Source organism: Tiliqua scincoides, chromosome 4 (genome assembly GCF_035046505.1).
Source record: "Tiliqua scincoides isolate rTilSci1 chromosome 4, rTilSci1.hap2, whole genome shotgun sequence".
Taxonomy (NCBI): domain Eukaryota; kingdom Metazoa; phylum Chordata; class Lepidosauria; order Squamata; family Scincidae; genus Tiliqua; species Tiliqua scincoides.
The window spans coordinates 104,824,406-104,926,707 of record NC_089824.1 but is presented as its reverse complement, the minus strand read 5'-3'; the positions used below and the strand labels follow the sequence as shown (position 1 = coordinate 104,926,707).

Genomic DNA, 102,302 nt, shown 5'->3' with positions numbered 1-102,302 from the left:
TTCGTACGATAAAAGTTGTAATACTTTTAATTAGTTACAAATCCTATGTTTGCAACATTCTGGCTGACTGATATTTTCTTCATTCCTATAATATCCGTTTCAGAGTAACTCAAATGCAGCCTACTGATGTTCCCAAATCAATAAAGAGAAAGCGTTGCAGGAGATAAAGAGCTTGAAGGAAATTAAATATGAGAAAAGAAAGTTAAATAAGTATAGCTTGGGGAATGGGAGATGAACCGATAAGGTGAACACCTAAAAACACACAAAGTATTTCAACCACAAGACGAGAAGTAGGAAAAGTGCAGAGAGACAGAACTAGAAACAATGCTACAAAAAGGGTTGGGGACAGATCACAAAGACAATGGATACAAGAAGAAGAGGTGGTGCCCACATCTGGATCTTTGCAAAGTCAGGCAGGAAATTGTACTTGGAAATAAAGCCATCATCCAAATTAATAATTTGATAGTTCAGGTGGAAGCAATTCACAAAGCCCCTGATCTCCAACTCTACCGCCCTCTAATATTACTCTGCCCATTCTCCTTGTTGCCCCTTGTGCACTGTGTAGTAGGGTGGGCGGTGGGGTGGCAATGAATCCTCAACATACAAATAAGCACTCTGTTACTGAATGCCAGGGTGGGGGAGGAGGGCAGATCAGGAGCAGGAACAAGGCAGCGACGGGGTAGGGGAGGGCATAATGGGGTGGGGAGGCAGTGGAAGGGGTGGATCCGGGAGCAATGGTGCTTGCCAGATCCTAGCCCCTCCTTTTCAAACCTCCCTATCCCTTACCCCACAAAAACTAGACTGGGTCTGGTGGCAATGAAAGACTTTGGTAGATCTCATTCTACCTGCCTGTTTTGCTCTCCAAGTTTCTCAATACCTTTGTACTTTTTCTCTGAAATAGTTCTCTGGCATTTCCTGGGTCCCTGAAGGATCTTAGAGACAGCGTGTTGGCCTTGGGCAGGGCGTATTCCCATTCAACCATGAGCCAACCATTGTTGGTCTCTCCAAAACCTACTTCACAACATTACTATGAAAATCAGGCTGGGGGAATGTGCTCCAGCCTGAGCTCCCTGGAGGAAAATCTGAATAGAAAAGTAAGAAATAAACAAAAATTCATGGTATAAGCTCCTTTGGTGTACGCTCTGAAAAGTACCATGCACATTGATGGTGATATAAACATTAAAAAAATCTAGAATAGAAACATCTGCTTATAATCAGATGATATGATTGACCCTTAGACCTCATACAGATACCCCCTTCTTGATCTAAAAAGCAAATGCATTTTAGCTCTATATTATGATGGAAAGGAAGCTGAGATTAAGAACAAAATTGAGAACAAAATAAGAACAAATTTGATTAAGAACAAAAAACACTACGGGACCGATGCAACTACTTCAAAAGGAAAATGAATTTCAATTAAGGGCCAATTCAATTATGTGAATATCTGTAACTAATATTGTCTCCTTACCAGCTCACACCACAGCATACTATCAAGTCTCTCGAGTACTTCTTGGGCAGTTGAGAGGCTCATGGCATTTATTTACCCTCTCACTGTTACCATAGCAAAAACATTTATGAGTAATGGGCAGCCCAATCCTGAGCTGCCCAGTGCACAGCGCTGCAATGGTGCCGAAAATGGCTGCTGCTCCAGGCAGCCGCCGTCTCATCCTTGGGAGAAGGGTATTTTTGTCCCCTTCCCCCAGGTAAACCAAGTAGCCCCACAATGGGGCTACTTGATTCTACATGGACCCGAAGGTCTGCTTAGAATCAGAGCCCATATACCAATAAAGGTGAATGAATGAATGAACGAATGAATGAATTCAGAGCCTCCATGTTGACAGCCAACCCAACACGGAGTCTCTGGGTCCAGTAGAGTGAAGCTCCACCAGTCCTGCCTCCCTCCCGCCCTGTTCCCTCCCCCTGACACGCCTCCTCTTCACCGACTCCCCACACTTCCTCCACCTCCCCCCACCCTGGAACACCTCCTCCCCACCTCCCCCACACTCCCACCTATCTCTCTGCTGCTTGGCGGTCCATGCGACCGCCAAGTGGCAGAGGTCCGGTGCTCCACTGGTGCTAGGGCCATCAAACGTGCCTTATGGCATGTTTGCCACAGTGTGCGCCAGCGGTGAGCCAGCACATATTCCATACGATTTGGCCCATAGTTGAGTAGTTTGTGATCTGAGATTACACAATTAACATTCTTTTGGCACAACCCTAAGAGAGGTATGTGCCAGCAGAGCAAGCGCTCCACTGGTGTGCTTGGTCACAAACATGCCAAAAAGCAAGTTGGAACAGTGCAACATCTAGGGCTGCCAGGGGGAAGGCTGAAGCCTTCCCACCAGCACCTGTGCAAGAGGTAGCACATGTTGGATGAAGTAAGTTCTCCACTGAACAGAGAGGCAGGGAAAGGCCAGAGACAGGAGTACAGGGGGTGGATCAGACCCAGGAGGGGGTGAATTTGCTGGAGCCAGTATGCGCCATATCCTATCCCCCTTCTCAGGCCTGATCTGCCAACAGAACAATTTGGACTTGCGTCAACAATTTTGCTGGCATGGATCCAAATTGACCCATTGCACTAGCTGGGGTTTTCCCCAGGGCAAGGGGACTAATGTCCCCTTACCTCACGGAGACCTTCAGCATGCAAAATTCTCCCATGGGATGCAATGCAAGCTGCACTGGCCCCGTTGCATAGATGTGGGGAGATTTGTGTTGGATTGGGCTGCCTGTCTCCACTCTATGGAATTTGTCTCTTAGCCTGAGGGACAGATCAGCAATTCCCTCCATTCCAATTTATGACTCTCTTATATCACCTTCACAAAGTCATTCCCTTGGACTTTTTACATGCTGGACATGAAGGTGTACATGAAAAGTCTTTATTTAAGTAAGGTTTGTGGCAGCAACGTTATGAGGTACACAGAAGAATGGCGGAATCCTGCCCCCTTTTCATCCCAAACCAAGGCAAGGCAGCCAACAAATATACAGTTAAATTTTTCCTCAAGTAGAACTGTGAGGAGTAACAAACAGAATGCTGGGAAGATCCACTGACAAAAATAGTTGATAGCAAGATGGAGATAGCTGTATTTGTCACCCTGCATAAGATACAGAAAAATTGTATTGCTGAATTAAAAAAATTATGATGCAAAACCAAATCACACTTAAACGTCACCAAGAACAACCACCTCAATTTTTAAATGGGATATGAACATGCAAATCAGACCCCAGCAAACCCACTAAAAGAAATCTGACTCTTGCCAGAATAGGTACTTTAAAAATGAGAGCATTTGAAGATTAAGCAGCTGCACAAAATTAGAAAATCTCATCCCAGAATCCTACAGTGAGTGCCAGAGGAAATGGAGCAATATTAGCATATGCACTGAGAATATCTGTGGAAGCTAAAATCACTTAAAGTGTGTCTAGTGTCACACCTTTATAAATTAAAAAAAAAATACTGACAACCACAGGAGCTTTAAGACTCCCAGTTTATGGGAAATGGGTCAGTTCTGGCATGAGGGGCAGCTGGAGAGTTCTGATTTAATTAAGGCAAGTTGGACTGAGTAGGATTCACACATGAAGGATTATTCCCTGCAAATCTGATAAAATATTGCAAAGTACTTTCAAATGCTAGAAATGAAATTGTGGATCTGTATAATCACCTGACCCTGCCCTAACCCTCCCTAACCCTGCCCCTGGGACTGCTGCATTGCTGAAGGAATGGTATCCATCAACCCTAAGTTCATTGGCTGTCGAAGTTTCCTATAGCAGGATTATATCATAATTCCTGTAGAAAAAGGAAGAACCCTGACTTTTGCAATCCAGCCTGCAATATTCCAGGAAGCAGTTCCCAAAGTTTTCCCTAAATTCAATTCAGACTTTTCTTTGTGCAGTCATACTGAACCTGCTTCTCCCTGCTGTTGATTAGTGTTATTTTCTTCACTTATCATGGAATTAGTGTTATCATGGATTAGTGTTATTTTCTTCACTTATCATGGAAAGTTCAGGGTCATCCGAAGAAACAATCACATTGGACCTTAATGCTCTTCTGTTGATTCTGGTTCCAACTGGGGTTGAGGCACAGAGGACAGTCCCTTATTCTTTAGGGTCTCCTTTGACAGAATTGTAAACAGAAGAACTGGAAGCAGACAGGTGAACATTGGCGCTAGATGACTGTTTGATACCTTTCGGGGAGAAAACCAATTATACCGGTTGCGTGATCATAGTGTCTTGTTCTTCAGGAGATAGGGAACCAAAAGAAGACAGAAGTTTAGCATCCATCTCATTTTCTGTCAGGCCAGGTTCAAAACAAAACAACAAAATTTATGGCAGAAAAAAACAGGGAGAGCAAAAAAGGGTTAGAATCCCTGCTTCATGCTCTGTGGAAAAGCTCTTTAACTACACAGCCACAGCAGCAAAAAAAATCATACCATAGGGCCTTCATTCTCCTCCAGCTGCCAGCCAGAGAGCCAGCTTGATCTGCTAGGAATGAGAGAGTTGCATGAGAAGCTGTGAGCCTGTGGAAACATAAGTGGTGGTGAACCAGGACAGCCTCAGTTTCAAACCCTGAATATGGTCTCCCACTAAAAAGGGCTGGGAGGAGTCCCCATGTCTGAGCATACCTGAGAACATACAGGGTCTGAACTGATCAGGGGGAGCACTTCATGGGCCAACTGCCTGACGTGGCAGCCCTTCATTCATCTTTGGTGGTAGCGGTTTCCCCTGAGTCACTGAAACTTTCACTGAATAATGGGTTATGTATTCACTGCAGCCTACATAGTTCCTTCCAATTTGAATTTTGAGTTTCTTCCAGATTTTCATGTGCTTCCTTAGATCAAGGTCCTTATTGTGGCTTAATCAACAATTGGCTCAGAAAGAGCCACAACTCACAACCATTTCTACTCCTTCCAAAATATACCTTGTGAGGGAGGAAGGAGACCAAGGAGGACTAAGAATGAGCCAGAGGCCCAGGCCCCATCCTTAAGTTCCCAGCGGCTGTAAAGAGTATGCTTGAAAGCATACATTTCTGCTGGAAAGCCTAAAAGCTCTAGTTTTTCATTGCTTCTAGCTCTGTGGAGTGTGCAAAGGGGAACTGGCAATTGCAGTTCCCAGGCATACTGGCTGCCATGTATGGTTGGAGACCTTCATTGCTCTTTGACCTCTCTGATGCTATTCCCTGCTCATTCCCATCATAGGAGTAAATTTGGTTAGTGTCAGTTTGAGCCTATAATGGTTAGGCCCACCCAACATTCGGTAAGAGATTAGACTTTGTTTGCAGTGGTCTTGGGAAGGGACAGTGTTCCCTAATTAACAGCCCAGTCCTTGGCTGGCTGCGCTGGAGACCAGGCCAGTGTGGAGAGGTAAAGATATTTTTTTAATTATCTCCTCCTTTGCTCTCTGGCCCCCAATGGGACTACGCAGATCTACACCAGCTATTTTACTGGCATAGATCTGTAAGGTTCAAGGGGGTGTGTCAATGTCAGGATGGCTTCTCTGAATCTTACAGATGCTGCTGCAACCAAGATCCACCACTGCCCCAGCTTAGCCCAATCCCCACCTCAGTCTACCCCCCCCCACTGCCGTCTTACCTGCTCTAGCAGCCTGCTGCTGCTGGTGTAGGACTTCTGGCTTCTGGGCCATTGGCCATGAGTCACCCACTATCAGAGTGTATTGAGCAATAGTAGCCACATGTTATAATAGTGGATTGCAAGATCTGCCACTGTATTGCAAAGATAGGATTGGGCCATAAATACTGACTACTTCTTTGTGCTAAGAACCATCCCTTGTTTCAATGACAAGAGCCTCCACTGAAACATTTTTGCCTGATTCAAAGAACATCATTCATGTACACAGACTGGTTGCCACTTGGAGTGGCATTAGTGGTTGGCCAGGTTGGGCTCTGACCAAAGACCCACGCCCATCAGAGGGTCCATGTGGCTGAGTTAACCCCTGAACCCTCAGAACCAGTGATAGTGTTCAATCAGGAGGTGAATGGGGAGCACAACGGAAATCCCAATGAAAGGCTTAGCTCCAGAAGCACCAACCAGATCAATTGTACTGGGTACACATTAGGGTACTGGAACATTAGTCTCCTGGATACGTTAGCCTCCTGGGTACATCAGGAGAAAACGGATACAATCCAACAATGTGACATTGCAAGCACCACTGCATGTGATGCCCCATATTATAACCCTGCTGAAACTCTGCGCACATGCTTATGTGCATTAGGCACTGAATAACTAATATGCACTGAATACTGTATGTTAAAATTTACATGAATTTTTTTTAAAGGATTCCTATTTATTGGCATCTGACTTTGAATTTGCACTTGAATTTGCACTTTTTGATTAGCTGACTAGTCAACACTAGCATAGTTCTGAAATTTTTAACAAAGCAAATACTTTGTTACGGGAGAACTATTAAGCCTGGAAAGGGTAGATGTAGACAATCGTTCCAGATAACACGAAGGAAAGAAATGAAAGATTGTAATGATGGCTAATCTAGTCACTTTATTTCACAGCCCTCTTATCAGCTTCAGTGGTCATTTTAAAATACCCTAATATTTTGGAGGAAATTAAAAGTGAGACTTTGACTCCTATCGGTATGAAAAATCAGAGCTGTGGGATCATCATAATAAAATTCTTGTCCTTGTTCATAGCATCTGTAGGTTTTCCATTTGGCAGTACATTTGTCTGTGGGCCAGTTTGGGCACGACAGCAGCAGCCACTTTTGTTTAACTGCAGGTCTACCTCAGACCTGCAGTTAATGAACTGCAAATTGGAGGGCATCTGATTTTAACATCAAACAGGTAAGGGGTGCTGAACCATCATCATCGGTCACCCGCATATCTGTTTTCTTAATCCAATGGTTGGCAACCTTCCGTCTCGAAAGACTGTGCTATAAGCCTACAGCAGCCGGTATTCCCAGGTGGTCTCCCATCCAAATACTAACCAGGCGTGACCCTGCTTAGCTTCCGAGATCAGACGAGATCGGGCATGTGCAGACTTCTTTGGATGAAAGAGCCTGATTCTTAATATCAGAAGTGAACTAGGAGAAGAATCCCTGGGGTAATGGACCACAAGAAGATAAGGGGAGGAGGTTCCCCCCCCCCGATTCATCCAATTCTAAATCAAAATCAAACTTAACTCTCTGACATCTAGATTTTAAATGGAAGTAATGTTCTTATATGGAGAAGTCCTCATTTGTCATGTTACAGCCCAATCCTATGCATGTCTACTCAGAAGTAAGTCCCATTACAGTCAATGGGGCTTACTCCCAGGAAAGTGTGGATAGGATTGGGCTGTTAGCCTCTAAAGGCAGATTGAAGCAGTACGGCCCAGGCACAGGTTTACCATCTCATGGAGCAGGGGTGTCCAAAGTTTTTGGCAGGAGGGCCACATCATCTCTCTAACACTGTGTCGGGGGCCGGGGGGGAAAAAGAATTAATTTACATTTAAAATTTGAATACATTTACATAAGTATACATAAATGAATATATTAAAGATGAACTTATATGAATGAATGAAGGTCTTGCAATAGCTCAAGGCCTATAAAAGGCCTTGCACAAAGGCCTATAAAAGGCCTTTCCTTTGCTGCTGCTACTGCATCACAGATATGAAACAGCAAGCACTCATCCCACAGCTCATGTGAGGGGTCAAACAGTCGCCCTCACGCTAAGAGCAGTTGCGTCGGGCCAGTGCGGGCTCCAACAAATCTCCAGAGGGCCAGAGGCTCATTGGAGACTGGGGTATCCCTGAGGGCCGTATTGAGAGGCCTCGAGGGCCGCATGTGGCCCCAGGGCTGGGGTTTGGGCACCCCTGTCATGGAGGACTATGCCACAGACTCACACATGTTTTCAAGAGATCTTAAGAGAACCTTTCAGCATCAAAGATGAGGAAAAAATGCAGGCTAGCTAAGTTGCCCATCTTTAGTCTCTCGGCAATATGGCCAATGTAATCTTTAATGAGAGGTAGGGGTTGGTTGGGGAAGCTTTGCAAAGGGTCGGTCTGGGGAGCAATCCCCAACAGACTCAAATCTTTTCAATGCAGGGCTTGCATGAATGAAAGTGTACTGAAGTATGTTGTTCTGTGTGTGTGTGTTAAATTAGAGCAGGAGGTCACAGATGGACTTGGGAGCCCATTTGAGTGAAGTGCATTTTGATGCTGCCAGCATCAGCAATCTTCAGTCAGTGTAAACCACTTGCGTTCTGGAGATGCCTTTAGCCTCTGTCTGCCCCATGGAAGAGTGGATCCCCAGAGTTATACCTGGCCTTTGAAATCCAGCACCTGTCAGTTTACATTAACTTTGCTTCTCTTCATGTCTAGCAGCAATTTAATGCAAAGGCATGCAGGTGCTCTGCAGAACCCACAATTTTAAAAAAATAAAAATAAAACACAACTCCTCTGGCTCTTGCAATAAGCAAGGGAATCGAATGAAAAAAATATATATTATGGTTTTAAAGCAGAGGAGAGACAATTCAGAACCTCACTGTATGCAGATGATGTTGCAATGACTGCTCCTAATTCTGATTATTCCTTGAGGGATTTTTGGGAATTAATTAATGCACACCATGAAGTCTCTGGGCTCAAGGTAAGGAAGACTACATCTGAACTTGTATTTAACAAACTGTGAGGAAAAACTGGTAGAAGAATTAAAGGGCACATTAAAGGGGAAAGTACAAACAGTACCACAGAGATACATGGGTATAAAAATGGCAACAGATAACAAGAATGTGTTTAAACACTTATTTACCGAGGAAAAAGGAAGTAATCAGAGATCTAAAGATGGTCCTACAGAAATATCTCTTGGATTGTCAGCGTAGCCTCAATTACAAGGCTTGGGCATTCAGATGAAAACTTTTCCTAAATCATTAAGATTTAAGTTTGTTTCAGGTCTGACCACATCAATGCCAGTTACTGCATCAAAGGAATGGAATGTTTTATTGTTAAAATTCATTTGGTTTAAAAAAACAAAACAAAAAAGACTGGCGTTGCAAGGCATGTTCTGCAGAAACTGAAGGGAAGTGAAGGATTGGTCTTCCAAAGCACTAGCAATTACTAATACACGTCAACTCCAATAGTAGTAACAATGCATGACCAGCTCCCATTGTTAACCCCGAATTTTCTTATTAGCTCTCAGTTTTCCCCTCCATCCCACACAGCTTTCTCCATCCCTCCTGAGCACATCTCTCCTTCCCAGCCCCATTTCCTTCATATTTTATTTGTGACACGTTTCATAGCACTTTCACACCCTTTCACACCCTCCCCACTTTCCCCGAAAGTGAAAGCACTTTCACACCCTCCCCACATTTTTATAGATATAATTTCAAAGTTATTAAGTTAGTGAAGAAAATACAAGTGGGGACCTGCCACCCACTGATGCAATTTATCCCCAGTCCCTAACGGGAATGTTGGGTTGTTGCCTTTTCCCAGGACTCAAGCGCTCAGACCTGTAGCGCTGTTTAGAGTGTTGAAATCCCAACTGTAGAAGGAAAGCAGTTGCTGCTCCATGGCTTCAGCTATCTTTCCCATCACCTAAACATAATATTTAAAGCCGTTAACTGTAGTGCATTTAAAAGGTAAGGTAAAAAACTTATACTTTAATTTGGTAACACATGTACCTCAGAGTCAACAGGTTTAGCTTTAACACTATTATTGCCCCAAGACAAAAGTCTCCAAAACAGAGACCCCATCACAATATTACTTTATAGAATCAAAGAGTTGGAATGTACCCACAAGGTCATATAGTCCAACCCCTACCAGTAGCAGAAAATCTCGCTAATTTGTTATGTTATGTCATTCATATGTTATGTGATTCCTTCCTTCCTTCATCTTTCACATTTATAAATCACCTGTCCTCTAAGAAGCTCAGGACAGTGTACATAGTTCCTTCTCTTTTTGTCCTCGCAGCAACCCTGTTGCTGAGAGATAGTGACTGGCCCAAGATCACCCAGGAAGCTTCATGAATGAGCAAGGATTTGAGCCCGAATCTTCCAGGTCAGTCCAACTCCAGAACTGATACACCATCCTGGCTCTCTCATATAAGGCTCTCAAAATCAGGGACCCATGCCTCCTGATTAACCTCTGCTTCCCCAATGGGTCTCCTCAGATCTACACCAGCTGTTTTGCTGGTGCAAGTCCAAGGACAGTAAGGGTGAGAGGAGGAGAAAGGGACTGGGGATAGGATTTCAGTCTAATTTGCTTTTGCCAGGCTCCACCCCTTCCCTTCCCCATTCTGCTTCCTGCCCTCCCCCCTCCCTACCCAGAAATTTGCCTGTTCCTTCCCCTACTTGCTCCATTCCTCCTACCACCTGCCCCCCCTTACCCGCTTACCTGTGCCCCTGCTGGTAGCCGGTAGCAGCAACAGGCCACTGGCCCTGCCACAGTTTGAGGTGTGATTTCAAAATGGCCATCAGTGGCAAGTTGTGCACACTACCATATGACCACATACAATAGTGGAACTGTGTTCTACTGTCATAAATCTGGTGTTTGGATTGGGCTGTAAATTAGGTATTGGCAACCTTCAGTCTCGAAAGACTATGGTATCGCGCTCTGAAAGGTGGTTCTGGCACAGCGTCTAGTGTGGCTGAAAAGGCCAATCCGGGAGTGACAATCCCTTCCACACCGGGAGCAAGTGCAGTCTGTCCCTGGTCTGTCTCCCTGGCTATGGGCCTTCCTTCTTTGCCTCTTTGCCTCAGACTGCTGGCAAAGTGTCTCTTCAAACTGGGAAAGGCCATGCTGCACAGCCTGCCTCCAAGCGGACTGCTCAGAGGCCAGGGTTTCCCACTTGATGAGGTCCATCCCTAAGGCCTTCAGATCCCTCTTGCAGATGTCCTTGTATCGCAGCTGTGGTCTACCTGTAGGGCGCTTTCCTTGCACGAGTTCTCCATAGAGGAGATCCTTTCGGATCCGGCCATCATCCATTCTCACGACATGACCGAGCCAACGCAGGCGTCTCTGTTTCAGCAGTGCATACATGTTAAATTATTCATCACTGGTAAATGGTGGAGGTTTGAAAAAAAAGTGTGCAGAGGGCAAAAATTGTTCCCCCTTTATGTGAACATTTATTTCAAACACATTTCCTTGGATAAGGCTTCCCATGTCAGATAAATGTCTAAAAAAGGAAGTTCAGGGTCTTCATTTCCCATCTAGATAAAACTCACAACACATTTCTCCTGGGCAGTTTCAGGCAGCCATCTCAGAGTCTTTTGAGAAGTCAGAGAAGCTTTCCAGACACCACATCATGCAAGCACATGGCTCCCTGGCCAGAGATGCAGCTCGTGTCTTGAGCAGAGGCCTGTCTTCCTCTGAAGTGCTCCAAACAGCTGGTGCAGCTGCCAGTGGCGTCACTAGGATTCGCATCACCCAATGCGGGAGGCCTGTGCATCACCCCATGCAGTGGGCGGGGCAATGCCCCAGTTGATGGGCGTGGTTATGTACCATCGCCCCACCCCAACTGGTTTTTTGATGTGGTTTGTTTCATTGCATTCTGCATGAAATTATGCATTGATTGATATATAACATGATGGGATTATTCCTCCAAATTCTGATTTTAGTGATTTTGAAAACGTGTAGAGTCTCTCTCTCTCTCTCTCTCTCTCTCTCACACACACACACACACACATACACCCGTGTCAACTTACTAACACCTTATTGCAGCAGTTCTCAAACTTTTAGCACATGGACCCACTTTTTAGAATGACAATCTGTCCAGGACCCATTGGAAGTGATGTCATGGCCAGCAGTGACATCATCAAGCAAATTAAAATAAAGAATTATAAATAATTAAATTAAAATAAAAGAAATAATTACATAAGGGGGAGCCAGTCCTGTTCCACCAAGTGAATCTACTCTGAAGTGAGTCCTATTGTGGTCAATGGGGCTTACTCTCAGGAAAGTGTGGGTAGGATTGCAGCCTGTGAGCCCAATCCTATGCATGTCTACTCTGAAGTAAGTCCCATAGTGGTCAATGGGGCTTACTTTCAGGAAAGTGTGGGTAGGATTGTAGCCTGTGAGTCCAATCCTATGCATGTCTACTCTGAATTAAGTCCCATAGCAGTCAATGGGGCTTACTCTGTAGTCTGCCTGCAATAATAACCCCCCAAAAAGAATCAGCCCTCCCCAGTGCCCAGTTTAAGGTTCTTCTATTTCAGGCATATCAATACAAAGACTCTCCTGGCTTTGCAAGTGCAAAATAGAAAACTTTCCCATTACCATTCAAGCCTCTTTTTTGTTCTTTTTAGGAGGGGGAAGCTTGCCTTCTGTTGCACTCCAGCTCCATCGGATCAGGACCCATCTGGTGTCCTCACATTCCCCTTTGCCTGGCCTGACCACCAGCTAAGGTACATCTGCCTACTCGCGAGTAAACGTGATGATGTGGCTTCGTTCCTGGCTCCATAGACTGCAGTTGGGAGGGAGGCAGGGACTTCCTCTGGTGTTTTTTGGGGGCTGCATTCATTGGATCGGGACCGTTCTGATGTCGTTGGATTCCTCCCAGCCTGCCCTTTCCAACAGACTAAGGCAAGTTCACCTACTCGCGAGTAAATGTGCGATACGGCTCACTGTAACTTTCCATAGGGATCCATTCATTTTTTCCTTCTGGTTTTTTGGCCATAACATTTGAACAAAAGGAGCGATTTCAATTCTGTTTTTTGCAATGCACTCCGTTGGCCATTCCGCATCCAACAGTGTATGGCATGACAGGGTAGCTCCTAAACCCACGATGTTAGTGCATGCTCCCCCAGGGCATGTCACCCCCCTAGGTGTGTCACCTGATGCGGCCCGCACCCCCGCACCCCCTAGCAATGCCAGTGGCAGCGGCCAAGCTGCCTGCGAACATTTTCAAAGCTGCTTCTAGACAAGCATCAGCTACCTAGTGGAGAGTCCCGTCTTCCTCCCCATGCTCAGCCACTTGGCCCAGGAAGACTACAGCAGCCCATGACCATGTGAAGCCACGAAGAACAACACTCACGCTCTCCAGTCCAACTGCCTCTCACTAAAGAGGCACTAAAGGTGATGTGGCTGGGTTGTCACCGTGCCCCCGAGCTGGTGCTGAAAATTGTCAACATCTCCTCTTGGTGTTAGGTGTTAGAGCACCTAACACTGGGCTTTCTTCCTGACCTGATTAAACAAAACACAAAATGTGCAATTTTAGTGTGTGAGAAGCAAACACATGAATGAGACGCCTTGTCTCCCCACCCTGCTTCCTTTCATCAGATGGGAGGCTCTGCTCTGTGATTTCTTCTCTACCACCAGGGAGAAGGCCCTGTGAGATGGTAGTGAAAGAAGCACAGCACTGAAATGGCTCTTGCACTAACGCCATAATGTAAGAAATGGTTCTCAGGAGGGGACCTTAGTACAACTAGAGGAGGGAGAGCATTACCTTGGCAGTTGTGTTTTGTTTTTTTTAATCAGTGCAAGGGGGTATACTGTAATAATCTGTATGCTCCTTACTTGCAGCTTAAAGCACAGAAGCCCCCTTCTTCCCATGTCCCCTGCAACATGTGGAGATAGAGAAGATGGTAGAGTCACATTTAATGTATTGTGGATAGTTCTGGTTGTCTCATATCAGAAAAAAAGTATAGTAGCATTGGAAACTGTGCAGAAAGGGCAAGAAAAAGGATCCCAAAGGTGGAAAACCATCTTACAAGGGGCTAAAAGCCTCTGGGGCTTTTTAGTTTAGGAAGCTAAGGAAGGACACAATAGAGACATGTAGCATTACGTATGGTGTGGAGAAACTGGGCAGAGAGAATTTTTTTCTACCTCTTGTATCACTGAAGGGCAGAATCATCCAAATGAAACTGATTAGCAGTAGATAGATATGACAATGCATTTCACACAGCGCATGATTAATTCTGCAGTTCAGTGCCACGAGATGTGATGGCCACTAGCTTTGGTAGATCTAAAGGGGGATTGGAGAACTCACACGTCCCGCAACCTGGGGACGCTTCCTTTCAGGGACAGCTATTAGCCATGACAGAGGCCAGTGTAGCGGTGCACAGTGCAAAGTGTTGTTGCTAAGCAACAACGGCCTGCGTCTGTGCCGTTTGTGAAGGCGCAAGCAACAGGGGAGGGCTGTTGCCTCCACTTCCTGTTTGTAGGTTTCAAAAAACCATTGTCTGACCACTGCTGGTACTGGACTAGATGGACCCTGGGTTTGACTGAGCAGGACTTCCTTCTTGTTTGTGAGATGAGAAAAAGCATTGGGTCATACTTTTTGTCTTCAGTTTGACTTTAGCAGGTCAAAAGGCAGGCAGGGCTTATAGTACATCTATCATGGGCTCTAAATGGTCAGATTTTTCTCCAGCAAGAAAAAAAAATGGATAGTACCAACGAGTCAAAAGAAGAAGAAGCCTCAAACGAATGCTCTAAAAATGGATATTTGCTAGGGTCATATGCCCCAGGCATTTCATTATTTCCTGGTAGTCTTCTTCAGAGAAAACTTTATTCTGGGGTATCCCATTGCTTTGTTAAAGTGGTTTACTTAAAGCATGTATTTTTTGGCCTACTGTGGGGGGAGGTACTTGCAATCCCTGAAGCACTAATCTGGAGATCTCATTATTATGCATGGAACAACTTCAGAATAAGAAATGAGAGGTCTGCAAACTAATTACTTGAGCTGTCTGGGATGTTTAATGGGCATTGTCCAATACAGGCTTACTTGGGAATAACCTTGATTGAACCCCGGTCCTAGTCAAGCATTCAGAAACTGAGCATGCTGCCCCCAGGCAGGGAGGGAATGGAAATATGCCAGTTTAGCCCTGCCCCAGTACTGACATGCTCCTTGGCCTCACACACCACTGTCTTTGGGTTCAGCATTTGTCTGAGAAAGGCAGTGCTGAACCCAGGGACACCTCCTTTCAGCAGCTTAGACCCTGTGGCATTCAGTGTTCTCAGTTTCACCAAGGAAGTAACCTAGGTTCAGCACTGCCCTCCTCAGACAAATGCAAAATCCAGGGAGACCAGAGGGTGTGGCTAAGGAGCATGGCAATGCTGTGGTGGGACTAGCCAGGACCCTTGTGTTCTCCCTCTACTTGGGTGCATCATATACAGTTTTGGAACATGTGAATAGCACTTCAGTGCTTCCAAATAAATGTACAATAGATAGAATCAGACTTCTGATCCTCCAATACAGCTGGTCCATGCTTAGCTTTTCAAAGGCTGTTTTAGTGATGGACTTGCTTTGGTTCAATTCATAGTCAGCTTGTAATTTACGAGACTTTTTGGTAAACTTTTGGAAGATGTTTGGCTGCAATCCTATCCACACTTTCCTGGGAGCACATTGCATTGAATTATTATTATTATTATTATTATTATTATTATTATTATTATTATTATTATTATTATTATTATTATTATTATTATTATTAAACAGTATTTATATACCGCTTTTCAACTAAAGTTCACAATGAATTCAATGAATCTTACTTCTGAGTAGACATGGATGGGATTGTGCTACTTGTCAAATTCATAGCATTGGCTTGTGTGCACTGATGGTACCACATGCATGCTCATCATTGCCACTGTTATCCTGGTCATTATAGTTTGGTTCCACCTTCCCTACACCCACCCCACAGTACTTGCTATGCTAGCTGCATAGAAGTTCAACACACACACACACACACACACACACACACACACACAGAGAGAGAGAGAGAGAGAGAGAGAGAGAGGAATAAGAGAGTGTTTAAATCTGAATGATGGACAACAACCACATGAAATGATAGCATGAGTGATCAAAGTAGCTAATATAAAAATAGACAGAGATACTCACCAAATAATTGGCTACTTGGACAGATGGTTGGGTCACATAGTTGAGGGCAGGTGGGCGAATAAGCAGGTGCACCCTCATCCCCACATGATACCAGAATGGCATGGAAAGATTTGCAGTAGCCACTATGGCACTTGTGGTAAGTACACTTACTAGGAACAAGTTCCAAGGTTTGGATGCAGTTCTGCAAGGCCCACATGCACAGAGAAATACGTGCTTTACAGCAGTCAGTCAAGCCCTACCACCCCCTGCCAGGGCTCCACCACATAGCAGGGCCTCCAAGAGGAATTCTATCAGGGGGTACAAAGTTTCTTTGGGGTCCCTTCCCAAGGAAGGAGGGGGGTGAAACAGAGTGGGGGTGCAATGGGGATGGGCACCACTTCTGCAGCAACTGTAGCCCTGCAGCTGTGTCCATGAGCTCCCATCCACTCCATTGCAAGCAGATTCACAAGCCAAAGAGCTCCTGGAGCAGGCCAGCTTCCTCCCAGATGTGACCCTGTTAAGGAATATATGCATTCCTGGGCCTGGTGCTCGTGGCTTCTGGCAGTAGTTGCCGTCATGTGCCATGTGCATCCTGTGTGGGCAATAAGTCTGAGACTGGAAAATGTCAGATCCCAGAAAATTTCTGGACCCCCTTCTTTGGCTCCTGGGCTCCGTTTCTGACCCTGGGCCCAGGTACAAAGTACCCCCTTTACTCCCCTCTCCTAGGCCCTGCCACATAGCACAGTGTAGCCAGGCAGTTTATTCCAAGGGAAGCCTTTCTATGCCTCTCCTAGAAGAACCTACAAATGTATCTTTCCCAAAGTCTCTGCATGCATGGTTCACTATCCTGTTTTCTTGGAAGTACCCTTTACACCAGGGTCTGGAGAAAAATGAGTTTGCTGACAGCTGAAAGGGAAGCACAGAAGAGTCTGTCTTGGAATAAATAGCCTGGGGTTGCAATGCTATGTGCCTGATAGCACAGCAGTGATCCAGTGGAAGAAAGAGTCTACTGGCTCCTATGGATAAGCTCCAAAGGTTATTCTGAGCATCTGGTATTCTGGTACCCGAACTCTATCCATGATAACATTGTCTTTATGTAACTCCTCAAAGACTAGTTGTGGCATCAGCATTCATGAACCAGAGGCCATTTCATCAGCTCTATCTTCAATTCTACTTGTATGTATAAAATGAGTACAGGTGTGCACCACTTAATGACGGGGATATGTACTCCGATCCCCATTTTTAGGCGATTAGGTTGTTAAGCAAACATTGTATAGATTTTTTTTAAGCATTCGAAAGAAAGGGACCAAAAGATCACGCAATGATTGAAGTAGTAACAAAAGAGCAAGTCTGTGACTATCCTGCACAAACATCTGCTGTGCAAAAGAGTCACAATAACCCCACAATTGGTTATAATACAAAAGTCATTTTACTATGTTAATGTAGCACCAGTAGTAGCAAAGTTAGCATAGCAAAGCTAGGAGAACTGCATTATCGCCAGGCAGTTGTGAATATTTCTTTTTCACAACTGTTCTTATCTCATATACATTTGAGTTGTGCACAGAAATGCACACATGACCTTCTTGCAATTTAGCACCATATATGACCATTTGTTTTCCCTCTGTATTAAGTCCACATGCAGAGTTGCTTTCACAATCAGTTAGACTTTAAGGGGTCACAAGACTGATCGTTGTTTTTTTTTTTCCTGTGACAGACTATTATGAGTACCCCTCTGTACAGCACAGGCTCTGGAACAAAGCCAGCACTTGGGATTCTGTGGCACTTCTGTCTAACCCCCTGATGTCACATTGGGCACTACCAACAGTACAGAGGATTCAGGGGTCAGCCTGGCCAGGTGGGTCTTCTGCTGTGCATGGGCTTTCATCCAGGGCCCAATCTGGCCCCCCGATGCCACTCGTGCCTCTTCCTAATAAGATTTCTACTGATTAAATGCTCCTGCTTTTATTGCTATTTATTGCTTTAGTATTTATTGTCACCTTTTGCTATGTTATTGCTGCTTTGTTGGATTCTGCCACTCTATTGCTGCTCTTGGTGGTTTTGTCATTTACTGGTTTAAAGTTTGCTTTTATATTAATCCATGGTTGTATATTTATATATTTTGTCAGCTGCCTTGGGCACTCATGGTGTGGGGGAAAAGGCAGGGCATAAAATTCATAAAGTAAATATGGACAGCTCATAAACAGGATGACAAAGAGGCAAACCCTGCACAGATTTTGTGGCAATTAGCAAGGCACTGATTTTTTTTGCATGATGCTGCTTGTTCAGCGTTGCATGGTGATCAATATATCGCCAACTACAACATGATTATTGATCATGTTAGAAAGGCATGTGACAGTGAAATGCATCACTGAACTGGTAACCATGGCTACTTGCACACTGATTTATTTTGGGTACGTTTTCTGAGCGCCTATTGGTGTATATATGTGCATTAGTGTACATGAAATCATGCATAATTGAATGGGTAGCTTTTACTGCAGGTGCCTCAATCATCACACAGAAAGTGCATGAAGTTACCAAGTACTACTTTGCAAGATAAAGCATGTTAGCTATTGCAAAAATCAAACTTACACCATATTTGCTAGTACAGTATAGCAGACAATAGGGACTGCCTGGCCCAGAGGTCCATTAAGAAAACAATCTATATGAGCAACTCTGCAGCTTTCACTTTGAAAGATGAATGCTTTCTATGTGACTTGTGAAACTGGATCAATCCCTGCAAGATGAACACGGCTTTCATTAGTAGATAAAACAGCCCAATGGTCAGACTCTCTTCTTTATCCACAGAAGCACAGGGATCACAAGACTGGATCAAACCACGTTATTGCAGTCCTAAAGATATTGGGCTTAGAAGCATGAGTTAAGCAGCATTCTTTGGCTGGTTCTGGAATCTGTATCTCAGATATGGGGGTGCAATTTATCCATGAACTTACCTAGATCCATAGTCTCAATCCACATCCTGTGGCAGGGTGTTATGGTTTTAAGATACAGTGCCTGAAGAAAATGGATTTATTTTTTTTTAACTCTCAAAGTTTTCAGTCATATCAATTATCTTTTAGTGATACTTATGAAATAAAAAGATATTGCAGTAGGTTTCACCTATGATCTTTCTCAGCAGTCATATTTTTCAAAATGGAGGTGGCAAAGGATAATTCCGTGTGCAGAGTAGCATTTTGTAACTATAATAACTTTAGGACCAGCAAGATTTCAGACCATACTTGCCATTGAAATAAGTATCATCTGATCTCTGGTGATTAATATTGAACATTTTTGGTGTCGTAACCATATAGGAGTAGTTTTCTTATCAGCATCACTATATTTGTGAATTTCATCCCAGGAGCTCTAATGAATAGATAGCCAGTGACTCTTCCTGTTCCTCAGAGACATCCTGATATATGTTACACACACAAATACAAGCAGGCTTGCAGAATATAGCCCAACGTGCAGCACGAAGATGACTGAACAGTGATTATTCTACAGGATTTTTGCAGTGCCTGCATGGATAATGCTGCCGTACAACATAAAAATAAGTTGAACTGAATTCTCCAGGAATTAAGCAAGTCTAGAACTTCACAGTGCTAACTACAGTTCTTCTTTTGGTCCAGAGGAACGCTAAAGAAAGAAGCCATCAATTGAATGTATAATTGCCAGAACTCAAAAGGTTACTCTGTTGCAAGTAGTACAAACTGACATACAGTACATAAAGAATTTGGTCATAGCATCCATCTGATTCCCCACTTAATTATCAAATTAAATATTGGCCAATTGGTTGGCAACCTTCAGTCTCGAAAGACTATGGTATAAGCCTACAGCACCCGGTATTCCCAGGTGGTCTCCCATCCAAGTACTAACCAGGCCTGACCCTGCTTAGCTTCCGAGATCAGGCATGTGCAGGGTAACAGTTGCTGTAATGGAAGCATGTCATATTCTCTCAGCAGATAGGAGGTAAGAAATGAAGAGAAGTTAGTAACAATTTTGAAACCACAAGACACCAAAATATAGGAGACTTGGATTTTTTTTCCTTTTTTTTGAAGACACATCAGTGAAATAAAACTGCTGTTAAATCTTGCTCTTGGTTTTCAAGTTTTCAAATCTGGAAAAACAAGTGTCAACATTGTTGCATTTTAAAAGAAGAGTAAAGTTTTTTTGTTGTTTTTGTTGCCTGCTACACTCCAAAGAAGAATCAGAAGATGTTTCATCATGCAGTTAACATAATTGAAAATGCTGTAACAGAGAGATCTTATTACAGTAGCATAACATTATGCAGTATCCAACACAGGTTAGTGAGAATATTTTTGGAAAGATCAAATTATCTTATTCCCCAGTTCTAAACATATGACCCCCGCAATACATCCTGTTAAGCTGAATGGAACTTACTCCTAACCAAGTGTGCCTAAAATAAAGGCGGAACGTGGACACCTGCTGTTTTCAAATTCCCTACATCAAGGCATCCCACTAGCTTCAATCAGATGAGTACAAATCATTTGAGAAATACAATTTTACTGCACAAAAATTGAAGCACAGTTTTGACAATTAGCAACTTTTAAAACTGAATGAACTGTCAGGAAATCAGAAATCGTATGAGATCATTCTGTCCAAAACAACCCAAAATGTTCTCTGTAATCAAAGATTAAGATCAGCATTAAAACTTGAAGTTTTGTAATGCACAGAGTTTGCATTCACAATACTGAGCTATAGGCTAGTATCCAAAACACCCTCAGGCACATCAGCAGAACTCCTCTGATTTTCTCTTTCAACTGCAGGTCGTCTTTGTGCAGTGTCAGAGGACACTCTGACTTTCCAAAGCAAGGTATAGCAGAAAGAGGGGCTTGTAGAAACTCCTCATACATCCCTTTGGCATACCCTTTGACATTTCACACATGAAAATGCAGATGCTTTATTATCACACCAAGGATCACTGCCCCAGTGCCATCCATTCCCCCTCTACACAATAGGCATAACCCAGTATCCATGTGGGTTCCTTTCTAGAACTTCCAGCATTTAGCTGAAACCAGGGATACCGGGGTTGCACCCCACCCATCCTCCAGCGGTGAGGGAACTTCTTTTCTTCTAAATGCAAATTAGGTTCTTATGACTTTTTAAAAGGCATCAGGAGAGCTGGGGAAGCCATGGAAAGCTATGCCTTTATGCCTTTAAAAGGCATTCTAAGGGCCAGGGAAGCCCCAGAGGCCTTTAAAAGACATAAAAACATCACTTCCAGTTTTATGAAAAACCAGAAGTGACTTTTTTCAGTTGAAATGGCCATTCTGAGCCATGCAGAGGCTGAAAGCAGATGTGCATGGCTTCTGTGGGATTCAGAAGAACCTCCAAAGGTGAGGGGAGCTGAGTTCCCCTTGACTCCAGAGATGCAGGGGTGTGGGAGGAGTCCCCTTGCATCCATGGTTAACTGAAACAACAGATACTGAATCTGCAGAAACAGGTGCCCCCCCCCCCATATTCCACTTCTGTTGTGGTGCTGCAGCAGTAAATTAACCACAATAGCATTCTTTTCATACTAATTAAAGAGAAAATGTTATAGATCAAGCAGCAATTCAAAATATACTCCACAGCACTTCTTTTTTAAAAGTTCTCCCTGGATAGGCATCATGCCCATCAGAGATTCACAGTCTAATTCTATGTATATTTACTCAGAAGAAAATTCCACTGTGTTCAATGAGGATTATTCCTGAGTACGTTTGTATAGGACTGAGCCATAACATCTAGAGCAGTGTTTCCCAAACTGTGGATTAGGGCTCACCAGTGGGTCACCAGCTGATATTAGGTGGGTCACAAAAAGTTTTTGAAACATTAAAAAAAAACTTTGCTAGTACCCCTGCCCAGTTTGCAGAGACTGGAATGCTTTCGTGTGGTGTGAGGTATGAGGTAATCTTTATACCACCAAATTAAAATGTCACATTTTCCAATTTTCTCTAGTAATTGTCCTGCTTTGGATAGTGTGAACCCAGTTTCAGCATGTTGCCTGGCCTGGAAGTCCCTAACTGCACATCCTGCTCTCTAGTTCAGCCTTCTAGGTACCCTGGAAGACTGGAGCACAGTTTTGAACACCATTCTAGTGAGTCTAGCAAATACTATATGCTCATACTTTATCCAAACACGCTCATACTATATCCAAAGTCTCTAGCCACCTTGGTAGTACAGGACCCTCATTATTCATTAATAGTTTATTAATTATCATTAATAAATAAAAAATATAGTTTATTTCTAGATTTATTTATTTATTTTGTCTGGTGGGTCACAATGGATTATCATTCTAAAAAGTACTAAAATGGGAAGCACTGATCCTGGGCCTCGGAGGAAAGGTCTGAAACCTCATGAATAGCAACCTTAACATAATTTTTCAAAAAACGCCATCCCAATTTTTTTTGAACAAACAAATAAGGCAACATTGGAACAATGACTTGGAAAGAGATTAGGAAAAAGGGGTCATCCCTGGGAAATAGACCAGTTTGACTGTTTGATTTGATTCCAGCTTTATTCTGTGGAGGAAGGCATGCTTAATTCATTTTATAGCATTCCTTCATACACATCATGAATCCATCCCAGTACAGGTTCTGGCTGATAATATCACTTATGCATTTGTTTTTCAGGAGGTAAGAGTTCTTTACTTTATAACCTTACCATACCCCACTGCCCATGAAATAATATCCTGTGATTTACTGATTTCTTGATTTAAGAAAGATATTTTACTTGTGTTTCAATTCATACACAAAAACTGGTAACTAACAGTGGCTGAAAAATATTAACACTACTCCACTTTTTCACAAGCGTACAAAAAAAGAAAAAGAAAAAAAAAGAATGGATTTACATTCAACAGTAAAGCTTAATGTCCACGCTAGGTAATAGTTGCATTGACATTCACATACACAAGCACAGAATAAATATTTCAGGATACTTATAAGAGCATACAGCATACATACAGTACTTGAAGTTTACATAATGAGTGTTAGTTGTAGGGTCAGTAAATTCATGAACTCATAGAGAAGTCAAACTAAAGCCCAAGGAGGTCCTGTGGGAGATCTCAACACCAAGACACTGCACAGAGCTAGCACGTTAGTAGATCTGGGTTTGCTTCCACTTCCTCCCATGAAAATTGGTTTGCAAATTATGTTGTATACTCAAAGTGCAGAGTAAAGAATGCAGAAAGAGAAAGAGAAAATCTTGTATTTCTTAATGCATGCAAGAGGCAGCCCCCCACCCCACCCAGTGACCTGACAGAATAAAGCTGTGATTGGCAGATATAATACAGATGTTTTCAGGCAAATTTTTCTAAAGCACTTCAATAGCAGCAATTATATTTTCTAATGGCTGTAAATTTTCTTGTTTGGGTTAAAGGACGTCATATTTCTTCTTCATTTACAGCTATATTCCCTTTATAAATAAAGATATCAAATCACAAAGCGCATAGATAAGGTTTCTTTTTTTGTCCTTACTTTTGCATATCTGTTATGGAAAATACTCTGACCTTTTCAGAGACATTATGTGCAAAAGAATGTTAAATAGAGTGGAAACAAGGACATAAAGGAAACATCACAGTCAGTTACATTCCTGAGATGTCAGCCCTTCTTTCCCTTGTTAAACTCTGAGGGCATGTCTGCACAGTGGTTTCAAAAAGTGTCGGATGTGCCCTGGACGGACATCCAACTCCCTGCGGTACATGCATGCCAAGGTCTGGGTTACAGAACCAGTGCTGTCTACACAGCTGAATTTGAGATGTGAGCAAGGGAATCCCCACTCCCCAAAGTTCCTGTCGGGGTTTTCTTTAGAGCAAGATTTCCCACACTTCCTGTCTATCAGTAAAGCACTGAGCCAAGAGCATGGGAGGTTGCCATGCAGATGTTCCCTGAGGGACATCCTGGCTAGGAGAACAAAGGCCTTACTGTGGCAACATGGCCAATGGCTTGGAAGAAGATATACTTCACGGTATCTCATAAGAGCCTCTTTTTATTTTTATTTTTTTTATCATTATTTTGCTGGAGTGTGTATATAAAATATATAAAAGCTCCAGCATACTACACACTAAATTGGGTGCATTATGAAAAATCTAATTGCAAATTTTAAGGTAGTTCCCCCGGTCACGCAGCACTGCACATTAATTTCAGAAGGAACTTCATTGGTTCATAATTTAGGAGCTCTTCTTGTGTCGTTTCAATCTGGTCTTGCATCACCTAGCCAATAATCAGCACACAAAAGTTTCCCAAGTCAGATACAGGGTGCACAATACTAAAAAAATGTTTTAAGGTGTGTCGTTCCCCCCCCCCATAAGTGTCATCAAGACAGGATCACAGGAACCACAATGCAAAGAGTCCAACCTCTCACTGGCTGTATTGTGAAGAGTCTCCTTTTCGGCGTAGGAGAAAAGAAACTTGTGTCTGCTTTTTAGATTCTGAAAACAAGCCAGAGTGGAGAAAAAGAGTTAACACCAGGCTTAATAAAGCTTTCAAGACAACACCTGTTAAGCAATCTAGACAGACATTGTGAATTCCCTGTGGATTTTTGAAGTCTTGCACATACAGGAAATTGGTTAACAGTAGGAAGAAGTTGGGAGTTGCTACATAGGAGAGATCTTCCATGATTACAAAAATTGGCTAAGTAGATTGTTCAGTATAAACCCCTCACTGGTCACTGTTGTCCGTGGTGCTGTTGCCCTTTTCTTTTTTCTCCTGAGCCTTGTTTCCCTTCTTCTTTTTCTTCTTTTTCTTGGTCTCCTCCTTCTTGCCAAAGGTTATGAAGTCACTTTTGTCAGTTTGGCTATTTGGTGGGTCCTGCCGGATGGAGATGATTGCAGGAGATCCGGGGATAATGAATTTGTCTGGCAACTCACCGGGGCCAGGCTGCTTGGAGTTGCCAGGTCCATATTTAAAGGTCCAGCTGTTGCTGTTCACGCCAGCTCCCACTGGGGGGGAAACCTCACCGGCCTCGGGTTCTGAAAAAAGGCAAAGCAAACAGTTGAAATTCTGGAGCAGTAGGATTCTACAGTGTCCTAGCACACATTTGCAAGACAGAATCCCCTCAAAACAAGGCCGTGATGACACCCAGACTCCTTCTCAGATTGGTTGGCAACCTTCAGTCTCGAAAGACTATGGTATAAGCCTACAGCACGCGGTATTCCCAGGCAGTCCCCCATCCAAGTACTAACCAGGCCTGACCCTGCTTAGCTTCTGAGATCAGACAAGATCTGATACAGGATTAGGTTGATCTTTAAAGCAGAAGGTTATATTGCTAAGCTCTTTTAAAACATCAAAAAAAAAAATGAAAGGCAGGGATGCAAAGTCGACTACAGATGGTAAATTCAGCATGATATGAGGACAAACATTTCAGGGAATGGAATGGCTGGAAACATTGAAGTACCCTTTTATCATACTACATCCTCAGAAGTGGAATCTTTTATGGATCTCAACCAATATTTTAGAAGTCCTCTTTAAGAACTCATACGCATTTAGTTTCATGAACTTAAATTCAACAATGCATCTGTCAACGTGGGCTCTAGTCCAGAAAAGCTGATATTAAAACTATGTGAATTTTTCCCGTTTGGCGTGGCAGCTCCAAAATGCATGCTGCCATATGGCCTGTTAAAACAGTGGAACCCTGTTCCACTGTCATAACTAGCCCAAGCAAGCTGGCAAAGTAGGACAACAGGCTAGTTCACTTGGTGCTCAGATGATTATCAATTTACTTTGTACGTAGCAATGGCATCACTTATTGGTACCCTACTTGCAGATATGGGAGAGGAATGCTAATGGACATTGCTCAGTGATCTAAGGGCCAAACTACATTTACAAAAAGCAGGTGATTAGCCCTTGTATGCTTGAGTTCTTCCCCCCTAATAACTAGCAACTGCCGGGGCCATGATGTGGGGGAGGACGGCTTTTACCCTTTACTCCACTACAGTCCTGATTTGGATCCGGCCCCCATGAAGCTTCTATTTGTCCCAGGAAGGAAGCCCCCATTGCAACAGTCAGCAATGCCTATTTCCTATAAATTCAGACACTTGTAATGCAAACAAATAAGATCACTGAAGAGTTTCTATTTTATTTGGGAACAGATTAAGGTTTATTTGGTCCAACTTGATGACAATTTATCTCTCCATGCAATATGTCATTACACTGTTTAATAATTTGCTTGTATATAGGTTTTTTGGTTTGTTTGTTTGTTTTTGGTAGGTTATACATCTTACTTTACCTCAGTAATGCTTGCTTTTGGTGACATCAATGTTCTAGAAATGACTTTGACATCCAAGGCCCTGTCCTATCTCCAGCACTTACTTAGGTTTAATTACAGATTTTTGTCTGAGGATTGTACATTCTTCTCACTTCTTTGAAACAATAAATTATGCAGCCGAACACTGAGTAACTTGGCCTAACACACCTCATGACTCAATCTTCTGTGCCATTGTACAATGAGAAAAACAAGTGTTCTGAATATTAAATGGACACTATTTCACAAATAAAAGTATACTTGTCCATAACTTCTGTAATGGGTTCCAACAACCTTGACCTAGATGTGGAGATCCTTTTTCTTGTGCTTGAAAGTGATCAGGAGGACAAAGTGAGCAAAACACAGAATAGCAAAATGGCCACCCATTCTCTCCAGTTCAGTAGTATATTGTGCAATGATTTGTCAAACCAAGAGTCATACTTGTAATCAGATCGTTTTGCAAAAGCATCTTTCTAAACAATTGTTCTCTGCTAGAAATGTCTGTTGGCTACAGGGCCCTCCTCTGATTAAAGCAAGAGAAGAGGGTGAGTTCCACTTGCTGCAATATGCATACAAATTGTTGTGCCACACTCTCAATGACTGAGAGGAAGCCACAGCTCCATAGTCTACACAGTGGGGCCAGTTACAGACCTGTGCCCTGTGGCATCCCTGTGGCGCCCCTCCCACATCACACTGCCCCCTGCCAGGATACTCACCCAGAGTAACGGAGCCTCATGTGGCATTTAGGACTGCCCAGAAAGCCTTCTGAGGCTTCCAACACAGTCTTAAAGCAGTACTTCCAGGAAACTGGACGTACTGCTTAAGACCGCATCAGAAGCCTCAGAAGGCTTTCCAAGCAGTCCTGACTGCCACGTGGCACTTTGCCTGCCCCTGGAACGGTTCCGGAGGGGAGGGCAGGCAGAGGTGGCGCAGGGGGGGCAGAGGTAACGGCAGCGGCATGGTGGGCGCAATGGTGCCACCCACACAAGACCCACAGGTGTGGCACCTGGGGCTTTTGCCCCCCTGCCCCCTTCCAGGCCCACTCCAGGTCAATATCTCTTAATCTGGCAAAATACGAATAGTCATACCATTCAGGGTATCAGTGGCTGTGGAGCAAAAAAATGTGGGACATCAAAGACCTTACTGTAATCATGGAACAGGGTCAGCCCAAGACTTCCTCATGCAGCATGCCAAATACTGCCCCCCCCCGTACCTGGTGATGTGCCAGCCTCTGATTCTCCCACTGTCCAGGGTTCTAGTTCAGCACTCCCCTACCTTCCACATTTCCTCTCTGTCCTCCTCTTCCTTTTCTAATCCAAGGACTAGGAGGAGCAGTGGAGGCAAGTAGATGGACAGAGATGGGTACCCTCCTCCAATCTGCTGCCTGAAGTGAAAACTTCAACTGGCCTCATAGATGGGCTGGCCCTACCACAGAATAATCTGTTATGGCTGCATAGCTTTGCCACTTGAATTGTTTTACCATATGGAGATGGTAAATAGGGCATTATTGCCTAATCCCCATTCTAGCCTTGTCTTACACAACTATTTGTGCTGCCTTATGATCCATGCAGGTAACCCTTTGATTGATTATCTATTCCAGTGGTTCTCAAACTGGTGGGTCACGACCCACCAGTTCATGTAAATGTTCTCCCTTCCCTTTACGGGGCGGGGGAAGGGGAGAAGCAGGGAAGTGATCCCCAGGATTGCGCCCATATGGGGGGTGAGAGGGGATGCTTGTGACTTACTTTATCCTGGGGATCGTGTTGCTGCCCTAGCCCCTCACCCGCAAGAACTTATTGAGGGAGTAAAGGTTTGAGGTCTCAAACCCTCAAAGTCTGAGAACCACTGATCTATTCTTTTCATTAACTATTCTGGTTAGAATGACATATTTCAAACATTACCCTCCATTATTGGTTAAATCAGTGCTTCCCAAAGTGCTACAAGAGAGTTGGGAGCACTGTAAGTTGTTGCGGGAGAAGGGAGGAAAGCAGCAACTCAATCCCCAGGATCGTGCTGCTGCCAGGGATAGAAGGGGGGCTTTCTATTTACCTACAGTCAGCACTGCAGTCCTGAGGATCTGGGGGGGTGCAGGGAGCCCTCCACAGGACTCTCCATGGGCACTTCCTTTTTTTGTGACAAAACTGGAGGGGCCTTTTTTTAAAAAAACAAACAGTTCTGCAGGCGCGGAGAACCATGTGGAGGGCTCCCTGAATATCCTGGATCTCCAGGACTGTAGCACTGGCTGTTGGTAAGTAGAAAAACCCCCTCCCACCCTCTATAGTAGCAAGCTCTTGGGGGTCACGTTGCTGTCTTCCCCTCCTCCCCATTCCTTAAAGGGACATTGGCCAGTGCTTCTCAGGCTGGTGGGTCACGATCCACCAGTTTGGGAACCACTGTGTTAAATGACAGAAGAAAGAATCAAATGTATATGTATATGTGCAATATAGCTTGCAAAAAAAAATCAAACCCAAAAACAATGGGTTATGTTTCCTTAGCTTTTCAAAGCCATGCTTGCTGTTGCTCTTTATTGCCACCCTAATTCATTTTTTTTCTTCTTGATTTACCATAAATATATTTTGAAAACAAAGGCAGGATTGACTGAAGTTTATTCAAACGCAGAATCCGCCTTCACAAAAATATCGGTGGTGGTGGTTGTGTTTCATAATAATTTAATTTCCTCCTTTCAGTACTTGAAACGCATCACGTTGTAGCTCCACCCTTAATACTAGATATATTTTTAAGTACTGTTCAAATAAAATTAAGGCATTTATACTTAGGAGGTTTACAAGTATACTACACCGTATGACGACATAGTTCGTAATTATACAAAAAGATGGCTCAGGTCAAGCAAAAGATTTCCGATTTGCTATGGCAAGGCCCGCCATGTTGTGACGCACCCACCACAGTTTTACCAATGGGGAAGGGGGCACTATTATTTATATATTATATCCTGTCTTTCCTTACCAATAGGGAGAGGCACTCAAGGTGGTGAACAAGATATTAAAATCAAACAATAGGTAATTAACAGCCCAATCCTATCCACGCTTTCTTGGGAGTAAGCCCCATTGACTCTAATGGGACTTACTTCTGAGTAGACATGCCTAGATTTGGGCTCAAAATCAGCAATGTAACTAACAATACCTAACAGTAATACAGCAATATAACAGAGCAAGAAACAGAACTATCAAGCTCAGCAAAACCACCATAGGCCCCAAAACTTAAGCAAAATGACATGCAGCCGAATTGTAACTGAACTGCCTATGCTGCGATACAGCGGCACCAAAACAGGAGGTCTCTTCAAGGTAAGGGAACATTTGTTCTCTTACCCCTTGTTGAGCCCCAGCCTACCCAATGGGGCTACTCAGATCTGGACCAGCTCAATCGCTGATTGCAGAACCGACTAGCCCCATGTAAGACTTTCAGGCCCGGGATGGGGGATAGGAACCAGAAGCAGCCTCTACCTTCCTCCCCCTGCCCAATTCCCCCACCCCCACCCCAGAACACACCTGCGCTGCTCGGCAGCAGACTCAACACTGATGGCTCCTGGAGCCTCTTTGACTGACGCGGTGGCTCAGTGTCTTCCTATGGTGGCCTCCATGCCTGAACCTCTATTCTTCTGACTGTCATGAAGTGCTTGACAGCACTTTCATGATAGCCATCTCCCTGGCAGCATGCACTGCCAGACACTGCCAAAGAGCAGAATTGGGCCATAGGTTTTCAACTTCTGTTGGAATATAGTGGCCCAATCTGATCTGCAAAGCAGGGAGTTTAACATGGGGGGAGGGCCGGGGGTCAGAAAAAGACCTCCCATGCATTACCATCAGCTGAGCCTTTGCTGACAGAAGCAGTCTGGACTCCGAGACTGACTCATGTAGGTTGGGTGCAGTCTTGAGCTTGTGCAGCTCCCATTCTGTTCAGTCAGATTAGCGCTGAAGAACTTGCCAGTGGACCCTGCATACAAGCATTTCCTCAGTGCAGAGGTCTGGGTTCTTCTGCACCGCGCAATAACTGCCCTGGTGACAGGGTTCTCTTGACCGGAGCGCAAAATGCATAAATGCACTCAGTTGGAGAAGATGGGCTTTGCTTGCTTGTAATCCATTTTAAATGAAGTGCAAGTAGAACAAAGCTGACAATATGGAGTGACAGGTAAAAATAACCTCAGACGGAGACGTCTCAACAGACGGGCAAGATGGCTGTTTTACTGAGCACAATGTGGGCTGTCACTCAATTGGCAATTCAGTGCTCCAACAATGCCAGAAAGAGCATTTTTCTTTAATTGGCATGCAGTCTCTTCTTGGGGGGGGAGCAAGGGGGGCCTGGTTGGTATGTGCTTGTCATCTCCATGCAACCCTAAGGCCACAATCTGTCATTTTCAAGGAACAGGTGGGGCTCACTCTCACTAATGAAAACTGTATGATAATATGCCACATACTTTGTCTCTGCCTCGCGTCTCCCTGTTGCTTGATCTTAATCATTCTTTGTCATGAGAACGGGAGCCTTCTAATGCAAGAGCATTACAAGGAGAGACGGCACAGGCTTCCCTTTCCCTGCAGACATTTGTCTCTGGGTGGCATGTTCAACGCAGATGGCAGCTTTTTCATGTAGCTCCATCTCTTCCCCGTGATCTTCCCCCCCCCCCTTCCTTCATAGAGATTGGCACCTTGCACATCTGAGAGGTCAGAGAACAGTTTTTATCCAAAATGCAGCTATTACATCCAAGGATCAATCTCTCTGGGTTTCCCAGTTGTTTGAGCGACAACCAGAACCCACACCATAAATAAATACTGTATATATTTAGGATGAGCCCACTCATTACCTAAGGGTCCGAGTAAAACACCACCATCATTATTAATCAAATGCATGTCTTTAAAACACAAAGTGGGTGGAAGGCAAGCTGGCAGGAAATTGCAGAGAAAACCAGTCATTAACCTGATTTTTTCTCCTTCCTGCCTCTGTTTATGCTGTGCAGGCTGCTGCTTCTGGCTGGCCTGATGAATATTCACAGCTACAAAGGAGCCTACATTCTGCTCTCAGAGAACACTGGCTGAGAAACTAGGCGCTGTGTGTGTGTGTGTGTGTGTGTGTGTGTGTGAGAGAGAGAGAGAGAGCGAGAGAGAGAGAGAGAGAGAGAGAGAGAGAGAGAGTGTATCTGCAAATATTCTGAATGCCGTCTAAACTTTTCAGGATTAAAATATCTAAGCAGTGTTCTTCTTGACAATGAAAAATAATACCTACTGGGACTGAGAACAAAGAAAGTGGGGGGTGCAGAACTTTCATATTCTACTGTACTAACCACAGAACAAGTCAATCTGGAATTTTAAGCAGCTTGCAAACTAAATCTAACTCTCTTGCTTATTTGTACTTTCCAGATACAGAAGTACAAAATGAAATCAACTCCTTGTTCAAGGTAGTCTGCTGCTTCCTCCATGTTTGAGACATTCCTCTAAGACAGTGTTTCTCAAACTGTGGGTCGGGACCCACTAGGTGGGTCACAAGCCAATTTCCAGTGGGTCCCCATTCATTTCAATATTTGATTTTTAATATATTAGACTTGATGGTACCCTGGTATGTGACTGCATTTGGGGAAATGTTACAGACCTGTACTTTAAACAAGCTACTATGTATATTCTTTCAACAATGATAGTCAATGGGACTTAATCCTGAGTAGGATTGTAGCCTAGGATTGTTAAAAATTTTCCTGCTTGATGATGTCACTTCCGGTCCTGACATCACTTCATGACAGATTCTCATTCTAAAAAGTGGGTCCCAGTGCTAAATGTGAGAACCACTGCTCTAAGAAATAGAACTGCAAACTGGAAGGACTCTGACTATTCAGTGCTCCAATACCAGGCACAGAAGAGAACATACCTCTTTGTGTTAATTAAATCATAATAAGAAACAATAAGCAAACACACAGAATCACCAACCCACAACCCTACTGTCTAACTCTGTGATTTTGAACCGTGTGCTGTGGCACACTGGTGCGCTAAATGGTCTGCAGGCGTGGGAGCCTAGGGTTATTTATTAGTACAGCATGAGACGTGAGCCCCCCACTGACAGCATTGTGTGCCTTGTCAATTATCAAAATACTGATGGTGTGCCTTGACAACATTAGTGCCATGTTGGTGTGCTGTGAGATGAGAAAGGTTGAAAATCACTGCTCTAACTTGACTCTTGTTTGAAAGAGCCTTCTCAAGCTTCAGATTTCACTTTCTTTCCCAGTAGGAGACTTGTACACCTGTGACAAGCTTGATTTCCCCATGGCTGTTTCTCCATTTGTAGAAGCAGAAGACACCTGTTACACTTAGCCATGCAGTCTTAACTCTCTCCTCTCCAAACTGAGAAGTGGCAGCAGTGCCTACATCTGTGGAGTTAATGGCTAGCAACGGCCACATTTTTCTGATCCTGACCCATGGAGGGCCAAGCTTCACATGACCACAGCACACAAGTAACAGGTATTTAACTCTTTAGTTCCATGCTGTTTTCCTGCTGAAAATAATCTCTGTGAAGCAGCAATGTAGCGTGGAAAGTGGCATTTGCAGAAGGAGGAGATGATCTTGGCAGCACCAGTGTGCACCAGATCCTAATCCCATTCCCAGTCCCCTTCCCTCTTGCTACTCTCCTCAGACTTGTACTAGCAAATGAGCTGGCACAGATCTGAAGAGACCCACTGGTACAATGGAAGCTTGCCTCCATTAAGTTAATGGACAATTAAAGTTCCCTTACCTCAAAGAAACCGCTGTGACTGCCCCCCCCCGTCCCCCCTGCAGGATACAGCACCTACTCCATTGGCACAGCTGCATCGGCAGGGTGGGGTTTAGTTAGAATTGGGCCCCGAGACATTTCCATATATGAGTGGTCCCAGGTATCACTGGGAATCACAGATACTGCTGGAAGCAATTTCCATGGTTGCAGCCACTGGAAAGCTGCCGCTGTAATCATGGGAATTCTTAAGAGCCGGATCTGTGATCACCTGGTCTCAGATGTTTGTCTGCATGCAAATGACCAAGAACAAACAGGATTGCCCCCTTGGAGGGTCACACCTTTTGTGGGAAGCAGATTGAAATATTTTCAGGTCATAATTTATTTTGGGGAGGAGAGGTGAGAACATCTCCCTACTTCCCTCTTCACCTACAGACCTTATGGATGTGCCCCTCCCTTTCCATTTTTAGTACGTCTATGCCAGAGTGTAGTTAGCATACAATATTAAGCAGACAGTGTATTCCTCTTTTTACCTAAGGGAGGTGGGAATGAGGGTGAACGACTGAAGGGCTCCTTGGGGAGCCAACCCATCTGTTGCTGTAAGTTTCACAGCCTTCACCCATCCATTTCCCCACACCTCTAAAAACGAAGATCAGTCTACACATGCATTATACAGGACAGACAATAAAACAGTACTGCGTATCCATCATCTGGGTGCAGTTGCCTCATCAGGTATGAGCAAATTGTGGCCAAAAGATGTCTGCATTCAGATAATTTTGCAAGCTACACATCAGGACTACATCTTCATTGTTATGTTTTAAAATGAATTAAAATGGATTGCATCCCAAGTTAGCAGGAACAGAGAGGAAACGCACAGAAAGGGATTTCTGCATCCCCTCCTCCCCACTGTGCTCTCCCTGAATCCTTCAGAAAGCCACTCCTGAGTGGCATGTGGCATGGGATGATGAAAGATGGGAGGGAGGAATCTGTTGAAATCAGGAGGAGGCACCTTGAGCTGGCAAGAATTTTCTCTGTTTAATTGAACTGTTCACATCAATCAAAGCCATTTTGCTGTCACTTTTGTTTCTTCTCAAGAAATTTTCTTTGTTCTCCTGCCTAATGTATCTTCCTCTAAGTTGCCTCCCATCATTATCCTCTTTCTTTTGTTACATTAAAGTTGCAATCCTAACCACACTTTCCTGAGAGTAAGCCCCACTGAACAAAATAGGACTTACTTCTGAGTAGACCTGGTTAGGATTGTGCCCTAAATCTTTTTTTTAGAATGTCCTTCTCCACTTCGCTCTCTTCTCAGCCAACGTTTCATGTATGCTTAATTCCCCTGATCCTGTCCTGCTCGTTTTCACATCATACATCTGACTTCTCTTCCTCTCTCACAAACCATTGCCCCAATCCAGAACTTTCTCTATTGGCTTTATGTCTCATTTGAGTGGGTTTTCCATCTCATGGGGCATTGAAAGCCTGTTACTAATTGATGTTTGCTAACAAATGAGGGCTTCCAGCTAGATTGCCAGGGGTTCAGTTACACACTCCGGGAGCCTGCTGCTTTCGTCCATTGTGCTACTGTGATCCTGTGACTGATTTGCTACCAATGTTTGACAGGGAGTATACAGTCAGGCAGCACAGGACACTTCCTCAACCAGGGTGGGATTTCAGCATAGTTCTCAGAACAAAATCAGATGTGACAGGAGCATTCACCATTGTTCTTCACATGCCTGCCTAATTCATAAGATGGAGGGTGAGGTCTAATTTTTGCAACAAAAAGTGCACAAGGGAGGGAGAAGTTCAGCCTTGCCCCTTTGACTCGCTTCCCATGCCAGGCTTCATTGCTTCAGGCAGAACTGAGCTGCGCTAGTGGGCAACCACAGCCTCCAGTGCAGCTGCTAAGATTCAGCCCAGCGGGGCCTAGAGAAAATTTAGAAGTCCTTCTTGTCCCTTCTTTTTATAAATGGGTGGTTGGCAACCTTCAGTCTCGAAAGACTATGGTATAAGCCTACAGCACCCAGTATTCCCAGGCGGTCTCCCATCCAAGTACTAACCAGGCCTGACCCTGCTTAGCTTCCGAGATCAGACGAGATCGGGCATGTGCAGGGTAACAGTTGCTTTTTATAAATGGGATACAGAAAAGCATAGTAACATTGCCTATTACTTCTCTTATAAATCAGCATTTAACAACAGGCTTTTACCTGAAAGTGGATGAATTCTCTAACTGGAGTCAAAATATACACTACTTTAAAAACATGCTATGCAGTGGTGTTCCCGTTTTTCTGCGTAAAAATAGTGTGCACAAAGCCCTGAATCATGATTAGGACCACTGAAGGGGTAGTTGTAAACCTTCTGTCCCTGCCATGGTCCTGATCCAAACTGGCCCCACCTGCAGCTGCTATTTCACCCTGATATGAATAGGAATTATGGCAAGAGCAGAGTATTCAGTGATCCTCTCCGTTCCACCAGGGGAAGTGTGAGGGTGCTGGCAGTGTGAGGGTGCTGTTTGTGGGGGCATTTATGGGTCGGGAGGGGGAAAAACTGAGTCAGAAAGAGGCAGGAAGGGGTGGATCTGGCAGCAATGACGCATGCTGGATCTGATCTTTCGTACACTATCCCATCCCTTTTCCCTCCTCAGACATATGCCACCAAAACAAGAGATGTATGTGTGAGGCGGTCCAAAGGTGGTCCCAATGCATACGTGGAGATAAGTAAAAATTACTTACTCCCTATATGCCTTTGGGTTACCCCCCCCCCCCATCAAAGGACGCAGCTCATGCTTTTTTGGTGCGGCTGCATCAGCACTGGTGATGGTGGGGACAGGATTGGGCTGTAAAACTCCTCACCCTACCGTGGTCCCAATTTGGTCACCCCCCCACCTGCAATGCCACAGGGATAGGGGGCAGTAGTACAAGAATAGTCTTCCCACACAGCTCCACATGCATGGCAGGGGTGGATTGTATCCACAGTGTTTATATTTCAGAATACACACCTTCCCTGTGTAATCAAGGCTGAGTTGGCAGAAACCAGGAGAACATGTATCCTCAGAAATGCAAGTCCTTCCAAATTAGCTGTTTTCCTGTTAGGATCTAATTCCATTATTATTCCTTTTATGGATGCGCAAACAAGGTTGGCGTGTCAGCAATTCATATTTGAACAAAGAAAGGACATTAATTAGATGGGATGGGTAGTTGCTACAACAATCTGATAAACCTGCTGGAGAGGGTACATTTTCTTTTTCTCCTTCTGCCCCCCCCCGCCCCCCCAAGAAACTTCTATAGACATAAAAGCAGGATTGGAGTGGTTGTGGGGGAAGATGCTAAATACCTCCCAGCTCTTTCCGAATATTATTTTGAAGACGTCTTGGTAGGTTAACCCATGCAAATAGAATTATTCCATCATTGTTATCACAAAGGAATTCCATTTATTTGGGGGCTCACACTGGCTGTGACCGCTTATTAAAACACTAACACAAATTCCTCTCTAATTATTCTAAGAGCTTAATTTTTTCATAAGCTGCTATCCCAAGATGCTAATCCTTTATCTCTCTGATTTGTTAATGCAATCAAGGGGTCAATCCAAGGCTGCAGCGAGTTCAGAACAAGATAAAACACTGATACGATTAAAGGCCCTCATCAATTCTACTTTTTACCCTCAAGTGATGGCTTGCATGGACAACAGTTTTGTTATTATCTATGGAATGAAGGAAAAGAAGGACTCTAAATTTTCAAAAAACAAACAAGCATATTACTAGTGTTAATCTTTTTACGACTTTGTTTCAGGAGAAATTATAAATTCCCTGATTATCTTCTCTTAAAATATATATGTGATTTAAAAAAAAAACAAAACCAGTATTGCACTTGTTTTACTACTGTGGGGTATTCCACACAGTTGGAGAGAGCCTTGTAGACTATCATGTCAAACCTTCTCTGACACGATGCAGGAAATTAAAAAAATTCTCAACAGATGGCAGCTCAGTGACTGCATGAAGACCTACAACAAGGGAGAACCCACCACTCGACTGGGTATTTGGTCAGGCTTATTTATCTGATACGTTTATGTCCTGATTTCAGGACCAGCCCAAGACCTCTTGAAACTTGAAGCAACATGCCTAATGGCTGCCTCTCCTTAGCCAATCATGTGCCAGCCTCTGCTCCTCCTTCTCACCAATGTTCTAGCTCAGCACTCTCCTCTCCTCCCCTCCACACTTCGTTTTCCTTTTCCAATTCAGGGAATGGAAGAGTGGTGGAGGTGAGTAGGGGGACAATTGCCCGCCATCACAGGATGCAGCAATGCACCTTCTTGGTGCACATGCTTCGGCAGGGAGAGGATTTAGATAGGATTGGGTTGTTTGTCCTTGATTTGTGGCCTAAATTTAGGAATCAGAAGTACTGGTATGATGCTGGTCTATTTCTTTGCAAGTTTCATAGCTGCTCAAAGGACACAGGGCCCAGTCCTATCCAAGTTTACAGCAAGTTTGCGACCCTCCCGGGCCAGCCCAAGGGACTTGGGCCGGCATAGGGCACAGTTAGGATTGTGCCCTTAGTATGGCTTGTACATGGGAACATATGAATAAATGTTCCCTTACCTTGAGGAGGCCTCTGTGACTGTCTGTCCAACACAGGATGTAGTGCATGCCCCAGGTACCTACAATACACTACAACTGTGGAGCACTCGTACACCAGAAGTGAAGAAGTGCAGACTGAACAGCAGTGTTTTTTGAATGAATCAGACTGAGGAATAGCAAACTGGACAGCCAAAGGATGCCTAGATAAATAATCCAGTAAGTCCTATCATCAACTGGATCATCTCCCCATATGTTTTTCTTTTTTTCCTCCTTCAATCCACATGTTTGTATCTGGCTCCCATTCATAAAATATGAAGTCTATTTAAACAAACTTTAACTCTATCAACAGACAAGGATGCAGAGAAGATGTGCTGAAAGCAAATCTGAAAAAAATAAGATTATGGTTGGGTGTGGTTAATTTTATACACTTAGGGTGCGATCTTATCCTGCGTTGGAACAGGCAAGCCAGGAGGCCTGACGTATGGTTGGCTCAGCCCTGCCTCCCACTCCCTACCTGCCCGCCCCTGGGGCTACCCACCACCCACTCTCCCCCTGCCCAGGAATGCCTCCCTCCCGCCCCCTTCCCCCTTCCCTGCCTACCTTTCTTTGTTGCGTCAGCCCAGCAGGGCCGACGCAACAAGCAAGGAGGAAGCCGGTGCGGAGGCTTGCGTCACCCTCCGCAGGCTGGCGCTTCTTTAAGCACTGGCCTGGCTTCCTCCTGAGGAGGCGCAAATATGCCTTAGGGCACATTTGCAACCCTCCCAGACCAGCCCAAGGGACTTGGGCCGGCATAGAGTGCAGTTAGAATTGCGCCCTTAGTATGGCACGTACATGGGAACATATGAAATGACCTTCTTGGACCATTGAGCCCAGCATGGTTGGCTCTGACTGGCAGTGGCTCTCCAGGGCTTCAGGTAGGGTTCTTTTTTTTTGCTCTTGTTACTTGAGATACTTTTAGCTGGACTTTTAGACGGAATTGAATCTGTACCCTGAGCCCAGCTCTAGTGCCTCCCAAATATTTGGGAAATGACACGCATGCTGTTTTAGGATAAAAGTTCTATTATCATGTGAAACAAATACAGAACCCTCAAATGAGCAGTCAGCATCCATGCTGGCAATTGGACAGCAGTAATTCACACTCTACATACATTGGGGTCCCCCCCCCCCGGACTCTGCTTTAAAAAAAAATGGAATGGTCATTTTTTTTTTTTTTGTCAATGGCTTGTTTTGTCAATCTCAGTATAGAAGCAATATAAATTCACTACAGTATCCCTCTTGCAGTCATGCACTTTAATCATAGGTGTCTGCACCCTACACATTTCTGTAGCCAGCACATTGGGAATGCTGTCAAAAGTAGTACTGCCCTCCTTGTAGTCTCTCTCTCTCTCTCTCTCTCTCTCTCTCTCTCTCTCTCTCTCTCTCTGAATAGCTTCCATCTGAGAATCACAGGACTGCTTACTCAATAATCACGGTCTGCAAGACAGGAGAAAATGTCTACCAAAGGCTTCCTTCAGATTTCTGCAGATGCCTCTCCACTCTTTTTTAGCATTTCAGTATTATGCTCCTTCCCTAAAGGCTGCAAGGACCTACACTATTTCCCTGCATAACTGCATCTGGCACTTGACCTGAATATGTTTCTCCCGATTAGGCAATGACATTCTCATCTGGAAGCTCCATTTGTACACGGCAGACTGTTATTTCAATACAGAGGGCATACTCCAGCTCTTCTGGAAAGCACTGTCTGGAAATGTGTGCTTGTGTGTCTGTGTCTGTGTGTGTGTGTCCTTATAGCTTAAACCTCCAGAGATTTCAGCAGCTAAAATGATATGGAGCCTTTCACCTCTAGATCACTGGCCTGAATACCGCATAATACTGCGATGGCCTCATGCCTCCTCGATAATCCATGTGAAATAAGGTTGATAGGTCTGGGTCAGATTCTGATGAAACAGACCCAGATCTCCATGTCACAAAAATGTATTGCAATAATAATCAGGTATCTGTCCTATTTGCTCAGAAGCAGGTCATCATGCAGGCTATAAGGGAATACATGGGGGTGAATGCCCTAAGTATCTATACTAAGCCTTTATGCACATGTAAGGATATATTCACATGCTCCTTGGGGAGGCATACAACAGTGGCCTCCCTCAATCCTCCATGTTCATCCAAATGGGGAGATGCACTGGGGAGTTATGTAGGAATCCTCCACTGAAAAATAATTGGCTGCTTCAGCAACTGCTATGGAGCAGTTGCTGAGAAATGTACAGCATGATGCTGTCATGGCAGAGGATATATTATCCTGAACATTTGGGAGAGAGGAGAAGAATCTGAATCCCTTAATGCCCAGTCCTATCCTCAAGATATGCCTGTGTATCTCCATGTACGCTGGGGCAATGACAGTCCCTTCAATGGATGCATCAAGGATGCAGGTGCAATGTTGGAAAAATGCCTTGCCAACATAGGCCATCAGATGTCACTCAGATGCAGGCATGACATCACTCACGATGCAGGCAGAGAGGCCAAAACAGGCAGGGGATTGGGGCATGACATAGCAGGGATGAGGAGGAGTCGTCTACACCTTAGCCTAACTCTTCTTCAGACAATGGACACGCCCCTGATGCAGGAAAAATGCTACACCAGTGACAGTGTTGGAGTAGGTAGGAGTGACCTCATAAGCCAAAGACAGTGTTGGTGTAGGTAGGAGTGATCTCATAAGGAACAATGGGGAAGGGAAAAACCAGGAGAAAACTGCATCTCCTGCCACGCCCTTGCCACACCCACTTTCCTACAATGAAGCATAGGATTTGATTGATTTCAAAGGCAACCATTACAGACATACATTCACAGGAAGATGGACAGACATTGGAAGTGTACCAATGGGAGCACATATTCTCTGCCCTGAAAACAAATGCCTCCAATTGCCATGAATGGGTGTTAAAACCCACCTTCACCTGCTGAAACCTCCAGATCTATGTCCATCTTCATTGTGACTGCCTTTTCCTGTCTCATAGGCTGCTGTATGAGAACACAAGAGACACATCCCCTATGATGTTGTAGGGTTCTAGGTTTTCTCAAACAATTACCCTGCTCACAATCCCTTTTGTCTTGGACCCACTTAACCTAGAACACACTCTGGGCCAGTGCTCCCATTTCATCCAAAGGAAACAATTTCACATGCATTTTAGAATCTCATATTCTGGGGAGATGAAGCTGAATTTCCCAGCTTGCGTTATCGAAAAAGAAGGCCTCCAGTCAGGATTGACCCCATTTTTAATCTACAAAGGACCCAGATGATGTTTTTAAGTTGTCTGCCACAAATGCCTGTTTTATATGAGCCCCTCTCGGTTATTGTGCGATGAAGAGGAAAGAAATGAATGATTTTCAAAAAAACAAGGAAATTAATTGCAATGTTTCATATATTCATATATTTAAATTCTGTGTGCTCCTGCAAACCCTAAAAAGAGGCATGCGGAAAATCCTAATTTCAAATTTGCTATTCTTCAGACAAACTAGCTTATTTCTGTACAAGTGATCAAGTAATTTTCATTTGAGATCTGTAGCTTAAATAGAAAGAACATTTGCCCATGTAGCAAACACAAGGCATGCGAAGGAAGTGCAGCCTTCCCTGGGCACTGCAAATCCAGCTGTGATTCAAAGCATGACCTTAGTGTGACCTCCAAGGGATTCAGACTCCCTGACCCATTAGCTTCACTACTAAGACTGGCAATTATTCTAGCTTATATGAGAGTATTTCCGATCATGTGACTGTATGCCTGCAGAGAGCAAGGCTAGACTCAGAGAACGGCCTGAAGGCAAATGATGCAACCCTCCTGCTGAAGCTGAGCGGGTCTGATCCTGAACACAGGCTAGATGGGAGGAGCCACACATAAGCTGCTCTGAAGGACGAATGAGGAACGCATATTAACAGGGATCACCACCTCATTTTGCCTGCAGGTCCAGGCATAAATGGCTCCTTCTCCTATTGGAGAGTTTTTAGAGTCAGACACCCTCCTTCTATCACGTGGAGCCAGCATGAAATGAAATTCCCAAGTGCCGCCTTCATGCTGCTGTTGTAATATAGCACAGCCTATCATATCATTCAAAGAGAGTTTCTACATCATTGCCACACAGTCGTGGTGGCAGGTGGCACTGGTGTGGAAACTCTGCAGGCACCATAGTACGTGTTAAAGCAGCAGAATGGAGACAATATCACCAGTGTGCTGTTTCCAGAGGGGTTTTGTAGCATGTACAAATCAGCCCTAGAAAGAATCAGGGGGCCCTTTCCTCATGTTGTATCTCTGAAACTTACAGCCCAATCCTAACCTGCACTGGAACAGGCTGGCCGGCTGGCCTATGCGGTATTCAGCACAGGATTGGGACTGGCTGCGGTGCAACCTGGGACAAGGGAAATCCCTTACCCCTTGTAACAGGGCATCGGTCCGAATGGGGCTACTTGAATCTGCGCAACCTGAAGAGGTGGCATAGATCCAACTAGCCCAGTGCTAAGCCAGGAGGGGGGTTAGGATCAGGCCTAAGTGCAGATCCTGGCTCCAGCCCCTCCTGGGTCCACCCTGCCCACAGGCCCACCCACCGCCCTCCCTATCCCCATCCCGGAATGTCCCAATTCTGCCCTTACCCGCCCTCCCCAGACCCTGTGCTGGTCTGACTCAGACAGTGCGAACTCACCCTTCTGCCAGTGCAGCGGGGCTGTGATCGGCTTCCAGAGGCTGGCATGTGTCTGTGTGCCTCCTAACTCCTGAGGTTTGCAAAACCTGGAGGCTACAGCAAGGAACTTGCTCCAGCCTAGGGCGCACTTTGCATTGTGCCCTTAAATAAGGAAATATATAAGTTAGGAAGGCCATTTTGAGTGATCATTGCCAATCTGTTCACCAACCCAATAAAACATCATCTTGGTCACTGAATTAACAGCCCAAGCCAAAGGGCCACTAGCAACAGCACAGCTGCTGCTGCACCATTGCTAGACATTGCAAGCGTGCCATAAAGCAAGTTAGCAATGTCTTGGAAGTAAGGCGCACTGGCAGGAAGGCCTGTGCCATCCCTCTGGCACTGAATCCAGACTTGTGGTGAGTACAGCGTGGAGTGGCACAGGGGAAGGGGGGTCAGAATGGAGGTGGGGAGGGGTATAATGGGGGACATAATGGGAGGGTGAGGCCCAGGAGGGGGTGGGGTTGTCATACGAGGCCTCCACCATATCCTAACCTTCCCAGGTTTGAGTGACCTACACAGGGCTTCTCAGACTTGCACTAGCAACTTTGCTGGCACAAACCGAGTAGTCCTGTTGAGCAGCCTGGGGCTGAACATAAGGTGAGGGAATAAATGTTCCTGTACCCCAAAGAGACCTCCAGCCTGCTCGGTTTCCATGCTGGATACACCATGGGCTGCATGGCTCCACTGCATGAGCTCTGGATAGGATTGGGCAGCCCACTGTACATCTGAAGGCCCTGATCCAAAAAATTGCCATCTTTTGTTTTCATGCTATTCACCTATGTTTGATCTGACAGGTGACACCAGTTAACTGTGAGATGGCCTTTTCAGGGACAAAATGGTTGGTCATCTACCAAAGTTGCAATTGTTGCTTATTTCTTGTGTGGGATCCAGGCATCTTTTCCCAAGGAACTGCTTCTGTTTTCATATTAGCACATTCTTCCTGCACTGAAACCATAAAAGTCGTGGCAAAATGCAACTCTTCCTTCTGCTTAGTATGGCCAAAACGGTGATTTGCATGCTGCCTGGAAATGTCATGCTGTGAGACAAGTGTCATTCACAGGATTCTCAAGACAGCTGGAACAGAATAGCCTCAATGGCACCCTGCTACAGTAATAGGAGTATGTGTAAATCGGGAGCAGAAATTGCACAAAGCAGATATGTTTGTTAAAACTAGGTCTGCCCCAATCAAACACTAATAGAGGTATGTGTTGGGGATCTGATTTTTAGAGCAAAAGGTGGGGGAAGCTACAATTGTTACACAACAAATGTTCTAATAAATTCTTGAGCATCATTTGCTGATCTCTCTGATGGTTTGCTATGTTTAGGATACCCAGCAGGTGGGGTTGTCCTGCACATCCCATGATGTGAGGCTGCCATGTTTCCTTAATTTGAGATAGTGACAGCAGACAGAACTACCTATTCCCCCCCCCATTTAACTGCTGATCCAGTAAACCCAGGAAAGAGAACGTAGGAAGCACCCAGTGCTGCACTAATCACTAGGCACTACTCCCCTCTGGCTTCTTCCCCGACAGTAGTACTGCATAAAAGCTCCCCCATAATGTTGTTACACCTGCAAGTTGAACCCCAAGCACTGGCCCAAAGCACTGAATTCCTTCTGTTGCTGAATGAATTACAGTAAATCTGAGTCAGAAAACCTACATTGTCACAAGTTGTCCCACGTGATTGCATTATGTGTGCAAATATTGCAGCTAAATGGATAGTAAGGAGGATGACAACTGGGAGAAATCTCATGCGCTTCTGATTTACACACAAATGCTGCAGGCGACAGGATGCAGGGGTCGCCATTTTGGTGCTGCTGCATTGGCAGGGGTGTGTGTGGAACAATACAACTGGGCGATTAATATTCTTTAAATAGTATCTTACGATTTACCTAAATATGCTTTAAAACATAAGTTACTTATTTCTATACTGTTGAAAGCAGAAGCCATAAACTCGATACTCTTGATTCTCTAATCTAGTTGTGGTGCAGTCACAGGCTGGACATGATGAAGCTATTCACACTTTTGCTACACTATCCAGTTTGTCCATGTCTGTTTAATTCACTTACTAAGCCAAGAATTAGAAGCTCAGCAGTGCATGAGCTGAGACCCTCCTGAGACCCTTTGCCTTTTCTCAGATGAGGTTATCTACCTGCATGACTGCTCTGCTTTCATTGAAAGCAGTCAGACAATTTTCACAAGGGCTTACAAGAGCTGGGTTTAGGTTTTTTTTTTCCCCTCTCTAGCTAATCCATCTTCCTTCTTGACTGTTTGTGCTTGATGGAAGGAGACGCTTTTAGGGATACGTGAATCTAATTACACAAGACAACAAGAGAGACAATGCATTCCTTCCACAGCCAGAGCCTTGGCTTTCTGGGAACTAAATTCCCATAATGAAGAGCAAACTGCTGAGTGCTGTTGGGACTGTTCTGCATCCTTCATTACACCCTCAGAGAGTGCACACAAGTAATGACTGAACTGCTCAGAGTTTAAAGATGGCATAGTACATGTAGCATCTTTAGGTCAGTGTTATGTAAATAATCAAGTTATGCTCTAAGGGAGGCAAAAAAATTCAGCACTGAAGGCAACTTTACTCTGCCCAATGCAGTTCAATATGAACCTAAGCTGGGAGGAGTAGGAAGTAAAATGTCACTGCTATCATGGGTAAGCTCCACAAATTCCTTCCAAATAATGATCACACAATTCCTTGCTTGGTTTATGGCTTCTAACAAGATTTCAAATCCAAGGACATAGAGCTACAGGGTAGTGGTATTTTCTATTTCCTTGCACTTCCTATAGCCAGTAGGAAACCACAGGAATGAGATCCATGCACTGTTTTTTGTTTGTTTTTTACTACAATTACTACAAGGCATTTAAGACATCAGTTATAAAAAAAATTGGTAGGTGACATTGCTATTGTTGTGCAAGAGCCAATTAAAACATCATGTCAAGCACTTGTTGCCCTCAAAACTTGGTTAAGGGTGAAAATGTAACTTTCTAAATGTTGAGGTCTGAACATATTTCATTGCTCAGAAAATAAATGCCTTGGAATGCAAAGTACTTCCACCAAACCACAGAACACTATTCCTGTCTTAACACATAAGAAGAGCCCCACTGGGTCAGGCCAAGGGCCCATCTAGTCCCGCTTGCTGTATCTGACAGTGGTCCACTAGATGCTTCTGCGAGGACATAAGGCAACAAGATACCTGTATCCTGGCATCTGGCATTCAGAGATAGGCTAACTCTAAAGCTTAGGCTGCATGGATTCATCATTACTGTCTTCACTCTCCGTCTTGGAATCAGGAAAAAAAAATGTAGAGAAAAATGAATAATTCTTAGTGTTCCACATGAACAACTCAATCAAATAAATGTCTAAAAAGTAATTTTCAAAATCCCCATCTTGTCCCCTTTCTGTCTCCTTCACTCTCAATAAATCAAAATCTTACACTATGAGTCTGCAAAATAAAGAAGTCACATCTGGACTAGACTCATCCATTCATGCCCTTGCTGTTGCCTCAAACAGAGGGCCTGGTTCCTCACACATCTGAACCAGTGAGGTATATGGTGCGCTCAGGTATCAGCTAGAAGTCACATTTCCAAATGTATTTTCATTGTTTCTGCTGTCATTGTTGCAGTTGAATATGAGAATGACTGACAAAAAGAGAGGCCAAAAACATAGACATATATTTCATCAGGATATTTGGTTCAACTTATTATATATTAATTTCCAAAGGCAATTTGCACCTCAGTCCAGGGCCCTTTGGGCTCGCCAGTGCACACATGGAGCTCCTACATGAAAAGGCTCACCCCTAAGGGAGCTTCCCTTTTGAATACACAGTTACGATTAAGGGAACAGAAACCCTGTCCAGACAAGGAAGCTTCACAAAGTACTGAAGTTGCACTCCAAGAAATTGCTGCACCAGGCTATAAGCACATGTGTTACTATCCCCTGCCACCACTTCACAAGCTGGAAACTCCTTAAGAATCAGTTGACTTCTGAGAAATAGAGCTCAATTCTTGAGAGTAGGGCTCCTCTTCAACAACACGTGAAGTTGCAATAAAAGAGAAAAGTGTCTTGAGCACATGCAGAGTGCCTCCAGTCACCTTCAAATGCCATCTGCCTGCATACCTTGCCAATAAAGCCTATCACTTCACTTGCTATTTATCCCAAGGAAAGTGAGGAGAGGAAGACGTTTTTATACATCCTTGAAAATGAGAACTCAGGCTGCTGGGATTTTTTTCAGGGTTGCCATGGTCACAGCAGAGTCCTTATCCTATCATGGAGGTTTAATTCTACAGCATGAAAGGTTCAGAGCTGATTTCTTTGTCGAGCCTGGGTCCACACTATGGCATTGAAGAAAACAGCACTCTGAGCTTTTGGAGATATTTATCTGACGGAAAAGGGGGTCAAAAGGAAATCTTACTCCAAGTTTGTCCTTAAAAATATCAGGAGAGTATTCTTTTTCTGGCTTATTCACATGTCTATCCCATTCATACATAAAGCAGAAATGGGACATCTAATTTTAACAACAGAAGGAGTGCACAGTTGTGGGGAGCTGAACCCTCTGCCTTCCCTTGCTTTACTTCACCTCCCTAAGGACTTTTTCTCAGCTTAGCTCACTTCTGGTATCTGAGGTGGGCTGGGAGGAACATGTCTGCAATGATAGAGCATGTTGGGGGTAAGGCAGGGAAGCCAGTACTTGCTAATACAGCCCTTTAATGTAAAAATCAAACATCACCAGCCCCTCTTTTTATATGTGAGCAGACACATGAATGAGCAAATGTGGCTGTCCCTCTCACGTCTAGTTTGGCTCACGTGTGCAGAAACGTCAAACAATGATGTGCACAGAGAGCATTCTTGGGGAGCCTCCTTGGGCATGAAACACATCCCCGTCTGACCACCAGAGGTCTGAAGCAGAGCACATTTAGAGAACAGTGTAAGATAGTTTCCCCCTGAATTTAATACCAAGAGTAAGCAAGCAGGGGGCAATTTTCATTTAAAAGATATTCTGATTTATTGGTGGTTTATTACATATTTTATAATTTCAGACTGAATGTCTAGTGGTGCAATCCAGAGGCACCCCTGGGCTGACATAAGTCCCTTGCACGGGCCCAGGAGTGTCGCAAACATGCCATAAGACACATTTGCGCCTCCTTGAGAGGAAGCCGAGGTGGCGCTCTGAGAAGCGCCAGCCTGCGGAGGCTGACACAAGCCTCCGTGCCAGCTTCCTCTCTCAGACTTGAAGAAAATGTAGGAACGTTCCTGGGCAGGGGGAAGGCGGGCAGTGGGCAGCCCCAGGGGCGGACGGGGAACGGGAGGCAGGGTTGGGATCCAGCAGTTATGCCAGATCCCAAACCCCGTTCCCAGGGAGAACTGAGTGGTTCCAAGCCCCTCCACTCTCCTCGGACTTGCGCCACCTCAGGAGGTGGCGCAAATCTGAGGAGACCCATAGGGGCCAGCAGCCCTTACCCAGGGATAAGAAAAAAAGTTTCCTCTTGCCTCTGGCTGAGCCACTTCTGGCCCCTATCCTGCACTGGATACAGCGCAAGCCTCAAGCACAGGATTGTGCCCTAGGTCATGGAAATCCATATGCAATACCGAAATAAAATTTGTAGTCAAGGTTGTGTTGTCAGACTGGCAACCCAGATAATTGTTTTACATTTAATGGGGGCTGGGAAGGCTAGGCAGAAGGTAGTACTCAGTTGCCACTGTGGAAGAGCAACCAAAGGTGAAAGAGGGGCTCTACAGCATTACCAGTGAGCACCAAGGATTGGTATCAGAAGCAGGAGGGTTCTAGTTCAGCACTGTGTCGGTGGACAGCAACTGACTAGCCAGTAAGCCACACAGTCCACTCTGGCCAGTAAGCAACTTCATGTCTGCACTATTTCTCACCTATGGCACAATCCTTTGCATACTACTCAGAAGTCACTCCTGTTGAATTCAATGGGACTTACTCCCAGGTAAGTGTGCACAGGACTGCAGCCCTAGCCTCCCACAGTCTTGACCAGGGTGACCAGGTACAATGGAGGAAAGGGTGCCTATAGCTTTAACCATTGTATAGAAGAGGAAATTTTGGCAGGTGCAGCTTTTTAAAACCCTTCTGTGTTGCCAAAATTCCCTCTTCTACACAATGATTAAAGGTATAGGCACTCTATCCTCCACTGTATCTGGTCACTCTTGGCAACTGCTGGTAAAAATTTGGAGTTCCTCTCCCTGCTTGATGTGAGCCAAGTATATTGTACTAATACTGCACTGGATGATTTTAATTGTTTTTATTCTATAGCATTTCCATGTTATATTATATTGTATACCACTTTGAGCTTTGGGGAAAGTGGTGCATAGGGGTGCAATCCTATCCTGCACTAGAACAGGCAAGCCAAGAGGCTTGCGCTGTATTGAGCACAGGATAGCGGCCAGAATCAGCTCAGCCAGAGGCAAGGGGAAACTTAAGGTGCCCTTGCCCCAATGGGTCTCCTTGGACTTGTACCACCTCCTGAAGTCCGAAGAGAGTGGAGCGTCTTCAAGCCACTCTGAACTCCCCAGGAACAGGGGTTGGGATCCGGCATAACTGCCAGATCCCAGATTCGCCTCCCGCTCCCCACCCACCTGCCTACCCACCCCCAGAGCCACCCACAGCCTGCCCTCCCCCGCCCAGGAATGTCTCTCTCCTGCCTCCTCCCTACCCACCTCAGAGCCTTACATAAGAACATAAGAACAGCCCCACTGGATCAGGCCATAGGCCCATCTAGTCCAGCTTCCTGTATCTCACAGCGGCCCACCAAATGCCCCAGGGAGCACACCAGATAACAAGAGACCTCATGCTGGAGCCCTCCCTTGCATCTGGCATTCTGACATCGCCCATTTCTAAAATCAGGAGGTTGCACATACACATCATGGCTTGTACCTCGTAATGGATTTTTCCTCCAGAAACTTGTCCAATCCCCTTTTAAAGGCGTCCAGGCTAGACGCCATCACCACATCCTGTGGCAAGGAGTTCCACAGACCGACCACATGCTGAGTAAAGAAATATTTTCTTTTCTCTGTTCTAACTCTCCCAACACTCAATTTTAGTGGCTGTCCCCTGGTTCTGGTGTTATGTGAGAGTGTAAAGAGCATTTCCCTATCCACTCTGTCCATCCCCCTGCATAATTTTGTATGTCTCAATCATGTCCCCCCTCAGGCATCTCTTTTCTAGGCTGAAGAGGCCCAAACACCGTAGCCTTCCCTCATAAGGAAGGTGCCCCAGCCCAGTAATCATCTTAGTTGCTCTCTTTTGCACCTTTTCCATTTCCACTATATCTTTTTTGAGATGCGGCAACCAGAACTGGACACAATACTCTAGGTGTGGCCTTACCATCGATTTGTACAACGGCATTATAATATTAGCTGTTTTGTTCTCAATACCCTTCCTAATGATCCCAAGCATAGAATTGGCCTTCTTCACTGCCGCCGCACATTGGGTCGACACTTTCATCGACCTGTCCACCACCACCCCAAGATCTCTCTCCTGATTTGTCACAGACAGCTCAGAACCCATTAGCCTATATCTAAAGTTTTGATTTTTTGCCCCAATGTGTATGACTTTACACTTACTGACATTGAAGCGCATCTGCCATTTTGCTGCCCATTCTGCCAGTCTGGAGAGATCCTTCTGGAGCTCCTCACAATCACTTCTGGTCTTCACCACTCGGAAAAGTTTGGTGTCGTCTGCAAACTTTGCAACCTCACTGCTCACCCCGTCTCCAGGTCATTTATGAAGAGGTTGAAAAGCACCGGTCCCAGGACAGATCCTTGGGGCACACCGCTTTTCACCTCTCTCCATTGTGAAAATTGCCCATTGATACCCACTCTCTGTTTCCTGGCCTCCAACCAGTTCTCAATCCATGAGAGGACCTGTCCTCTAATTCCCTGACTGTGGAGTTTTTTCAGTAGCCCAACTGGGCCAATGCAAGGCTCTTTCCCTCCACTGGTGCAGAGGCCAGCATGCCTCTGCGCACTAGCCTTGCCAACTCTCGAGGCACATAAGGCACATTTGTGAACCTCCTGGGCCAGCGCAAGTCCCTTGCAGGATTGCGCTGCATGTCTTTTAAATAAATAAAAGCAAAGGAATTTGCCATTTACCAATCTGCCAGTCGTACATCTGAGTATCTAAGCAACATTCCCTCTGTTATTCTTTGTAGTTTCTGTCCCTGGGTCACCTAATCACATTTCCTTACGTGCCATTTAATCCTCCAATCTGAGCTCAATTATTTGAATTAGTAAAGTCAATCACAATAAAGTATACAAATTAAACAAATATATTCAGTTATGCATGATAATTCTGAACACACAACTTGGGCTTGCTTATACGGGGACATTATGCATTAGTCCCCCTTCCTCCCTCTTCAAAGAAGAGGGCACATTTTAACAGAGGACTGTTTTAATTAATGTTCTTTATCCCATGTCAGAATTGTAAAGTCATGAAATACTTTTAAAGCTTTTAAAGACAGTCTCTCTCTCTCTTGACACCAGTGGAGAAAAATCAGAAATTCAATAAGCCATTACATGGGCCAACCTGAACTGCATTTTCTGCTTCATACGTGGGGACTCCTTGGCAACAATCATTCAGCAGTGGATTTAAAAAGCAGCTCAACCATTCTTTTTCAGCTTGGAGCACCCTCTTTATGCCAGAGTGAAATTCAGGACATGGCATTAGCTTAAAAGGAATAAGCATCAACAGGATCAACTCTGCTGTTCTTTGCTTAGGTGAAACTCCCTTTGAATCCAATGCAAGTTTGATCCATGTAACTGAGAACAGGCTTTAATGCTAACCGTACAGAACTGCCGCGATGCTGCACAAATTCAGAGTGCAGCTGTGTGCAAGGAATTAAGGATTTGCTGGCTTAACGATTAACTTCTTTATCCTTCTTAAAACTTACTGTGACATCATCTTTTGAAGCTTTCATTGATTGACTCTCTGATTCCATCACTATGAAGCACTTTGGCCAAAGCTCTTTCAGATGGTTAAGTTAAATGAATGGTTTAGTAACCCGCCTATTGGAATTAATCAATTGAGCAAACAGGTTACACAGAGCATGACTATCTATAATTGGGATCTAAAGAACTTTATTCTAGTCAGAGACAGAGAGCTTCAGAAAGTGAGCAGCTAATTAATGCGTTTTGAGACATGGCTGCAACACCACGGCCGTGAAAATGACACAGCACAAGCAAATATTTGGTTGGTTTATGGTAGTGTAATTGCAATGTGAAATGGGTCAACTGTCTCATGAAAATTGTATCTTTTCATTTTAATTTGTTGGGAATAAACGGCATGAGTTCATGGTCCTGGGCAACAGAGCAGAAAGGAACAACTGAAACATGAGGTGCTTGTGGGAATAGAAGGCTACAATGATTACTAAAGATATACAGCTCTTTTTGAAAATATTACTCAGGTTGTTACATCTCAAAAGTACCTCCATGTACAAATCACCTCCTGAAGATCTTAAAAATGGCTTCAGTTTTGCATCCTAATACCCTCACCGGTTGGTGCTGCCAGATGTAATACTGGACAGAGTATAATCATTATATGATAGAACTATCTTTCTCTTGTCATGGTATAGGAAAAGAAGTGGAGTCAAGCCTGGCAAAATTTTCACCTTTGCACAAGCTACTAAAGACACAAATGGCCAGGCCTGTATTGAAATTGGTAACTCCGCCAGTAATACTCCGACACTGAAGATTCCTGCCTCTTCCTTCAAAACCAGTCTGACCACATCATGTTGATCATGATCCACAGGGATTTTTGAAATGATTCCAACCTTACTTTAATTTAAACAGAGCAATTTTGTACTCTACTGGTGACTACAACTCCTTGCTGTTAAATCTTTTCTGAGAAGTCAGAGGAGATGCAGGAGCTCTTTCCCAGAGCTAATGAAAACAGGAATGGGAGGATTAATTACATTCTTCAGTAATTACTTAGTGCCTTCTTTTGTGAGATAGGTATTTTTCATATTGACCAATTTTTCTCTCTGTACCAAAATTCCTGCCCTAATTATTCCAAAATTATTGTCTGAGGACGACTGCCCACTATCTGTATCCATCTGGTGCCCAACTGTTTTGTTTTCTTTGTCCATATTCACAAAGTTCTTTGATATAAAAAAGAGAGTTCAAGTTTCAGACGTGAAGCTGAAAGGCAATTAGCAACAATCTAGCTGAAGCGATGGTTCCAAGGCCAAGATCCCCTTACAAGGAGACACATCCCACTATCTCTTCAATCAAACAGGTTACACTCATTCCCTAACCTGTTGTTGCACTGGATACTGTTGGCCACTGCTGCTCAGGTCCTCCTGGTCCTCCACGTAAGCCTCCTGCCTCCTCCATGTGCACAGCACTAAACAAATGTACACAGTGATTAGATTAAACAGTTCTCAACAAACATCATGATCCCTTTTTTTAACAACCAATCATTTTTGTAGCCCTTTTTTGATTACGTATCTTGGCAATATACGTATAACAGTTGCTCATGAAGTGGTGCTACCTGTTCAGTGACAATGCGCTGCCCACAAATGTAGTGCTGAAGCCTCTAATGTTTCTGTACAGCGCTGCAAAATTGGCAACAGTGGACCTTCATCACATATTTGCATTTAACAACTTAATGCAAGGTCCCCATGTTGCACAAATATGGTCTTGACAGAATTGTTTGTTTCCCTTAATGAGATGTGACATCTCTAACATGGCTGGGAAATCCATAGTGTTTATGCCTTACTGTTTAAGTAAATAATGAAACACTGTCCTGTCAGTTCCAGGCATCCTTCAGCATGCTATCATTTTAACTAAACTCTTTTAGTAAGTATTCCACTGTAATTCACAACACTCAGCAGGGACTGCACCTTGTGCCTTTATCTAGCAGAAAGACAAAACACCCAGAAGCATGCTACAGTATCTTTGTGTGCCACATCATTCGGTGAATATTCTGTCAGAAGACCAGCAAATATAGGTGCCACATATTATCAAGGTGTAAACTAAAGTGACAATAGCAAAAGGATATGATCATGGGAAAAAAGAGTATAAACGCTTTGTTTATTGCATGAAGAACTGCAATCCAGAATGCTAAATTATTCACTGATACTATTGGCAGAACAGTTGTCAATTTCAAAGTCAATTTTTCTTCAAAGGAGATCATATCTTGGACCAATTACTTATTTATTAATAGCAAAATAGATCTTTATTCTGGAATAACTGCCCAATCTATCCTGGGCTTATGATCTGCCATCGTAAGTCCTGGGCCAACAACACAATAGTCGTGGCACTGTTGTGCACTCCAGATGCAGACTCCCCACCAGAGTATAGGTAGAATGGCAGTGGTGGGTGGTTCAGGGCAGAAAGTGGGCTGGGCAGTGGGCAGGCAGGGGTGAGAGGGGAGGATCTCAGTGCAGCTGCACACACTGAGATCCTATCCCCCTTTCCCTGCCCTGAAGTGCCTCTTGGACTTATGCCAGCTAAATAGCTGGTGTAGGTTCAAGGGGACCCATTGAAGGCCAGGAGGCCTACAGGGAAGTAAGTAAAAAAGATTTTTGATTAAGTCTCCTCGGCCATCTCATATCCCCCTCCCATAGCATGCAGCACATGCTCCATCAGTGGCACTATGTGCTATGGGCAGGCAAGGAGCCTTAGTAACCTGATGCCAAATTGACCTTAGTAACCTGATGCCAAATTGGCCTTAAGTAACCTGATAGCATTTTTGATACCCGATTCGTGCCTAGCTAGCTTCCGATGATGCCTCCATAGGTGTTATTGCTAGGATACTACACCCTGACTGAGGCAGATGTGCTGGGTTCAAATCTCAGCCATGAACCTCATTTTGTGTGGCTTTGGACAGATCATTCCTTCTTCATCTAATCTACCTCACATGGCAACTGGGCAGATATATGAGAGAAGAATGTTTCATACATTGAACAGAATGGACTGAAAAAGCAGTAATGGTGATAATTAATTGCTAAAACCATGTGTAGGGATAAAGTATTTTCTGAAATGATTGCTGTTTTTGATTATGATGAGCTTCAATAGGGTACAACAATTCAGTCACTGAAGCAATCACTCATGGATGACTAAGCAAAGTGGTCAGGTAACCTAAATGCACAAAGTACATTCTAACATGGTATAAAAATCTATTAAAATGAGGCTGGAAAAGATCTGATAAATGCAGTGTCCAAAGAGCAGAACTTGGATGCTCCTCTATGGGCACAGTCCACCAGGAAGTTCTCCTTCACAGGCATCAAGAGTTCTGTTGGCATCCTTCAGTCTTGGAAGATTATGGTATCATGCTCTGAATGGTGGTTCTGGAACAGCATCTAGTGTGGCTGAAAAGGCCAATTCGGGAGTGACAATCCCTTCCACAGTGGGAGCAAGTGCAGTCTGTCCCTGGTCTGTCTCCCTGGCTATGGGCCTTCCTTCTTTGCCTCTTTGCCTCAGTCTGTTGGCCAAGTGTCTCTTCAAACTGGTAAAGGCCATGCTGCACAGCCTGCCTCCAAGCGGGCATGACTATGCTTTGCACAGCTCCCATCATTTCAATGGAACACGTGTAGGAGAACTTCCCATGCAGCTTATAGCAGCCGGGCTGCAAAACTGCAGCTTTCTTCACAGAAGAGACGAGGTACATACATTTTAAGATGAGGATGTAGTACATACCCTTGCATTCCAGCCCTTAAGGATGCAGAATAACGCCAGTCAGGATTGGGTGGTTTTGGCTGCAAAACAGAAGGGGGAAATCAATATTAATTGGAGATTTAAACATGTTTAAAAAGCAATGCATTCTAATCTAGGATTTTATCCAAAGTTCTTTCACTTCTTTTTTAAATTTCTGCCAAAGGATTTCAGAAAAACATTAACTTTTTTGAACTTTTTGTCCAGAAATTTGTCCAATCCCCTCTGAAAGGCATACAGGCAAGATGCCATCACGTCACATACATTATAGCAACATTTGACATTAAGAGTGCATCTATACTTACGGGAGGCATGGGGCTGCTACCAGAACTGTGGCTACTCCCCAGTGCCTCATTTGACCTTGTTGTTATTATACAGTACATAGTATGGAGCTGGATGAAGGGCTGCCATTTTTGGTAGCAGCCTCTTGGCTTCAAGAAAGTGTTCCCTCTTATAAGCCATCATTAAAAGCAATAACACTAATAATAGCAATGATAAGAATATACATAGACTGTCTCCACATTTTGCTTTTTTTTTCCAATTTAAAACAAGCAAAAGCCAAGTCAATGCTAGGAGGAGGAAATGCATATGCTGTGATTTACAAGATGCAATGCTCACAAAGCATGCAGCAGGGAGATGAGAAAACAAGCTTTTTAAGACTGAAATTCTAAGCAGACTTGGGTCTTGCTTCTGAGCAAATATAATTAGGATTAGACAGTAAAGGTTACCATGATATGTTTGGAGAAGGAGAAGGCAGAGGTTTGCTTTATTTTTGTTTTTTTAATACACTTTGCTTGCTTCTCCAATGGATATTAGAAAATGATGCTCTTCTACTGGAAGGTGTTTTTCAGAGTTCCTATAAAGTGCAGCCTCCTGTGAAGAGAGAACTTGAGCCAGCCTGCTTGTAATGAGTTTTCAGTCAGGTTTATGGACTGCAGAGAATTGCACCAGATTATATCAGGCATGCCGAGTGCAGCAGATTTTTGTAAAGGCAGACATGTTTTCTTGCTGCAGCAGGCATTTATACATGGCCAAACATGGCTCAGAAAGAGGAGGAGGAAAGAGAAAATAAAATCCAATGATCTTAGCAAAATCTAAAATCTCAGCACTGACCAAGGTCATCACAGCTTGCTTTATCAGAGTTGCAACAAGGCCCAATCCTGTCGATTGACTGATTGAGACCTTTATTGGCATAAAACAATTTCCAGGAGATAGAGACAATGGACAATATAAAATACACACAGTAAAAATATGGACGTGATTAAAAAAACATCAAACATTATACTACTGTACTCGGGGCACAAGATAAAGCATGTGGAGGGGAAATTATGGGTTATCCCATTTTAACAAATTATTGGAAATGAGAAACTAAACTCTAGCACAGTGTAACTTCTGTAGCTTTGTTAGCTACATTAACTATTATGCACCTCATCATATATGTTTTACTTTACAAGTGAGTAAACGCTCTTTTAAATGGGCAAAGCTACAGTTCTGGAGAGGCAGCAGGCAATGAGTTAATATCTTTTCTAACAGGGTGAAGGGTTTTGCTGACCGGGTATGAGATGAATTCAACAAAATTCAAGTCTGCTGCAGTCAACAGGAAAGTAGAAAGGAAAATAGAATTTAACAAACAAAGCATAAGAAATCCACAGTAGAAAATCATGACTTGGGCAATTGTTCACTTTGTTAAGATCCTAGGCTGTATGAATATCTATTGGGGCTCACTGCTGCATTTGTGGTTTCTCTTTAGTGCCATGTCTACTCTAATTAGGTACAAAGTGGTGGTGCAAGCTGGAGAAATTTGTCATTGTGTGGGTTTTCTGAGAAATACATATGTCTTAGATACATAGTCTGGCACAAGCGCAGTCTGGTTATAGTTGGCACAGTTGGCTAAAATTGAATCAGTACTAAAGGAAGTCCAGAGAATGCCAACAGAAGTAGTTTACAGAAATAGTTCCGTGACCATTACATCAGGTTTTGTCTTCTGTTTAGGAAGGTGCCTATGGTTGGTCAATGTTGTTGGGCTCTTGCAAAGCAGATCTTTCCTCTAGGTCAGACTTTGGAATAGTCGCACAACCACCTAGTAGAGCTGCACTTTGTTGAGCATAAACATCCATACTTACAGACATATGACCACCTCTGGCCAATTGATCATAGAGCAGGATTATATGTTTCTTCAGTATCCTTGGGGATACTCAACTGATTGGTAAGAGTCAGAGCATGTTCTTTTGAACTGTTAGACAACCATGTTTTCAGCAAGGGAGAGACAGAAGCATCAACATTTTCTTCCCAACCCAGCTCTTGAATATCCTGTATTAATGGCAAAAATGTGGCTTCCAGAATAGCAACTTGGTCAGCATTCAGCTTCTGCCACAGGCTAATCAAGAGAATTACCAGCTGAGTGGCACTTTCTAACTTTGTGAACGCCTGGAACATGTTGGCTTGGTTTTCCTCCACTACATCTGCTAGAGCTATTATCTGTCTGTAAGTTCCTTCTAACAAGGTGTCCGGATGTTGAAGAGGAACTAGTTTTATCTTTAAATTGTGCCAGCAGACATCATTCAATAGCTTTAAACTGTATGGCTCTTTCAGATAATAGTTACTCATATTTTGCAGCATTTGAGCACAACTCAAAATGATGATCAATTATCTCAAAATATTCCTGTAAAGGAACTGGGCCAGAAAAACTACATGTGAAGTCTTCGCCGTTTTGCTTTTTGAAGTGTTCTTTAAGCCAAAAAGTGAGCTTTCGCAATTAGCCAAATATCTTCTAACAGGTCACTCTGAATTCTGTAATGCTGTGATGTTATTGAAGCAAGTAACATCACCCTTGACCCAGCTAATAACTGGAATCCTAAAGCATTTTGTTGATCTCCATCAGTCTGATCAGCAAAGTCTGGAAAAAGTGTAACAAGGCTGACTGGAGGCTTGTTGGTGTCAATAGTTAATCTCTGGTTTGCAGTTTTTGATGGCTGAGCTAAAAAGCATACTAACCACAAGGGTAATCGAAATCTGCACTGGGCAAATTTTGGTATACCTGTTGGTGTGCTATATGAAACTAAAGTATTACCATCCAGATCCGCTGGTGAGCAGTTCCTCTTTAGAAAGGCAGAGAGTGCCACTGTCTTAGATATAGATGAATCTAATTCGAGGATAAACCTGTCATGAGTCAATGCTAATGAAGATTGTATATGCACTGATAATTTGGTCTTTAGTGCCGTCCATTTACTCTCCTGCGTGATCTTTACAGTCACTGAAAGAACCACCTCTGCTCTTACTTCCGTGTCAGCAACTTAAGATACTGAATCGAGATCAGACAAAACTTCCACAACAAGAGCCAAACCTTCATTTTTTTATTTTTTATTTTTTATTTTTTTTGTCAGGTTTAGGTAAAATGTCTTTGGTTTTTGCAGCTTCTTTGATTATTTTCTGAAGTTTACTCATTTCAGCATCATAGTCTTCATAATTTATATCCATAGCTTCAGCTTTGGGAGCTTGAAATAAAGAAGGATCTGTACCAAGGTGAGAGCATTGCAGGTGACCCTCATTACTCAGTGTGACTATCGCACCTTTCAAATCTCTTCTTCTCCCAGCTGTTAATTCGTGTTATTTTCGACATTTATTGTGGAAAGTTCAGGGTCATCCGAAGAAACAATCACATTGGACCTTAATGCTCTTCTGTTGGTTGTAACAGTTTGTTCCAACAGGGGTTGAGGCCCCTCCACAGAGGACAGTCCCTTATTCTTTAAGGTCTCCTTCGACAGATTGTAAGCAGAAGAACTAGAAGTAGGCAGGTGAACACTAGCAGTAGATGACTGTTTGATATCTTTGAGGGGAAAAAACCAAAGATACCAGTCATGTGATCATAGTATCTTGTTCTTCAGGAGGTAGGAAACCAAATGAAGACAGAAGTTTAGCATCCATCTCATCTTCTGTCATGCCAGGTTGGAAGTCAATCTTATCAAGTTCATCATTAGAAATTAGGGGGGATGACTTAACCAGAGTCGCAGGAGGGTTTGAGAGTTTTACATTAGTCAGCTCCATTGGCGAGGATGGATCTAATGGTGCAGGTTGATCTAATAGACTCCATAGGGTTCCAGATGTCTCATTTGAAGTCCACCTTGGATCTTCAGTTGACTCTTTACGGCCTTCTTCTTTTCTCTTTAAATTTGGAAGAACAAGTTTCTGCAATGAAGAATCATAAAAGTGTCGTTGTAGCCTGATCCCAAAGCCAATTAACTCAGGAGCCTGCGTAAAAAGCAACCTTGGAACACTATTCGTGTGAAAGTAAAGGAGAAAACGCTCCTGGCTTCCCATGCTGGGCAGTCTCTCCAGCTTCTGGAGATCTATCACTGAAGGAGCCTTCCTGAGGAGAAATGCAAGATATTGTCTAGCCCTCCATTTGGTGGACCAATCAATGTGTTTCCCCCTAAAGGGGGAGATATTGATAGCTAGGCTCTTTGTATCATAAATGAGAGTGACAGAGTCTTTTCCGGAAGCTGTCTGTAAGATGTTACCATCTGGCTGCACATCGGGAGTAACCCTTCTATTTGTAGATCTGCTCTCCCTATCACACGCCAAAGGTTTCAACAAGTTGTCTGGCTCAGTGTTTTTATCCCTCTCCTGGAGCAAGTCTGTAATACACTCAAGTTGAGTAGTTATTACCTGAAGTATCTCAGCCATGAGGAAAATTTGGTATATTAAAAAAATCAATGTCCTTATTTTCCCTAAATTCAGGGCTTTTTTGTAATAGAACGCACTGGAACGGCATTCCTGCACCTTTTTTATGCAGTCCCCTGCAGGAAAAAATGAATGGAGCCCTATGGAAAGTGAAAGTGAGCCATAGCGTGTGTTTACTCATGAGTAGGTGTACTTGCCATAGTCCGTCGGAAAGGGCAGGCTGAGAGGAATCCAATGACACCAGAATGGCCCCAATCCAATGAATGCAGCCTTCCAAAAACACCGGAGAAGGTCCCATCCCTCCCAGCTGCGAGCCTGAGCCAGGAAGGAAGCCACGTGGCCGTGTTTACTCTCTAGTATTCCATCAGAAAGGGCAGCTGAGAGGACTCCAAGGACCTCAGAATGGTCCTGATCCAATGAATGCAGCCCCCAAAAACACAAAAGGGAGAAGGAGATCCCTGCCTCCCTCCCAGCTGCAGTCTATTGAGCCGTATGGAAAGCAAGCAGCCTCACATCACATTTACTCATGAGTAGGTAGACGTGCCTTGGCTGTTGGTCAGGCCAGGCAAAGCAGAATGTGAGGACACCAGAATGGTCCTGATCTCATGGAGCTGGAGATACTCTAGAAGGCAGCCTCTTCTCCCCCCCCCCCAAAAAAAAAGGTCAAAAAAGAGGCTTCAGGTGGTAAGGGGAAAGTTTTCTATTTTGCACTTACAAAGCCAGGAGGGTCTTTTTCTTGATATGCCTGAAACAGAAGAACTTTAAACTGGGCACTGGGGAGGACTGGAAATTTCACTGATTCTTTTTTGGGGAGGGTTATTGCAGGCAGGCTACAGAGTAAGCTCCATTGACCACTATGGGACTTACTTCAGAGTAGACATGCATAGGATTGGGCTCACAGGCTGCAATCCTACCCACACTTTCCTGAAAGTAAGCCCCATTGACCACAATAGGACTTACTTCAGAGTAGATGCACTTGGTGGAACAGGACTGGCTCCCCCTAATTTAATTATTTCTTTTAATTTAATTATTTATAATTCTTTATTTTAATTTGCTTGATGATGTCACTTCTGGCCATGACATCACTTCCAGTGGGTCCTGGACAGATTGTCATTCTAAAAAGTGGGTCCCAGTGTGTATTGGTAGATCTGGAAAGGTGGTAGGCTGTGGTGTCAGCAGTGGCCCCTTTAAGGGTAAGGCCTGGGCATCCAGGGAATGTGCTGCACAGCTGCAGCCACTTGAAGGCCATAGGGCCCTCAGGGATATAAGGAGCACCTGAGGCAGGAAGGGTTTGTGGGCAGCAGAAGGAGGAAAGCTTGAGGCAGGATTAATGGACTTTGGAGACACTGGAGTTTGGTGTGTGGCTGCTGTGCCCAAGATCTGCTGAGGACCAAGGGTCTGCTGTAGTGGTGGGAGGCTGCTGACAGGAGAGAGGACCTCTGCAGGTTGAACAGGTGAGCTACCTTGGAGGTGGGGTCCAGCAGGACTGCAGGGCAGAACCAGGGTCATTTGTTGGGGGAAAGAAGGGGAGCTAATTTGCTTAAAGTGGGCATAATTCTCCAGGCAGAGCTTGGCCTTGGAATCTGGCAAAACACGGTGCTATAAGTTTGAGAACTGCTGCCATAAGTTGTTAGTAAGTTGACACAGGGGTGTGTGTGACTCTACAAGTTTTCAAAATTGCTAAAAGAACTTGGAGGAACAATACTATCATGTTCTATATCAATCTATGTGTAACTTCATGCAGAATGCAATGAAACAAACCACATTGAAATATCTGTGTTCTAACAAAAGGTACAGCCAATAAACCAGTGGGGGCAGGGTGAAGGTACATCACCACGCCCACCACCTGGGGTGTTGCCCTGCCCACTGCATGGGGTGACGCACAGGCCTCCCGCACTGGGTGATGCGAATCCTAGTGACGCCACTGGGGTGTTGATTCCAAAAATGGCATCAGTTTTCCCCTATCATTTCTAGTTTTGGAAATATGGCATAGTCTCATTAGTGAATGGTTCAAGGAGCTTCCTCATGAGGAAGCCTATGCTATGGCCATTTTTGGAATCAGCAACCCAAATTCATAAAAAAACCACCATAAATTTTGATTAAATGTTTTTCTGACACTCAGTTTTGCAAGTCTTTGATATAGATTAAAGATCATCCTGAACTATTTTGCCAATGGCAAAGAGTGGTTAACTTGATAACTGAAGGCACAGTATATTTTAGTGCATTTTACATTAGAACAGTTTCTCAAACTGGGACCCACTAGACGCTGTGCCAGAACCACCATTCAGAGCGCGATACCATAGTCTTTCGAGACTGAAGGTTGCCAACTAAGGGTCGGGACCCACTAGTTGGGTCATGAGCCAATTTCAGGTAGGTTCCCATTCATTTCAATATTTTATTTTTAATATATCTGTATTCAATAGTATTGAATGCCTTTTTGTTATCCTCTCTGTACATGTTAATCGCGTGTTGTCTAGTTGTATCTTATTACCTATTTCTCCAATAAAAAATGGTTTATAAATAAGTTGTGAGTTCCTGCACCTTTTTTTTTTATACAAAAAAAGCACTGCCTAAATTTATTAATGCTTGATAAGCAACTAGCCACCTGGGTAATCTTAGGCGAAGTTTGCCTTAAAGAGCCCGGAGTCTCTGTGAGTCCAGATGGTCAAAGCTGTTCTGCTTCTTTAACGGCAACTTTGCTAGTATAAAGAAATCATCAAGCTTGGATTGTTTGCTTGCTGGAAATAACTTTTCTCCCTCCTCACCCTCCTGAAGGTAGGTCCTCTTCTGTCCCATGATACTTCTATCTCTTTGTTTTCAGTTGGAATAACTTACAATTAATTATCTTTCACATGCAGCAGAGTCTTATCACTGTTTTTCCTGTGTTGAGGTCATTCTAGTTTTTCTGTTCCTCTGTGCTATTCTTATAAGATGACACCTGGCAGCAGATGAAAGAAGCTTCTTCTGCTCTTATTAAGGAGGAAAATAATATTAAAAAGGCCTCATTGCTCTCAGAGCATCTGTATCAGCTGCCACTGGGGCCCAATCCAGTGCCAGTGTATTTCTACGTATGCCAATGCAATGACAACCTTGTTGGTGTAGAAACCTGCCTGCTGACTGATGTGCCATGAATGTTGACATAATGCAGGAAAAACTCTGCGTTGATTCTGCTCAGACATCACTTGTACACCAGTGAAACTCTGCCAGCAGAGAGGCCAAAACAGGGAGAAGACTGGGATGTGACACAGGAGGGATGTAGGAGCAGTGTGGGAGGAATGAGGAGGAGTTTGATGTACATCATATCCTAAATCCTCTTCAGACAACAAGACACACCCCAAACACCCCCCCCCCCCAAATAAAGCACCAGGCTGCAGAGGGCATGGATCCAGCAATGGTGTGCACCAGATTCTAGCCTTCTTTTTCACATCCTCCCCCACCTTTGTCTCGTCAGACTGTCCCTGGGTACAGGCAACTCATGAGGCATAATAGGATCACACCCACTAGCAATGCCCCCTCATTTTCCTGATGTACACAATCCACGGGCACCTCCCATTCAACATCTGTCTTCAAAGGGCTGTGCTGAATGAGAGAGGGTTCTTCACAAGATCTGAAACCAGAGCCAGTCAAGATTCCATGTGGAGGAAGTTTCCCGGAATCCAATGCAACCCCCTGGGGAAATGGCTAGTTGATCAAATCCTGCTATGTCCCTCACGTGTAGGCTGTATCCGGGGAAAATTTTGGCCTGAGGTCATTTGGATGGTGCAAATAGCTTTGGTACTGCTAAATTACTTTTATGTGTTCCTTTTATGTGTTTATGACATTTGTCATAAATAAGGACCGTATATTGTTCTTCAGTAATAAAATCTGTCCCAGCAGCTAAATAAGTGACTTGTGACCCAGTTTCATTCCATGTATCATATTAGTATCCAGCTCTTTATCCAAGGAGTTCAGGGAGGAACACAAGAGGTTTCACATTTCATCCTCACAAACAGAGCTGCCAAGATGATTGTCATTCACTGTTTGCATTCAGGGCCTCTGCCTGTGCCCTCTGAATATGCCTTCTTCTTTTTTTCCCTTCTGGTCGTTGTTCAGCTCAAAACTATCAATCCCACTTCTCCTTATCCAATTGATCAGAGTAAGCTAAATATTTAAATTTTCAGCATATAAAATACACTGGTTTTATGCAGAAATCCCACATGTATGATATGTGACTATTAATTCTAATGTAAGAGACCAGAAATGCTAAGGACTTCATTCAATAACTCCACCTAATACGAAAACAAATCTGAACTCAGTTCAACCAGTAAGGCAACTGAAGGGAAAAAGAATTGCTTATACTTCACAGTAACAAAAACCGAAAAGGGGGGGGGGAATACATGTCAATTACACTCAGATTCACAACCTGGCTATCCCCTCATCACTTTGATTGAACTGACTTGATGAAACATGGCTGATCTGTTGCTTGCAGTAGACTGATTCAAGGATCAAAAGATTTCTTTACGAGTGGCAGCATGACTCCCTCCTTCATAGTGCTTGGGACCACCCTCTCTCTTTAAGAGGAATTCATCTCCTCTTGACCTCAGTCAATCAACCTTTTTGTACAAGAGTTTTTAAGCCAATAGGAGCAAGGATCAAGGAAATGGGTGAAAGACTGCACTACTCCAAGTATCTTGACCACATGCTGTCATTGCGGTAACTTAAATTCATCCAAACCACTATAACTAGGCAGGCTCATGGATACATCCTGGAGCTAAAGTGCCAAAACAGCAGTGTCAACCTGAAATGAATGTAAGTATAGTCTCAAAGTGCTTTGCAAGAAAGTCACTGTGGATTCCTGGGATCATGCTGGAGTTCCCTTTAAAAAGGCCCCAAACCACTCAAAATAACTCTGCTGCATGATACTACACTGCAGCAAGAGTCAAAGAGAAAGGTAATTACAGTTCATGTTCCACTGAAGCAAAATCCCCCCCCCTTTTTTTTTTTTTTTTGGAAGGGAGAGCAAGGTAGATTGGTTGGCAGAAAGAAGTGAGTCTGTGCTTCTCCTGGCTTCCTTGTTCTGGCCCCACCCTGATGGTCTATTTCAAAATACAGAACCACAGAGCAAGGAGAAAGAGGTACAGGAGAAAATGGAGGCAAGGGGAGGAAATTTTGGAGGTGGATAAAAGCAGGGTGATGCTTGTGACCATCTACCACTCAAAACAGCCACTTCATCTCACCTCATGAATTGTCCAGCCCCTAAGTGGACAGGTGTCCCAGCTGACATCAATGGCCTCAATTGAATGACAATTCTGCCATTACTCTCTGTAGTAGCAAAAATACCCACAATCTCAATTAAGTCCAACCTGAATAGAACTAAATTTGCTGATGAATTGTGGTTCTACAGTTTTGCACTGGAGTTTTTGCTTACTGTGCTTTTTGTGAAAGTATGGTGACTTTTAAATCAGTAACAAAGCAACTCCCGGTGTTCCCTTACCCAGGAATCATCTGAGGTAAGCCTTCACTGCCCTGCTGGGTCTATTCAGACCTGTGCCAGTGCTTTGGCTGGTGCAAGTCTGAGGGGACTTAGGTCTCTGCCCTGTTCTGCTCCTTCTCCCCTGTTCCCCCCACCCCTAGCTTCCCATGCTGACTTACTTGCGCTAGGGGACAGTGACAGACTGCTAGCACATGACCGATTTATGCTTGTGATGGCAGCCCAGCTGTGCAAAATGGCATGCTGCCTTTTGTTACAGCTGTAAAGAACCTTGTGCTGCCAGAACATTAGTTTTTGCAGTGCAAGGCCCCCACAGAATTGGGGCCTGAATGTTCTCCCACTGGTTGCTGAGCATTTTTTTGGGTGCCAGAGCTGGCATTTTTGATGCCAGAGCTCTGCCCATTTATTCAGTAGAAAATGCCCTGTTTGCCCACTGTAGAAAACAGAATTGCCAGCAGAGGATGGTATATGTAACACTGAAATGGAGGTAGGTGAATGATGGGATGGCTGATGTTATTAGGCTCTGTACTCGTGTCTATCTGGTAACTGAAGATGTCATCATGAATCTGACAGAGTGGCCTCTAGTCCATAAAAGTTTATGCCACAATAACATTTTGAGTCTTTAAGGTGTTGGGGTTCCCCTCCTCCCACAGGTCCCCAACTTACCCAGGGAGAAGACTTCTGGGCCAGAGGATCAGGGAGGAAGCCGGTGGAACATGGGGCCACCTCCCCACACGCTGCCTGGGCACTCCTGTGGGCGGCAAAGCGCAGCAGAGGAACACTGCGCGCCAAACCCCCCACTTCTCCCTCTGCCTTGGAGGAGGGACCCAGGCATTCGGCTGCTGGGCAGCCACCCCTCCCCCACCTCAGGGGAGAAAGAGAACACTCCCTCGCCCAGCCAGCCAGGACCTGCCTTGCCGGGCAGGGCACCTGGCTATGACATCGGGAGCCCACAGCTGGACTTCCCGATGTCATCTGCAGAGCTACAGGACCCAGGTGGGCAGGGCCGGCCAGCCCACCCCCCAAAGGCAGAGACCAGAGCAGTGGCAGCAGCCTTCCCAACCATCTCAGGAACAACCCTGGCAGCTCCAGGTGAGAGGAGGTGGGAGGGAAACAGAGAGAGGAAGGGGAGGAGTTGTGGTAACCCCAGGGGAGGGCAGTCCCAAAGACATGCCCTTTTTGTACCATCCCTGTGAGGGAAGGGGAGGGGCCTGCCCTACATAAACCTGGAGGCCAGGGATGACAAGGCAGTTGGGAGTTAGAAGAGCAGGCAGGAGGATCCGCTGCTAGCAGCCCCTGCGCCTGACTGGTAAATGCTGCCAACCCAAAGGGGGAGCCGGGTGACACAATCCCCCCTTTCTTCTGGTGAACTAGTCTGAGGCCTCCACAAGGGGGTCCCCCTCAGAAAGGCTGGGCGGGCCCTCCCCTCACAGGGAGGCCTCACATAAGGTCCACAGAGTTCTCTTGCTGAAGTACTCAAACAGCTCAATTCCTCTTGGATTAAGCTGCCCTTGTCTAATGTCAAATGTCCATGTTTGGTCTCTACTATGTCTCCATATCAAAATGCATAAACATTTTAGCACACTGCTATGCCCACAAATAATGCATGGTAATAAGAATGTCATTGTAGGAAAATTGTTGGAAACAGCCCAGGGATGAAAGCCCAGTCCTGTTAAAAAAACATGTTGAGCACCATCTATTATTTAAAGCTCATTCTGCTTTTCCACTAGGGAGTCTTGCAGAATGCTCTTCTGGATCAATATGCTTTGTTCAAATAAAGATGGTACAACAGTCACCTTCCTCCTTTATTTAATTAGAGTCCACAGATTGCCACATAGGTAATCTATGCTTTGCCATTGTGTAGATATGTGAAAGGTTTCATTTAATGCAGCAAGACAGTAAGCTCCTGTGGTTTACCATGCAGAGGAGAGGGGAAGAGACACAGAAGCCCATAACCCTGCTAGAAGTGTGTAAGGTGTCCTCTGTGTGTGTGGACTCAGGTCTCCCTTCCACTGTTCTACTGCACCTAATCTCCAGGACTACAGATGTCTTGACTCTTCAGCAAGCAGGTCATACTACCGGTCTTACAGACAGGGGGTAGTATCAGGCTTGATGAAGCCAGTTACCCAAGACAGCTGGTGTCTGGGCCTCATAAAACCCACATCTTGTTGAAGCAGCTGTGCAGACTCCCTCACCTTGCCTTGCCTCTGACCTGCTGACAACCTGATTCCCTTGGCACTCAATCCCAGCCTGATTGCACCTGCTGCCTCTGGTCCTCAGCCTGGCTAACACCCAATATTCAACCCCAGTCCAGCCCCAGTCCAGCCCAGTCCAGTTTTGTGCCTCTGACCCTTTGTTCTGTAATTATTCCCTATGACTACACCATAGTCAAGGTGTACAAAGCATGGAGCAATTTACAGCTGATGGACACAATCCAATGAAAATAAGTAATGATTACAACTTGGTTCAGAGGCTTGTCAAACCTCTTGAGACTGCCTGCGGAAGTGTGCAGGATTAAGGGAGTTGTCCTCAGCTATGCTATGAATGCAGAACGATCCCAGGTTCAATCCCTGGCATCTACAGTTAGGACTAGGAAATACCCCAGTCTAAAACCCTGGAGAGCTGCTGCCAGTCAGCGTTGATAATAACGAGCTGGATGGGCTCATTGGTTGATGCAGTCATCTGAATAAGGCAGCTCTCTATGTACCTTTACATGGCACAGAAATGTGATCAGGTAGACACAGTGTGGCTGTGATAGAGATGCCAGAGAATGGTGACAGGCTCAAGTCTGAACAGAGCTTTGGGGGTTCAGAATTTTCACCTAAAAGATGAGACAATTAGAAAACCATAGAGAAAAACTTCTAGCTTTTCCTTATCCTAGACACACACACACACACACACACTTTAAATATAAATGCATAATTTTATACACCTATTAGATTCACAAACAGTTCATGAACCCTACCAAAAAGATGAGCTCTGGTGAAAAATTACCATGACATGACAATGTCTGCCTCATGGGCATTTTGTCTGGATTAGGGATCATGGGAGACCTGAGCTTGTAGTTATTCCTCTGTATGAATAAGGGGAGGGGAACTGAGATTCAATCATACATGTAGGCCTTTGTGCAAACAGGAGCTTGACTATATTGTATTAGTCAGTGGGTTGGACCAGTGGACATGCTTCCAACCCCATTTTCCATTCATTCATCTGACATGACCATCTGTGCATAGTTTCTGTGACTGCTTCAGTGAATAAAGGGCAATTGAAATCCTCTGATGGTTTCCATTTGTTTTGACTGAAATGCTGTTCAAAGAAGGGCAGTATGATTAACACATATACAAAGAGTAATCAAAAGTCAAAGCTGCTAAACACACATACACATGCCACTTTATTCAGCCACACTAAGCCACATAAAGGCAGAATGGACATCTCTTCCTTTGTCACAAAAAATGACCCTCTTACAAATAAAAATAAGAAAAATGATTGTGTGAGTCTACAGATTTTTGGAAGTTTTTCAACTGTAAAATATATACTATGCAGGATTGGTGAGGAAAAAATGCTTCTTTTTAATTCTATGTGGAGAATCAACTATGCATAGCTCTGGCATATGTTTGTCTTTCAGAGAATTAGAGTGAAGAGCTAAGAAAACCCTAGTTCGGCATCAAATCATTCCATGTTAATAATCACCATGATGAGGAAGGCAGAAATGAAATTAACAAGAATATGCTTCTAAAATACATTTGATGAGTTCAGAAGGGCAAAAACAGTTTCAGTATGTGACGCGTACAGAGGATTGTGGGGCAACAAGACTTTCAGCTACTGTTGAGTACTTATGGCACTTTCATGGTCTCTGAATGAGGGAAAGGAATTGGCAAGCACCTCTTTGTCTTCAAGATACTCTTCTCTGTATCTCTTTTCAGTTTTGGGCAGAGTTGCAGAACTTTTCTCCCACAGCCTTTCCCTTCCTTTGCCTTTTATCAGAGATTCTCAGTCCATGCTCACTTCCTGTTTTGCTGACATTTGAGTAGCTTTCCTGTTTCCCTTTCCCAAGTAGCTGAACTTGCAATCTCCAGGCATCCCTGTCCCCTTTGCAATAAGGCCATCACCTCCTGCCAATGGCACAGCCATAAACCTCTTACAAGCCCTTCTCTCAGCTACAAGCCCTGCTAGGTGGAACCATGAAACCCTCCTATTTCACATTAACACAGGTAAGGAAAACAGGTGTACAGAGGAAATACATGAAAACAATTAAGCACCTCAAATACAGCTCTAGGTTTTCTCTTCCACAATAAGCAATTTAAGCATTCTTGCTGTAAAGTGTATTCAGTGCATTACTCAGCAGACTCTGGGAACAGGCAGCTCTCCAAGCATTCTCAAAACTATGGCCACGGAAAGCCTGAGCTCAAACTGATTTTACTGTTCTGAAGCCAAGTTTCAGTATACCCAACTGGGCACTCATATTATCCTATTATATATACCTTTGTCAAGGGCAGTATTTTGAAGCCAAATGCCACTCTGCTGGCTTATCCCTGCACTAAAGTACAAGAGTGGCCATAAGAGCCAAGACAAACTGAACAGTCTTAACTGCATCTGAGGAGAGCAACAGATGATAAAAGCAAAAACACTGAGCACAGTGCTATATTTCGGGAATCCACTGCTGGAGGTTGGGAGAGAAAGTGTAGATGCTTGGAACATTCAAGCAATGGCCCATATTTTCAGAAAAGGGCAGCCCACCCGTTACGTTAAAAGCCTAACCGTAAGCTAAGAATTCTTCTCTCCCCATGCAAAAAAGCAATTGCAACTGCTGGCTTTTATCTCACAGTATTTCAGCAGTGAAGCCAAAATAGTTTGCCAGGGCTTGTTGTTCCCCTTAGGTAATTATCTTGCCCTAACTGCCCTGTTCATCCAGCAGTGATGAATTATAACACTAGACATTCATTAAATTTGGTGCCTTGATCCTTTGCCCCTGCAGTGCCACTGACAATCTCCCAGCTGCCTGCTGGATATTGGGCTACGAATGCCGCTGAAATACCCCGGAGCTTTTCTGTTTGCGTTACACATAACAAAGTCAGTCCATTTAAAATAGCCATTCGCAGACAGATAAGACAGTTTTAATACTCACCACTGGGATATGGGTTTTCAGAGGCTACTGCATTACAGCCGAGAATTCACACCCTGGCAGGGACAGCATAACCAACAGGCATGCAGCTCCCCACCACCAGCAGGAGAAAATGGCCCTTTCTAATCTAGAAAACTCTAGAAGGAAAGGACTCCAGAAGAAAAGTGCCATCCTGGAGAAAAATATTCCTATCTTCCCTTGGCAATGAGAGGTAAGAGTGATCTGCCAGAGATCTCAGTGAGAGAGGTATTTTTCCATTTTCCCTTGCACTTTCTCTATGTTGTGGCTCTGGCAGCCTTGTTCACCCCCTAGGCCTTCACTAGAACTTGTCCTCTATGTGCTTGATTTCTTTATTTCATTTCATTCATTCATTCACTTTAGCATATATCACCTTTCCGCTTTAAAAGCATATATCACCTTTCCACTTTAAAATAAAGTGCTTTAGGGAATTAGCATAAAAAAATTAACCATGTGTAACATTATCTCTATTCTAGGAGCACCAGGTGCAGAAGGGGAATTGTTCACTTGCCAATATCGGGAAGAGAAGGAATGACTGAACTATCAGGTGGCAACCACAGAGACTAGTCACTGGTCTTACTCCCAACCACCACCCCCTTCCACACACATCCCAATTTTCTAATCCTTTTCATCCACTTGTTCTCTCTCTCCAGAGAATCAAAGGAACTAAAAATGTAAATGGGTAGCAAGCAGGGCCATCCCAAGGCCTTCCTGATGCCTGAGGTAGCATGCCATATGCTGCCCCCCTTATGCAACAATGTGCCAACCTCTGGTCCTCCCACTCTCCAACGGTCCCTCCACAATTCCTCTTTCTCTCTGTTCCCCTCCGCCTTTTCCAATTCAGAAAGTGGAAGGAGGAGCAGTGGAGGCAAGCAGGTGGACAGAGATGGGTACCTTACTAGTCTGCTGCCTGAGGCAATTGTTTCTGTTGGCCTTATAGATGGGCCAGCCCTGGCAACAAGGGATCTCTAACACAACATTCTCAGTGTTGGAAGAGGTACAACAACACTGCACAAGCATCCTGCACCCAAAGGGGGCAATATTGCTAGTTAGCTCACTGGAGGGGTTCTCTCTCTTGTTTTCTTTTTCCCCCCAGTAAATCTCCTTTAGTATGCAGATTGCTATTGTCAGGGTGATCTCTCTCTCCCCCTCTCCCCCCTCCCTCCCTCTAGACAGCTCTCTGTCTCTCTGCCATCCAAATACAATATGTAGTTTCTTCAATTGTGTGTGTGTGTGTGTGTGTGTGTGTGTGTGTGTGTGTACGTATGAGTATTAATAACCCCAAGCCTAGCAGTGATCATTTTAACAGAGGTCTTCCAATGCATGTTGCCTAAATAAGTTGTGCCAGCCCTCAGTACTGTCACAAAACTACTATTCCAGAATCCTTTGTGGGACATCATGAGAGTTAAACAAATCTATAAAGCAGTTATAAGTTTGTGGAACAAATGTACCCTCTCAATCTCCTCTAGACCTTGGACCTTGATCATTGTAGCAGGGTTCAACTCAGTCATCTGAACTCAACTCAGATGACTCAGACTAGAGTTGCAAAAATGCATGTTTTTTTGCTGACTCCTTGACTTGTGAATTGCGTGCGTGGAAGACTTGGAAAAACACTCGAGTCAGGGCCTCCCTGACTCATCCCCAGCATGCAGACTCAAGTCTGCCTGTGTCTGGGTGTGCTTACTTACTGTTTCCGCGACATGAAAAACCTGGTGGGGCAATCATTCAGACCGGACAAGTAATAGGGAAGTTCCAGCCACGAGGCAGGGAAGGGTTAATGAATCCTAGCAGGAGGGGGGAGGTGAGAGAAAGCTCTTTGCTCATCTCTGATAGGAAGGAAGGAATAGATGATCATTGGACACAGGCTGGGAGGTTTAGAGTTTTCTGTGGCTGAGAGAGGGCAGGAGGAGGAGCCCAAGGGGGTTCTTTCCTTATGATTAGCTGCAGAAGCCCTGGAAGGGGGAGAAGGCAGGGAAGTGGGTGGGGGAGGCAGTTCATAGCGATCATGCTTTAGACCGCACGGCTGCTGTGAGCTCTGTTGTTACTTGGGCGAATGACTGGCTGCACTGGGACTACTTCTGAGTAGAGCTGCCAAGGATTGGGTTGGTAATCTTTGCAGCTGCTGTGTGTGACCCTCCTCCCTCTTGCAGTTTCTGTTCCCACTCTCTCGCAGTCCCTCCCACCCTGTTGGGTAGGGACATCAGGGAAGCATTCAAAGAGAACTCCGACATACATAACCCCCCCCAGCAGCCTCATTTTTTTCCACAGCTGAGTTTTTAAAGGGGGAAACTCAACTCATCCTTTAGAGTTGTGAAAGAGTAGCATGGAAACTTGGAACGTGCCCCCATTATGACTCGTTTTCAAGTCGAGTTGCAGGGGGGCAGTGACTCTAGACCTGACTCGAGTCAAGCCACGCTGGACCTTCCCATCCCTGCACTGTAGTACCACAGAACTGCAGAGCAGAAAAAGCTATGTTCCTGTAGACCAGGGGTGCTCAAACTTTCAACTTTAGGGATGCTGGACCTTTAGCAAGTGTATAGAAGAGAGAATTTCAGCAGGTGTAGCTTGTCATCTGTGGGATGACAAGTTGCACCTGCTGCAATTTTCTCTTCTATACACTTGTTAAAGGTCCAGCATCCCTAAAGTTGAAAGTTTGAGCACCCCTGCTGTAGACTAATCACTGCCCTAAGCCTCAGTATTATATCCCAGGCATTCCCCACAGGTGCTGTCTCTTGAAAACCACCGAAGGAGATATCACAGCTGACTCAGCAACTTGTTGTTGGACATTTAACCTAAATTCAGCTTGAGCTTCCTCCAGCAAAGCATAGCTCCTAGAGGGCTTTCCAGACAGCTCACTTACTAATTAACCAGCTTGCCAAGGCTTTCTAAAAGTCTGAGCACAGGTGACCCTTTGGAAGTCATTTGGGTGTGCTGAGCACCTTTTGAAAAATTGACCTTGGTTCTGAATGCTGAACATGTAAACCCTGGTCCACATCCTTGCAGGGTGAACTAGGGGAAGGGGAAAAGAAACAGTGAAGTGTCATTGTTGAAATGCTCTTTCTCACACAATACCGTTGTCTCACATTCCTAGAACATTCAGCAAAGGAAAAACATCCAAGAAGCGACACAGCATTTTCAAGTGCTACAGAAATCTAATTAAAACAGCAAGCATTAAAACAAACAGTTTGCCTTCAGGTGCTCTAAGATTCTTCTGCAATAAATGAGTGGATAATCTAGGCCTGGTTTTAAGACATAAACTTCAGAATTCTATAGACTGTGAAAAAGGTATTTTAATTCCATGGAACTTTTTTTTTTTTTGTAAAATATTAGTCCTTAGGTCCAAACTAGATGAGATATCAAGATATCCATAAGGAGCATTTTTTAAGTGAGCAGGGGCACACACAAACAGAATTATTATACAGCCTAGAGAGGGGAATGACACAAATTTTACAGTGAACTACTTACAGTTCAGTCCTATCCTCCCCCCCAAGTTGGTGCAGCTGCACCAAAAACAAGTGTGCTGTATGGGTGGGGGGGGGAGGAATCCAGAGGTTTTGGAGGTTAAAGGGGTTTAATTCCAATTACAGCTTGTAAGCCTCCAACACCATAATGAATCTGAGAAGAAAAAGGGGGTAGGGAGGCTGCACAAAAGGGGGATAAGATCCAGCATGTGCCATCACCACTGAACTGACCCCCTCCTGCAGCCTCCCCACCCATTTACGCCCCCCTCCTCGCCTCTGTTAAGCACCCCCCATCTCCTCCCTGCCACCTTACCTTCCTTGGCAGACATCTGGGGTCTACTAGTGTGAGCGGGAAGACTCTGGCCTTCCCATCAGTCTCCCAGCAGCTGACACTGCCTGCTTTATGGCAGTCAGCACCAGCAGAACATCCATTTCTCTGCTGCCCAGCCTAGTTAGGATTGGGCTGTTAATCTCTTTACCTCCACATTTAATGGCCCCACTAATTTAATCAAACTTTAACTTCCACAGAATGGAAGATACGTCTAGGCTTCCCTTCACTTTAATGACAGGGACAGTTTCTCACCCAATGGGATGCACAGAAGGAGGTCCACCAGCAGTTGAGGTGACTGCAGAAACAACCCAAGTCATACTTGGTGGGAGTTCTGTGTTTGTGCAGGGGTATTCACATGAACAGGAAGGAGCCATCGGATCACTTATGCTTGGGATTTAGATAAGTACTGGTAAAATTTGCTTCCATATGTTAGCTTCAAAAATGCTATTTTAACTTAAAAGTCTATAACTCTAAAATGAACTTAATGACAAACTTTGTAAGAACCTATTCAAGATACCTAAGTTCTTGCTATTATGCAATACAAATGGATTGATGGGCCTTTGGGGAAAATGTCAATTCTTTGACTGCATATGAAAAAAAAAATTAAAATAAAAGTTTATAAAGGCTATGAAAGAAAATAACTGCATGCCCAATAATTGCATGCCCCAAGTAATACTCTCTTGTCAGTCATTGCATGCTTTGGAATAATTTGGCCTCCCATACAGGTAAGAAGCTAAATGATGTGCAAAAGATGTGACTCTGTAATGGATCACTTGCTCATCAAACTATGCAAGGCTAAATCCTAAAGATGTCTGATTATAATAGCCAATTCCTTTGTGGTTTCATTGGTAATTTCTCTAATCCAGCACCATAAGAAATTTAGCTGAATTTGGAGAAAACTAGAAGTAGCAGAATTCCATCTTCTTTTAAGACTCAAAGTGCATTTATTTCAAAGTTAAATTTTACTGAAATGTTTGGGCTAACACTGCAATCCAATGTGTATCTACTCAGAAGTAAATCCTATTGAAATCAATGGGACTTACTTCCATGTAAGTGTGCACAGTCTGTGAGCCCAATCTTATCCAACTTTCCAGTGTCAATGCAGCCACAACAGAAGGGAACAAACATTACCTTGAGGAGGCCTCCAGACTGCCTTTCCTCTGCAGGATGCAGTACACACCCTGTTGGCACAGCTGCATCAGCACTGGAAAGCTGGATAGGATTGGGTCCTAAGTGAGACAATGGAGATCCATGATTGTATCTCCCATCTCTTTACATTTTAGCAAAGAGAAGCCACAGGGCCCCCAGACTGGAATCAGGACTATGGCACTGGGAAGGGAATATTTAGCCCTTTTCTTTGCACTATTTTCCTGATGAAAATCCCACTGCCAGCTAGTTTAAATTTTCCCCAGTGGGGCAAACAGCTGCCAGGAGGGTTATCAGGAAAATAGTGTGGAGGGAAAGGACAAGCCCCTCCTTCCCCAGTGTCACAATCCAGGTCCATTTCAAGACCCTTTACTGCAGATGGAAGTGTGTTGCTGGAGAAAAATCCAGTTGAAACAATTTCATCTCAGAACGTTCAGCAGGAAATATTTTCAATTCTCTTCCTGATCTCAGGAACAGATTTTCTTGCTTTTTCCTATGAGGAGGGGAAAATCCACCCCAGCAGATTACATAACAGAAAATAATAGTATTAGAACAATGGTAGAAGAAACCATCAGTATGAGAATCAGTGTACTTCACAATGCTTACAACACTTGGGCTGCAAACCTATGCACACCTCCTTTAGAGTAAGCCCCTTTGAACACAGTGGGATTTCTGAGTGGCAATTTATTGTTCAGTTCCCTCTTCTCAGTCACTGGGAAGATAGGCTTGATTTTACCGTTCTGTGTCTTTCACAAGCTTGGGAATACACCAAGTATACTTACAGCACAATCCCATGCAGGTCTATTCAGAAGTAAGTCCCATTGTGTTAAATTGGGCTTACTCCCAGGAAAGTGTGCATAGAATTGCAGCAATAGGGTGATGTTTGTAATTACCATATGGTGTCACTTCTTCTATATTTCATTTTCATTTAACTGCTATTTTGCATACTAAAAGCTGATAGTTCAGCTTTCTACTGCACCAATTTTATTTTCAGAGAAGTTGGGTTGTATAATTTTACCAGAACATACAATGGAAGATACATTTTTTCTTCTACTGACCTCTGTTAAAGTGAGGTCAGTATTAAAGCACACTGACCTCTATTTTAATCACACTAGCTGATTAAAATTGCCAATTTTCATTGCTTTTATTCATTCATTCATTTCCTTCATTCAGACTGTTTGGTTTGATACTTAACCCATTTCTGCCCAGCTAACATGTGTACACATTTGATCCCTGTTGCGTATATCCAAAGTTGGGCAGAAATGGTTGGCAGCCCAATCCTATGCGTGTCTACTCAGAAGTAAGTCCCATTAGAGTCAATGGGGCTTACTCTCAGGAAAGTATGGATAGAATTGGGTCCTGTTAATCAGGACTGCACATAGATAGCTTCTCTAACAAGTTGCTAAAGAGTCCCATTCAAGTTCATGTGGCAGAGCTTAAGTTTTATCTTCCAAGTTCACATGCACAACCTTCATATAAACAAATATATTTTATGTATACACTGTAATGTACTTTTAAGTATATAAATTCTCAAAGCTGAGTATAAATTCATGCTTTTCATAAACTCAGGGCAGCACTAATAAGCCAAAAATGTGACCCTTTATTAGCCAGAATACTACAAAAAACATGTGATACTGCACAGCAAAACATCCAATGATGTATTCCTGTGTTCAGTTCCTAAAGTCATAAAATGAAAATATTATACAGGCTCATTTGCAAACAGATTCACATAAATAAAATTTAAAGTCATGGATGTATCACTACAAGAGAGTACAGGTTATTAATGGCCAGACTATAGGTAGGTACTAAACCAGTTTCAGTTGCACTTCAACTGGTTGCAAACTGAAATATGTCACTAGACTTCCAGATGAAGAGAAGCAGTAGGATAGGAGGTGTGGAAAGAGGAGGCGACACCAAATTATAAGTAAAAAACAGCACCTTAAGTATTCTTCATGAGTTCTCAGGCGTCTGGAAAACACAAAACTGTAAAATCAAGCCTATCTGCCTTGTGATTCACTTCCTGGTGACTAAGGTGATGGAACCGAACAATACATTTGCCAAGCGCTGTAAGCACTGAGAAGCATACTGATTCTCAGATGGATCGCTTCTTCTCTAACATCAATATTTTGTGTCAATGTGCAATCTGGTGGGGTGGACTTTCTCCTACTGGTAGAAAGAAAACCTGTTCTTAAGGTCAGACAGAGAAGATCATACCAGAAATGAAATATCTAGCTTATTCAATAAAAGACCCAGGTTTTGCCCAGCAGAATAATGAATGATATAGCTTATAATTCCTTCCACACACTCTAGCTTCCTGTCATTCATGAAGATACAACAATGTTTTTAAAAAGCAAATGCTTACATTCAGAATCAGAAGACATTCAGCACATGAAACTGTTTGACGCTCACCTCATTTGGAGTAATGGGCTCGCTTTTAAGTATGATCAGGTTTTGTGAGCTCTGTCCACTCTGTCCAGTCAGATGTCTCTCAGCCATCATAGCCTGCGGCGTGATTCCTGCAGGAGCCCCAGTATTGTAAAACATAAAAGTGTCACTTCCTGATCCTGCAGTCAGGCAGGCTTTATAGCAGTAAGTCTTGGAGAGAGAGCCATTGCCCCGCACTTCAATGAAGTGGGGCTGAACTTTTAAACCATGTGTCATTCTAGCGTCAAGGTTGTTGTTGGCTTGTTTGTACATTTCCACAGGGCACCTTTCTCTGCGGGTCCCGCAGAAACCCCCACAGCAGGAGTTACAATGCACACTGTATTTGTAGCACTTGATCACGGTGAGGACAACTATGCTCAACAGAAAGATAAATGAGACTGAGCTCAGAGCAATGATGAGATAAAGGGTAATCTCAGAGTAGTTTCTGGAACTTTTGATGTGCCTCCTAGTGTCAGGGATGATTTTGGAAACCCTGTCCACCACAGCAATAACTATAGACACGGAGGAAGACATGGATGGCTTTCCATTGTCTCTCACCAAAACGGTAAGGTTGAAAGTGGTCCCACTGTCCTCCCCCAGTTTGCGAGTAGTCCTAATTTCTCCACTGTGGACCTCCACTTGAAAGATGTCTGGAGCGGAGGCCTGGGCCATGTGGAAGAACAGCCAGGCATTCTGCCCAGCATCTGCATCGATGGCGATGACTTTGGTGACCAGGTATCCAGCACTGGCTGAGCGAGGGATCATCTCCATGGCTGCAGAGCCATTCACTGAGGTAGGGTACAGAATCTGTGGTGCATGGTCATTCTGATCCACCACGAAGATGTGCACAGTGGCTGTGCTACTGAGCACTGGCACCCCTGAGTCCTGGGCCTGCACAACCACCTGGAACTCCCTCAGCTTCTCATAGTCAAAGGAAATGACAGCATAAATCTCACCAGTGTCGGACTTAATGGAGACATAGGAGGTGACCGGGAGCCCTTGAATCGCTCCATTCAAGAGAGTGTAGGAAACATAGGCATTTTCATCGGCATCAGCGTCAATGGCCTTGGCAGTGCAGAGGGAGACCCCCGGGGCGTTGTTTTCAGGGATGTAAACAAAGTATTCAGGCTCTTCAAACCGTGGTGGGTTGTCATTGATGTCAGAGATGTCCACCTGGATGACTTTGTGGGAAGAGAGGGGAGGGGTCCCGGCATCCGTGGCCGTGACCGTGATGTTGTAGGCGGAAGCCCTTTCACGGTCCAGGGACCCCTGAGTGACCATGGTGTAAGAGTTTTTGAAGGAATTGAGCTTGAAAGGGAGGTTTGCAGGAATGCTCAAGTTGACTTGCCTGTTCTGGCCAGAGTCCTGGTCAGTGACGCTCATTAAGGCCACCACGGTTTCAGGGCGGGCGTCCTCAGGCACTGGGCTGTACAAAGAAGTCAGCACCACCTCAGGGGCATTGTCATTGACATCCACAATGCTAACAAGCACCTTGCAGTGCCCAGCCATGGGGACGGAGCCCCTGTCAGTGGCTTGCACATAGATCTCATAGGAGGAGGCTTCCTCATAGTCCAAGGTGCCATTGATCCTCACCTCTCCGGACACGGGATCTACGCTGAAGAGTTGGCGCACTTTCTGAGGGGTGTAACTGCTGAAGGAATAGAGCAGGTCTCCATTGGAGCCCTCATCCGGATCAGAGGCATTCAGCTTCACCACCAGCGTGCCCAGGGCGGCGTTTTCCAGCAGGGTGGCCTTGTAGGTGCCCCGGTCAAACTCCGGGGAGTTGTCATTGGTGTCCAAGACCAGCACTGAGATCTGGGCAGTGGCAGACTTGGCGGGGTTGCCCCCGTCGACGGCGGTGAGCAGCAGCCTCTGGAGGGCGCTCTGCTCGCGGTCCAGGGGCTGCAGCAGCACCAGCTCCAGGAGTTTGCTGCCGCGCTCGAAGCCCCGCAGATCCAGGGCGAAGTGCTCGTTGGGACTGAGGCGGTAGCTCTGCACCGAGTTGGAGCCCACGTCGGGGTCCTGCGCGCCCTCGATGGGGAAGCGGGCGCCCAGCACGGCCGACTCGCTGATCTGCAGCCGGTACTCGGGGCGGGGGAAGCGGGGCGCGTTGTCGTTGATGTCCAGCACCTCCACCTCCACCTGGTGTACCTCGACGGGCTGCTCGATCACCAGCTCCAGGCTGAGCCAGCAGGAGGGGCTGAGCTCGCACAGCGCCTCCCGGTCCATGCGCGCCTTCACCAGCAGCAGCCCGCGGCCCACGTCCAGCGCCACGTAGGGCTTGCCGCTGCCGGAGCTCAGCCGGGCGGCCCTGGCCTCCAGGCGCTGCGGCTCCAGGCTCAGGTCGCGGGCCACGTCGCCCACTAGGGCGCCCCGCTGCAGCTCCTCCGCCACCGCATAGCGGAGCTGCCCGCCCACGGGCCCCGGGCGCAGCAGCAGCGGCAGCAGCAGCAGCAGGAGGCGCAGGGTCTCCGCCCCGCGGCAGCCCCGGAGCCCAGGCGCCGGCATGGCCGAAGGGAGAGGAGCGACCCCCAGGCGCACTCTCAGCCGCCCGGCAGAAGCAGCGGCGGCGGCCGGAGGGTCATGCGAGCGGCTCTCAGGCGCCCCCAGGAGTGCCCCGCGCCACCACCCTCCGCGATGGGGCCGCCTCCCAGCCGCGCAGCCCCTTCATGCTTGCCCGCCGCCAGCGCTGGCCCCGAGGCTGCGAGGGCCTCTCCTGGGCGACGGCCCGGCTGCTCTGCTCCTCCGCCTCTTCCTTCCCCGGCGGCTGACGCGGCGGCGGCTGCTGCTGGGAGTGCGCGCCGGGGAGGGGCGCGTTCAGCTCCCTTTCAGCACCTGGGCTTGGACAGCGACTTCGAGGCGGGCGGGCAGGCGGGCGGCCAAGAGGCAGCCCAGGCAGAGCGTGGCAGAGGAGGGGGGCAGGGACTGATCTCTTGGCCCAGTCCTGCAGCCCAACCACACACACACACCCATCCACTCACACACCCCCCCCCCACACACACCCCCCTTTAGACGAGCACATGAAGCTGCCTGGTAGTCCAGTACTGTGGACACTACTGTAGTCCCTTTCCCATCCCTTCCACCCGGGTTCCTCTGAAGTACATGCCAGGGACCGAAGCTGGGGCCTTCTTCACAATGACCCTTGGTGTCTGGGTAGCCCTTGTGCATGTTCAAAGCATCTCACATGTGTGGTGTTCTTAGAATTCCTACAACCCTGCGTTATTGTACCCATAATACAGAAGGTAGGGTTGAGGCCGAGAGGGAGTGGCTTGCCTCAGATCACCTAGTGAATTCATGGCAGAAGTAAGATTCAAACAGAGGAGGTTAAACTGAAGGCTTGCAGCATCTTAGCACCCAGGAAGGCTCTCTTTCCACCCAGCTTGCAACCTTAAAAAAAAAAGAGAAATTGGAGTCTGTCTTCCTGCCTCTAAACCCTGCTTCCTTCAGCCCACTCCTAGCACTCCTTTTCCTGCTTCTATGCTTCAGTACAACAATGGTAGACCAACGCTCCATTTTGCAATGCACTTCCATGAGTTACAGCAGCCCCACACAATTTGCGAGCCACCAAGCCAAAGACACACCAAGTCAACCAGCTGCCTTGCCTGCCTGCCTGTGACTCCTTAAAGTAAGGAAGCAGAGTCAAATACCTGGCAGGCCATAATGCACTGCTGATGGTCTGTGCAGGGGAAAAAAATAAAAAACTGTAAATGGTGGAGCACTTGCTTCGAATGTAGATGATCCCAAGTTCAATCCCTAGCATCTTCAAGTGGGGCAGGGAAAGACCTTTGCCTGAAAACCTGGAGACCAGTGTGGATGGATCAGTGGTCTGGATTCAGTATAAGGCAGTTTCCTGTGATTGTTGGCAACCTTCAGTCTTGGAAGACTATGGTGTAAGCCTACAGCACCCGGTATTCCCTGGCGGTCTCCCATCCAAGTACTAACCAGGCCTGACCCTACTTAGCTTCCAAGATCAGACAAGATCAGGCATGGTCAGGGTAACAGTTGCTGTTTGTTTCCTGTGATACTTTGAGGAAAAAATGTGGAGTCTAGGAACTAACAGTTGCTTCTTCATCACTGCCTCTAGGGCAGTGGTTCTCAAACTTTCAGCACCTGGACCCACTTTTGAGAAGTGAAGGGACCCACTGGAAGTGATGTCATCTATCAGGAAACTTTTAACAATCTGCAATCCTTCCCATACTTACCCAGGAGTAAGTCCCATTTACTAGCATTGTTAAAAGCATATATATATAGTAGTCTGTTAAAAGTACAGATCAGTAACATTTCCCCAAATGCAGTCACATATTATGGTAGCATCAAGTCTAGTATGTTAAAAATAAAATATTGAAATGAATGGGGACCCACCTGAAGTTGGTTTGTGACCCACCTTTTGGGTCCCGGCCCACAGTTTGAGAAACACAGCTCTAGGGCAAGCAATAGTAACTCCCTGTAGTTGCCAAGACTGTTCGCTCTGCTAAGTTTGGAGCCTTTGTGTACAGCACAATTTCCAGAGTTCAAAATAAAATCTATTTCCCAGAATTCCCTACTAGGTCATACCACAAATATTTCCCCATGGAAGTGTGTGTATGGGGGGGAGGGGAGGACCTATACTGAAAACTTTATTAAGTTTTCTTAATAAATGCCTTTTCTATAGATAGCATCATGGGAGCTGAATCTGATATGTGGTTTAAACATGCACTAGAGAAATTACATAATCACTGGAAGCAGAACAACAGACAGTTGGAGATTACTCCTTTAAATTCTTCATCACTTATGCCACAGAATCAATGCACTAGATCATGAATATCAATCCCTACTTATTTTTTGACAATGTATCCCACTATTTTCTCAAGTCTAATTTGTGGGCAGTAAGAAGCAGTGTAATGAGAATAGCCTTCAATATATATTATATTATTCCAACTATACAAATGGTGCTATGCAGAAAGCATGCCTAGTCCCTGTTCTCAGGATCTTATAATCTAGAGTTGAGTTTTGAATCTTTTTTTTGGCTCATGGCCCCATTCTGAGCCTCATTTCACCATATGCCTGGCAATTGAAGCCAATGGTCCCCTCAGAAATTTACTGTGCCTTCCTAGTGTTCCATATTTTTATGTGGCCCCCTAGAAACATGCCACGGCCCCCTGTGGGGCCATACGGCTCATGCTGAGAACTACTGGCCCAGACAACAGAAAAAAGCAAGGTAACAGAGGAAGAGGAAGGACAGGGGAGCAGACAAACGGGAAGATTTCAGCTGCACACACTTACAATTAGTTATAGCAGGGTATTGGGCTGAGGGTATGTGCCCAAGGCTTCACAAACAAGGAACTGGGAAAGGAGTGACAAAGGTCTGGAAGTAAAAGAAGCAGCATCCCAGAGGTATTCTGAGAGGCCGTTCCAGGCCTCAAGGCCTGCAAAGGATGGTTTTGTGCCTTTCTTGTGTCAAAAAAGGCTATCTGTATGGCCTAATTCTCACAGGAGGGTGGTAAACCAGCACCAGTGCTGTTTATTTCAGATTGCACACAACGCCTCACATCACTGAATGCTCTTCCACACAAAAACAAATATTTCAGCCCAGAAAACCAGCTTGTCAGAGGGAAAGATTCCAGCGCAGCCTTCTCCCTGACATCTAATTTTCTGTCTGGAGTGATTTTAGCATATGCAGGGGCATTGCATAATGTCAGCCCCCACCAGCAATCCAAAGTGATACAGCCGAGTCACACATTAACCACCTCAGTGAGAAATCAGAACTTGGCCTGCATTATCCCCCTACTGTTGAACACCAAACACCTTCAGTAGAATTGCAGCATGGGGAATCATCAGGCTTCTTAAACTTTGGAATTAGAATCAGGCTCTTTGCAGCAGACACTGCAGACACTCTCTCACTGTATGGAATTTTGCTACCAAGATAATCTCCTCATAAAGCTCCTGGTTCTCCCCGTTTCTAAATATATTTCTAAGCCCCTCCTGAGCTGGTGTGTGTTTCTTGTTCTCATTTTTGCCTCAGACATTTTGTCTCATGCTTCAGTCCTCTTTGATGCCTGATTTGCTTCTTTGCTTGTTTACATTTCTTTCCCCATCCGAAGCTCTTGGGCTACAATCCTACATCAGATTACCTAGGAGTAAGTCCCATTGAATTAAATGAGACTCACTTCTGAGTAGACATGCATAGGACTGCGCTCTCAGTCTCTGTTTATTGTACAAGTGCAGGTTTATTGAACTGATCATTTGTGCTTCTCTGTCCCCCACCCCTCAGCTCTATGTTTCAACGTGAATAACTCACAGTGAAAATCACTGAGTTTCACCTCATCTTTGATGTAAATCTCATTAGTCCAACCTTTTCTTTGTTGTTTTTAATAAATCAGGAACCAGGCTATTTCAAACAGAGCTGGTTCTGTAATCAAAGCTGTGGCTAACCAGAGAAAAAGCAGTATGAACACTGACTCAATTTAGGTTACAATTTTTTTTTTAATTGTAGGTCACTGCTGACTTTGCTGTTGTTTCAGAAATTAGTGCACACAAAAAAATAGTTCTTGTCCTACATCTCTCTGCAAATGGTTCAATGTGTGTTTGAGACTCCTACATGAGATTTGCATTTAGGTGCCATCCTAGGCTAAGTCTGCAATGAAAATAGGATTTGAGCTGCCACACTTTGTGCATGGGACTGCAGCCTCAGAAAACACCAGATATGCTGCCATGCGTAGTGTTTAACTGGAAAGGTGGGGTATAAATTCATTAAATATACACACACAAAACTTCCACACTGATAGTATCCTTGAGGCTACTATCCTATGCACACTTCCCTGGGAGTAGGCCCCCTTTAACACAATGGGGCTTACTTCTGAGTAGACCTACAGAGAATTGGGCTGTCAGCCTATTTCTCACTGATGTGTTCTACTCCTTCAGACAGCAGGTTGGGGACTCCTATGACTGAGTCCTCCTCCACACAAAAGCCATTTCCTGTATATAGAAAATGACAGTGTCAAGGAACAATGCTTGATTTCAATCTTTGTCCTCAATATCTAGTTTTCTTTGAGGAGAAATATAAATAAAACAACATGTCACCATCTGAACCCCACCAGCAGTTGGCCACATCAGTGGTCCTACTAACATTCATTCTTCCTTCCTCCCCCTTTTCATCCTGTTCAGGTTATTTAGTCTCGGTGCTGTTTACTTATTTACGCTAGGAGCTAAATGTAGACAAGCTAATTGAAGCTGAATCCAGGCAATGCAGAGGTAATGGTGGATGACAGAGGGGATAAGGACACTCATTAAAGAGGATGACCTTACCCAGTTGCAGCTACAGGGGGTTCCTAAGTTGATTTGGGAATAGTCTTGGTCCTTCTCACCGGATGAATAAACATGCTGTATGTATTCAGTAATCTAACCATCACAATTCTTCCCCCCCTTCCTCCTTTGCCATCATAAATTTGCTGTGCTGATGTCATTTTGATACCATTCATGGTTCTCAATATCTACTGCACAGAAAATCAAATTAGGATGTGGAGGAACTGGGGGGGGGGGCTGTACTATAGTGTGCCCTAGAGTGGCACCTTGCCCATGGTGTGGATTCTATGTACATTTATCAGAAAAGGTTGGTCACAATTAGTCTTCACAATTGTGGTTTCATTTTGCTGTGGATCTAGTGCTGCAGGACCAGCACTAGATGGTAGACTTTTCTATCAATTCCAATATGAATTTGGAATCGAGGTCCATTGAAATCAATGAGATTACTTCCATGTAAAACTGTAATGACCAGGATACCGATCCTAGTGCTTCATTTGGTATACCCGATACTTATAAAAGATAGCCATTTGACAGTGCTACTCCTGAACTGCATCAAAAATAGACAATAAAGGTTGCTAATATTTATGACCTAATTTTCCAGCAACAAGTTAGATGGTAAGCTGGGCTGGGCTAGGCTGTGGTGTATCACTCTAGTTTGCAGGTGGGGTTCACATAATTAAATACTACTCGATACACTCACAAAATGATACCCCTACACTCATTGAAAGCCTAGAGTTCTCCCTGACACTTAGCATTCTCCCTGACACTTGCATATAATATTTAATTCATGCTTTATTGCTCTCAGAATTCCTTATTGTAAAACTCTGCTCACTGAACTGCCTAATAGTTCTTAATGTATTTTTAGACTTCAAAAAATGTCAGAGTCCTTTCCCTGACCTGAGAAACAAGGCAGAAGTACAGCAGCTTCTCAGCTCTTCCACTTTATTTCATGGCTGCTTTGAGGCCGATGCTTTAATACACTGTTTCCCAAACTGTGGGTCAGGACGCACTGGTAGGTCACAACCTGATTGTTGGTAGGTTGTGAAACTAAAACTGACAAACTCATAGCAGACTAGGGATATGTATTGAGCCCTATGGAAGTGAAACTGAACCCCACACACATGCTTACTCATGAGTAGGCAAATGTGACTCAGTCCAATTTGAAGGGCAAGGCCAAGAGGAACACAACACCATCAGAATGGTCCTGATCCAATGAACACAGCCCCCCCCAAAAACCCCACCTCCAAAATGAAACAGAGCTGCATGTGTGTGTTTACTCATGGGTAGGCAAATGTGCCTTAGTTTCTATTAAAGGTCAGGTGAAGGGGAAAACAAGGCCATCAGAATGGTCCCAATCCAATGAATGTGAAGCTCAACAAATACACCAGAAGACGCCTTCCCTCCACAGTAAAAAGGATAAAAGCAGAGGCTTGAGCAGCTAGTAAGGTGAAACTTTTTTATTTAAGTCTTGTAAAGCTAGGTGAGTCCCAAACAGAGTGTCATTTAAAAAAGTGAGTCCTGGTGCTAAAACATTTGGGAACCACTGCTTTAATATATGATAGAAGCCATGAAACATAAACAAGCTACTTTCTCTCAAAGCTTCGGCTTCTCAGTTTTGTATTTCAATAAGAAACAGAAAAAGTTGATTCTTTTTTCTCCCTCCCTATTCACCATTGCTGAGGGGAGGGGGGCAAAAGTGGGGGAAGCTGACCTATAACCAAATGTCTAAATAATACATTTCTAGTAGAACTGATTCAATTTTGACTGCTGAATTTTCATTAGAGATAAACCCATCCTGCAGTGCCTGCTGAGAATCCTTTCCAGCATAGCCACTTGCTTGATGGAAAGCCATGAGGCTGCAGTTACTCTACAGCTGCAGGCTCACAAAAATTCTTGCAGGATTGTTCTGTGTGATTATGATTATGTCTGCAACCTAATCTGCAGCAGTTTCTTTGATTACTCTCTTTATTGATTACAGAGATTTTAGTGTCTGTGTGTGCGCTTTCTGACCATACAGAAGCTGGGCTGAAATTCCATATTGACACATAAATGTCTGAGTAAGTGAATATCATTCACTAATAACACAGAGGCAAGCTTTGAAGAGTCTGTTATAAAGAGGCCTGGAATTTTATCACTGAGAAAAAGACATTTGCTTACCTGTGAGAACACAAAACGCCAGGTTTTGTTACCTAAGGAAAAGTGGTATATAAATCAAGCCAAATAAAACAAAACAAATAAATAGATGAAAGGCTTTGTTCCAACTTAGCACAAGCAAGGCAAACTACAAGATAATTGGCACGTAGGTTCCAAACCTAACCTATATATGTCCAGCAGTCAGGGGCAGACAAGTGAATTTGTAGAGGCTTGGGCAATACTGTAACACTAGCCCAGCTGGGGTTAGAACCCAGGGCCAGAGCTCACATTAAAATGCAGTGTCAGCAGCCACTAGATACAAACTCTCTCTTTCCTAGATGCACTCATTCTGCTTGGCTCCAGTAACAGCTTAACTTTATTCTGGCATGCCAATTAGTGAAAGTGGTGAGCTTAGGCTATGGCAATCTTGTGTCCTAAACTCTTTTGCAAAGAGGTGGATGACACCGTCTTTTACCATCTCATTAAAGCAACATCTGAAAATCCTCGCCCTTGTGCTCCAATTACAAAGCTTAATTTTAAAAGAAAAAAATTCCTCTAGATTTCACTAGCAACTAGAGAAGGAAGGAATGGTGGTCACAGACATGATTCTGCTGCATTTCAGCAGGGAGTTGGACTAAATGATTCCCAAGATCCCTTCCTTCTCTATGTTCAATGAAAAGCATGCAGTGGTATGCTTCATAACAGTTTGTCCCAGTTAATGTCCTTCCAATGGGAGAACGAAAATGGAGAAGGAAGGTATGGGGACGCGCTTCTGTAGAGACGCATAAATATCTTGATGGATTATATGATGCTATTCTGCAAGTGAACCAGCTTGGAGAACTGTCGCCCAAGAAGGCCTTCAAAAGGGAGCGGCAAGGACAGAAAAACACCTTTTTACTTGCATCAACCAGAGCAGGAAAACTGCAGCTCTTATTCAGTAAGTGGATCAAGATGAACTACTAGAGTGTTTAATCAATTATTTAAATCTACCCAAACTTGCAGATGAAGAAGCTGAGCCACAGTAATCAGAATCACCAAGGTCATGCAAGGGGTTTGTGCTAGAGTTAACAAATAGCAATCCTGTGTGTGTGTGTGTGTGTGTGTGTGTGTGTGTGAGAGAGAGAGAGAGAGAGAGAGAGAGGTAAAAACAAGCCTTGCCTGGATCAGACCAACGGTGGCCAACCAGACATTTCAGGAAGTGTGCAAACAGGACATGAGGGCAATAGCCCCCATGTCCCCACTGCTTGTTCCCAGAAACTGGTATTCGGATATAGTGCCTGGTCATAAGACATATTTATGTCATTGTTTCCCCCCCCCCCCCATTCTAATGGCTTATCGAGAAACTAAACTTTACTAAAATCAAATTTTGAATGTTCTCAGTTTTACATATAACCTTGCAAATGAAATCCAAGAGTAAACCAATACTCCTGTTCTCATCCTGAGCTTGCATGAAGTTTCATTTTCTTTGTCCCTACCAATGTCATATGTGTATCAGCTCTAAAACACTTCACTGTCAACATTCATTATTTCTTTGCTGACAGATATTTCAGCTGGAAAACTAGGAAATAAGATTGAAATGAAGCCCACACAGAGGTGGGAAGTGGCAGCAGCTACAAGGAAGGACAAGCAAAAAGAGAAATTGGGGTGGATGCTGGGAGCAGAAGAGAGGAAGCAAAGACGAATAGGAAAAAAGAGAGGACAAGAGTTTAAAAAGTTGTCAGACAGACAGACAGACAGACTTTTCAGGAAAGCCTTGGGCAGAAGCTGATGGAGTCTGGATTTCTATGTATCTGCTTTGATAAGCAGTTGATTCCCCTTTTTATGTCACTGTTTGTCTTGTTATTCCTATTTTTTATGTCCTTTTGCTCTTTAATTAATTATTGCAGTTTTTACTGTTTTGTTTGTTTATATTTATATTTATAATCTGAATTATTTACATATATTTTACTTATTTGTAAAATTTACTTATATTTAAAATTTACTTATTTTACTTTACATATATTTACTTATATTTATTATTAACATTTATATCCCACCCTTCACCTGAATAGTTCCCGAGTACATAAATATACTTAGGCTGCAATCCTTTACACACTTACCTGGAAATAAGTCCCATTGAACTCAATGGGACTTACTTCTGAGTAGACACGCATAGGATTGTGCTGTAAGGGGTGTCTTTCCTCTGGTCAAAAGAGGGATGCTGAAAGATCTGTCCCTACTTGCGAGTTGCAGTAGCACAGTGGCAAAGGATATGAGTAGGCAAGTCCCTGATTCAAATCTCCCATTACACAACAGCTTTTCAATGGATACCAAATTCGCCTGTCATTTCTTGACATTTCATATTGTAATAATTTACTGCACTGCTGTGATTGGATCAAAAGTTAGACCAAACAGTTATTAGACTAAACTCATCAATAGCTATTTGAATTCTGCTTGAAAAGAAGCCACATCATCATGATCAGACTGTCTCTAGGGCCACTCAAATGGAAGCAAAGGGCAGGAAGTAGATCTCACACAGTCTCATTGAAACCTCTGTTTGAAAAGGGAAGCTTTGGCAAGTTTCATAGCTAGGGTGGTCCTGCACTCTTTTTCTCACCAAAGGTCTTCTAAATTGTTGCTTCAAATTTTGGCACAGATTGTTTCTATTCCACAGCTAATTCACTGACCCAAGCAAATTGCTGATGTCTGTGCAACGTATTCACTCAGATTCATTCATTGTTCCAAAAAAGGGAGCATCAAACAGACTGAATAACGCGTGTATAAATGTGAGATGCTTTAAAGGAGACAACAAAGCAGCCTTTGAAATGTGCTTATTTGGTACTGCGTACTACCATTCGCTCCCATGGGAAAAAAAAATTACATTGCTGCACTGGTGATATGGTAAGGGAAAAACGTGCCATCCTTCCTGGCAGAAGAATGCCCATCCCTGAGTGACAAGGACACTTTGGTGTGTGTGGGTGTACACACAATGTAACTGGGCACAGGTGTCCTGCTTCCACACATGTGGTGCCAGTTATATGGGTGGGTGCCTTGCCCCCCCCCTCTCTCTCTCTCTCTCTGTCCAGCCAGTACTAAACATTCCATAACATTTAAATGAGAGCAAAAAACAGAAGCCAAGACGAGGTTCTACTAATGAAAGGACAGAGATATTTAGATGGCCACAGACTTAATTCTCAATGTCTAGAAGGAGAGGGCTTGGTGTTCATCCAGTGATGTTTCTAAGTACATTAGTTTACTTTCTGCCAATTCAGTAAATGGTCGCCATTAACTCAGATGGAAAAAGGAAAGCATTGCATTTGACGACACTGATACAATGAGAGCCAAATCTGCCACTCCGGGTAGCCCAAGGCTTTCTAGTATTCCCAGCTCTCTCTCTCTCTCTCTCTCTCTCTCTCTCTCTCTCTCTCTCTCTCTGAGAGAGAGTGGCAGACTCTCTCTGAGAGAGAGAGAGAGAGAGAGAGAGAGAGAGAGAGAGAGTTGTAACACATGAAATCTGCATCTATTCCACACCCTATGCTGACTTGTGAGCATACACCAGTGGGATATCAGCACTACATTATCACCATGATGCAGCTGAACACGTACCTTAGCGTGAAGTGCAGACTCTCATGCAATGCATACATGAAAGCATAGCTGGAAATTAACTTGCAAAGCCACCCCAGTTTATTTATGTGGTGGTAGGAACCTTTATTGGCAAAACTTTAACTTGTCAGATGCATAAAACAACAGTTATTGTGGGACACCCAATAACTCAGGTTCTCAACTTGTAGGTGCATGAGATGGTTCCAAATTAGGGGAGAAGACTGCCTTGATAGCCACTTTTTACGCAGTTGTCCCTTGTCTTACACAAAGGCTACGTTCCACAGTCAGCATCCAAAGGTAAAATTGTGTATACTCAAAATTGCCTTGAAAATCCCTTAGATGCAGAAAATAAATACTATCTCTTTAAAAGTTATGAGAGACAGGAAAGAACTGAAACCCACAGCAGCTCCAATCTGATGCTCACTCTCAGGTATGTGGTGAGCAGAATCACCTGCACTATTTAAACTGTTGGTCTTTGTTTTGTTTGCTGACTGTGTGAAGTTGAATTCAGGAAAGTCAACTGCAGCTAAGGCAAGGGGCAGCAGTGTATGATTGAGATGAGATCTATGGCCCACTCCTATCCCATGCACATGATGCAGGACTGCTGGTCCACTGCAGTCTGTGAGCCACTCTGGGACCAGACTAGTCAGGAGAGATAAGAAAAGAAAAACTAAATGCCTTCCGGGCTACCACATTGTCTCTGATAGATCTACACTCACTCTTGCTGGTGCAGATCTGAGGGGCCTACCATGGGCATGTTAGGCCCAGGATGGGATTTGCATATGGCAGGCACTGATGGTGCTGCAATCCACACCATCCCATGCTGATCCCTACCCCAATCTGTCCCAATCCCTGGCCTTTACTGGCCTCTCCATCAGCAAAAACCTGCCGGCAACTGTTCTGTGCCATGCCGCTGGTGGCATGTGGCCTTCTGGCCCTTGCACCAGTGGTAACACAGCACAGACCAGCGGAGTGGCTGCTGCAACAGCAGACCTCATGGCAAACCAACTGGCCTTGTGGTATGCTGGCATACTGCAAGGATAGGATTGGGCCATTACATTGCAGTCCTATTCACAATCTACTCAGAAGTTACTCCCGTTGTGTTAAATGGGGCATACTCTCATAAAGTGTGTATACAGTAAACACTTCTCTGAGAGTAAGCGCCATTGAATTTAATGAAGTTTACTCCTGAGTAGGCATGCATAGACTTGGGCTGTAATCGCAGCCAAAGACAGATGGTAAAAGAGACTGAGAAAAAGCTGGAGAGAGAGACAGAGATGGAAAGAAAGTTGGGTGGTGCATGCATCAGAGAGACAGACAGAAGAGAAAAAGACACAGGGAGAAAAGAGATAGGTGACCCACTGTGCATTAGGGAAGGCAAGGGGAGAAGATTCATAGGAGAGGAAAAAGAGGTCATCTTGCAGTCTGCTGCTGAGGAGCTGGGGAGGGGGATTCTGTGTCTTTGGAATTTTCCAGACAAAACATCCATTACAGACCTCCAATGAAGCAGGACAGAGATGCTTTTTCCTCCTAAAATGCATTCCTTAGCACCATCTTGAATGTTCCCTGTTCCATCTCAGTAACAAAGAACAAGGAACTGCACAGGAAATTGCAGTGCCTGGAATTTCCCACAAAGGGTAACAAGCTGTGGGATACTTTTGAGACTGATTTTGGGAAACCTCATTCAAAGGAATCATCACAACTTCCGTAAGTACTTTTTAGTGAAGAGTTTAGCCAATCATTGAGCCATCTAGACATGGTATGCGGTATCTCAGAAACAGTCTCAATTTTTGTCATTTCAGAGCCAAGGAAGTCATTTTATCAAAAGCTGCAAGAGTCTTGTGAGACAAAGTGGTAAGCATTGCAATGTTCAAATGTTAATTTATTTCTATTTTAAAGATGGTCTAAAACAGAGGTTCTCAAACTGTGAGTCAGGACCCAGTGATGTGTCACAGCCTGATACTGGGGAGTCGCCAAAGGGTGATGGAAAGATCAGATAACAAACAACCCAATCCTGAAGCCGGCAGGTTCGCTGGATGCAGCGGCACCAATACGGCTACTGCTACATCAAGCAACACCGCTCAGACTGCCAGAAGTCTCCTTGGGGGAAGTTTGATCCCCTCCCCCAGGGAAAGCCCAAGCCCCACAATGGGGTTTCTCAAGCCTGGACCAGCTATTTTGCCAGCACAGACTTGAGTGTGTTGGGTCTTCTGGTCTGTCAGAGTTCAGGATCCGATGGAAAGAGCTCCGCCAGTCCCAACCCCCTCCCATCCTGGTTCCTCCCCCGCCCCACCCTCCCCCATCCTGTTCCGCCCACTTCCTGCCTCCCCCCACCCCAGAACTACTTACTACCGGCTGACACTGCTGGGATGCTGGTCAGCCCTCAACATGGCACTGAGGCTCAGCACCAACTGGCACTGGTCCAGTGGAAGCAACCCCACCTCTCCAGGTGCCACAGACGTGCCTTACAGCATGTTTGCAACACCCAGTGCCGGCACTGGAGCTCAGCACCAACAATGGGGGAGTTCAGGATTGGGCCCTAGTTTCCTCAAGCACTAAGGCTAATGAGATACTGTAGCTGCTGATTACCCTGCAAAGAGCTCAGCTTCTGAAGTTTACAAGATAGCTGCTGCCCTGCAAGGAGCTGAGCTCCTGCAGTTTGCAAGTATGTGTAAATACAGGGAGATAAATGTTTGAGGATCTTTTTCTGGCTATTATTACTTATAAATAAGCAAAGTATTATTTCTTTCTAGATCTTTTTTTTAAGTCTGGTAAACTCAGGCAGGTTCCGATAGATTGTCATTTTAAAACATGGATCCTGGTGCTAAAAAAAGTATACAGGTCTAAAATATCAGTGGATATCTTATTAGGGCAAATGATAAGTTCACTTAGGGTGCAATCCTAACCCCTTATGTCGGTGCTTTCCAGCTTTCACCTTATGGCTCATAAGCACCTTATGTCGGTGCTTTCACCCAGGCAATGCAGCTCTGAGGTAAGGGAGCAAACATTCCCTTACTTTGAGGAGGCCTCCGTGAGTGACACCCAACTTCAGGATGCAGCACATGACCCATTAGCACCGCTATTCCAGTGCTGGAAAGCACTGACGTAAGAGGTTAGGATTGCGCCCTTAAGCCTAGTATCACTCATGTTGACTGGGGACAGCTACTCTTGACCAGAGATGCCAGTGGGTCCTGAAGCTGGGACCTTATGCATATAGGAGAACTACTACTGAGTTACGGACCTAAGTGTAGTCATCTATATAAGGTCATTTTAGAAATTCTTTTTGTGACTAAGGGCCCAATCCTATCCAATCTTCTAGCTCTGATGTAGCCACAATGCAGCCCCTTGGTAAGGGAACACATGTTCGCATACTTTAAGAAGGTTTCAGTGACTGCTCCTCCACCACAAGTTGCAGCACACACTCCACTGGCACAACTGCACCAGCACTGGAAAATTGGATAGGATTGGGCCCTTAGTTGTGAGAAGGTTGGGATGTGGGCTGCATTCGACACTCCCATGGTCATAACATGCAAGCATAGAATTTTGTATTAGGCTCAGCATTCTTAAAATTTCAGCTTTCATTTTGTATTTTTAAAGGAAGTTTCTGGACTTTATGGCTAGGAAGACAAATCTGAATATTTATTTATAGTGGGTTGCAGCCAAAAAAAAAAAAAAAGCAAATTTCTAAGTCCCATTGAAATTAATAGGACTTAAATTTAGTAACAACCACATCGTTTTCATTGATGCTTAGTGAGGATTCAACTCAATGATTCATGCAATCTTTGATGCCAGAGGGAGGAGGGTAAAGTAAAAGGATCAGCAATCAATGAGGTGAGGTTTTTGATGCTCTGAACAGAATCACCTCCTTTACCTTGCCTACCAGAAGCAAAATGTTTCATGCAAAATAAGGAAACGGTTGTAAATTTGGGCTGATTTGCATAATTCACCCAGACAGCAGAATTCAGCTTTCCTCATAGAATTGGACTGTTTGCGGCTCAAAGTGCCTGGGCGTGTGACATGCCTTCCATTTGGCAGTTATGAACACCATAGGGCACACACTGAAGCAAGATAGCATGACATGTAGTTCAGCTCCCTCTCACTTCCTCCACTGAATGTCTACATGAGGTTCTATTTTTAGAGGCATGGCCTGGATTTCACAGACAAAACACTGCAGGATCACAAATTCCATTTGTGAAAGTGGCACTGAAGGCCCACAGCTCACTGACCGGATATTGCTAAGATGTGTTTAAAAAACAAGAATAAACACATGTTCAAATTAACTAATTAAAATTATCTTTTTCCTTCCTTTCACTTAAGAAGTAGCTTAAATGGACTCTAGTGTGTTTCATCCATACAACCGTGAGGAAGTGTAGAATCTAACGACACAGGACAAGTGGACAAATACAGTATTTGCAGCCCAAGCACATAAATATTTACTTAGAAGTAAGTCCTACAGGCTTCCATGGGAATTTCCCAAGCAAGCATGCTTAGAAACAAAGTCATAAAATGCACCTGTATTTGCAGTGCAAAAAAGGGAAGATTTTTCCATACACCGCAGGGAGGCACAGTGAAAGCAGCATAAGGACCTACCTCCTACCAGCCCACAGCATGCAGTGCTACTGCTGGAGCATGCATTGCATGTTGTGGGCAGGGGGAGGGAACCAGATGGAAAGTAACTCTCTTACCTCCCTATAGACGGCCTGGCCTCCAATGGGTCTCCTTGGGATTTTGCTGGCGTAAACCCAATGAGACTTGGGGGGGGCATGGAAATGGGAATAGGATCTCAGAATGCAACACTTTTCTTACAGCAACCAAAGCAGTGAAAATATGAGTGAACACCAGCATAATCATGCTACTCCATGACATGAAATATTGGAAAAGTGACTTGCGCATGAGTCTGCTAAAGTGCAGTCACCACAGACACATGTATCTTCTACCTAGGAGCAGGCTCCGAGGAAACCCCTTTTTCCTGGTGGAAGAATTTTTCCAGTCTTATCCTCAAACATGAACCAATTTCTCCCCTCCCTCCAGAAGAAGGGTCTCCACAGTATTGATTAGCTAGCCTTTGTGACAGTTAGGAAACCACCTGCCCCTACCCCACTACAAAATGCAAAAATAATAATGCAAATGGGGGGGGGGCTTTAAAAAAATGCTAAATTGTGCTCAGACAATCATGCCAGGTAATCAGTAAAAAAACAGGCAACTCAATTTATACTATATAAACATTTCTCATCTCTTACCCAGTTCAGCCCCCAGTTTGATAGTTCAAATACCAATAATATATTTTAAAATGCCTTACATTAAGAAAAGAACTAGTGTAGCATGAGGGTGAAAACTGGGAAGTAAACTCACAAGCCAGCAAATTCCTGCTCTAAATCTTGCTTTACCTGTAAACTTACTAGCAGCCTAATCCTATCCTCCACCACTCTATAGCAGGGGTGCCCAAACCCCGGCCCTGGGGCCACTTGTGGCCCTTGAGTCCTCTCAATGCGGCCCTCAGAGAGCCCCCAGTCTCCAATGAGCCTCTGGCCCTCCAGAGATTTGTTGGAGCCCACACTAGCTTGATGCAACTGCTCTCAGAGTGAGGGCGACTGTTAGACCTCTTGCGTGAGCTATGGGATGAGGGCTCCCTCCACTGCTTGTTGTTTCACGTCTGTGATGCAGTAGCGTCAGCAAAGGAAAGGCCAGCCCTGCTTTGTGCAAGGCCTTTTATAGGCCTTGAGCTATTGCAAGACCTTCATTCATTCATATAAGTTCATCTTTAATATATTCATTTATGTAAACTTATGCAAATTTATTCAAATTTTAGATGTAAATTAATTATTTTTCCCCGGCCCCCAACACAGTGTCAGAGAGAGGATGTGGCCCTCCTGCCAAAAACTTTGGACACCCCTGCTCTACAGCATGCAACTGTGCCACCACAGCAACCACTGGTATGGTGGTAGTGGTGATGATGGGAATCAGATGGCCAGCAAGAGTTAATTAAAAACATGTTTATATACTTCCTGGTAGGCTGCCTGATCACCTGTAGGTCTCCTTGGACCCATGTCAGACATTTTACTGACTACTGTTTTTATTATTTGTTAATATGCTTTTCTCTGTTTTTAAATTATGTTTTTTAATTTGTTTTAACCTTGTTGTAAGCCGCCTTGAGTCCCTCCAGGGAGAAAGGCGGGGTAGAAATAAAGTTAATAATAATTAATAATAATAATTTACTGATGTAATTTCAAAGGGGGAAGGGCACGTTGAAAAACCAGGGACAGGGTCCAGCACACGTTTTTGTTGTCAAGATCCACCCCTCCAGCCTGCTACGTGCCCCTGACCTCCCCTTCCTACCCCAAAGCTCTCCTGAACCACCCGTAAACCTTCCCCTCCACCACCTTACCTGGGTCAGCAATGTGTCCAGGAGAATTTAGCACACACATGGAGACAGCAGCACATCGTTTGCATTGTTGCAGGGCCATTTATGACAGTGGATTTAGAGATCTGCTATTGTAAATGGACTATAGGACTAAGCCATTAGTGGCCTTAATGGCTTATATATTTGCTCAGCCTCAATTCCTTTCTGAATAAGCATGCCTAAGATATCGCCAAATGAGACTGAGCTATGAACTAGACAGTCCCTGGATGGAATCTTGCCAGCCATGAACTTGGTGGCCTGATAAGCCATTCATTCCATGTCCTGCCCCCAATCTGTCTTATGAGGGATAATAATCTTAACTCACCTTACAGAGTTGTTGTACAACATATGATAACATATCTAAAGTGCTTTGGACTTTCTTAAATATTATATATGAGTAAGGGCGCAACCCTAACCCCTTATGCCAGTGCTTTCCAGCACTGACATAAGGGCAATGCAGCCCCGAGGTAAGGGAACAAACATTTCCTTACTTTGAGGAGGCCTCTGTGATGGCCACCCAACTGCAGGATGCAGCACATGTCCCATTGGCACCACTATGCCAGTGCTGGAAAGCACTGACATAAGGGGTTAGGATTGCACCCTTACACTGTCACTTTTTTGCTCACATTGGTGAGCTCAGGAATCCTACTAAGAAAAAAAGTGGTTCACGTAAGAAGGAAATCAGCAATATAAGAGAATGTGTTTGGAGTATTTTGAACAGCAAAAAGTATGATATAAATTCTAGACCAGTGGTCGGGGAACAGGGGTAAATTACCCCAAATGGGGTAAAAGTGAAAATCTGGGGGTAATGAGGAGGTAGCGGAGGGAGTCAGCGCACCCGCTCTCCACCCGCTCCAGGGGGCCGGCAGCGGGCTGGTGCGCTGTGTGCACACCGCCCGCTGCCCTGCTCCCTTCCGCTCACCTTCAGATGCGGTGAGCGGAAGGGAGCAGGCGATACACTCAGGCTGTATCCACAGCCTGCGTGTATCGCAGCCGCCCGCTCTCTCCGCTCTGTGCGGGAGACTGGAGCTGCCCGGCGCTGTAGTGATGATGTCATCACACAGCGCCGGGCCGTCAGTGTCTCCCGCCGAGCGGACAGAGCGGGAGGAAGAAGAAAAGCCGCGCTGACCGACGTGGGATCGAGGTAAGGTGAGTATTGTTTATTTATTTTTATTGGGGGCATCGTTGGGCTACCTATACTGGGGGGATCACCGGGCTACTAACTACCTATACTGGGGGGTCATCTGGCTACTGACTACCTATACTGGGGGGATCACCGGGCTACTAACTACCTATACTGGGGGGTCATCTGGCTACTGACTACCTATACTGGGGGATCACCGGGCTACTAACTACCTATACTGGGGGGTCATCTGGCTACTGACTACCTATACTGGGGGGTCATCTGGCTACTGACTACCTATACTGAGGCATCACTTGGCTACTGGCTACCTATACTGGGGCAGCTACACCTCTGTATGGGGGATTCTGTTGTATGCAAAAGACTTGCGAAGATACTGTCCTCCGGGGGGGGGCAAGTTGAAAAGTTTGCTAGGGGGTGTGCTGTTTGGAGGAGAGGGGTCGGGGGGCCTGGTGGTCATTGTCATCATGTGCAGTCCAAAGTGGGGTGCTGGACCTGAGGGTGAAGTGTATGACCTGGTGCTTAACACAGCTTTAACAAATGCCAAATTTCTGTGTCTTGCACCCCCCATCAGGGTCCATCTCCTGTACTGCCGCTGCACTGCTACTGAGAGTCCATCTCCTGTACTGCCGCTGCACTGCTATTGTGGGTCCATCTTCTGTCTGCTAAGTCTCCACCGTTCTGTCCTGTCAAGGTATGAGCAATGGCTACCCACTCTAGCTCTAACTACATGACCTTAAGCCTGGTTTGCGCACCACCTACAAAAAAGCCCCCCAACTCTGCCTTGGCTGTCTCTAGCAAGCACATCATTGCCAACACCACTCTGCCAGCCATTGATAATGATGATGATAAAATCCTCTGTGAGATAGCAAAAATATAATGCAACTTGCTAGGCACGTTGGACACCTAACTACTCACTATATACCACCCCATGGCTGGTGTGCAATGTGTTCCAGTAAAAATAATGCACATCTTTATTAAATTTGGTGCATCCTGCTAATTCGGTACACAGCCTGTCAGTCAGGGTTACAACTTTTCCAATCATTGTCTTTTTCACCCTTCAGATGACATCAATTAGAAAAAGAATATACCAGGAAGAATTCCTTGATTATGGGTTTACCCAAATTGACGACAAAGGAATAATGAAACCACAGTGTGTTGTTTGTTTGAAAGTACTGACTGCAGAATCTTTGAAAAAGAGTCAATTGAAGAAACACTTGGATAATTTGCACCCACATCTGGCTTCAAAACCACGGGAATATTTTGTCAATTTGGAAATGTCTGTCAAAAGACAAAGATTGGACAGCAGCTTTAGAGGTACATTCAGTCAATGTTCAGCATCCAAGGCTAGCTTTGAAGTGGCCTGGTTGATTGCCCGAAACAAAAAACCTTATACTATTGGTGAGGATTTGGTTAAACCAGCAGCTTTGAAAATGGCAGAGATTATGTGTGGTCAGAATGAAGCCAAGAAACTAAATTGTGTGCCCTTGTCTGCAAGAGTTGTTAAAGAAAGAGTTTCTATTTTAGCAAAAAATGTGAGGCAACAAGTTATTTCCTCAGTAAAAGAGAGTAAATACTTTGCTATTCAGCTAGATGAGACTACGGATGTTAGTAGTAATTCTCAGCTGATGGTATATGTCCGCTACAAAGGTTTACATTTAATTGAAGAGGAATTGTTGTTTTGTTCTCCTCTTGACTTGCGATCTCGTGGAATTGATATCTTCAATAAAGTTAATGAATACTTTAATGACGTCAATTTAAAGTGGGAAGACTGCCTTGCTGTGTCTGTTGATGGAGCTCCAGCTATGTTGGGTCATGTTAATGGTTTTGTGGCTTTTGTGAGAGAGAGAAACCCAAAAGTTGAAGTAAACCACTGTATTATCCATCGCCAGGCTCTGCTTGTGAAACATTTGGAACCTACATTAGAGGCCGTCATGCATGATGTTATGAAGATTGTCAATGTTGTCAAAGGACATGCACTAAACACGCGATTATTTCGTGAATTATGTAAAGCTGGTGATGCTGAATATACAGACCTACTTTATCATACTGAAGTGAGGTGGCTCTCACGTGGAAATGTTCTGAACCGAGTGTGGGCTCTCAAAACTGAACTTGAAAGTTTTATGGTTGAGCAAAAGCATGTTCTTGCAGAGAAGTTTACAAACCCCTTGTGGGTTGCACATCTTGCATATTTAGCAGATATGTTTGAGCATGTTAATGTATTGAACAAAGAATTGCAAGGAAAAAACATAAATATAATTTCAGCCAGAGAAAAGATTTCTGCATTTGGATCAAAGCTTTCATAGTGGAGGCAAAAAGTTGAACAGAAAAAGATAGCTACCTTTTCAACGTTAGCTTTGTTCTTGGAAGATTGTGAAAATATTACTTTTGAAGACATCAAGGATACAGTTATAAGGCATCTTACTAAACTCAAAGAGCGGTTCTCTGATTACTTTCCAGATCTTGATTCACATGCTGTCAGTTGGATTGTAGACCCCTTTAAATGTGAAATTTGTGCTGTACCAGAAGAGCCTCAAGGGTTGGCAGAGTCACTTCTTGAGCTTCGATGCAGTAATGAAGCACAGATTGCATTTGAAAACAAAGCAGATCTTTCACATTTTTGGATGTCAACACCTGCAAAGGCCTTCAAAATTGCACATGAGGAAGCATTCAAAAAGTTGCTGCCTTTTGCAACAACCTACCTTTGCGAACAAGGATTTTCCACTCTTACGAACATAAAAACAAAGACAAGAAATCGATTGGACCCGGAAGACTGTATCCATATTGCTCTGACATCAAAATGTCCCAATATTGATGATCTCGTATCCAAGATGAAGCAACATCATTTCTCCAAAACCTGAAGTTTTCAAGTAAGTTGAAGCTTTCAAAGTAATTTTAAATACAGTATTTGAATTCAAAATGTTATTGGATGTATGATTTCCTTACTTTCAAATCAAGGGGGTAACGTCTGCGTTTATAAATTTTTTGGGGGGTAAGAGGTAAAAAAGTTCCCTGACCCCTGTTCTAGACACTATAGTATGTTATTTTACTTCTGCTCTGAACATCTACATCTGAAATAAAACACAGTTTTCAATGCTTCCGAAGTATTTTTTTCAACCAATTATTTGTGCAATTGCTAGTAATTGGCGAGTTGGCCATCACATTCAGTTTTGCTTGACCCTGACACTGCCATCCCTTTTTAAAATGTCTGCCAAAGCCAGGCTGCTTTTATGAGCACATTTGTTTAGAAGTAGCTTGCACGGAAACCAACAGAGAGCACTCTTCCAAGCAAATGCATTTGGGAATGTGAGCTGTATGCACGATCCACCAGTCACTTTGATCCACAGGATCCACAGGAATTCAAGCACCTACAAAGGTATAAATGCAAATGCACTATCTGAGGGCTGAAATAGACGTGATGAGGGAAACCTATGGTCAGATCTCCTGGCTGACAGTCCAATCCTATCCCCTGCCATTCTATAACATTCAGCCATGCCAAAAGGGTGTGCATTGCATGCTATGGGGGAGGGGCAATGCACAGCATTGCATGTGCCAGCAGCCAGCAGGAGGTAAGTGAAAATTTTTACTGGTAGGCTTCCCAGTCACCTGTGGGTTTCCTTGGACTTGCACCAATCATTTTGCAGGCATAAATCTCAGGAGAGCCAGGGAGTACTCTAAGCTATGGTTTCAGGGATAGGATCTGGATGCAACTCGCTGCCACTGAGATCCAACCTCCCCCTCCCCTGAAATGCCACCTGCCCTCTGCTAATTCTCCCTGAAACTTCTCCTGCCCTTCCTGCCTACAGTATGCCCCCCATGGTCAACTTTCTGAGGCTGATGCAGCCCGGGATACACAGCAGTAAGCGCTGATGCTGGACTGGCCCAGTGGCAGTGCACTCCAAATGCCATCTCTAGGCATTTTACAGCAGTAGGACACTCCTCCCACTGTTGCAAATGGGCCAAAGGATTGGGCCATTAAAAACAGCAACAACTATAAAGCCGTTGTGAGAGATGGAAAAATTGCTGTGTGACCTGCAGTGGAAAAAAAAAATACAACTTGTATTTTTTCCAAGAAGGGAGCTCATGATGGGGAAAAAGATACAGTAATGCCCTTTTCCTGGCATTAATGCGCAGCACTAAATCTGAGCCTTCAGCAACTGTTTCACATAATTTTTTTTTTTAATAGAAAAGCTGATGACAATTCCCTGGCATCACACCTGTTTCCGCTCTCTCTGGCTGTGTGTCATCTTGCAATGAAATGACATAGTTTACACTTAGGGGTTCCAACTATGGAGGAAGATTTGATTCCTAAAGTACATCTAACGTGTTGATGAATTCCTGTAAGTGACAGTTCATCAGAAAACTCAAAGGCAACATTGAGACAACCCAACTCTCAGTCTTATAATAGTTCATGCAGAAGCATGAACATGTCAACCAGGCCCTTCAAAAATGTAGCGC

The 102,302-nt window shown here is 44.5% G+C and overlaps 2 protein-coding genes and 3 pseudogenes across 3 annotated transcripts; 1 reads left to right on the top strand and 4 right to left on the bottom strand.

The window, feature by feature from the left end:
- Positions 1–6,896: 6,896 nt before the first annotated feature.
- Positions 6,897–7,015, bottom strand: LOC136650063 (5S ribosomal RNA; annotated as a pseudogene).
- A 15,040-nt stretch (positions 7,016–22,055) lies between these two features.
- On the bottom strand, positions 22,056–79,986 carry PCDHAC2 (protocadherin alpha subfamily C, 2). Of its 2 annotated transcripts, XM_066623603.1 has the most exons (5): positions 77,293–79,986; positions 54,641–54,699; positions 52,255–52,343; positions 24,605–24,706; positions 22,056–24,166 (listed from the first exon to the last, which is right to left on the bottom strand). In XM_066623603.1, exons 1-5 carry the CDS (start codon positions 79,813–79,815, stop codon positions 24,096–24,098), a joined length of 2,844 nt encoding a protein of 947 aa, XP_066479700.1. In that variant the 5' UTR covers positions 79,816–79,986; the 3' UTR covers positions 22,056–24,095. The 2 variants fall into 2 exon arrangements, with proteins under 2 accessions (XP_066479700.1, XP_066479699.1); XM_066623602.1 differs by having other exon boundaries at positions 22,056–24,706.
- Positions 34,688–34,807, bottom strand: LOC136649960 (5S ribosomal RNA; annotated as a pseudogene).
- Positions 56,598–58,514, bottom strand: LOC136647398 (protein PTHB1 pseudogene; annotated as a pseudogene).
- An 18,922-nt stretch (positions 79,987–98,908) lies between the features above and the next one.
- On the top strand, positions 98,909–100,150 carry LOC136648389 (protein FAM200C-like). Its single transcript, XM_066624497.1, has one exon. It carries the CDS (start codon positions 98,909–98,911, stop codon positions 100,148–100,150), a length of 1,242 nt encoding a protein of 413 aa, XP_066480594.1.
- Positions 100,151–102,302: the final 2,152 nt, after the last annotated feature.

What these genes read in the sequence shown, in the direction of transcription:
- LOC136648389 (XM_066624497.1), top strand. Translation starts at nt 98,909, where the DNA reads ATGACATCAATTAGAAAAAGAATATACCAGGAAGAATTCCTTGATTAT.
- PCDHAC2 (XM_066623602.1), bottom strand. Translation starts at nt 79,815, where the DNA reads ATGCCGGCGCCTGGGCTCCGGGGCTGCCGCGGGGCGGAGACCCTGCGC. An exon ending in AGCCCATTACTCCAAATGAG is followed by an intron (nt 54,700 to 77,292) that starts GTGAGCGTCAAA and finishes TCTGTTTTGCAG; the next exon opens with CCAAAACCACCCAATCCTGA. An exon ending in AGTATCCAGTGCAACAACAG is followed by an intron (nt 24,707 to 52,254) that starts GTTAGGGAATGA and finishes GCCTTTTTTCAG; the next exon opens with AACCCGAGGCCGGTGAGGTT.